This window comes from Apteryx mantelli, chromosome 12, assembly GCF_036417845.1.
Source record: "Apteryx mantelli isolate bAptMan1 chromosome 12, bAptMan1.hap1, whole genome shotgun sequence".
In the NCBI taxonomy this organism is placed as follows: domain Eukaryota; kingdom Metazoa; phylum Chordata; class Aves; order Apterygiformes; family Apterygidae; genus Apteryx; species Apteryx mantelli.
In genome coordinates, this window is record NC_089989.1 from 24,728,622 (window position 1) to 24,872,800 (window position 144,179).

Consider the following 144,179-nt stretch of genomic DNA (forward strand, 5'->3'; position numbering starts at 1 on the left):
TGCAGTTACCAAGAAGAACATTTGTTTAGGTCCAACAATGATTTTGCTATCTCACCATGTATATGATTAGGAATTACTAGCCTAATTTCTTGTTTCATTATGGATGACAAAACATTAATAGGTTTTTTAATATGTACTGGAAGTTAAATATTCATTATTTCTTATGGCTTCAATGTCAGTAAGCTTTTAATATGCTATAATTCAAAAAGTCTTCTCCATGCTCTCTATTTGTTCCATTTTAATTTACAAGTACAAATGTCATATGAGCGTCACTTCTGGTCCATTTAATTCCTGAACAGATCTCGGCTGTTCTACGTGCCACCCTGTAGCCTTTTGGCTCGATCCTCATGTGCAGCAAGAGCATTGTCTGACCTCTGGGATACACTTGCTTAGGACTAAAGCTGGACCAATCCTCAAGAACTTCTGCTCAGGGTATTTCAAGTGGTTTATCCAGTGTATTATATAGAAGAGGGGTAGTGTCAGCCGGGGGAAGGCAGTCGTGTGATAGAGGAGATAGAAGCGTTGGACTCTAAGTGCGCGCATGGTCTATCTGCCAGAGGTGTGTCAGAGGTGCTCCTTGGCGTTATGATGACAGGGGAGATGAATGGGGAGCGTCACGGTCATCGTACAACGATGACAGCTGAGGTGCGAGGGCCCAGCAGGCCCACGCTGCGGATCGAAGGCCGTTAGATGCTGCCGTGAGCTGATCTGTCTGCCCCAAGGGATGCGCAGCCTGACTGTGAGGCCACAGGTGCATGCAATGAGAGTAAAGCAGTTTAGATAGGAAGGAAGAGGATAGAAAAGGAGTGATCCAAGTCAAACAGTATTATTTGAACAAGAGCACTGTGTACTCTGTCCTCTCTTGCTTTCCTTGTTTCTTTAATACTTCCTCTCTGAGGACGCAGTGGCTTCCTCTGAAGAAGGTATTGCTTCTTTGCATGAACCACCTATGTCTTTGATAGTATGATGTAGGAAAGACTTCCAGTCTTAGATAAATTAGGGTATTTTTCCCTGTGTTCACTTTGCAATTTCTTTCTTTAAGCTGCTTGTGTCCTCTCTTTCACCTTTCGATGTTCACAGCTCTTTTTGTGTGTGTGTGTGTGTGTGTGTGTGTGTGTGGATGATTATTGCATTCCTTCATCCTGCAAAGCCAGCTTTTGTGGAAGTTTCCATCCTACATTCTCGCCTTCAGATCTGATTTTGTTTTAATATGATGTGTTCGTACCTGTTTCTAAGTGAGTGTGCAGAAAATATTGACAGCCCATTGTACTTGCACAGAAAGTATTTTACATAAAAAGTATATTTGAATGCTATTTGAATGCATTTTTGTGTCATGTTTCCACAAAATAGGAGCAGAATCCACAAACACGCATATGAAGTTTTCATTTTAGCCTTACTGAGAACGCAGTCATAACAAGCCCGGCTAATTCAGACTAAAATACCGTGTTCATTAGTTTTGTAAGTCCTTGCATGTCCCTACAGATATGATTTTATTTCTGCTGTTGCAGATAAGCGGCAATGTGAAAATCTATATAGAAAACAAAATGTTTCTTAAGATGGGTAAAAGATATAAAAGTTGATGGGTGTTTTTCTTATCAATAACAAATAATTATCAAAAGCTAAAATGTGATTGAAAAGTGGGCCTGTAGTTCAAGCTTCTTGTTGTACAAGTTACATCCTGTGGATTTGGGGACTGAATTTTCAGCTGCTAGAACATAAAGGCACCTTTATTGTCCTCCTAAAACTAAAACTACCAGTGAGAGCTTGGTGCACGTTCTGCACATGGGTCCTGGTCTTCACCTGGCACCAGCATAGTCCCAGACGCTGAGCGAGCAGGCCACTGCCCCACCATTCCTATCCTCAACACCCCGCCGTTCCTCATTGCTCTTTTCGGTCCATCTCCTTTGCATCACTACGTGCAGTGACCAGAAGATTCTGGTAAAATGACCATTTCATTTTAATAATCTAAATGCAGTCTGTTGCACTGAAGCTATAATGACATAAATATTATGATACTGTTCTTTTATGCTATACTGTATCTAGGTGTATTTAAGTGTTAAGATCCTCATGTCCAGGTTAAAGAGAATTCTCTATATAGATATATGATCTCCCCTGAAAGAAACTGCACATTTTGCTTTCTGTATGATTAAATATTTTGCCACCAAAAAATCAAACTAACTGTTATGATAGATTTGCAACATAGCAGACACTTAACTGGTGAGATGATTGCTTTTCTCTGAGGGCCTGGATTTTGTCTCTGTACAGCAGTATACTGAGTAGTAAAATTACGTTGTCACTATTGATATATCCTTAGAATGAAAGATATTTTCTTTTCATAAAAATAGACTTCTGCAGAAGTCTGCATTTCTGATACAGACAAGACAGAAATGTTAATTTCTCACTACTAGATGAGAAATGTGTTTACTGCCATGAGCAGGGCCATTGATGATAGCAGCTTGGTAGGAAGAAACTGGAATAGCAGTAGTCCAAGACAGAAGCTCCAGCACTTGATGAAAAAATAATACAATCAATTAATAGATAATCACGTATTAATAATTTAAGTGGACTTGGGGATGAATGTTTAATATTTAAACATTATTCTCATATATTAAAATTAATCACAGTATTACCTTTCTATCTGGAGGCATACTAGTGATAAATTTGAGTCTACCTCCAAATTTCATGGATTTCTGTAGCTCACTTCAACATCAGCTTGAGTTTTTTGAGTCGAAAGATATGGAAAATATTCCCTGTGTGGCATCTAAATTCTTAAGATCATTTGGGGAAAAGAACCTCAATATCAGCAATGAAGTATATTCAAAAGGAATGGATTATTTTTTTGAGAATTGAAAGCAGTGGGTGTTGCTTTGCTTTGGGAACCCCTACCTGGCTGCTTGTGCTGCTGCCCGTGACAACCTAGCAGAGCATCGCGGCACTGCTAATCCCGGCAGATGATATCGGGGTCCCTGGCCAGCGTCGGAGCCAGCTCTGCCAGTGCAATTTCCAGTGCCTCTAATGCAGTTCTGATCTCTGGCACTGGCTGGGGGATTTTTGCAGCTGATATGCTGTTTGTGTCAGAGCTGCCCAGACTGGTCATGACGGTTGAAGTCTTAAATGAAGTAAAGATAAGTCTACGTGATGGTGCTTCTTCATGTGTGTGAACTGAATGCTTTCAGGAGAGGAGGACCCCTGTTTAATGTATAAGGTGATGTGTCTTGATTATTCCAGCATTATTTCTCTAATGTTTCTTTGATGCACCTCCATCTTTGAACATTTTTTCATGGAATATTTCAGTCCTATAAATTGTATCAACTAACGTTGCAAAAAGCTGGAAGAATACGATTTTTAATGAATTTTATTCCTAAATCTTGAGTATGGTAATAGGATGTTTGAATTCCTTAATTATATTGTTTGTTAAGGATGATATCTGCTATGATACAGAAGGAGATCCACTCATTTGGTCTTCCTTGATCTTTTCTGTTCCAGTCCCCTGCCCTTTTCATATCATAGCTACAGCTGCAGTTTTTTGGTGGTTTTTTTTTTCCAGGTACAAGTGAATCATCCCAAATTATCTGTGGCATTAAAAGTCATAAGGGCTATTATCAGTTTGAGATGGCATGAGTGGGAGGCTGGGAAATTTCAGGAAAGAGCTAATGTAAAGATACTGCTAAGCTGTGCATATTTCTTTGGAAAAATATACATAGGTGTCAAGTGAATGGCGGTATTGTGTTTGAACCTGTGCTGTTTTCCGTTTACGTGTTAGCTGTTTTACTGCCCGTCAGCTCTTACCTAGCCTTAAACCTGCTCTGTGTTCGCATCTACAAAAAGCGACTTTAGAGGAAGGTAGGGCAGTGACCATTTGTATCTTCTTGAGCAGTCCTCGTTCGGTTAACCGAAGTGGACTGCTGCCCACATAGAAAACACCCCTGAAGTAACCCTGGGTTGGCCGAATGCAGTAATGTATGAACATCTTTGGTGGATTTTGTAGGTGCTAAGTCACCAAAGGAAGCAGGGCTCAAACTACCCAAAATAATCTCAGATTAATGAGTAAATGAGAAGGAAGCATCTTCATCCTGTAGTCTGAGCTCTTACACTTGCTCTAATTTTACAGGTAACTTTAACCTCGTAGATTTGTAGCAATTAATATATTTCTGTTTTGAAAACATGGCAGTCTCCAAGTCTTTAGAAAGACTTCTGTCTGTTGTCCTCTAGTTCTCCTTTCCCACAGAGCCGTTCAGCTCTGCATTTTACCTGCAACATTTTAGATTACAATAGTTAGTCTTTTATTCAGTGATTTCTGAAAACAGAAGGGATAAAAATTTGGACTCATGAGAAGATCCAGAGGCTCTCATATTTTTTTCTCATGTTCAAATTTTATTGCTTCCTGGCAACAGATTTTTCAGGTTTTATATCCTCTGTTTTCACTGTAGTTTGCTCCTGTAATTGGTATGTTGCTTGCTACAGCTCACTTCACAGTTGTATGGTGTTTGCAAAACACACCATTTCCTCTAATGCTCTGACATCTAAAGCTCTCTCATCTGGAGTTGAGGTGTGAATCATTTCCAGGCAGGACACAGGGAAACTGAGGAAGGGAGGAATGGACTGAAGTTTCTCGGTGAGATCATGCTCGCGTGCGCTCTCTCTTTATCTCTTTCTCTCTCTCTCTCTCTCTTTTTATTTTTTTAATTTTAATAAAGATCCTTGTTCAGTGTTAGAAGAAAGTTATTTTTGCAGGGGGTGGGAGGAGGGAACCCTATACATAATAGATTGCTTTAAAATGGAGAAATGAAACAACTTAGAATGAGAAAGCCTACTTACAGTATGTGGGTGCAGTGATGCATTAGTTGAAGTGACTATCATTCAAGCTGATTTATTCTAAAATTGCGGCACTTGTACATACATAAACATAAGACAAAGATAAGTGATGTTTCATATCTTTAGTTTGTAATGGGCTTACATGCTAGAAATATTAGTAGAATAGTATAGAATAAGGTATCAAGATTTGGATATATGAAGAATTAGGTTTAAATAGTAATTAGATTAATATACTCTTTTAATTCTGGTATCATTAACTTAATCTTCTGCATTAGATTTTGAGGCATCTTAAAACAAGGAAGCCATTCTCGTAGAAGATCATGTTGAGATAATAATTAAAGCACGAGACAGATTTATCAAAGTCAACATTACAAAAAGGAGAGAAGCAAAGAACGTTTCCTTTGAGGTCGACATTCTTATCGCTCCTGCTTTTAAGACACTTGGATGGAGAGCAGTTTCAAGGCCCTAAAGGCTGTTTTTGTGCATGCTGCAAAATTTAAATGCAAAAGTCTTTTTATCATCGGAATTTTGAAAAGGAGTCAGTGAGATTTGTATTCTGGTGCTCACTAGATCGAGCTGAGAGACACAGAGGGGGCTACAATTAGCCAGTGGCACTAGCAGAACATAGATGGATGGAAAAAAACACTTTAGTGTTTTTCGATCTTCAGAGCTCTCTATTACATACAGAGGGTTTCTGTATTTCAAATCAATACGGAATTACTGTGAAGAATGTTCCCTGTTCGTTTGTGTGTATGTCTTTCTCTTTTTTTTTTTTAAATAGGTTGTGATTTTCACTGAAAAGCATCTGATTCTTTCCAGATTTACCAAAATCACTGATGTCCCACGGATCTGTTTAGATAAGATGGGACCAGTGAAATATTACCTCATCAGGGTAAAGTAGTTTAAAGTGTCTGTGTTTGTGCTGCAGCGGGCATTGCTAATCACATAAAGAACTAGAAGATATAAGAAGACAAACTCGGACAAATTGGAAACTCAGAAGCCCTTGCCTGCACGTTACATTTGTAGAAGATCTTTGGAAAAGGATGCTGAAAGAAAAGGTGCTTTTTCTGTGGGAGCAGTGTCCTGATTTGAGCATGCTACGGCTTGTGAATCGAGAGGTGCCTGTGAGAGCTCTTTGAGCTTTCATATATTGACTTTTATTGTTTTAGGTGTTGTCGTCTTACCTTAGAAAAGTTGCTTATTACAAAAGAGTGGAGACTAGGCAGTAATGCACAAAAGTGCTCTTGCCTTGCAACTTTTCACAGCTGAAATCAGATCCTTATAGTGATCACAAGTGAAAACGGAGGAGCTCATTGCAACCTGTCTCAGTCTCTTCTTCACATTCATGCCTGCGTACCTACGTGTGCACATTGGGCACGGTTGGAGAACCCTAGTAGCTTGCAGATATGCTAGCACATATATAGAATGACTTCATGTATTATGCCTACCTAAAATTTTAGTACTCTAACAAGCTGTGTATTTGCACACAAAAATAGACGTGCTGTCTCAGCTTCCTATTTACCTAATAGGGGAAACGGCACTTATCTCTCTCTTTTGGGCTTGCTTTTGAAGACAATTACATGAGAGGTGTTCAGAGGTTTGGAAATGAGGAATGTGGCCAGGTAGAGAATGCATGTGAATTTCTGGAGTAAATGCTTTATCAAGTTGCTTCTAATTAGGGGCTTATGTTCTTAATTTTCTTCCCTGAAAACTGCTTTTAATTTTGTTTTTAGGGGGCAATAGGGAAGTAAAGGTAGGCATTTCATAGAGGATAAATTGCATAATGACACAGGTTGACATTCACACAGGGTAACTCAGAGATGGGAAGAAGACAGCTTGCCAGGTTTAATAAATGCTTTAATAAGTAGATCTGCTTCTGCATGGAGAGCGTACACAAACCAAAAAAAAAATATATATATATATATATATATATACACACACACACACACACACTGTGGGATTTTCAAATTATCCCTAGAGATTGGGTACACAGATTGCTTATAATATTAAGGTGAACAGAGTATCCAAATCCCTTGAAATAGTGGCATCCATCATGCCAAATGCCTAGAGGACTTGGTATCCTGGAGAGAATTGTTCAGGGTGTGCTTCTGTTCCTACTGAAGCAGACACAGAGCAGCTCTGGGGCTTCATGACAGCGATTTTAGGCTCTTGAGTCCTTTTTGCATAAACTGTGCTGAATAAAGGCCTTAAAAGTGAGAGCTAAAGATGAATTAAGGAATGTTTCCTGCACTCTGCAGAAGAAAAAGCTGTATTAATGAAATGGATTCAGCACATTATGGACATAGGTTTATTCTAGAAGTCACCTTAGATGTTCAATCTGTGTATTCTATTATACTTCATCTGTCAAAAGCCATTCTGTCTGCTGGGCATCAGTGTCCTTCCTGGTCATATTTATGTTATATATCATATTTGTATTATCACCAATATAATATGAAACAATGGGGGAGGTAGGTACACACTGTTTCTCACAGATCATTCTTTCCTTTGAGGTAAAAATTCATTTTATGTTTTACTCTTTCATTTTCTTTTTTTCAAGAACAGGTTCCTATTTGTTTTCTTTTTTTTTTCCTTGTTGTTGCTGTAATGGGCTGTTCTACAGCTATCAGAAGTCTTGACTTGATGAGGCTGCTATGAAGCATTTAAAGGTTTAAATTATAAGCTCAGAGTGGAGAAATCAGTGATGCATGATTAGTTGAAAGTTTTGAATATGGTAGTCATAGTTTTCATATTCATTTACAGGAATGCTTCATGTCAACTGTAATATGACTTAATACATATTAATGGACTCTTTTAAAATACAGGTTGTTTATACACCTTTTGGCAGATGTCTGTGGTATTGGAGTCTGCACAGACTACTGAAATTTTCTCTGAAGATAAATTTGTCATTTACTAAAATAAAACCACACATGAGTGATAAGGTCAGATTCTGTTGTGAGGTGCAGTTCCAGTGCATCGCTCCTGTAACCAAAAGCATTAGAATCAGGATCAAATTTGCCAGCAAAAAAAAAAAAAAAAACAAAAAAACCCAAACCCCTCTGTCAGAAAGGTCCTCTCTGTTGTTACAGCTTGTCCACATCCCAGGCTGTGTCTTCATCTTGGTCTGGTCTTTTCTGAGGTCAGCTGGTGTAAAGCCAAGCCTGCGGCGTGGTTCACGCCAGAGTTTGTTGCGAGAGGGTGACGCACCTCTAACAGAGCCTCAGGCTCCCAGATTTGGGCAGTTCCTGCTGCCCTGCTTGGCCACGTATGGGGCAGCCAGTGGTCTGTGTTAGTATTTCTGTTAAATATGAGTGGGGTTGGTCTTTGAGCATTGTATCTTTTTTTGTGCTGTTCAGAAAATGGAGTTAACTGGTGATTAATCTGTGAGTTCTTTAAGTGCGTTACACTTTTCATGTACTGGTTTGACAAACGATATAGGTTTTGTAGGAAATGGCTTTAGCAAACACTAAAGGGCAGTCACCTCTGAGCTCAAATGCAGCAGCTGCTTTTGCAGTTTATTGCAGTGCTCAAATACCTAATCAAAGAGATTGTAATCAGTTTGACTGGTGACCTTGGCATCAGTAATATAGTCCTTAAAGTGATATTAAAAAAATCTGCATTTTCTTTATTTGAAATCTTTGGAACCATTCTAGTCCCTTAAGTTTTCAGCAATTTAGGCAGTAGCTGCTGGATTACGCTTTGTCAAAAAGATTGTCAGGGCGCGTAACGAGCTTTGTGCCAGACCGATCGCGTTAGTAACGTACGGCTCAGGAAGAGCCCTCCTCCCGCGGCTGGCCGTGTAGTTCTCGGCATGAAAGCCGCATCTCCCTGCTTAGCTTATAAATGTAACCTCCAAACGTTTCGAGTCACCCATTTTGAATTAGGGCTTATAACCACCGTTGTATTGAGCTAGTCCCTTTAAACAACTGCTTTGTAGTGAAGAAAAAAGGGAAGTGATTTCTAGTGCAGATCACAAGATATGAGAAAACTGCCTCTTTTTACTAATTGTGTTTGCTTTTAAGCAGAAACTCATTTTCTCACATGAAGAAGCTCTGAAGTTGGAACTCTGCAAACTGCCCAGTTTAAGAGAAAGTGCCAGAAAATTACTCTTTAATTCTTTGAAAAGAAACATTAAGGGACAACATGATAACCAAAATGGGTGCACAATAACTGCTTGACAGGTCTGGACCATGCACTGACCCGTAATGTCGTTATTGCTGTAGTTAGAACTGGATTCTTTCCTGGGGATGTAGCAATTGCAGATCGAGTGACACAAAATTTACTGAGTTACTCGTTAATTCTGTGATGTTATGAAATCTCATGGGCCTGTGATTACAAACGTTTACTTGACTTCACCGCATAGCTTGGCGTTATACTGCGTAGAGGTTTGTACCTCATGAAATTGGGGCCTAGCTATAAAATGCGACTATCAAGCAGCAAGATAGTAGCGTTAAAGAAGTATGGCTGAGACCAGTGGGATTCTGAAAACGTCTTCGAAGGCTCCGAGTTGCAAACGTTCGTGCTCGCTCCTGCCGACTGTACACTGTGCAACGGCTGTTGTTTCCCCGCCCGTGGTTTGCTTTCCCTCGCAACACGGCCGCGCTGCACGCAGTGCGTCACCGGTCCGAACAGCGTCCTCCCCGCGAGGACGGGGGTGCCGCGGGCAGGGCAGCAGGGAGGCAGCCTGACTGGCAGCTGTCCTAAGCCTTTTTGCTGTTCGGGATTAGTAAAACATTTACTGGGAAACCTGTTCGCATGGATAGCATGCAGGCTGGCAGCCGTACATCACGCTGTGAGGTGTGCTTCCCCGCGCAGCCTGCTTTGCGTTGGAGCCTGTTCTGCACCGCCCTTCCTAGGAGAGAGCTAGTGCAGCAGGGCTGAGAAACCATCAGCTACCCCGTGTGCCCGGCTGGGTGCTTGCTGAAGTTCTGGGTTGTCCCTTTGGAGACGGAGAAGCCTTGCTGGAGAAAACAACCAGCTCCTGGCCCGGTTCGTCCTGGCCTGGGCTTGACGGGAGCCGCCCCCAAGCGGATCCTGCAGCCGGTGAGAACCGCTCCCAAACGCTTGGGATGCCCAAACTTGCCCCGGATTAGGGAGGCTTAAAGCCTTTGTTGAAAACACTGATTTTCCTGCGTGTGTCACGGCTGCGAAAGCATACCTGTCATACCTGACAGATTCACGTGAGCCTGCTTTAACCATTAGACAAGCTGAGAATGAAAACAAGTTTTATTCTAATAAAGAAAAATGTTGCAAAATTGGAAACACTGTTACAAATAAAAGCCAGATAGAATAAGGAAACAGAAAATTACAGTTTACCTGGGACTGGTTTGCTGCTGCCTAAGATATTTTCTAGGACATTAACTCTGAATGAGGCAGCTCATCTGGGTTTATTCCAGTGCTTCCAACTTGATGGTGCGCAGATTTTGGCAGAGGCAGTTAGAGGTGGGAATCTATTCATAGATTTCTGTCTCTTTATTTTTTTTTATTTTCTGAGTACTGTTGAACATAAAAGACATTTCATAATAGCTCTCAAGCCCTCCCTGATTTCTTTACTGATTTAGAGGACCTGTTTGTGTTGCCACTTTGCATTTATTTCCTTGGCATCTGGGAGACTGCTAATGGGATACTCTTAGGTTTATTTGAGATACTCTTAGGTTTATTTGAGATTGAATGTGTTTGAGGAAAATAGAGGGATTTTGGATTCTACCCTGTCCTAGTCCTCTCAGGAAGCACAGTGAATTACAACTATATGGTAACACTTTATAAACCATATAAGTCATATTAATAAATGAAACGAGGTTTTTTTAGAGCTGGATAACTGAGGGTGACTTTACCTCAAAGGATACAGCCTGGGGTAGGTTAGAGAAAGTCAGAGCTGCATCCTCTTGTGCAAGCGTACTGTTGTGATTGAATAAGTTTGTATAATGCCGTCTTTCCCAATGTTTCCCATTCTCTCTCTTTCTCTCTCTGTGTAAGTGCATTATTTATATATTTCATTTGCTTGCTCTACTAGTCTTTTTGAAATAAATTCCCACCATCTCTTTCAACTTGGAGCGTTGCAATAGGCTCGAATGCCTCCGCGGGATGGCGAGCTCACGTGCAGCGCTCTGCCTCGGTGCGCTGCCTTCCCCTCCGCTGCCGGAGGACGGCGGCAGCCAGGGTGGGATCTGCAATGCTCTGCTCAGCGCTTTGAGACCTTCATTTCTTTCCGAGTGACATTGTTTCAGCCCTCACCATTTCCACCCAAGCTCCTGCCCAGTCTGTCTGTATGAAGCAGTGATCCTAAACTCATCCTCGTTTCTTGCCATTTCGACAATGTCAGCCCTCTCCTAGGATCCGCTGGTTTTTGTCCCTCCACCTCTATTGGCAGCTGCTTTGAAACCCATGTTAGCCATAGCTTTCTTCTTGCTTTCCGATCTCATTCCCTCATATGCCTGCTCTTGCTGCCTCTTTTCCCTGGCCCCTTTCTCTCTCCCTGACCTTGCACAGGCGGAGCCCCGGGTCGGTGTGTGCAGCTCCCAGTGCTCCCCGGCTCCGCTCCTTCCCTCCTACTCTCTCATTTCTGCGGGAAGCGGCACCGTGAGTGTCTGTGCTGGCTGTTGAAACAAACATCTGAGATCAAAAAGCGTGTTTTCTTTCTTTTCTTTCTTTTTTTCTCTCTGCTTCTTTTACCTCCACTCTCAAACTGGGTCTAATGGATAGTTTTTTTCCGTAGTAACTTGGCTGTGCTGTTTCTAGCAGGTAAAACAGTTGAGAGCCTCCGAGTTGAGAGTTAGACCATGTGAGTCAAGCCAGGCATCTGCTGCATGACGCATCCATAGGACGCAAGCCTTTCCCAGGGTAAATCAAGCCGTTACAGGTATTTGGTCAGCCCCGTTTCTTGAACGCTCTTGCCCTGGGCTACCTGCTGTGAGCAGCGGAGTGAACGCCCTGCTAGCGTACGCGGCCGAGTAGCGGTGGCGCACAGCTGACCCTGGCTGCGTTAGCCTGGCAGTGCCGAGAAGCACGTGGAGCCTCACAGAGGCTTTTCTGTACCCAGGAAACTGCTCTGCTGGCTAAGAAGAAATAGCAAAGTTGGTCAGTTCTAAGAACAGGTTGGACAGAACCTGCTTGAAATCCGTATTTCTCAAGACTTCGTCTGCTCTTGTTCGTTCATGTTGTGATATTCATCTCCGTTTCCATCCTGTATGCAAAGCTGGTTAGTCTCTGTTGTGACTTAACATTATTTCCCTGGTCTACTTTATATTTTCAATTTTTGGAGAGAGAGAGAAGAGGAGGAAAAAACCCACGTTTTACTTTGTGAAGTGCTCTGTCAATTTACAATGCCCTAAAAGAAATATGCAGTAGTTATTACTAAAGTCTAATTATTTAAATGACATCATTTAATAATGATTATTATATCCCAGCAAGTTTTTTTTCTTTTCCTTATTTTTCACAGATCTCTTTGATAGCAAATAACACAGTGTGTATCGTTATTAATTTTTGTGGAGACATTGCATCATTTTGGAGGCCTGGAATGCAAGAGGCTGTTAAGGCAAAAACAGAGAGTGCTTAACAGACCTATTATCTTTACAAGAACAAATTTTGTCCACAAGGATAGTAGAAAAGGAGAGAAAACTCGCACAGCAGCAAATATTTAATTAAAAGAGCTGCTAGTTGTGGCAGCAGCTGCTTAAACACAGATCTGTCCTTTAAATAACTTCAGCTATATAAAAGGAGAAAAAGGGGAGTGGAGGGAAAAGCTCAAAGGCCATGTGCTGTAATTGCAAAAAGGGTTTTCGTTTTTACACTGCAATGTCTTTAGCAGCTATTAGCTCCTTCTTGGCCTGCTTGGTACACCAGAGTCCTCTGGGGGTTTTATGCTGCTGCCAAAAAGGAGAGACGAGAGTGTATCAAGAAAGCCAATACGTCATCTGCCAGCTCCTACTGCCCTTGGTTTAGATGTACCAGGTCTAATGATGAAGGTTCCCATTGGCCTTTATGCAAAATAAAGTAAAACAGAATTTGATAGAGGCATGATTTGTTCCTTTCCAGTATTCATTGACTGAATTGTAGGCAAATCCTCCTCCCCAGTGCAAAAACTCTGCTCGGGGCCTAGAGCCACTTTGGCTCCTTGTCCTCATGACAAGGACCTGTCCCCACTGTGGGCAGTTTTCTTCATTTAATACCGGTTGTGTCTCTGCTTTTCTTGACTTGATGCACTGTGACATGGGCCTCTGAAGGAACCGTTTAACATGCTGTGTTATTTATAATAATATATTGACATTTCTAAGGTGATATCTAAGAGCATCCCTCAGGTTGGACCTAAGTGTGCCAAACGCAGTTCTGCTATATAATAAATGATCTTGTTTGCCCCAAAGCGATGAACCTAATGGACACACCTGTTGGGCTGGACAAGCGAGAAGAGTCCGGGGTGTAGGTGCATTTGTGTGTGTTGGGGAAAGCTGTTTGAAGTAGATGTGAAGCCATCCAGCTTAGCATTTCCTAGGGTCTAGGGACCTTTGTAGGCTTAGAGCTTAGCTACAGGGAAGCATGAAAAAGCAGAAATTAAGTCAGAGATATTTGAGAGTAAAATGTACGAAAGGTCTTGTGCAGTTCTTGTCCTTTTTTTAATAACAGTGACTCCTCTCTGTGGTTTTCTTAGCCATTTGCTGGTTAGTGTTTCTAAGATGCACAATCAGAGAAGTGAGTTGTGGGTAAGGATCAGAGGGCGATCGGGTGGAAGTCTCTCTCTGTGATGCAATACAAATCAGATTAAAAACAATATGACCAATAGGATTTATGATTTCTCCAATTTTAAAGACAGATAAATGTAGAACAGCATGCTTGAAGCTATAAAAGTCCTGTATAAAGTGAATAATACAGTTTTCATGTCTGTGATATTTAGAGAGCTTTTTCCCAATGTTCATGTAATTAATCAGTAGGATATGTCTGAAGACGAGCTGGCAAGCAAAAGTCGCATTTGCTCTAAAGAATGCCATGTTATGGGCAGTTCTGTTTGTTTGATATTTAACCTTACCAGTCGTCTCATAGATCTTTTTGCAATTTTAACAGATTTTAATAATTCAAGCAGAATTTTCCGTTCCTGATGTCTGTTTGTTGATGTACTTCTAATTTAATTTAATTTAATTTCTAGCAAAATAGTTCAGTTGTTTCCAAAAACACGATATGGGGAAAATATGGTGTGTGCATTCGGCATTTGTAGAGCTATCTCACAGGGAAACGATAGCAACTCCATGTTTTGGAACAAGGACTTGACATTTGGCAGTGTAGTTAACAGATGCATGTGTTTCGCTGTTCCCATGGAAAGCAAACCACCAAAAGCGAAGAGAAAGGAAAAGTAATGGAGAATTAATAGCTTTAAAGCATATTTGAAGGTTTTATTTTCACTGAGCATGCTTCAGCTGAGGCAGTAGTGGTTGAGCAAACTTGCTTTCCGTTCCATAACTGCTACGGGCAGGGATGGGGAGCGGGAGACTGCTGAATCTGCCGTGAGAGTGCTGTGTAATTTGGATAGTGATGCACAGTCCAGGCACCCCAGCACACTGGCTTTACCGTGCGCGTGGAGAAAGATGCGCAGTGCATGCACGGTAAGTCCAGTGCTTCCCAGAAGCATCACATTCATTCTGCGTATGCTGTGGAACGATCTGTCGAGGCACTGGATGCAGCCAGGAATTCCAAATATTGGGCAAATACCCAGGCTCTGTCCTTCTGGCCAGGCAAAATGTTGAGGTGGAACAAGAGACGGAGTCGCGGGAAGGTTGGGGTTGGACCTTCCTGGTGCATATGCCTCTGCAATCTGGATGGCGTCTCCACAAGTAAAAGGTGTTGCAAGGAGGGAGGAATGAATTGCTCACTGTTTTAGCTGAGGGAAGGGCAAGGAGTGTTGGGCTTAAATAAAGGGAGATTTAAATTAAGCAGCTGAAAGCTGCTTTGTAATGTTAAGGAAGGTGGAGTGCTGCAATAGCATGCTTAGAAAAGTGGAATCTCCTTCAGGAGGAGTTTCAAGAGCAGTTTAGACAAACTTTTGTCCAGAATTGAGCGAGAGCTTCACAGACATGCGCTTGGTTGGCTCAACCTCCAGGTTGTTCCTAAACTGTTCTCTCCGTGGTCTTGGGAGCTACTTCGCTACACACCCACCATCCGGCTGAGGGAATAGACTGGAAGTTTTGCCCGGTTTCCTTCAATGCTCTTCTCTACAGGTACTTGTTAGTAAATAGATGTATTTCCAGGCTTCTAGACGGTCCGAATAGTGCGTGCACTGCGCGTTTTCTTCCTCCTTATTCTCTGCTCAGGCACCTATTTGGAGCCAAATTGTATCCCTAAGGATCAGCAGTGCCTTAACATATAGTGTGTGTATGTGATGTATCTCCAGTGAAATATTTTATGGGTGATCACCTGGAAATAGTGCAGGTTTTTTCCATCTTTCCAGTAGCGAAAGGGATGATGAAAATGGATCCAGTGCTGAGAGAAGCAGAATTACAAAGTCTTTTTCCTTTCTCTCAGAGCTGCTGTAGATATGCTCAATATATTGTCAGCTAACTGTCTTCAGTTTAATTGACTGCTGTTTTGAATCAGTGCTCTGAAAAAAGGCATTAACGCAGCGAAACAACAGCAGCAGCTGAAAAGTCATTTGCATCCAGAATGCTGTAAATGGTGGTTTTCTCTTACAGTGGTAAAACTATGTGAACAAACCCAGAAAAAAGCTCTCCAAGTCACTAATGCGCATGCTCAGAAATATTTTTCACCTTATCAACAGCTCAGTTCCCCCAAAAGCTTTGATACAAAACATTTCCATTAACAGGAGCTATTGAAACAAAATGATGACCAGATTCTTTGTAATATTGTGCTACTTAATAGAATGTCTCAGACACTTCCATTAAGAGATTATGAACACTTCCCTCCTCTAAGATGTTAGCTGAAAAGTTATTCCATCAGTTTCTCATATGCCTCCGCTGGAATCATAATGGCTCCTAAAGAATATAAATGAAATAGGAGCGTCTCACATATGAAGGCTGGGTTTGTGTGTGCATGTTTTTCTTTAGGCTTATCATTCGTTTTTTAGCTGTAAAGTTGTTTGTGGAAAAAGGAAATGAATGTAGACTCCAGCATCTAAGTCAAACACAAAGAAAGGAGAAAATGCAGAGCTAGGATGAATAATCCATCAGACCTCCTAATGCATAAAGTGGGCCAAATCCTGCATTTATTACTCTAAGTAGATTTCTTTGGTACTTCTTGTGTCTTGGTAGATTGCAAATCCCATGGCAAAAGTGGGCGATCCTCCTGTATAAAGGAACCAAGACACCAAACTGAGGTTTGACACGCTGCTTTGAGAAGAGGGTCTCCTTGTTCTGGCGAAGGTCCTAGCATTAGCCTAAGTGAGAAGCACATAAGGGTTTTAGGGTTTGTCTCACTGTGACGCGGTTGGTGTTTAACTTGTATCCTTAAATGTTTTCACACATTTTCCATGGTTAAATCATTATATTTCACTTGATTATTATTATTTTTTTTAATAATCCCTTATATCTGTGGTAACGTGAAAAATGTTGGAAGCGTAGTGGACTTGATTTATCAGGAAATGCAGGTGTTCTGAGACGCTCCGTGAAGCTCATCTCTTTTATTACACGCAAGGAGGAAGAATCAGAGAAAGGCAGAAAGTCCGTGAGGTTGGTTGTGATGAAACTTGCCGTTGCCGCGGGTCAGCGACTGCAACTTAAATCAGAAACACCCAGTGTCCCAGGGACTTCCACTCTCTTGTAGCACTGTTGTGCCGGGATACAAGAATGACGTCAGTATGAAAAGGAGATTCGCTTCAACTTTGGTGTGAAGTTTTGCTTTGCTTTAAGACTTCCTGTACAAAACCTGCCGGAAGGTTGCTGTCAGGGTGCTGGGAAGAGGCCGGCACCGCTCGTGAAGCGGGGAGGGAGAGGGGGGCTCCGGCCGCGCGCCCTGATGGCACCCGTCAGGCAGCGGGTGCGGGGTTAGGACGTTCCCTATTTGACAGTGTTCACCAGTGCTGTACGCTGCGGGTGAGCTTTCCTTTCCGGGATGCATCAGAAACAATTGATGCCTAATGGATCAAGTGGGAATAATAGCTGTTTTCTGGTGTTTATAGGGGCAATTCATTTGCAGTTAACTACCTTTTCTCCGTTTTCTCGGTGTCATCATGCTACTAACACAGGGACCTCTCAAGTAAACACGACCCATGCTGTGAAAATCACTGCACTAAATGGAAACCTCATTGCTCTGCAGTGGCTTCTGCCGTCGTCAAGCGATTCCCCGGCACTGGAATTGCCCCCACACCGAGAGGAGCCGCGCTCTTAAATGGAACGCGTCTGGTGCTTTGGGTTGCTGCAGGTTTGTCCCCCTCCTTGACCACCTGATGAAGTGCAGCCTTTCTCCCGTGACAGCCTCCCGGAGCCGATGCCCGCGTGCCCGGGAGGGCGATTTGCCGGTTTAGCAGCGCTTTCCGTGTGGGCTGGGGCCACGAGGGGCCCCGGGCGGCAGCATCACCGCCACGGCAGGGCTCAGCCAAGCACGGGACCACGGCGGCCAAATCCAGCTCTGGCCCGAGCTGGGCTTCCAGAGAGGCTTTCCAGGGAAAAAAGCGGCAGGATTTCCCCTCGGAGGTGTTGCTTTGCTCTAATGCGCGCGTTTGCTGCTCTCCGCGTGGGACAGCTTGGGGTTTTACTACTGTTTTGTGCTTCGAAACACAGGGCAGTAGTGCACAGAAGAGAGAAGTGCCTGTGCCCCAAATTCATTTTCAAGTCGAGAGAATTTGCATTGCTGCCGTTTGGGGAAGCGATCATTAGTAGTCTCATCTGAAAACAAACACGACCTGCCTTTATTTTCCTTGCGTGCGTCTGACACGCCGTCATTTCCAGTCGCTCAGCCTGGCTGCTGCTGTACTTCGTTTTATGCTTCATGCTTGACCTGTGAGCTGAAGTGCTAATCACTGGTCAAAATTTCAATTAATATAAAAAAATACTTTCAGCCAGTAATGTTTTAAGCTCATTTAGGAGATGTAGTTTGTCAAGTTAAAAAAATAAATAAATAAAGGCAAAAGCCTCAAGCAATAGCTTAATTTCTACACAACCGATGTGTTTTCAGATATATCCATAAAGCTCAGGTCTGTGCTGTTTTGTTACCAACAGGGAGGTTATTGTCCCTGTGTATTTGTAGGTTTGTGAAAAAGCCATTTTCACGAGAGTCCTCTTTTACAGTGCTATCTGCTTGTGGTGGCATAATTTCTGTGATTCGTTTGCTAATGAAAAATAAATGTTTGGCTATACCTTTAAGAAAATGTGATACAGCAAATACACATGGGGAAATTAGACTACTGCTGTATCTGTAAATGTGTATGTATATATTTACACAAGCAATTTATGCTGCAGGATGTGGTATGTACAGCTAAATCACACTGTGATTTATATCCAGATTTTTCCCCTGAAAGAGAGATTGCTGCCACAGTATGGCAGGAAGAAGTTTGATTTAAAGGTATGGACTGGTTCCCACACGAGGGAAGACTAAGTCTGCATCTGCAGACCTGAACTCCTCTGGTCCAGGGAACTGGGCTGGTGGTAGAGGCTCATGCTGTGCAGGTTTAAAACAAACCTTTTTGAGGGACTCATCATCTCAGGTGATGGAGACCAAAGTATGTATCAATTAAAAAAAAAAAAAGTTACTTAAATTTATGGAAGATAGGCCCATTAATAACTGTTATGGACAAAAGTTTAGATGCAACATCTGTCTCAGAAAGTCCCTAAGCAGCTGTTTGAGGTGGGGAGGGTAGAAAAGCAGGAGAAGGATCGTTCTGTGCTCGCCCTGCGTTTTGCACTGCGCCCGCGCGATTGCCTGCTGCCCGCGTCGGCCAGGCGGGCTGAGCTGCTGCAACGCTCGCGTGACCTGCTCTGGTGTTTGTGGTGAAGCACCAGTGTTCTGCTTAAAGCACTATAGAGACTTGTAATTATTCACGTATCTGAAAACATAACTGTAGAATTTGGCTGCAGATTGTTATACATTTATATGGTCTTCATAATTGGAATAACACTTATGCCAGTTTACTTCAGTAAGGGCTGTGTCCGCACTGTTGTAGCTAAAGCTTAATGATATATTCATAGTAAAGATTGTATTGTTTACAGTTAATGTTTATTTCCTTGGGTATGAAAAAGCTAAACCAGGTAGTGATTTCCGCATGTTTGTTATTTGTTTGAAAGGAATAGATTATTGTTCATAGTGTTAAATGAGTATGTTTTAATGATTGGATTTTTTTGAATATTGCAAGTACTGCTTAGAGGGCTGTTTTGTGCTTTACAGCTAAGCTTTTCTGATAGGGGTTGGCAAATCAGCAGTGTTTCTGATCCATGTGTTCATGGGTGCTATTTTTTGAGTAGATTTCCATTATGAATATCAACAGTTGCAAATGTGAACAGTAGATGTGTAATTTGTATTAAGTTGGTTGCTTTATCCAATGTTCCAGCTCTTAAGCTTGCTCACACATATTTTCGCAGAAAGCAAATACAAAAGTTGGGACTTCTATTTAAGTGTTTGACTTAAAGTTTACAGATGATCCTCTGCAGGGTTAAGTCAAGTCCAGTCAACAATAGATGGGTCGAGCAGATAGACAAAATGGGTACTGACAGATTATTTATTAAGTTTAAATATCATGTGTTGCCAGGGCCGTTGCTCAGTACCACGCTGTTTTTAAAAACCAAACTCTTACTGTCTCAGAAGGAGCTAAACTTGGAGCATGTTGGAAGGCGTAAGGAAATGAAGAGGGGGGAAAAAAGTCTGCAGATAACCTAGGTTGTGTGAAGGGTATTGGTGAAACTACCATAGGGAGTCCCATTTTATCAGGAAAACGACAATCCCCAGTGCTTTCCCACCAAGTACCTCTAGCCGCGGGAAAGGAGGCTCTGCACTGTCAGACATCCATAGGCTGCTACCCACAAGGAGATCGTTTGTGCTGGTTAGAAGCCACTTTTCTTTAGCTTTCAATCGCCGTGTGGGTAAAAGGCATGTAGGGCTGTAAGAAATATGGTCCTCGTATTGTATGATTTAGTAGTACAGCGCTTCAGCTACTAGGCATACAAAACGAATTAAATCAAATCTGTCGTGTGCTATGCCATTATACAAGCAGAATGATGACCAGGAGAAAATATTAACCATTTCTAGCTAGCTTTTAATCAGTTTGAGAGCATAGTTTGCAATGCACTGAGACTTCAGCAGGATTGGATTTTAGGATTTTGTTGGATGAAGAGATTAAAATACACAGCGACGTGACACCAACCTGCCTAAACATGGTCTACAATTAAAATGCATTTTCATTTTCCTTTCAGCAACATGAGACGTGTTGGAGCTTGAAAAGTTTCAGGTGTACTGTGCTGGGTGCTGGTTCTCCTCAGGTGAGGTGTGAAGTAAATAACCAGCCGACAGAGTGTCTGAAGGACACTGGCTTTGCCAAACTAACTATTTATGAATGCTGGACTGACTTTTAATCTTGATTTTAGTCCACTGATAACTTAGAAAAGAGCTGGGAGTGTTTGCACAAACGGATAGCTCCCGCTGGACGCGTTCTCCCATGGTTCTCCCATGAATGTCCAAGGGGTGGACATTCAGGTGCAATACCCTTTTCAGCTTCCACTGGACTCAACATAAATGACATAAACTGACTTTCCACATGATCACCACAAACCCTCAAGCTGAGACATTGGTCGCAGCTGGGCGATAGCAGGTGCCGGTCTTGGGGACAGACTCTGGCCGTCGCCATTCTTCTCTGCCCCCCTGGTGAGCTCATGTCTGATGGAGGGCGCCCTGCCCGGCCCATGTCTGACTTTTCTTCTTCAGTGGTTGAAACCAGGCCCTGATAAGTTGGGCTCCCAAATCCCTACTTGTTCCTTAGAACCTTGTCCAAGGGAAAATAATTGTATTACTTACCCTGGTTATCACATCAAATGTTTTGCTGCTGTGTGTGCTCTATAGTAAAACATTTCACAGCCTTACCTATCTCTTTATTCTTTATATTCATTCAGTTAATTTTTTAGAATTTTTTGTGTCCAAGAGATTTAAAGACTGCTAGATTACAAAATTGGGAAGGCGTAATACTTGGAATGAAATCATATTTGGAATGCAGAGATTTTGTAAAATAACGTTCAAGAGTGGTTTGTGTAACTGTGCTGAAAACTTTACCTTATATGTGCTGTCCAATGATATTTTTAAGGTCTTTGGCAAAATAAGTCATACACAGATTCTTCTCATTAAACCTCCCAAGAGTGAAGTTGTATTTAAAATATAATCTTCATATTTATATGCTACATTCTAGTAGCTGCTTTGGAAGTACTTCACCATGGAAGGAAGAACATCTTTCTGATTATAGATGATTATTTTAATCACCTCCAGCATTTCATCATGGACTGCTTTTCTGGGAAATAGCAATATCCAAAAATAGGCAATTGGGATAGAGTCAAATGAAGGTTATCTTTTCCCTGGTACTGACACTGGAATGTCAGAAAGCTTTTAGAGGAAAAAGCTGTATATGCCATTGACATCTGGAGTAAAATGATGAGTCCTTATGACTATTCCTTCTTGTCTTTTCCAAACATAGGAATGACTGTGCATGTGCATTTTGAGGGGGGGGGAATATAGCTGCATAAATACTGTAGTTGTAGCATTAGATTTAAGACTTCACTAGCATAAATATCAATCTTTCTTAGCTAATTAGTGAAGTAGGGAGATGTTCCTACTCCTGGCATGGAAAAGCGCAGAGCTAATTACCATAGCACGCGCTCCGGGACTCTGTCGAAGGTCCCGGAAGACTGACGCCTCCGTTATGGAAGGTGCGGTGGGACGTTCATCCCACGTGGCGTGTTGAACACGTTGCCTTGCCTCACATGTTTTATTTTTTGTTACTTTGCTGGAAGGGTCTGCAGCAGAGGGGAGAAGCGGGCCTGAGGGCTGTTTGCAGGGGAGATTCGCTTTCTGCGTGCTGGTCACTGTCGTTATATCTGTCGTCTCTGCGTGTCCCCCTCAGCCGGGGCATCAGCTATAAGCAGCAAGCCTGAAAACAGGGAAGACAAAGCTTGCCTGTTGCCCTCAGCTCCCTGGAGGTGTTCAAACCCCAAACCTGGTCCAACGTGATCCTTGTTCAAATCCTGCCCTCTCCAGGTTTCACACCGCTGGCCTCCCCTGGAGGCCCTGGCCGTGCCGTGGCTCTGGGAGACTTGCCTGCTCCCGTCAGAGCCCCGCGCAGGCGTGAGCCGCTCTCCAGCTGCGGAGTCACGGCTCTCCTCCGGCTGCGGACCCTGCCGGCGACGGAGGCGGCCGCGGTCTGAGAGTAACCGGTGTTTTTTAATGCGCAGCACAGGTCAGTTAGGCAGCAGATCAAATGTCAGTGCAAAGTTCAGGGAGGCAAAGGAGATTGCCGTATGTTGATGGATGGTGGGGGGCGGAGGGTCGCCTTAATAAAACGAGTATTGGCTGCCGCGGGGAGCGGAGCAGCGGGGTTGGCGCTGGGGGAGCAGGGGGCAGGCGGGGAGGGGGGTTGGAAGCTTGTGTTTGCGGGGATGGGGAATAGAGAGGGATCGTTTAAGATCCTACCAGGCATAATTCAAACGTTGTGTCCACCAGGGCTGTTGGCCGGCAGGTGGGATTTGAGCGGTGCTTTGGATGACGGAGGGTGGTATATCCACAGTGACGGGGGTCACGAAGAAAATCCGAAGACGGAGAAGGTGACTGTGTGTGTAAATACGCTCGTTAGTTTTGGACCGCTAGTGCTCACTAAGCTGAATGGCAGCAGCGCTAACCAGAACATAGGCAGGAGCGCTGTGAGCTTTCCGGCGCAGCTCTGTCAGCCATAGGTGAAATCCAGCCATGGTCCCTGGGGAGCGGGGATTGCTAGTGTTCTGGGCTGGGGGGAATTTTCGACTGAGCCTGGGACTTTTTTTTCTTCTGTAATTGTGTCTAAGAAAGAGTGAGAGTACTTAATTAAACTCCTGTGCTATACAGTCACTTACCTTGCAACATACAGTATAATTAAATAACCAAATTTTCATTTCTCGTACCAGGAAGCATTTTTCTTTCCAGAGTTTTGTTCTGTTATTCCGTAACTAGGGCCAGCCCAAAGGCTGTAATTTCTAATTACTACTGGATTTTATTTAACAATCTTGTAATATATATGTCACTGATAAATTAAATCTGAATCTAGCTAATGAAAAAGTCAACTCTGAACTTTACCAGTCCTAAGCTCTGGCAATCCAGTACCTTCGTTAATATTTGTGCTGTGGAGAACTTAGGGGCTGAACCTTGTATATTTTAAGAGGAAACCAAAGAGCTGAGATGGATGCCGTATTTCATAGTACAATATAATTTCTCTTGGAAGTGGTAGACCAGTAATCTGGGATTTGGGGCTGTCATCCTGCTACTATTTATGAGCAATTTTAATGTAGTGATTACATGTAGTGAAAATTGCTCTCCGGGTTTGTAAGGTAAATGGAAATTTAACAGTTTTTCTCCTGTTTTGTTGTCCAGTATTTCTATTACATGCTTCTGGAAGCAGCAGTATACAACAGAAGAATCTGGAAATGCTTTACTTCATAATAATACCAATATTTTGAAAGATTTGCTCACTGTAAGTAAAAGGCAGCTCATTAAACAAACAAATGAGCTGTCCTTAGAGCAATCAGTATTTACTATTAACTGAACAGCACAGTAAATAATGAATTGAAGGTAAGGAACTACAGATAAGTATTTGCAGTGAATTCAAATTACCTGACTTAAGCCTGAGGCTGAGAAAAGGGAACATAAAGATAGAAATGGGGGGAGAAGGAAGAGAAGGGGAAGGGACGGGCTCGTAAACGTAACCTGCATTCTCCCATTCGTGTTTGCTCGTCGTGCAGGAGGAACGTTTTGTTCCATAAGCTCCTGCCGCCGCCAGGCCGGCGAGGCTGCCGCGGCCCCGTGGCGAGGGCGAGGGCCAGCGCGGGGAGCGGAGCTCGGGTTTCCGCCGAGGTCAAGACTTTGCAAGTTGTGGCCTGGCGCATGCTAGACCTCAGGAGAGCGTTGCGCTTTGGCACTAGCGTGACCGAAACCTGCCCACAGCTGCCAAGTTCTTGTGCGGCTACGTCATGTATTTTTCCAAATTATTTAAGCAGTTAAATTGTCCTTTTACTAGAAACTGGCAAGCAGTGAGAAATTCTGTTTTGGAATTAAATCGTCGTGAGAGAGAGACATTGTGCAGCCCGAAGTTCGGGTACGCGGCTGCGGTTCAAGGCGGGAGGGACGGGGGTGCCTGGGGGATGCCTGGCGCTGCTAATTTAGGAAGGGGCTCGGGGTTGTTTGGGTGCTTGGGCTGAGAGGGGAGGCTGCTGATTCGAGCCCCCCCCGCCGGGGTGCCACGCTGACCCTGGCCCCTGCCGGCCCCTTCCACCACCCGGCACGCGCGGGGCCGGGCGCGCGGATGCGAACGGAGAGGCGTAGTGCCGAGAGCGCTGCTGCGCCCGCGAGGTGGAGGCCCTTCGACCACCATAGTGCCATAGAAATCCCAGTCAGCACCGCTGAAATCGTGTCTCCGTTGCTCCGTTAGCGGTCATAAATGTAGCGTGCAAACAGGAAGCTTATCTCGCTGGATAGTTGTCACTGCATAAATACCGCCACAAAGACGCTGTTGCTTCAGTTGCTCCACGCTGGGGTTGCACCTCCTGAAAACTGCCACGCAAGGAGCGACGGAGAGGTTAAGTGCAGCAGCAGCAAGACTTTGAATTTGCCTTTGGAAGTATCCGATAGCTGTGTGGAAGTACAGCATCGTCAGTCCCGAAGTGCTCACCATTCCCTGCGCTGGTGCTGGAGAGCCCCGCATTAGTATTCAACACAGGGAAAAGGCGCGAGAGAGCTAGACGGGCCAACTAATTACAGCGGTCTGCAGAGACGAGCCATGTCGTACCACATGATAAAGGATATCCTTTATCCAGTACGCTCCTTTTTTCCCTTCTGCCACTTTATTTAAAAAAAAAAAAAAAAGTATGAGCCAGTTAGTGGGTTTCATTAAGGAATCAACCTCTTTTATTATTTTTCTTGAATTTAATCTGAAACTGTATCAGGTTTTGTAACATTCACATTAAGAGAAACTTCCTTTCCCTGCCTGCTCCTCAGCCTGCAGCCCTAGTGATCTACCCACCTTGTGTAATGTTAGCTCCCATTTCTCTGGTTAGCATCCGGAGGTGAACTGCTCTGGGTCCCCAGGGCACTGTAAGCAGATGGGGGGAGAAGAAGCCTTTGCTACCATTAATGTGCCATCTGCAAGCAGCAACACTGGTCAGATTTTTATGAGCCTAAATTGCAATTGTGGTTTGCTTTCAGAGCATCTGTTTTATCATAAATGGCACAGATAGGTCTGGAACTTGTTTTCTGCAGGTACGAGGTAAAGGGGATTAGGAGAACCCAACGCTGCGTTCACAAAAGGTGTGCGCCCATCAGGTGCCTGCTGCCGGGGGGTAACCGCGCGGCTGCCGAGCCTGTGCGTACGCTGTAAGCGCTGAGACAGTGAGGAATTAACGGTTTTATTGAACCGAGTTTTGGAAAGGTTTATTACTCACAAGTTAGAGCTAGGAGAAATCAAACAGTCAAAATACCTACTGCCTGCAGAGCAGAAGTTATTAATGTTGCTGAATACCGCCTCGTTTGTACCCAGTCGTAGCCCGGGTGTCTGCGAGCGAGCCGGTGGTGCCCGGCCCTCCCTGCACCCTGGCCGGCTCGCGGCACCGGCTTCCCTGGGCCACGTAAGCGGATTAGGCAGCGTCTTCCATCAAAGAACGCTCAGTGCCTAAGAGACTTACAAGACATCTGGTTTTTAGCCTCATTTCTAAATAAATGAGGCTTATGTGATTATACTGTCTGCCTATTGTCCCCTCGTTGGCCAGTTTCAATCTTGACCCAGGGATTTTGGTCTCAGAGATGTTAACTTCCAGTAAATTTTCATGAACTGGTGACCAAGTACACAAAAGATATCCTATTAAGGCCTTCAGGAGAAAGGGCCGCAGCACAAACTGCTCCTCATCTCAGAGAAATAACACAGCAACAGGGAACGCGATGAATAAAAGGGAAATCTCTGCCTAGAACTTGCGCTTTGCTGAGGTCCAGCAAATCCAACTGTCAGGAGCAAAACCCTCCCAGACCTGGCTGTGCCGGTTGCATTGCTCACAGCATAAGCTGTTTCTGCATCCAGCTCCAACTAGCCGTGCTTAGCGAGGAGGCGCGTTTCCCAGCGGGTTTCCCAGCGCGCTGCCGGGGGCCGGCGAGGCTTTGAGGCAGAACTGCCCCTCCTGCCTGCCCCCAGCACACCAACTGCGCTCGCTTATCCAGGGACTGGTTTTCTGAGCTGTGGATCAACCAAGTGGTACATGCAAAGATACAAGGTCTGGCCAGGCTTAGCCTGGAAATGTGTCACCAGGTTCATGTAGCTCTGCCTTTGGACTTGGTGACTTGAATCAGAGCTAGCTGGAGGACACGTGTCCTCTGGCACCCGCGTGGAGCGTGCACCCCACGGCTCATCTGCTGCTGAGCAGGAGACCTGCCCAGGGACTTTGGACATACTTAGCCTGAAATACGTGGCAACTAACTGCTGTTATTTCCACTGCTGGTGATGTTGGGTCCTTACCTGCAACATAAGTAACCCTGTCTTGAAAATTGCTCTTGCAAAATAATCTTGACAACTAAATTCTACTGAGATTACTGTCCTATAAACAGTAAGCGTTAGTAGATACGCAGGTACAAAATGTATCTTATGCTAGTTAATATGTCAGTGAGATGCTGCAAGTGATGATGAGCACTGAAATCCTCTGTATGCCCCCATTTGTAGAATTCTCTCCTTTACTCCTCCGTGAGCTGCAGTTAAATGCTTATTAGAGCTGAATTTTTTCTCCTTTTGGCAGACTGCTGACATTTTTGCCTTGTAATGGAGAACCTAAGGATGTATAATGGGTTGTGTAAAACCTACAGTAGTTCTGGGATTACAGAAGAAAAGCAAAGGTTTCATGTTCTTGTCCTTATTAATGAACTCAATTGGACTAAATGTCCTTTTTTAAACAGAAATGAAAGATAAAAGACATATGAGATTTATGAATAGGGTCATTAGTGTACCAAATTTCTCTCATTAGATCTGTTACATCGCTTTTCAACTTGCACAGCTCTCATTAGGAAAATTTATGAACTGGAATGATTACAAATATACCATATTTTGAGCCATCCCCGCTTCTCAGTGCGAAGCAAAAAGTAATTATACTTCTGTGGTATAACTGATTTGTACTTTGTGCATATGTGTGCATGTATTTCTTTTGTTGTTACAAATTTAATATAGGACTTCCAAAAGCCAGGGGGTGGGGGGAGAGAAGAGGAAATTGTACCACTTAGTGCAATTCACAATTTAGCTGCAAATCCTGAGGTATGGCTTTTATTTAGTAACCTTACTAGGGCCAAGCTAATAATGCACACTAACATGACTGTGTCTTCTCCTTACTAGACTTGCAAGTTCACATCCTTGCGTCTGATTTGAACTGACGGTGAGAGGAAGCATACGGTATCATTCATTCTGTTTGGACTCCTTGTTTGCAGAAGAGTGATGGAGATGCTATTAAGCACAAAAAGGATCACCATATGCCTGTTTTTCTTTGTATTGAATCTGGCAGCAGCTATTGAAATACCATTATCAGGTAGGTTGTAGCTATTTACTGAACAATTTGCTGTTGTGTTTTTTTTTTTTTTAAACCTTTCCCTGAAGAAGAAAATATTAAATCCTAGTTTCAGTTGTTCCAGTTTGAATTTAATTCTGCCAGAACATGGCCTTTGGGAAATTCGGATGTGATAAAAATATAAGTTACTTTATTTGGACCTGTTTAAATGCAGCAGTAGACTTGTCTAATAGCATATATCTGATGTTTGAGATCCAACATGTTGCTTAGCTCAGAGGGTTCAGTTTTGTCCTTCACATAAATATCTCTTTTTGTCTTTGAATCTCCCTGAAGCTTGTTTGATGTATGTACACCCTTACTTGTCTTGCAGCCTGCTGTTTCAGTTTGAGAAAGGAGCAGGTGTATGTCTCAGGGAGTACATTAGTCCCCAGAGAAGTATTTCCTATGACTTGCATACTGCCCTGGGGAGCATCTACTTTATCCACTTTTGGCTATGATGCATTCAAACTGCCTGTTTTACATGGTTGGTGTGTCTTCAGTACATGTGTAAATTGTGGGATGAGCCTCCTACGGGACAATGCAATGAAAGTCAGTGGACCCCATTGCCTGGAATACAGCCCACACCTCCCAAGCCTTGCATTTTTCACACATAAATAGACCAGGAGGATTACAGACCAGAGTTTGCTTTCGGGGGAAAAACAAACAAACAAACAAAAACCACTCAACAATATAGTTTTTTGAATGAATTATGCAGGTAAAATAACTAGGAAAGAAGAAATCTAGATTCTTTGCAGGCGTTTGGGTGCTGTAGCCCCAAGCCGTGGTGGTCCTGTATGGAGGCCATTTCTAATCAGAGTAGGTCAGTGGCCAGTTTCAGAGCATCGTGTGGCTCTTGTCACGACCAGTTAGAGCTCTGGTGTCTGTCAGGCTTCCTGGCTGCAAAGGAGAAGTGCGCCAGGTAGGTTTATAGCATATTCTTCTAAGCTGTCCAAATCTGTTTGCCAGCATTTGGAGGTAGAAGTTCTTTGGAAGCAAGTACTGCAGTAGCTTCTTATGCTTAAACAGAGTAAAAGTGGATCTGTGACCGTGACGTGCAGGACAAACTGGGCAGACACTGTTTTTAAGCACCTACTCAGGGGAACCATCTGGCCCTTAATATGCTTTAATGAAGCATTTTATATTTTAATAAAAAGGAATTATGTGTGCTCAGTGAAGCTGGTGGGCTTGGAAGTGTTTAACAGAGGTACAAGGGATTTGAGACTGTATGGTATGGTGCGATACCACGTTTTGCTCGAGCTTTGAGCTTCCTGGACTTAAGAGAAAGCAAAGAGCATGTTAATTTTCTTCCTTGCTGTTTATAACAATGCAATGATCCTATTATCTATCCCCAGCCGCACCGCAGGGGGCATTCCCTATTGTGCCTCTCTATTACACGGACTTTCTCAACACTTTAATTCCCTTGGAAAGAAAGTTAGTGAAACATCATTGCATAACTGTATGACTGGTACCGTTTTTTTCTCATGCTGTACCCTGGAGCATGTATTGAGTCATCTATGTAATCCATGGATTTACTGGTAATTTTATCCAGTATGGAAACAGCAGTTTGCTACTTGGGGCGGGGGTGTGCTTGGGAATGTGTGCGTCTGTGTATTAAAAAGCCACTTGTTACTAACTTCACCACTGACTAATTCCAGCAGTCCATGCAAACATGAGGCAGGCCAGGCTGCTGACAAGCAGTGTTCGTGCCTGTGTTGGTTGATTTTGGTGGGATATTTTTGTGCGGAGCCCTACCTCATCATTTCTGGCTGCAATAAAAAGTTTACGTCATATTAAAGCCCCAGTTGAGTTGCTACGTTTATAAACAAATACACGGTATGTTCCAGGAACTGCGTCGTCAGGTGTGTAGCTGTTCACTGAAATCCACTTTTCCGTATACTTAAATCATCTGAAGATGTAAGAGATTCCCCCTGCTTGTCTTATTTGTAGTGAGGATAAAAGTGGTTATCTAGTTGCCTGACTAAAAGGTTAAAACAAATACAGTATGGCAGTTGTCAGATTCCAGACCTGTTTTGTAGTTGAAACGCAGACTCCCATCTGTAGGGGTCTGTAGATGACTGTGGTGTCTTCTGAGGCTCTGTCAGCTGGGGAGAAGGATGAGAGAGGCAGCAGGAACAGCAATTTTGGGGCAACCTATAAGATGCCTCCTGCGGTCATGCCGCAGGAACACGCTACGGCGTCTTCCCGGGGCAGCCGCGCGGAGCAGACCGGGTCTGAGGTGGCCCCGCTCCAGGCCGCTCTGCCTGCCGGGAGCAGGGATCCAGGTCTGCGCTCCAGGCCAAGCGCCTCATCCGTCCGCGCTGGTCGCAGGCAGAAGCTTAGCTGTGGGCAGGGGCTGAGCTCAGGAGCGAACACCAGTGTGTGATGCTGTAGCGTGGGGCCAAACGCTCCTCCGACCTGGACGGAGTGGCTGTAGGTGGGAGTGTGCTGGTTAGGTGAGGCTTGGTGAGCGGTTGATCAAGTTCAGGTCTCCTGCGGGTTAAAATAATCTGGGCTAGCACCTAGCAGATGAAAAGCGTGTTGAGCAGCAGAGTTTGTTGTGGTTCAGGGTATCTGCAGGCCATCTCGTCAGCTGCTGAGTGGACGAGGCCCAAGTGCCTTAACTGTGGGTCGGATCAAGCCTAGGGTGAGCAGCCGTGAAAGGGAGGACGAGGAGGTGGGCAACCGTGACTGCGTCCTGCCGAGGCATTTCCTCCCTCAGCTGAAGTGGTGCAGACCGGGCTGTCAAGCCTTGCTTTTGGTGCTCAGGCAATGATGGTGTTCAATCTAGAGAGCAGAGAGTGTTGTCAATGCCACAAAGATAATGATGATCATCCCTTTTTTTTTCTTTTCTTTCTTTTTCTTTTTTTAAGGCAAGTCTCTGTTTGCAGGAGTAAAACAATCCTGACCTTGTCCCTTCTGAAGAAGGACCCCGAGCCAGGCACCGTTTTGTTTGAATAGCGTGTTAATCCTGTCTCCTCTTTCTGTTCAGTTGCACAGCTTCCAACGATCACGGAGCAATCGAACGCTCAGATCGCCTACCCTTTCGACGAGGACTTCACAATTAAATGTGAAGCTAAAGGAAATCCGCAGCCCATGTGAGTACTGCTTTCACCCGGAGAAGCAAGTAGAAACTGAGTTTGCTTTTAGCCTTTGCTGAACATTATCTTTCTTTGAGGAGGAAAGGAATAGCTGATGTACAGTAACCTGCTCAAAATCTTAAGGCTAGGTTAAGCTTTGTGTTTCCAGTTAGGCCATTCAGCTTTTGTTGTTTGATCTTTACCTCACTCCGTAAATAGATATCAACATGCCTTTTTCGTGTTGGGAGATGTTTCATTTCTTTAGTATGTGCTGAGTTCACCCAGTGATTTACATGAGTGTGTCTAGGCCATGCTGCAAAAGATATGAGGTGTGTAATGATAATCAAAGAGTCCCAGCTGTTGTTCTGCCTTTTTCCACAGCAACCCTAAAAATACCAAACACATTAAACCTGGTATTCAGAGATCACATTTGCATTTTATCAGCTACCTTGTCTATACCTAACATCATCATGGCAGTGGTGGTGTTACAAATGTAAACAAAAGCAGTTATTCAAATAAATATAAGGAGTTCCAAAGATAAGCATAATGTATTTTAGACCAGTATAAAAGGGAAAAAGATTTTTAATGAAAATGTGATTAACAAAATGTTACAATAGAAGGTCTCCCTATGACTTCTGTGACTGTGGTATTGTATGGGCTAAATTAGTAGCTAGTTTGCATGTCATTTTTGCTGTTTAAAACTTCCCTTCTTTTTTCTCTGCAACACAAGTTAAACTTGCTTTAAAATGCAAATGTTATTTCAATATCAAGATGATTTGACCATTTTTAAGTTGGCTCTGAATGGAGATCTGTAGTATGTTAACAGATTTGCTTTGTTTCACTGTTTGTCAAAGGATAAATGAGCAGTTTTCCAGCATATTTAAATGTATGAATAGAGCTAGTTAGGCAGTAGAACTTTTTCTGCCAAGAGCTTTAATTTTAATCCCAGGTGAAAAGTGAATGAAGTAAAATGAAACATTTAAAAAAAAAAAAGAAAGAAAACGCAGAATAACTTTATCTGTTGTTATCAGAATGCTTTGTTTCCATGTTGAAAATTAAAGACTGAAATATCAATTAGAGTGCATAATACAAGTTTAACCCCCCCCCCCACACACACACATAATGTTACTATTTCATCAGAATAAAACTAAAGGCAAAGCTAAATATTAGCCTTGCCTGTACTGTGAAATATGTGGGTCTTTCTGTGCTGTGCGCTTGCCTCCGTGCTCCATGTCCGGGCGAGGCAGAGGCACAGCTCTTCCCTCCTGCGTTCCTCACCATGCCACAGCAAGGCAGTTTTACCAGTACTGGTGAAGTGTTTGTTGACATCAATCTATGCTCTTAAAAAAGTATTGGTATATATTCCACTTAAATGCATGTTATTTTCAACTGTCTCTAATTTTGAATCATTTTAGTCCAATTTCAAGTCATCTGAGATTTTCACATAGGTAAATGCCAATACTTAGACATATGTCAAATCACACCCCGGCAGCATCAAAACTGCAAGACCAGGAGAAACTCGGTAGGGTCAGCTCAGTTTCTGCTGGGTTCAGCTCTGGTATTTCCCATAGTTAGTGAAAATAGTTCCTATCCATCCCTGCCAGGCAGAAGTGCCAGGCACTATCCGATGCACATGGCTTTGTCTCAAACCTGTCGATTCTTTCTTTCACTGTGTGGCTCTTGCTTTCGGACAGATGGCATCTTTCATTTGTTGTCCTTGCCTTAAGCTTTGTATTCTTGTTTCATGTCACAATCAGTTAGCCAAAGGTAAGGATGCAGGAGGAGAGACGTGCCCAATAGCTAGCCCGGGCTGTGGTAATGCATTGTTCATTTTACCAGCCAACTCTGGCCTTGTAACCAGTTTTGCCTTTTGCTTTAATACTGGACCCATATTTACCCCTGTCTTCATATGCACTGTATTCTGTGAGCTGTCCTTTGTAATCATTGTATTATTTTTCAGTTTCAACTGGACTAAGGATGGAAAACCGTTCGATTTATTGTCTGACCCTAGGATACTTACATTTAACAATTCTGGAACATTTGTGATCCAAAACCATGGAATCATCACTAATTTCCAAGGGAAATACCGTTGCTATGCATCCAACGCTCTGGGAACTGCCATGTCAGAAGAAATTGAACTTATTGTTCCAAGTAAGGGCTTTTTATTTGTTTTTGTTTTGTTTTCTTTTTAAGGTGGAAAACTGTGTCTCCTCAAATTAAGTGGGAGAGGACTAGTTGCTAACGTGGTATATAGCAAAATGTGTGTTGTTTGATATTCAGTGAGTATTGGAAGGAAAAATTTTAAGGGCTCCCTGGAATGATTTGGTTTCCATTTTCAAAATGGTATATGTTTTTCCTTAGTGTCCTCCATGTTTGTGTGAGCATCTCTAGAGAAATACTCGGAAGTTTTAAATTCAATACTCTTCATTTTATTAGCTTTTCAGAGAGAGAGGGTTTGAGAAAATTATTTTAGGGATAACTCTGCCATTCTTCTGATTTGCTTTAGTGGGATTTTGCAGTACAAGCATTCTGAGGTTTTAATGCTGTATTGCCACAGCTGTCCAACCCTGTCATGAACAACAGCGTAGTAAAGCATCCTCACCTTGATGTAATACCCTGACTGGATGAATTTTCCTGGATTTTAGTGGCTGCAGAATTGCGAGGGGCTCACCCCGTAAAACTATCATCTGGGAATTCAGATATAATTGGCAGTTCAGCTGCTTCTAAATTAATCTGCCAAGTAATACAAGGCTTGCTGTCTCCCTCCCAGCCTCTCTAAGGGCATCCCTAGACCACTGTGGTGGGGAGGACCAGACTTTGCTAGCTGCAGGGCGGCAGCGTGGCCGTAGCCTGGCCGCGCGGCTTTCTCGCCCGGAGTTGATGCAGCAGTCTCAAGCTATTTCCACAAAATTACTAGTTCCTATTTTTGAGGAGGAAAATCTTTGGGTTTTCTAGCAGTGATACTGATGCTCCCTACCTGCTTTAATTAATACAAAAGCAACTGGGTAAATTATGCATATATTTTCCCAGCTATATTAATTTTGAAAACATTTATTGTTTTCTTCTGCTTGCTGAAAATCTTCTACCATGCGTTGCCTCTAGAGGGTAGGCCAGTGGGTAAATTGGTGTAAACTTTTTAATAGCCATCTCAGGAGAACTGAATGTTCAATGACAGTGAAAATTACTTGCTTTGACTTGACTATTTAAATGCCTTTCTAAAGCACATGCTTTGCCTGTTTCATAAAACCCATAAGAATTGTTTTTTGATTTGCATTTGCTTAAAGCCTCTCTTTGCTTTCTTGATGCTACTACTTCTAATACTTGTCTCATTCTGTAAAGAAGAAAGCATAAATATTGATGAGAGTTGCAGTCACATAAGTTCTGTACCTAACCTAGCCAGGGAAAATTTGTTTGTGAGCTGGTGCCAATACACCAGCAAGATCAATTGCACTATTTGGAGAGGTGAAACAAATATTTCAGGGATAACAGGAAAAAATGGCTGAGTAGCCATCCTAACTGCAGTACAGTTACTGCTTTCAATATTAACTGTTCGAGAAAGATAGAAATAATGGCATAGATCATGAAATAGTGTTGCACATTAAAAATGCAGCAGGCAATAAAGAGTAAGAAATAATTGTCAGAAAAAAGAAAAATTGGTTTGAGTCAAATCACTTTGGGGAATTATTGTAAAAGGCATTTTGGGTAGACTCAAATTAAATTTGAAGTGCTCTCTAATACTACAGAAATTTGTTTGGAAAAGAATTAGGGATCATGTGATACTGCAACTTTCTATATGTTGGCTGGAAAACAAATGCTGCTAAGAGTTGTAAGACTGTAGTATTTCAGCTTGGCAACTGGGAACGAGTGTCCAGGTACTGGGAGGCCACTGTGGTCTGCATGTCAGAGCGAGGAAAGCCCTGCAACGTGAAATGTGCAGCTGGGGGAGGGAAGGGAGAAGCAGCAGCCTGTTGCTGCAAAACAGCAAACGATGCAGATGCCTGAAAGGCCGAGGGGAAGTGATCCGATCAACTGTAGTGTTCGTTAGTCTGGTGTCAGTAGCATTCAGCCTTTGGCATAAGAGGGGAGAACGTTAAAAACATGGAAACGAATGGTGAATGAGCTCAAAAATGTGGTAAGGAAGGTTTCTGATCACGTGAGTGTGGCCTTCCATTGTTAGCGCAGAGGAAAGTAGAGGGAGAATTGGGTGATTTTGAGGACCAGGGTTGCAGAAGCGGGATGAAATTTGCTGATACAAAGCTCAAGGTCGTGTAGTTGGGCATCGGTTAGAGCGATGTTGCTAGAACCAGCTTTGTACCAATAAACGTAAGCACTTGTGGTCTGGATGTAACAGGAAGGTAAGGCAAGATCGTATAGCGATCAGTGGATGCATGGGTGGCCTGAAATATGAGCTGGAGGAACTTCACCTGGAGCGCTGGTTACCATGTCAGAAAAATGACTTCAAACTGGGACATGGGCAGACAACTAGTCTGATCTGATCATGGGAATGGATTGTATATAAAGAAGAAACAAAGAGAATTTAAAAAACTAAACTTCACCAGCTATGGAAAGCTACTTTTAGCAGCTTCCTTTAAGATGAGACTTAACTGCAGTTTTTTGGTTTTTTTTTAACCAATGGAATTTAGGAAGGTAGTTTTTCATTTCTCCATTGATTAATTTCAAATACCAGTGAACCCATATGTTGAAAGGTGAATGAAAAATAAAATAAATTTCTGTTGTTCCTTTTTGGCTATCATTTGAAACTTTTCCGGTCTGAATTCGTTGCACCCATCCTTACCTTTGTTTCTTAGTCTGAGGTTAGCCAAAGACAGTACCTGACCTGACTAGGTTAATTAAATGGTACTGGGGGTAGTGCACAACAAATTAATTGGGAGGTCAGAAAGAAGGTGGCTGTAGAATGTGAGAGGAATTTCAGTACTAATAAATGTAAAATCCTAAATCGAGAAAATAAATAAATGGGACATATAGTTTATGAGAGAGATTTATCCAACTCCCACTGTTTTTAAGGCACATTTATTCATACTCTTCTACTACTTTATTTAACTGTGCACTGTATATGCTGCAAATTAAATCAGGATTCAGAGAGTAACAAAAGGACACCTTTGATATTCTGAAGTGCTGGATACTCTGCAACTCTCCTCAAGTGAAAGAGAGCTTCTGGTGCACAGAACCTCTGTAAATTAAGCAATCACTGACATAGAAGAGCTTGGGATAAATTAACTCTATTCACCAGTAAGTACTGAAGCAGAGACTGGTACATGTGAGATCACTACATGCATTCATGATAATGATGCAGAGGTTGCAGAGCTTTGCCAGCGGCATTCAAGTAAAATGTAAGCTACTTGGCAAGTCACTATGCCAATGAAGTAAAACAAACAAAAAAAGAAAATCAAGTCAGACCATCAGACTAGGTTAGTTTTTTTCATAAATTACATTTACACTGCAGAAGTAGAATACAGGGTTTGTAAGGAAAGTAAGGTTGCTGCTGACAAGCAGAACAAAAGATTGTTTACGCTCAGTAGACAGTCCAGGAAGGCAATAGAAATGTCAGCAGAAATGATCATTAAATGTCACCTACATAATGAAAGTACCACACCTCCCCCATATATGATGACTTTAAGGAGAATGGGGAATGATGGGTTCTCGGGATCTGTGTACGTTTTGTATCATTGACAAAGTTCCGATTGTTACAAGATGGGCACAGAATGAAAAGGAATTGCAATGGGGAGAACACAGACACCAGCTACCCTCCTCCTGCATTTGGGGGAATCTATTACTTGAATTACTGAGTAGCCCCAATGCCACAAGAAGGAGAAAAAGTACAGTTTAAACATCATTAATTAACTTAATGTGAAAGACCCTTCACAACAGATGGCATTAAAGTTTATGCTGCGTATTTCTAAATCTTTGCTCTAAGAGGTTGAAGACCTGAGGTGTGAAACATAGCCTAAACACAAAATTATCCACTGGCAACCAGTGCTATGTCAATAATGTCAGTTCTACACTGCTCAAAGAAAGCAAAACCTGTATTTAATATTCAAAAACATTGGTGAATATTGTGAAGTAACTGAAAGATATTGAATAGCTATTAAAATAGGAGATCTCAGTAACACACTTCGTGAAGGCTCACTCGTTTTATAGAAGAGAAAACAGAAGAGGGTAATGTGCTGAGAATTTGCACACTGTGGGAATAAAACTTAAACCTCCTGCCTCCTAAACCAGCATCCTGTACTTTTGACAACTTTCCCGGCCAGCTAAATCATTGAGATTGTTCTGACAGTTGCCAGTGCCCATAATTCTAGAAAGGGCGATAAAGGGAGATTTACACCCAATGAGCGACCATCACTGGTTCCCTCATAAAAGCTTCTTTGAAAGCAAGTGGACTGACTGCTGTGGTCTTGTTAACAGCCAGGCTTTCCTGGCTTTTTTAGTTGAACACAGCAATTAAAAAAATCCATTAGTAAGCAGAATCATATCTCATAAACAGTTCAAAGGCTGCAATGAAAATCACAGGTTTAACTACTGCATATGCTACATGGACCCGAATAGAAATGGATGCACTGAGATGAGTATTGGGAACTGCCCAAGCTGTATTCAGTGCAACTCGTGCTCGGTGACTGTAAGTCACTTCTGTGATTCTTTGATGTGTTGGGCTGCTCACTGGACAAGTTATAGATTGACCTGGGGGCTAGTTTGTGGAACAGATGGGTCAGGTACTAATGAGAGTGTCTGAGGAGCTGGGAGTTCCCAGGATATAGAAATTTCCTGACTGTGTCCACTTTTCCCTCATCCTTATATCCTTTAAGGATTTCTCTACATGGAAGAAACTTAAGACTGTCCATTACAGGTTAGACTAAATATCCATTTTGCCCAGATTTAACAGAGTCCAAAAGCACAGGGAAGGTTATAAAAAACAGATCTAGTGTGTAGTGATATTTCCATGCAGTAGTTTCCCAAAATATTTTTTTAATTGCTGATTTATTGTAATGAGCTCACTCTCAATTTACACCAGATTCTGGTAGAAACCAGACACAGTGGTCCCAAGAATTTATACGGTTTCCTGGAAAAATCCTTTTCCTTCTCTACTTCAACTTTTAACACTTTACATGTAAAATACCAAATCCAATGCACTTCCTGCTCATGAAAACTGGTATAAATTCACATCGTCAGGGCAGTTATAGCTGTGTAAAATCACTGTAATTGTTAGCAGTAGGACAAAAACTAAGCAGTGGGACAAAGCGTGCTGATCATTACCTGAGTAAATCTAAAGTAATTCTGTTGAGGACCAAAGTATCATGACTCAGGTTGATACATTGCAGAATTTATACTGCTAAACTCAAATTTGGATTTTATTTTGCACTATATTGGTTTCCCTCCTGTTTGTTTTTCATTGAGAAATGACATTTTCTGAACGGGTAAAAAGTAGGAGGGAGGGAGCCAGCCTCCTTTCTGAAATTTCTCTCAGCCAACTTAATTTCTCAGCGGTATTTCAGCCTAATCTCAAGCACAGTTTGGTCATTAAACTTTGAGTCACACAAGGGATTAAACGGAGCCTGGTTCATTATACAAATGACTGGACACTGCTAATCTTTCATTTTCTTGGTTTGCCCGCTGTCAAAGCAATGTGGCTCTGTTCTTTGAGTGCTGAACAGTCTTCAAGACCCAGCTTTGACAGGAAGTAATACTTGGGCAGGGAAGCCTTTCCCAAGACGATTTGGAGAGCTTTCTGTGCCACAGCGAGCACTTAGAAGATGCTTTTGCACACCAGAAGTCAGATGTGCAGTTTTTCATCTTCCCAAAGTCTGTTCTATACGTCACTTGATTGCTTGCGTGGCGAGAGCATCCTCCTGCTGGCATTGCAGCCAGCCTTTCGCAGAACCGTTAAATAATGTTGTTCTCCCCTGTGTCGTGGGTATGTGAGATGCAGCGCTTGGAGCTCTGCACGATTCTCTGGCCCCTCTCATTATAGCTGTGTGTGCGGGGAATTGCATGAAAGATTGACACGACAGTTTTAATGATATCACTGCGGAGAGATCAATTGGTTGTAAATTTTATAGTGTCCATGTGCTGCATTGATAACTCCATACAGTACTAAACACTTTCATCATAAATTAATCTTGCATAATACTTTCTAGCTTAATTCAGTTGCGATTGTTTCTGTGATCAGTCACAAATCAGTAGTGAGTGATTCTGACAGATCCACTAATTACAACAGAGGAGTACTGCAAAAAAAAGTGTTGCCTACATACATGTACTAAAGGCAAACGTGCAAGAGCCAAAGTCTGATATGATATTTGCTTCTGAGTCTCAATAAATCTCCTCTTGCAGAATTCAGAAGCAGTTGTCTTTCTAGTCGTTGAGACAGATTGGGTCTCAGCAAGTAAATCAGTGGGACATTGGCCTAAATTTCAACTTAATATAATTGTCAGAAGAATTTGGCTCAGGAAATTATCACAAAAGCTGAATTTTCCTCTCTTGCAAAACTTCAAGGGTTCAAAACACTCCAAGTTCTGCCCTGAGGGAAAATCAAGATTTTTCAATGGTTTTCACAAAGAATGAAGCAAAACAAAACAGCATAGCAGAACCCAGAAGACCTGACCACCTTGTGGTTCAAATATCTGTTGGAGATGTTAGATGGTCAGATTCAAGTTCCTGCTTCCCCTCTTTGGGACCAGAGGTGGAAGTCTGGACCATGTACTTTAAATGAACACCGTACTGTATTGTCTCTGAGACCATAATTTTTCACTCTTGTGTTGGGAATTAGTATCTTTTTGCATAATTCTGTAATTATTGACTAAAGAAATTGACTGAAGAGACCAGTGCTTATGGTAACCAGGAAGGATCTTGGAGACCCAGATTTAGTCTTTGTGCCATATCTGGCAGAAAAGGGGTTTGAACAAGAGTTCCCAGTGTCATAGGTGAGTGATTTGAGTGTTAGTCTATTTGCTGATCTCCTTGTTTGTTGTCTCTAGTCAGAAATCCCCTACCCTTCACCTGATCCTGCTTTCTTAAAGTTTCGTTGAAAGCAATGCGTTGTTGGGAACAGTGAGCAAGTTTTAGATCAACAAATCTGCTTTTTTTTCTAGAAAACGTTTCAGCTCTCTAGCAGTTAGCAGATGCACTTTCCAGAGCTTGAAGAGCACCGGTTATTGAAGGCATTGGATTTGATTGTGTTGTTCCCCCTATTATCTGAAATTTCACCTCTAGAGTAGGTGATGTTCATTAGCCTGTCCAAAGAATCCATAATGTATTAATAATCTAATTTCTTTCTTGAGATTAAATCTATGCACAATCAGCATCCAGGCAATCAACGTTATTGTGATTGCTTGTTATTATTGTATTATTTACTAATATCCAGGAAAGCATAACGATGTATGAAGCCTCCTTGGAGCCGTGGTGCTGCGTTCGTGCCCCTCCGCGCTGTTCTGATGTGTGCCGGTGGAAGGGCCACTTGGCGTCGGCCCCGTCCTCCACCCAGGCCCTGGCGCTGGTCGGCGCGGCGTCAGGCTGGGGAGGAAGGCAAATCGCAGACTCTCTCCTAACTCAGTGAGTTAGGGCCAATAACGTTAATATTTAGGGGACAGACAGGGAGATGCTAAATAGCTAGGCCTTCAAAACAATATAGCCCTTACCATCTACTGCTTCAGTTTTTTATTTATAGATGAGCAACCTTACCGAAAGTAGTTTACCACTGTTCAGATGCATTCCTGTAAGACAGGATGCTGTAGCTATCCTGTAGGGCTGCTGTCCCACTAATATTTTACATTTTTTATTCTCTATCAGATTTCCTTTTCACGTCTTGAATGCCAAGATGGCAATTTTTGCCATGCCGGTTTGGTTCAGCACAGCCCGGATACTTTCATTCTTGTGCTGTTTAATTGCTGTTGATTTTGCTGTTTAGTGCAGTTGCCTGAACTGAAACTTTCACTAGTTTGAACTTGCCTGGGATGAAAGCAAAGATAGCGTCCGCCCTGAAACTGTCTCAGCTAAATTTGTTTAAGGAGTGGTTGCATTTTGCAGGTTGATTTGTCCGCAGTAATCTCTGAAGGGCAGCTTTCCGGCGCGGAGCTTGGTGTGGGCTCGAGGTGAGCTCTGCTTCCTTTCGGCGCAGCCTGGGCCTGCGGAGGTTGGCTGGGTCGCCCCGGTTTGGCCAGCTCGACTCAAGCTTTGGCTGACGCCTCAGCCTAAGTGGAAGATGGTTGCTTCTTCTTAAACGCAGCCTGCTGACATCAGCGTTGACTCTCTTGGCTCTAAGTGTTTAATCAAGTCCTTGATCCATTAATTACTTTAATCTATATTTAAGCCTGAATAATGCAGCCTTGTGCACCCATGGGTATTCTTTTGTGTAAAGCTGGTCTCTGCGTCTTGCGGGACAAGCTTGCTAAGGAAGCCTGCAGGTGTGCACAGCAACGGTATTACACTTGAGGGGATGAAGAGGCAGTATTGCCTTTTTTTATCATACTTTATCAGTTCTGGCAAGAGATTAGAGTAGGGGCAACTCCAGGCACCAGCCGGAATAGTTGCCTGATGATTGTCCTCACTTGTGTTGACTTGCAATGGCGCCTTGGGAACCACCTTTTAGTCAAGATTTTGCAGAACATACTGTACTGGCAGCCTGTTTTCTGCTCTCCAGCGAGCAGCGGGGATCCAGCAGTATGCCCTCGTCTGTGCCCCTCTTAGGCTCAGGCTTGGATTCTGTAAGGCCTTGAGCTTTCCCTTCCAAACAGTACAGGTAGATGGACTAGAGAAAACATTTGAAAATAAATACTTTAAAATGAGGTCCAGCCAAAGCTCATGCATGTTACAGACAAAGGTTAAACACCACCGTTCAACTGCCAGGCTTTCGATACTACAACCTTTGCATTTGAGGAATGCCAGCAGGGATTTCTTACTGTTAATAAGCTGCACTGTTACTCTAGGTCGTTAGATAAATAATTGCAGCAACTAAAGGCAGAGAATGCAAATGTAAGGTAAATATTTTATTAAGATGTATATTAAGGGGGGTGCAAAAGGCAAAATTTTAAAGGATAACAAGAAAAGAGGAACTTTTTTTTTCTTCTGTATAGGTGTGCCAAAATTCCCAAAAGAAAAAATTGAGCCCCTTGATGTGGAGCATGGTGATTCTGTGATTTTGCATTGTAACCCCCCAAAAGGCATCCCACCATTGCATATCTATTGGATGAATATTGGTAAGTAATCAATTTGCACACAACTCACATGCAGAGAGTCAAAACATTTGTCTTCTGGAGCAGTTTCATTCAATATGCATAAGTGATGGGAATAATAATTGTGCAAGTGCTTAGGAAAAAGATCTGGAAATTGAAAAACTAAATTTAAAAATGATGGATGGAGATATATTTTTACATAAAACACAGTTAAATTTTAGAATACATTTACACAACATGTTATTAAATTTATGAGTTCAGGTGGATTAAAAATCAGTTGAAGAATCTACCAGTAATGAGGACCACTACATTTCCAGTAGAGATGGCTAAATATATCCAAGTACATTTTTCTATCATTATTATTTTCCTCTTTGCATAATGGTTAATTTATGACATGAAGAAAAAAAATCTGTCAGGTATGCATAATTAGTTCTTTGAGGATTTCTCTTGCGTTCTTCTTTAGCATTTGTATTCTGTGAGAAATTCTTGCTTGTGAGAAGCAGAAGTAACTCAGATTGCTTTCACGACACTTGGGGTTTGTTTCTAATGCTGACGAAGTAATTTCAGAGACAGGATGCCAGATTAAACCTCTGATCTTATAAGGCAGTCTCTCTACTCCTGACATACATCTTTCGCACAGACCTGCATTTGACTGGATCACCAACGAGACAATACAATAACCTTAGCGTATGCTTCCTTGCTGTAATCTGTAATACAGGTTATCTATAATACAGAATCTATAATGCAGAAGAACAAGTGCTTGGGAGACTAGCTATAGGAGAAATCTGTAATCGCGACCTCCATAGCATCATTACAGCCCTTTGAATCATCGAAAGGTGCTGGAATTTTCTTTGATCTGACCAGGAACTTGGTACTCAGTATTTTATGTTGAATATGGGTAAATAACTCATTGGTTATGCTGAACCTTCTGCCTCTCTTGCTTCAATGTTGTATTCTCTATCTGGAAGCAAACATATGACAGGAAAGTGTTAGTAGTCGTATTGGTGAAACAGCTCGGTATCGTTACCATGTCATAATTATTTTTTCTTGCTAGATTTGCAGCACATTCCACAAGATGAAAGGGTCTCCATGAGCCTTAAGGGAGATCTCTACTTTGCAAATGTGGAAGAAAACGACAGTCGAAGTGATTATTGTTGCTTTGCAGCATTTCCAAGACTGAGGACGATTGTGCAGAAAATGCCAATGACACTGAAGGTTTCCCGTTGTAAGTCTGTAGATGAGTTGTTTCTTGCTTTCTGTTGTTTTTCTTTTTTAACTCCCCAGGCGCCAGCAAAGGCAAATGTGTGCCATGGGTCTCTGATATGATTCTCTCTGAAGATAATACATGTTACTATGCTTATTCATGCATTATTAACCCTACTCTAAGGGCTAAGTCCAACTGATAAAAGCTTTTTGCAGCTGTTGGGCCCCAAAATGCCCCTGTCTTCCTCCTGTTCTCCCGTCAGAGAGTAATGATGACTAATCTGGAAAATCCGTGTCCAGTGTAGTCCAGCTGGTCACAGCTGGACTTCACGGGATCTTGAAGCATCTTATGTGGCCTCCTTCTCCCTGAGCTTTAGTCTGTGCTTAGCGATGAGGCTGGGAAGTGTGACGTTAGGGACCAGCTCAAGTGTCCCATCAGGGGGAGTTGGTCACTCGCTGACGTGATGTTAGAGGGCTTGAAAGGACTTTGCCCGCACCTGAGGCTCCCTGGGAGTGTTGTGGGCTCTGCCTGTGCGTGCGCCTTGCGCGTGTGCGTATGGGTCTGCTGCTGTAGCAAGCTGCTCGTTCCAGCTGTGCAAGGAGCAATCCAGCTGAATGCATGGGGTGTGCAGGAACGGTTTTAGAAATTACAGACAGGAATACAAATATTCAGAAGGATCAAAGTGTTTTAGGCCACATTCTCAGCTGTATTAAATCAGCAAAACCTACGGAAGCCAGTGGATCTAAAGCAGCTTATACTGGCTGGAGATCCATCCCTTTTTGCTTGAATTTCTTTCAGTTGTAATAGTTTCTAGTATTGCTTTTAACACTAGTTTAGGCTTCCTGTGCCCTTAATATCAACCTTCTGTTTCTCTAATACTTCTGACCTTTTGGGCTTATGTAGCCCAGAAAGCCAAGGATATTTTTCTTCCCAAATGAAAGCCTTAATATTTAATATATGATTTTGAGAGTATTCTTGTTGGGATAAAAAGATAAAGAATTAATACTGGGTTTGTAAATCTTAATACTTGCTTAAATCGTATCTTAGGATAATAATTGTGAGAAAAATATCAAAATGAAATACTGTTCTCCGTAGCTTTTATAATGTGTCCAGTTCCCACACACATGGGCACACAGATTAGAGAAAAATGAGACAGGGTTTGATTCTGGGGCCTCCGATAACCCTGGCTCTAGTCCAGAAAAACACTTAAGTGCAAGCATCTTGCCATTGAAGCAGTGAGACTAGGTGCAGGTTTAAAAGTGAGGTGTATTCTTAGAGGGTTTTGTAAACTCAGCATGAAACTGCCTGTTCCTCTCTGTGCCAAGTCACTGTTAAAGGGACTATATTAAAAAATATATATACATGGAGGAAAGGTAAACAATAAGAGAAAAGAGACTGGGCAGATTTTATACAATTTCTTTTTAGTGGGTGCTCAGAGCTTGTTGATCTTGTATGATACCAGGTAGCTTGGATGAAATGATGATTAAATCACCCATGAAGTATATTTCGGAATATTGCATATCATTAGCATATTTCTTTATATTTTCAGAAATTCATTGTTCATCCACTGATTTATATTAAATTCTTTCTGTTTATTTCTTTTATGGCAGAAATTTTTGGGGAGCGCATTGCTTGTTTTGTTTTGGTTGATTTATTGTTTCTTTTGATCCTATATCAACTATGCATGTTTGTATTTGGTTGTCACTTTTATTTATTTCAGTTAAACATGCTAATGACTCAGGCTCACCTAATGCTGCGGTTACTAAGGGTGAGTTAAATGCATCTGTTATTTAGCCTTTAAATTGGGAATCTACCAGCGGAGATGAAATATGAGCTGCTGCTCAGGGGAAAAAAAAAATCGCAAAAGCCTTTTTATTATGGTAGGCTGGATTTAAGTGGCCCATGGAGTGCAATTTGCTCATCTTTTACTTTTTGACAGAAATCAGAAGGGTTTTAACAAGGAGGTAGTTTTCTTACTTATGAAAAGACATTCACATTTCCTAATGTAATGTTAAGTTAGGAGGCTGATGCCCTTGGTTTCTTGCATTACAAATGGAGGGGCCATTCAGAGCAGGAGCCAAAGCTGGATGCTCTGCATCTTCCTCTGGTGGTTAGGAAGACACTGGCTCTAGGTACCCGCAGATGAACTCACGTCTGAAGGGTCACAAAGAAGATACTCTGCATGGCTGCGTTACGCCAGGGTAAGCTTAAGGTGTGGATTTACAGAGCTTCAGTTGCTCTGTAGAAACCGTTCACATCTCTAGCTATCCCTCATTGTAAATGTGGGATAGTTCCCTCTGGCTGTAGATTACGCTGCTTGATATTCACCGCAGGTAAGCGCCACAACGGAGCGGTTCTCCTCCTGTAGATTAACATCTTCCCTTACTTTGTGCAGCAATATCCTGAAAATGTGCTACTGACCTTTATGCAGACAACACAGATAGGTCAATTACAGCTAGCAGCATTCCTGTAATTCTCCACCCAGTTAATTTTGTTTTAAATATTTAAAAATGAGGATCATGGTTTTCAAATGTAGCTCTCGATTCTGATATATTTGGCTAAATTGGTTCAGAGAACGTCTGTTTTTGACATGCCAAATTTGAAATGCCTGAAAGACCTTGTTTTGCTGATCAGGCTCACAAGTTTTTGGAAAGTGGGTTCTCTCAGAGTGTTTCAGGATGGATAACTCAAAGCACTGGTCAGTCCTCAAAGACTTGGCCCGTGGAGGCAACCCGTTGGGCACAGAACAAGCAGAGCTTGTGCAGAGCGACAGACATTCAGTAAACGATTTACCCTTGGAGAAATGTCTGGACTTTGTTGTCGCAGCTTGGGAAGGCGATTGCCTGCCTTTGGCAACGGGAGGTGGAGGGCAGATGGAAAACGGGCAAGGAGGGGAAGCGTGTCCAGGGCCCGGGAGGAGAATACCTTGGGCACCGCGTGTCCTGCTGCAGCTCTCAACGCTTGTGACACACACGTTTGGGGAGATACAAAGCAAGGGGAGGCGGGGGAAGAAAAAAATGGTTCAGGAAAAGCAGTTTAGAAGAATACATAGTCTTTTAACAAATCATCTGTAAATGACTATTTTGAAGAACTAGTATCATTTGGGGACTTATTCATTACTGTGCTAATTGTTATTATAGTGATAACTGAATAGCCATTTAACTCTAGGCATATTTCATCATGAAACCATTGTTTGGCAGGCTAGAATAAATGGTCCGTTGAAATGAAGTGCGGGTCAGTCTTGTTTTATTGTTTACCCAGTCTTCCTTACAATTTGCATCTCTATTAACTGTAGATTTAATAACTGCAGCAAGAAGGGCAATTTGATGGGGTATTCACGACAGAAAAGATGGGTTTTCATCTGAGATTTAAAAGATGATGCAGAGGAAAGGTATTAAGAAAGATGGTGCAGGTAGGAAGAGCAGTAATTGAAAAGGCTAGTGGGCCAAAATTGCCTATGGTGTATGATAGAAATGGGCCGGTACTTGGAAAGTAGGACATGAGGCCATAGAAAACCAGTTTTCACAAGTACTGCTACCTGTTTGTATTACTGTAGCCATCTTCTCCCTGTAAGTAGGAGAGCAAGAGTCTTGGGTTGGACTTAAACAATATAAATCTAACCAAAAATTTATAAATCAATGCCTCAAATCTTCTGACAGGTGTAGTGTTTGTGGTATTATTGAAGCAAAGGCTCCAAGATTTCCTGTGTAAGTTCTTTTCCTGTTCTTTATGTGCCTTTTTTTTTTTTTTTTTAAAGCAAATTTTATCAAGGAGAGAAAACCCAAACTGCTGATCCCCCCTGAATCTTCTGGCAGTAGTTCATCAGTCACCGTCATCAAGGGAGGTGTCCTACTACTTGAATGTATTGCTGAAGGGCTGTGAGTAATGCACACGCTTTATCACCTTTTGAAATAGAATTGATTGAAGAAGAAGCAATATTAAAAGTTATCTAACTATATATGTATATACATATATTCATATACAATTTTAAACTGAATCTGTATGCAGAGTTTCTCTGAAGTACGTATACTTCTTGTAAAGCAGCACAGAACTAGCATGCAACCTTCTCATGTTTGTTATTGGTGTAGTTTTCAAGTAATTGAAATCATACCATGGTAAGTATTGATTTTTTTTTCTCTTATACTTGAACAACTACTATGGTAAACTCTCTGAGTGATATTACTTCTGAGATGTTGAGAAATTGATTAACATCAAAATTTAGCTTCTATCATTTGGCTCAACTCAATGTTTCTCATTTGACCAATTCAGTTTTGTTTCAATACGCAGAAATTATTGAGCACTTTTCCTACGATCTCAGGTTTTCAAAAGGAAAGTTCTTGGGTGACCTGATACAAGAAATCCATTAAGAACATCAGAAATGCCCTGCTGAGTGAGACCACTGGTCCCTCTAGCCCAATCTTCTCCTCCGATAGCTGCAGGGGGAGATGCTATTTAGGGAGTGCATGCGATCCTGGGCACTTTCTGTGGTTTATTCCCCAGCACTCAGAATTTTTGTGTGAAGGATGTCTCTTCCGAGGTGTTCTCACAGAATACAGCATGTCAGCGAACAAAGTCCACAACTGTGTAAGAATATAGGGAACTGGAATCAGGCCTGTTGGTTTGACCCTGTTAAAACCAACAGTAATGGGATCTCTGCAAATTTAGTTCCAGTTCCACATTTTCTGTTTGGGCCCCATTCCTACACATGCCTCTGGGGAAAATTGGTCCTTTGCTTTGCATGGGCATCTCAAGCTTGTTATTGCTAGTAGCATTTATATTACAGCACTGCTCAAAGGCTCTAGTCATGGATCTGACTGTACTAAGCATGGTGGAGTATCACAGGGAGAAGACGGTCACTATAATAATATAGGAAAGGGTTAAATGAGATGATATGTGATGAGAAATGAACAGATAAACCAGGACAATTTTGTTCTTTATTATAAATAACACAAGACAGAATAAGGTAAGTAAGGAAAGGGAATGGCTAAATAAATGTTGATTTAAGTGCAGTCCTCATGATGAAGCTGTGAATACTTCTCTCAGACCTTGTTTTTGCTGGAGTGACTCAGACATAAGCTGCACTATGCCCTCAGTCCAGTTTTCTGTTTTTACTGTGCACTTGTAGATGCAATAGTCTGCCCTAGAAGAATTGCCATCGGAGAAGTAGGTAAAGTAAAAATCTCTGCAAGCACTAAATGCACAATGAAAGCACAGTTGCTTCTGGTTTATTTGTGATAGAGCTTTTTTGAAAGGAGACTTAAATCATCATGTTCTCGTCCTGCATTGTTGGCCTGTGGGTCTGTGAATGCACACTGTGCTTAGCAGATAGATAATTCATACTAAAGGCTGGGCAGTTATCCCCTCTATAAAATTCTAAAATCAGGATATTTATCTGCCTGAACAAACATGTCTAGGCATCTTGTTTCTCCATGGGGACTTTAAAGGGCATCACTCACTCTTGGAACTGGCGAGACTATGCCTCTGTGGTTGGTTGCCACTTTGTGAGAGAAGGCGAATGACTTGTCTCTACTGGATTCACTCCAAGCATCTGCAGTGGGTAATAGTTGCCTTTGCATGCTCGCTTGTGTCGCTCACTGCCCCACGGGCCCCTGAACCTCCCCCTATCCATGGACATGCGTATATAACTTTGTCAAGGTACTTAAAACACAAATCATCTTGGAGATGCAGAGATATGAATTTTCATGTAGCACTGATATCATGTGTTATAAGTAGAGAAAGCCAAAAAAATGATGCTCTTTATTTGGAAAAAAGTCAGAAGAAAGGAAACACTTTTGTTACATTCAAAATTTTCCAGGAAATTTTGGGTTTTATTGGGAAAAAAATTTTTTTTCTTCTTAAGTAGTCACCTTTGGAAGAAAACAAAGTACTTTCTGTTTTTATTTCTCTCCTATCAGGAAGAGCTTTAGAGGGAGGAGAGATTATGAGATTATAGTATTTCTCACATCACCAAACAAATATTTTTCACAGAAACCCTTCAGAAATGCAACATTTAGACCCCCCAAAAGATATTTTTATTTGTTAAAATTCTCACTTTCAGCAGAAAAATGATCAGTTTTACCTATATCTCTGCCAATCCACTCCAATGAAAGTCCACAAACCACAGAAGCGGATAGACTGAGCCAAATTGCAAGTAACTAAGATCAGGGACAGCCAACTGCAAAATATGGAAATAAGTACATTTCCAATTTGTCATTTCTGCATAATGACAGATTGGGGAGGGCATTGCCTGACTACAACACCAGGGCAACACACTGCCTTACTTTGGTACAGTATCAAGAAAAGAACTCTTGCAGGAAATACGACATTTGTCCTGTTATGCTTACTGCTCATGGAAAACCATAATTTCTTGGTACCTGGGGCTTTTGAGTAGCTTGTGCCCGGGCATTTTGCCACAGTACCAGATGGACACAAGAGTAAGCAGATACGACACTGTGTATGTGCATCGTGCATGGTGGCAGGGTCAGGGAGCCCAGCTGGGAATGTTCAGACAGCAGCCTGTCCCGAATTTCTGTGTCGCTGCCATTAGCTTTCTAAAAATGTAGCATTTTCAGCCATCTCCACTGGTTGGAAACCTTTCCAGGCAGGGTACTGGGTGAAGTCACTCTAATGAAGTCTTTACCTCCTTGTCTGTCCTCAAGTGCCCTTTTGTAGTAGGACAAAGTGAGCTCCGTTTCCTCTGATACAGCTCACGCCAATATGTTTACAAGGAAAACCTTGTGTCATGGCCTGTTGTTGGCTGTGAAGTACTTATTCATAGAGGTCCTTCAAATCAAGGAACAGTATAGCCTATGAATAGTCTACAGTATAGCCTATAGCGTAGCCACAGTATAGCCTCCGTGTTTTAAAAAGGGAGGTCGCTCAAAAGAATCTGGAAGTTTCACTTTGCAAACCATCCGCATGAACTCTAGAAGCTCTGCTAACACAAAGCATTACAGCATCACAATATTTAACTCAAAAGCTGCTTCTTTTTTTTTCTTTTTTCTTTTTTTCCTTTGCTACTAGCCCAACTCCTCATCTAAACTGGGTCAAGGTTACTGGAAGTTTGCCCAAGGACAGACCAGTAACAGAAAATTACGGGAAGATACTGAAGATAGAACAAGTGTCTGCAGCCGATGAAGGAACCTACCAGTGCACAGCAAGCAATTCTGTGGGCAGAGTGAAACACGAGTTCCACGTTCATGTGGAAGGTGCTGAGTATATTTTACTAAGCTTTTGATTCTGAGCAAAGAGAGTTGCTCAGTGAGAAGTGAATAAGAACTTATGCTATTATCGGTTAATATAATGCATAAGCCAAACTATATCAATTTATGCTAGCTGTAGACCTTCCTTACAGTTTTGGGAAGCTTGCAGAAAGGCACATTAATATTTTTAAGAGAAGTAATGCATTTTTTTCCTGAACCATGGGGACTTTACAAAGTGGTGTGCAAAAGTACAAATATGTGAGTAGATCATAGATGCAGCCCATTAAGATGTGAGTTAGTGAAACAGAAATATTGATGTTTTGTGTTAATCTGAAAGTCAGACCAGAATATCTAATTCTTTTGTTTGCTTTTAAAGAATGTGAAAGTGGCTGTTCTGGGTGAGATCAGAGGTGCATTTAGCTCAGTTTCTAATCATACTTGCCATCAATACAAACATGTCAGTCATTCCTTAGCTGTTTATATTGAATTCTCCTTCTCCCTGGCTTTTGATTCTTGCCTCGCTCCTCCCAGGCTATTCAAAATCTTCATTTCTCTCCACTGTGATTTTCTAGCCATTATTTTGGATCTTTCTACATCACGTTTATCCCCTGGATCCAGGGGCTGTGGCTCTTCCCTGTACTGCATTCGTCCTTCACGCTGCCCGTTCTGCCTGTGAGACCCTTCTGGCCATCGCAGAGGACCCAGGGCCCGTTCTCACCCTCGCGCGCCTGCCTGAAGGGTGACTAACCCTAAATTAGCGGCATTCAGAAACGGGCCCAGGGCAGCACTGATGCGTATCACGCATTTGTGCACGGGGTGCTGTGTATCTATATGCGACTGTACATGCAGCTCTGGTAGTTGAACACCTTGCGTGCCGGTGCTTGTGCTGGTCTAACAAAAGGGAGACTCTGCTGTTTGGGCATCCATCTGGTCAGCCTTTATTTATGTTGCTATTAGAAGAAGGGAGCCAGCCAGGCTGGCCGCTCTCCCTGCTTTCGCCCGCCTCCGTTCCCTCGTCGCCCTGCTCGCCCAGAAGACGTGAGCACTTCATGCGAGGCTGGGGCGGCTGCTTCCTCTCTTGTTTCCTTTTGCAGAAGCAAAGTAGGGCTCAAATGAGACTTAACAGAGACAAGTGAACCCCGAGGAGGTGTCGCTGCCACTGCAGCTCCCTCAGCAATGTCACCCATAATAGCTACAAAATGAGAATCCTGAAGCAAAGCTGAAAAGCTTGCTGAAAATATTTTCCATTTACTGATGAAAAATGCTCCAGCCTCTGCTCTGCAGAGGGGAAAAAAAAAAAATACACACGCAGTATTAAACTGTCGGTGTCTGACAACTGCTTCATTTTATTCTGTGCTTTTTCTCACCCCTTGGCCACAAGGAATCCTGATAGGAAGAAACCCACTTTCGGTTACCTGCTCTGAATTTGCTCGGTAACTGGGGAAGAACCTGTTCTCCCATTATGTGATGAATCATCCCCTTTCACTTGAAACAACCTTGTGCCTTATAAAATTCTTTCTTTCCCTTCCTGGTAGTAAGGAAGAGGGGGATACCAGAGCATGGCAAGTTTTCAGCTGCTACGGAGGGGAAGTGCTGACTCCTCGAAATCACTCCAGATGGTTTGGAACATCTCTGCTGTTGCTGAATATTTTAACAATCTGGCCATGATTTTCTCGGCTGTAAAAACTGAATCCTTCAAAGGAATTGCAGGAGCTGCAAAAAGTAAAATACCAGGGAAATAACATTAATTAAGGAGTTCGGAATATTGACCCCCTCCTCCCTCCCAGTCTCTAGAGGGACGAAAGCTTTTTGGCAAATTGTTATTCCTGCTCATTAGCAAACAAGTGTTTAAAAAAGGGGGGGGGAGGGGAAGGAAACCCACTATAGCTCTTGCAATGTAAAGAATGCTGTTCCAATAGCTATTAAATCCATTTCCCATGTGTATAACTAATGCTGGCTGCTGTCACTAACGGGAACTCTTCCTATTAGGAGTCACCTCACATGCAGCCTATTGAGGTAAAATTGAGCCCACATGCCATCTTTTTCTAGAATTTCGACCCAGGAAATGTCACTAGCATTAATCAGAGATGGGCATGTTCATCATTCTTACAGCGACTCTTGTGTGCACACTCAAGGGCAGATCTTGGGTTGGTGGACGTGAGCATTAATTTCAGTTGGTTTCAGGGAGGTTGTGCTGATGTAGAGCATCCAAGTGTCTGACAGGCTCTTCTCAAAGAATGCATATGGGACGAGAAAATTAAACACAGAAGAAAAATTATCTCAGTTATTAACTGCCGATCATTCTTGTTCTCATGCTAGTGCATAAATCAGAACCTTGCTATCGTTTCTACACTGTCATGCTTGCTGTTCTTCTTTCTGATATCTGAGCATCTCAAACCAAAACCCCAGCCTTCTTTATAGCGTTCTTAAAGGATGATATTTGCATGCAGTCCACTTACTAATCCTAGAGTACTTTGAGGGCAAAGATTCAGGCAATCATTACCAAGCATATGAAAATGTTCAGCCAGCAAATTGCTTTAACATTTTAATCTCTCTCTGCAAGAAGGGATGTAGCCTGGAACATAGGAATAGGCACAGAAAAGCCCATTGTTGTTAGAGCAGAGAGAAAATTATATATATATAAAAAAAAAAAGCTCACAAATTGTCTTGACTTCAAATGTATAAAATGCATATATAATCTCAAAGTCTTGCTGCTGTCACAGTGCCTGATCTAATGGTACCTTGATCTTGACTGAGGCTGCCTAGGTAGTGTTTAATATAAATAATTATTACAATATAATGATTAATTATAGTACTTCTATAATCGCTAAGGGCCTTTGCTGCTCTGTCTTGTAATATTTTCATTACTAAGCTAGATAAAAACAAAATAGCTGAAACTAATGTGAGGTAGGTATATGTCTGGTTGTTTTTATCAGGCTAAAACGGTAGTTCCCAGCATTTTACTGGAAGGCTGTTTGAAGTGGGATGTAGACCCAAAGGTGATAACTGCATCTGAAGCTGCAGCTGATAGCCCCAAAGTGGGATGGATTGCCAGCCCTTGGGAGGATGCAAGGAGAATTTGAAATGAACTTGACCAATTGGGAAAACGGTCTGGAATAAAAAGGATGGGCTTCAGTAAGCACAAGTGCAAAGTAATTCTCATCAGGCAGGACTAATTGATTTCCTAAGCGCAGGATGGAAAATGTCTGGTCAGACTGATCTGGAGGATATACTGGATCCCAAGTGGAGCATGACTCAGAAATGTCATACATACAAAAAAAGCAAAAATCATCCTGGAAGGGATAAAGAAAGTGTCACATGTAAGAGAGACTCTACTGAGAACTGAATAAGGCCTCACATAGCATAATGTATCTAGTTTAACATACTGCATTTCAGCAAGATTTGGGTTAACTCAGGAGAGTTCAGAAGAAAGTTGCAAGAGCAGTCACAGATCTCAAAAACATGGCTTTTAAGAAAAAAATGATAGATTAATTTAGGGAAGAAAGAATCTGAGGGACCCAGAACAGTTTTCAAATGCACCAAAATGTCTTCACAGTAGATGGTAACAAACTTCCTCTTTGTTTACTGGGAATAAGGCAAGATACAGTAGATTCAAACTGCAGCAAGGCAGAAGTTGGTTAGATGTTAGAAATTTGTTATAGTTGTGCAGAAAAGCGTAGTACTGCAGTAAAAAGCATGGGAGGCTGCGGAATCTGCGTAGATGTTTGGATCCATCAGAAATGCCTTAGATATTGATGGTCCTGTTTTGTCCCAGAGGAATAGACTAGATGACCATTTTAGATCCCTTCTATTTTTGGCCCTGTCATTATATTCCCATAAAGACATAAGTCTCTGCACTGAATATATTTGCCTTACCATTTTGCTCATGCAGATGAACTGTTTGACTGTCCAAGCACTGGTATTTCCAGTTGCAAAAATGTATGTATATATTTTGTTATTCTTATACTTGATATACTAATAAGTAGTATAGCATATCTGCTACACAGAAAAGAGGTCTCAAGTACAGTCTTTGTGGCAGACATAATGGAATAAATTTCCTCAGGACTGTCACAGACCTTTTCACTTCCATGCCTTTGACCTGTCGTTGCTGATGAAAGCATAACATATATGAGAAGAGAAAGAAAAAACCTGCAAAACCAAAACATTGTACTGCATGCACTTTTTTTTTTTTTTTTTTTTTTTTTTTTTTTTTTTTTTGGTGCCAAATACAAGGAGGCAAAACACACATGATCTCATCAGCGCACTCCTGGAAGGCAATTTTGCACTGCAGTGAGGAAGGCAGTATAAAAAATCTGTACAGTGTGAATGAAATATTTCAATGTTCACAAACAGTGAATGTTGTGTAAAAGCTCTTGTATATCACATATCCACATCAGGGGTATTTTTTAATATATCTGTGTGAATATGAGCCGTGACTCTTTGTTTTAGCATATCACACTGATAACATCTGGAGACGTATTACCAGGCAACAGCTCTGTTAATCTTCAAAGCGTTTTATGAGCATTAACTAATGAATCCTCATGTTTCCCATACATTACCTCATCTTTTTCAAATAGGGAAAGGGGGGTGGAGAGATCAAGTGACCTGCCCAGGGCTGGAAGAAGAGGTAGTGTCAGATCTGGAATTAAAATTTGAAAGTTCTTTGCTTCTCAGGGAAAGGTAGTGACAAATTTGAGGCTGTGTTTCAGACGGAGGTTGCACGCTAGAGCAGCAGTCTCAGGGACCTGCATTCGGTCCGTAGAGACCAGAAGGCTTTCATCAGATCAATGTATTTTTTTTCCCCTTGGTTCCCTTTCCTTTCTTTTGGGTACGTTTTTCCAAGGAGGTTTTGGTGCCTAAGGCACAGGGGGGCTCTTCAAAAGGCAGAGTTTCCCCCGAGCTACCCTGCCAGTTTAACCTGGCAGTTCTGGTGGAAGAGCAGGGAGAAGGCAAATGCGGTAACCCAGTGCTGCACCTCTACCACCACCCTGTGGGCAGTGATTAGTGACTGCTCCTTAGGATGCTGCTGCTTCTATCCCCAGTGGTCAGACAATGTCTCGTCACACCTAAACTTGTTACAGACCAGCAGACTACGCAATGGAAAACCAGGATATCGAAAAGCGCAATGCATTTTCCCAGCACGTATAGATAAGCAAATGGAGGTGCTGCATCCTCTCGCTTCCTGAGCTGCTGCATCGCTCCCGTGTCTTTGCGGTCTGCCCCGGTAGCCGTGTTTGCAGCTCCTGCTGAAGGCAGTGGAAGCCGCTTACTTGTATCTAGTGAGGAGGGATTGAGCTGAATGGATATTTGCATTTTGCCTGACTTGCTGAAATAGTCACACTTCGTTTCTGAGATAACAATCTTATGTTTGAGGGTCGTTGTGAAAATACCAGCCTGTTCAGGTTTACCTTCTTCCCCAGCCTCTGATCTCCAATCAGCCAGCTTTGCATTTGTTTTCCGAGTGGGTAAACACTATCCATTTGCTACATGCTCTCCCTGACACTTAAATTTCACAAAGTCTGAAGGATAGAAATTGGTGTGTGCTAATGCTAATTTTACCTTTTGATAAAACTGGTTCACAGTAAATGTAATATAGCCAAACAATAGCCTCATAGAAGAACCGGCTGTGCAATTGTTAGCAGCGTTTGCCACCTCCTGGAAGATGTTAGCAATAGCAGCGTTAGAGTTGTCTAGTTGTGACATCTGCTCTCTGCAATGTCCTCTCTTTACAGAGCCTCCACAGTGGATAAAGGAGCCGGAAGGTGGTGTTTACAGCGTAGGAACAAATCTTGTGTTGTTGTGTGAAGCTTTTGGCAATCCAGAGCCAACTATAGAGTGGAAGCTTAATGGGATGCCAATTGATAGTAAGTATAACTTCTAATTTAGGCAGTGGCTGGGCGGGATGAGCCTGTTTTGCCCCCAGTGAGAGGGAACACATGTATCTCAATGCATTGGGTGATGTCTGGTTTGACATCTATTTAGACATAGTCATATTTATTTACTAAATAAAGCTAGTATTTAAATGTGTTCTTGAAGAGAGCAAGAATGAAAGTGGCACTAGTGTGGAATGGCCGTACCCACCGGTTACTGCCCGTAGCTCGTCCAGTGTTACTCTCATCCATTGAGGATATGGGTTAACCTTGGTGATAACACTCATGCTCCTTGAGGACTCCTGGCCATGCTCTGTGATAAGCAGAGATGGCAGTGAGACTGAGGAGCGAAGGCCCTGCTCCCTAGTACAGCCTCACTACTACTGCCATTTTGAAATGTTTGTGCAGAGATTTTAACTGGAAACATGCTCCAAAGCACAGTCTTTGGCCAGGTGACTGCTGGGGAACGCAGTGCTTTGCAACGTGCTCTCCAGGTGGTGAGCAAGTTCCTGGTCTGATGCTGAGGATGTGCTTTGCTCTTGACATTAACACAATACAGAGAGACTGTGAGCTCCTAGCAGTGTTGGGTCTTTCCGCATCTCCTGATGTGGTCTGCTTCTTTTCAGGTAGGACCTTCAGAGGGAGAATCTCTGCCAGAGAGATCAGCCTTACCAACCTGCAACTTCAGGACAGTGCTGTGTACCAGTGTGAGGCTAGCAACAAGCACGGCACCATCCTGGCTAGTGCTAATGTGAATGTTTTAAGTGAGTAACCTCCCTGCATTTCGTGATTTATTCATGCTCTATTTTGCTAACTCTTAAGTCTTCAGAATAGCTTTGGATTGTAACCATGTCACTGTTCTTTTGCATTGGCCCCATGTTTTGAGAAATATGTTGTCCAAACTAAGGCAGCGAGTCTTATTATGGGCAACTTTATATGCTTAGCACAAGTGCTCGTGAGCTTTTATACCGTCTTTATTTTAACAATACGGGCTCAAAAGCTTTTTACTTCAAATGTAGTAGAACCACAGGGGGCTGGATTGTGACCACAACTGTGTTTTTGAATTACTAAATACATTATTAATCTTTATTTTCAGTTGTGGCACTCACCTTTTCTTTGAAGAAAGAGAGCGAGGGGAATTTGCTTAATAGAAGGGTCTCTAGAGGTAGCAGAATGGGGGCTGTTTTCTCTTCTAGAGCTTGTTGTGGTTTCATGGTCTGACATACCTGGCAACCAACCACTGTTACCTTTGTCAGTGAGGCTTATGAGAGCTCAGTTTCTTGGTGCAGGAGCACTTTCCAAAAGCCAGTGAAAGTCTGATTAAGTGGCCAGGCCTTTGACCTCTCTATGCTGACAAAAGGGGATGATGCAGCCTGAAACCTGGAGCTACACAGCTGTATAACCTGTTCTTGTGTCTGTAGACAGCAGCCAACCACTGTGACATTAAGCTGTGTACCAGCCTGAATGCAAATGGAAAGAGTTTCAGAGAGGTTTTCTATTCCTAGTTCTGAACTACAGTACAGCTCATTTTGCATTCTTTTTTGCAGACATTGCTCCCTTAATACTAACCTCAGATGGTGAAAACTATGCCACCGTTGTCGGTTACAGTGCTTTCTTGCACTGTGAAATTTTTGCTTCGCCTGTAGCAGATATTAGATGGTAAGCCTCTGAGACCCTTTTTTATGGGAAGCAAGTTCATCTGGGCTCCCCTAACATTGTAATATATGCTAGTTATTATGTCCATGCAGTTGAATTTAGCAATTTGTGAGGAAACCATATACCATATAAGCATCCTGTGTTTCAGTACATCTTCATTCAAGGACCCTGAAGTATTCGTTTATAAAAAAAGCTTAATGAAAGTCCTCAGAACCTGCTTGAGATGGGTGCTGGGGTATTCATTAAACCAAGACATACTGTACATAACAGCCAAATCTTGCAGCAGCTTCATCAGACTTAACGTTAGCAACTTTTAAAGTTTGAACATTTTCCTGAGGTGGAAGCCCAATGACATACAGAGCACATGGTTCCATACGGTTAGAAATCACAGGATTGCCAAATCACTTGACAGGTGCAATAAAATTGCCAATGACAGCTATAGATTAGGGATTCAGCCAGACTCATTTAAAGACCTTGCTAGAGACTGTCAGCATGTTTTCAGTTTGCTAGAAGCTTATGTCCCTTGATAGTTTGCTTGCATGTGCATAAAGTGACTTGCTAATATCGACTCAGTCGCTCAGTGGCAGAGCTGAGACCAGATCCCCAAATTCCAGTGTCCTATGCAGTAACTGCTAACCATGAGATAACAGTTCCTACAACCCTAAAAATAACCCATAACCGTTATCATCCTCTTAGGACTAAGGATGATAGCATAGAGCCGCTCTCAGCGTTACGCTATGAATTAAACAAAAATGGAACCCTGGAGATCAAAGACACAAGGAAAGAAGACGCGGGATCATATGCTTGCTGGGCCGCAAACTCTGTTGGAAAAAGAGCAATCACTGCTAATCTGGATATAAGAGGTAATGTCTCATTTATGAATGGAAAGACCTTTGATGTATGTTAAGGTTTTATAGTTACACATTTTTAATTAAAAAAATAGTAAATAGTCCAAGGTTCTAGTATATTCTGTGAGGCTCTAAACTCTCTGGAAGCTGAGACCCGTCGTTGCCACAGGCCTCGTGTATATGTAGCAGTTACTCAAGTTGTCTCAAGTTTTTCTTCTTGTTCATATGTGACATTTACTGTATTCTTGATACTTCCAGAAGCTGCATAAGCCCCCACAAACTTGCAGCTTACTTCCCAGATCTGTTAACTTTATCTTGAAAGGATTTTCCTTCCTCCTTGTTGTCAGCCTTGCTACTGGCCAGAGCAGGCTCTTGGGTGGGTCGTGGGGACCTCCTGCCCTCCCCTCGTTTGTGGGCTCGGCGTTCAGGGTTCGATCCTCGCTGAACCATGCAGGATCCCCAGTTCCATGTCCCACAGCTGTGGACTTCCTTATTCCCTAACTCTAATTCCAGTTTACTGATCAGAAAATATATAATAAATAATAATAAACGTGTGCAGGGAACACCAAGCAAATACGAGTTGGGGGACACTGCTAATTCGAGGACCTTGCTGGGGGCCTCTGACTGATTATCAGCTTGACAGCAGGAAGGAATTAATCTCAGCTTGCAAAATAATTCTGGGCAGTCTAGGTTTTTTGTGCCATTTTGAGGTGTTGGAGGACTCTGTTGCCATCCTCTTCGTAGCCTGGAGTAGGTTAGAGCTCTAATACTTGGGACAGGGATAGCAAAAAACTTAGCAAAATGGTTTTACTTTCAAATTTCAAATACGTATCTTGTGCTCTAATTCTGTTTTAAGTGATTTATTTGATTAGTTGGGCAGGCAGGTTTTTTTCCTGGAGGGGTGATGGCAGTGGACCATTTCTATTGAGAACTTAGGTTAAAGTTAGTGAGTGGTACACAAAGTTATTTAGGAACTAGGGCTGGCCAACAGTAAAACTTTATTACTCAGTTAGGACAGACCTCAAAAAGATTATCAGATGCAGGTTTGTCATGACAAACTCAAAAAACCCCTCTTTTTTGTGTTTTTATTCTTTCGGTACTTTTGCTTTGGAAATTATACCATGATAATAAGCATGAAAATGTACAATGAAATTCTCACTGAGCAACATTTCACTGCAAAAATAAATGTAGCCAAGTGCTTTCTTCTTGCTTATTCACCTGTTTTTATATTCACATTGAATCAGTTAAAAGTACAAACTTGATTGCAGTAATTTTTTCTCACTTGACTTCTATAAGCTTGTAATTTTTCTTGGATTATTGCCAAAGTCTATTTCAAATGGCATTTGAGTATAAAGTTCGTATTCAAGCTCTTCTATCATCCATTTCATAACAGTCTCCTAACTAGGATTTTCACCTGTGATTTTTTTTTTTCATAAAGTCCTGCTGTATTGTTCTGGAGCTCCTTGCTTTGATTTTTGAGATAGAAGATTAAATCCTGGCAAATTTCCATTTCCAAAACATCTCTCCTTCACTTGAAATATTTGTGGGGGAAAAAAAAGATGACATCATTGCTCCTAAGGCTGATTTTTATATATGAAGTGCTTGGTGCAAATTTGATGTAATAGTCTCTCTTGATAATCAGAGTGTTTTTGTGTGATCAACCAGATGCTACAAAACTTGTTGTTACTCCGAAGAACCCCCGAGTGTTAAAATCACATTCAGTTTTATTGAAATGTCAATCTGAATATGATTCACACTTGAAACACAGTTTTAAATTATCTTGGAGAAAAGATGGAGGTGAGCTGCCAGTCAACAGCACGGAATATGGCAGGTAAGCAGGAAAGAAACAAGAGTTTTCTTGATCTCAACTGAAATAACGTATAGTACTGGAACAGGAGTTTCATTAAACATGAAACTTAATAGCTTGAAATGCAAATTTATGCCTGAAAAAGTTCTTCATGCAATATGTGAATAGATCTGCATTTTACATACATATATATGCATCTGTAAGACTTTTGAGCTATGACTGTCAAGTGGGTTTATTTTTATTTATTGTGTCTCTCTCAGCATCATTGTGGAATATTGTATAAATACTGGTATAACAAAAATACAACGCTAGCCCCAGTGTAGCCTTACAGAGGTTTTGTTTCTTACTTCAACGAAACTAGAGTTTTCCTGTGTTTTACACCTGTTTGGCAAAAGCATGTCCTGGTAATGTTAAAATGAATGGAATTCAGGTTTCTGAGGTTTTACCTAAAACTGTGCATGTTGAAAGCAATGAGTTTTTCCTATATATGAATTTAGGAACATGCAAGCTCAAGCTGAAGTTTACTCTACTCTTGTTTTCCCCTTGACTCTAACGGGACTGAGCTGGGCCTTTATTCCGTACAAAGGGCTCCGGAGGGACAGTGTGGGACATCCAGATGTCTTTATTAGTTCGTCACAGTAGAGGTACGGCTTCCTGATATTGCAGTGCTAGCGAGGTGGGCCCATCCTGCCGAGACCGCTCCGGCAGGGAGCTGGCTCTGGGGAACGCCTCGCCGATGTTCACCGCAACAGGTCCCGTGGGAATGCCAGCGAGAGGACTAATTAATGCCGACTTCCCCGGTGCATTGCTTATTACACAAGTGGGTTGGGAATGTTCAGTTTTACTCAAACCCTCTTAAAAATTTGGATGTAAAGCCTCTGTATTTGCCTCATTAACAGTGTGCCAAAATACTATGTTCCAAACACTCAGCTGATGCATATCAATGTAGTTCCTTTCAAACTGACAGAGACATGCCAACTTCCAGCCATGGTGTCTAAATTGCTATGAAATACAAATAATAGCCTACAGCACAATGTATAATATAACTACAATTACGTTTTAAAATAATAGGCCTAACATACAATTATGTTATTCAAAATGTTCTATTATCAAGTTTGGTTTTTTTTTATGAACAGGATTTCGGTAAAAAACAGTGTCTGTCTGTCATATACTTATCTTCCATTTTTTTCTCATCCTTATTTGTATGTAACATTTCTTTTTTTCCTGTAGGATAATTGTGGACATGGATACATTGTTCATATCAAGTGTGACATTGGAGGATCAGGGTGTTTACACGTGTGCGGCGAGTACTTCTCTAGACAGTGTCACGGCTGAATCACGATTAATTGTTCTTGGTAAGAGGGCTTTTTCCTGCTCTGCGAAGAGCTCGGTGCAATCTGGAATGCAGTTGCAGCGCCTTTGTTCGTGTACTGTTCAGCTATTACCTCGATAACCCAGTTTCCCAGAGATGCAGCGTGCCTTTCACTCTCATTAACCTCAGTTACGGTTTTGCTATCTTTTTATCCCCTTGAATGGGGATGCTAAAGCAAACATTTGATTTATATTTAATCGTATCTTTGTTGTATCTAAGATTAGGCAGCCATTTTTCTCAGTTCAGGAGCCAGCCCCAGTAGCCGTAGGAGCCTCTCCAGGCTGGAAGGTTTAATACCACTTCCACTCTGAAGTCCTTGGCCAGTTTCTCACCCCACTTAGACAGCTTGTCATTTGGGCTGTGTTTTGAAGAAGAAAGACTTAAGGCCAATATTTAGATGTCTTACTCCCATTAAGAACAGTGAAAATGAGGCATCTAAAAGAATTAATTATCTCCGTGAGTCTGAGCATAAAATCTTGCCCAGCGTCACATACGAAGTTCACAGTGGAGAAGGCGCCTGACCCCTGGAGTGGGCAGCCTGACCCTCCGCGCGTAACGTTATGACCTCCCTTCTCTCCCGGAGCACTGCTTGAAAATAAGGGGAGGAACTGGTGTAGTGAGGTGCCGTCCCTTGCAAAATCAGCCTCTAACACTTACCTGAAAGCATCAACCAATTGCTGAAATGCTATTTTGCACATCGTTTTTCAGCGTTTTAATTTCATTTAATTTTACGTTCTTATTTATTTCTGGCAGTGATTGCAACAGGAGCTAATACAATCTGACCTTCAAGATAGTTTCACACTTTAAATAAATGCTGTTTTTCAGTAAACAGTAAATTAAGAAGATGCTATGCACATTATTTACAGTGCTGTATTCTTTAGTGCTGTATAATTCAAAATGTTTGTAGACTTTTCGTTACATTACTTATGAAAATTTCATGAAGCACTTTATTCCCATTTAAAAGGTGATTTGCAGGAAAGGAGAAATAGTCTTGTGCTCCTTTTTCCTTGTTTATGGTATATAAGTGTTCTGGTGGATTGACAATATCTGCTATTTTCCAAATGAAAAATTCAGGCTTCTTTTGCAATGAAAGACTTGTTAGATTGGCTAAAGAGCTAAGTATCATACAGATGGAGACATCAAAATACGAGCAATTGAGAGCAAAAGAAATATATAGTTAGAATACTTCTAAGAATTTTTTTGCCATTTATGATTAATAAACAGACTGAAGATGGACATCTTTGTTTAAGATACACTGTTACTGTCTTTAAAATAAATATATGAGATATTAACAGCGTATATGCTCCAAGAATAGAACAGCAAAATACCTGGAAGTTAAACTGTATTTTCCTGATTTTTCCCAAATACAATAGAAGCAGGGGGAAGAAATGCAAAGAAAACTTAAAAAAAAAAAAAAAAAAAAACCCCAAACTCTTAAAAACGTTGATGTACAAGAAGGCTCACATTTGTTATTTAAAAAATCCTGTGCAGCCCCTACTGATTTCTTTCACAATGACAGAGATAGTCTTGTGGGTTGAGAAAGCTGGTTTTCCTATAGGAAATGCCACTGTCAGCCAAGAATGACATTGGGGCAGGAAGAGGTCAGAGACCTACCAAAAGTTGTGCAGCCTCATTCCTTGGTCTGTGCATTATTTAGTCTTTGAAAAAAAAACTCCCCCCGTGCCAGGAAGCATTTCCCGCATTACTTGGGCAGAATATTTTCCTGGTGAATGCAGGTTTGTTTTCAGTGCTATATGTTTAAGGAAGAGGAGTGTGGGGGTGACTTCCGAAACATTGAGGGGGTTACCACCAGACCCCTGCACTGAGAAATTATTCTTTTACACCAGGCCCTATACGTTTCAGTTACCAACCAAATCCAATATAATCAGATTGCAAATTGTCATAGCAAGCCACAAGGCAGATAAACATCTGTCAGTCTGAATCCACTGAAATTAAAAGCATTCATTCAAATACAGGCATTTTGGCAAATACACACTGACCCCAGTCACAGATTGTCCCTTCTGGCACCTAGATTGGGGAGAAACAAGGTCACGTTGCAGCAGCGCGTGCCCTGCTGTGCCGTCTTCCCGGTGCTGGGCGGTGGGACAGCCGGCGCCTGGGGGGGGATGCGCAGCTCCCTGAGGCCCCCTCGACGCGCTGCTTTTGGGCTGGCGCCCCTGAAACGCGAACTGCCACGCGCACGGAGCCGCGGCAGGGCAGTGCTGCGCTTAGGGCTCGGGCAGGGCTACGCTTGGTCGCAGGAGGTGCGGTGCGGTTATGTCAGCCCCATGTATACACGGACTTTGATGTGTTCTCTGGACAGCGTTAGTTGAGCTGGCAGGTAGTGAATTTTCTTGTCTCCTTTTTCTATAGCTGGCCATTGCTGGGGCAGTGAATGTTGTCCTTCCACTCATACTCCAAAAGGGTCGGTTCAGGAACTGTAAGAGTTGTGTCACCTTCTGCCACTATGATTTGCACTAGAGTAAACCCAAGTGGTGCAAATACAAATTTCTGCTAAGAGCTGTGTCAGTATTTATTAATGATTAAATAGATCTTACTTTGATTTGAAAAGAGAGATGGGTTGTTCCAAGCATTGTAATGAGAGTAGATGGAAAGGTACTCAAGGAGGGATATTGTATTTATAAGAGAGAAAGCAGGACCAGAAGATTCAGCTTGTATTTCTATATTAAAGTAGGATTTTTTAAAGCAATTCCTGTTTTTTTAATTTTTTCCACTTTGAAATCAAAAGATGTTTTACCACTGTTTTTGCTGGAGCTTGCTATTCCATTGCTAATCTTTTGGAAAATGCCAAGATAAATAGAAATAACTTGCCATGCTCCTGACAGTTCTTCATTATTTCTCAGATGTCCCTGATCCACCAGAAGATCTTCAACTCTCAGAAAATCAAAACCGAAGCGTTCGACTATCCTGGAAAGCTGGGGCCAGTCATAACAGTCCTGTTAATGGTATGAAGGATTTTGGTGGCATCATTTTGTGTTGTTTAACATTATGTTATGTCATGGCTATTAGCATAAACACAGTGTTCATAGCCATGCTTAATTGGTTTTACTATGTCGGTTAATTTTTTGTAAGTTCATTTCCACCCTTGCTATTTATATGAGGCTTATATCGGCTCTGCCTTTTTCCTTTTGTTTTGTTTTTTTCCTCACCAGAGTCGATTATAGAATTTGAAGAGAGCCGATGGGAGCCGGGGAAGTGGCAGGAGCTAACCAGAACCGCGGGGAATGAAACCACAGCCATTTTGTCACTCGCCCCATATATGAATTACCAGTTTCGCGTCATATCTGTGAATGCTGTCGGAAGAAGCCGGGCTAGTAAACCATCACTGCGCTATGCAACACCTCCGGCTGGTAAATACTGCCATCTAGTTTTCTGAATATTAATTTTTTTTGTTTGCTTAAAATAACATTGCCTTACTCTGCTCCTGAGGAGTTTAAATAAGTCAGGGTTGCTTGTGCTGCTTTTTCTGCTCAGTTTATGTGGTGAGCGACTAGATTGTTACTGCTCTAGAGACGCTAAACTACGCTGGGCTCCACAGATGTTTTCCAGCCGAGTCCGAGCATGCTGCATGCAGAGGCAGCTTCAGGCAGTTGTTTCCGCAAAGAGAAGATTCACACCTGTAGCCTTCTGCGTCCGCCTCTGGCCGCTCCCAAGTGAGCAGTGCATGTTGCCTTGGTCAGCAGTATGTTTCCTAGAAGGGTACCTGTAGCATGAAGCTTTCCAAAACTCTGCTGATTTTGCACCTTTGAGGCCCGCTGCAGCCACTTATGGACAAGCAATTGCTGGAGAGGATCTTCAGGATTTATGGGGAGCCTTTCAGCAGCACTGAGCTTGTCAAAAATCTCCATTCACAATGCATTTCTCATCGTAACATAAAATGTTTTGTCCCTGAAAGTCATTTTAGAGGCCAACTGTTCAGGACTGCATTTGCATTCCCCAGCATTTTTCTTTCTTTTTTTTTTTGTTTGTTTCAATTTCAGGGCCTTCTTCAGCTTTTCAGCTGTATGCATCCCACTAATGATACACCTTCTGTTTACTATCCCCAAAGGGAGAAACATTTCATCATAATAATCCCCTTACATCTGGTCCTTTGAAATCCGAAAGTCACAGTGTCATGTTAGCTGGTGACTCCAACCAACAAGGGCGCTTAGGAATCAAAACTGCATAAACAATGTGTTTTGTTCACAACAGCTTTGTTGATCCAAGTAATTAATCTCATAATTAATCTCATGAACACTTTTTGTTTAGGTGTCTTTCAGTAATGCCAAAATAAGAAAAGCTTTTGCGTTTAAATAATACATGCAATTAAAAGCAGGGTACATAAACTAACTTTGTTGCCTGTATGGTTCCAGCTCCAGACAAGAACCCAGAAAACATCCGGATTGAAGCTTCTGAACCAAACGAAATGGTGATGAAATGGGAGGTAATTCAAAAGTTTCTGTCAATGATACAATATGGAAAATAGGGTCTGTCTTCAAACAGCAGTTCCTAAAGCAGCATAGAATTTATCAAGATGTCGTTTTAAGATAATTAATTATTAAAGAAATAATGGGTACCTTGACTTTATTTCTTCCCCACCCTGGTTTTTAGGAAACATTAGCAAATTCACAGAGTCCTTGATTCCGTTGAAGTCAAAGGTGAAGTTGTTACTGACTTCTGTATTTCCTCCCCTAGTTTCATTTTTATTTCAAAAATCAATTTTTTATACCTAATCTTTGCAGGTTATAAAGAAATATGAAAGGCCCATAAAGAACAATGAGAATTCTCTTTTGCTGTGCAACTTGTATGTAAGAAAGGGCTTAAAATAATTGCGGTCTCACCTTGCTCTGCAGGAGGAGAAGTCAGGCACAGGGAGAGACTAGTTTATCTGTAGATTCTACCCTTCAAGATTGTAGGTTTAAAAATGACTCAGATTACTTGGCCAAGTGAACTTGAGCTTGAATTTTAACACCATTAACTAAAGGAGTTTAGATATAGCACCTAAGCATGGGTGTTAAAGGAGTTGTGTAAAAGTGTTGAGGATGGTTTCCAACCTTCAAATTCCTGGCTTTTAAATGTACAGCTTACGTGCCAACGCTTTAGAGAGATGCATATTCCTTCATTCAACACAAGTTTCAGCAACTGTGGAAGGAAACATATTTTTTGTGTCTGGAATTAAACAGAATTTACTTCAGATTTACTTCTCAATCTGGTGCTACCAGGAAAAGACAACAAACATTTCCACAATGTGAATTCACATTTTAGACTACAGTTATACCAAAAGGAGATGGACCTCTAGATCTGTTGACGTGGAGTTTAATGTGAAATTTTGTTGTACAGCATAGCTCAGGGCCAGGGAAAACAATTCTGCATCTACAAGGAAATGCAGAGTGGTAGTGACCAACCTGGGTGGGAAACGTTGCTACAGCCAGCAGCGGGCTGCATGCCTCACCAAACGGAGAACGAGCAGTCGTCTCTGCCGGGAAGCTCGTCAGCTACAGCGCAGGCACAGCAGAAGTAAAGTGAAGACTGAGACTAAAGAGAAAGTTTGGGATGGACAGGCTTTGTGAAGTCTTGGTGAAACTTTTAAATGTTGTCATAAACAGGATATTCATTTATTTATGTTGATCCTGGTATGCTTTACAGAAGAAATGCTAGGCCCTGAATGTACTAAAAAAACCATTTCTGGCAGACAAAGGCTGCAAAATGACATTAATTTGCCTACTTTGGATTAAGAGACCAGATGAGCATTAGCGACTAGCTTTTCAGCCAAGGATTTGCAGCATTAAGGGAGATCAAAATAAGAGTCAAGCAGTGCTGAAATTTAACTCTAAACAGGAAGTTATTTTCCAGTTGGAAATTTTATTTTCTTCTTTGACTTGTCTTGAAAATCCTGTTTATTGGGATCTTTGCCGTACAAGTGGTTCTCCTAGCAGTGCCCGTTAGAAAGCTGCCTGGGCTCCCAGCTCCTGCCCGCAGTCTTCCCTAAGGTCCTCAACAGGAGGGTAGGGAAGAGGCCCCGAACACCATGTGCTGCCCTTGTTCCTCATTGCCTCACCGCAGAGGGACAGGAATTTTTGCAGCCCCCCTTGCTGAGTACTGTCATGTCAAAGCTGAACATAATGAAATGGTTTTTGGTTAGTCCAGTCACAGGGTAAATTAGCATCCCAGAAACGTACTCAGTTTTTGGCCTGCCTTGCTGAGCGCTGTTCTTTTTTCTTGATGCTCTTTCTGCATCACCGTTGGTGGCTCAGCACACAAGGAGCAGGCAGGAGCAGGACACCATGTTTTGTGCTTGCACAGCCAGTGCTGTTCCTCAAGCAAGTCATGTTGATCTGCACTCTGTATGGGGCTTGGGGACATATCAAGTATTATGTATTTGATATGTATAATATATCATTTAAATGTTACTGAAAGTAGAATATGGGGCTTGAAAAATCCACAGCTGTTTCAGGCAACTGAAAAAAATCCATCATTTTTGGTAGTGCAGGTGACCAGTTAACAATATTAAAGAAGTACATTTTCAGAAAAACAGACTCAACTGGAGCATGTCTCATGACAAGCCATTGCTATATGGCTTCTAATATTTTATAAATTAATGTTAATTAGACAGCAACCATGCTGTGATGAATTTTTCAGCTGATCAGTAAAAAACAATAGCGCAGCAGTTGCACATTAAATGTCCAGGCCTAGTTTCAAGCATTTGGTGCATATTTAGAACACTACAGGGTAATGTGAATTTTAATGACCCAACTTGCTGTGCTACATAAAATTCTAATATGCATTTTAGTTGTACTAAAAGCCATGCAGCCTTATGTCACAATAAAACAAAGGAAGCTTGTGGCAAAACAAAGATCAATGTTTCTAATATGTAGAAATAGGTGTGTTAGTAGTTAACTTGTTTTTAGTCCAACTGTTGCTCTGTCTTCCACCTACCTTTTTCTTTTATGTGATGGCATATTTTTTCCAACAGTCTTAAAGTTAACATTGCACTGAAAAGTTAATGCTCTCTTTTTTCCCCATTTCTCTCCGAATGTTATAACACAGTCTCCAAAATTATTCACCCCCTAAGCTGCTGTTTCATGATTACTGCAGCCAAGGCAGCTCAGGGTCTCTTTTAACTTCTCCCGTAGCCGTTGAAACCTGCGGAGCGGAACGGGCCAGGGCTGGAGTACAAAGTCAGCTGGCGGCAGCAGGGAGTCGAGGCTGACTGGAACGAGGAAATGGTGAAGAAGCATTCCCTGACCCTGCGAAACACTCCCACCTTCGTGCCCTACGAGATCAAAGTCCAAGCAGTGAATAATTTAGGATCTGGTCCTGAACCAAATGTTACCACCGGCTATTCAGGAGAGGACAGTAAGTAATGGAAACCTTCATGTAAAAATACACTGTGTAAGTGATTCCTGCAATGCAAAATAATCAGGTACCAAGTGATTGATTCGACAGCCCGCAGCTAAGGCTGCTGAAATGTCACTGTTCAGCATGTCAGAATCTGAAGAGAAGCAGAAGCTTCTGATACTGGGTGCTACGAATTTCACGTAGCTGGAGTTTGATTTTTTGGAAAGGCCACAGTGCATAAAAAATCTGTGTTTACTGTGAAGTATAGTAATAGTTGTGTTAACTCAGTGGAACAAAGTATTTCGCCTGTCTGGAACCTAATTCAACGTTTTAACATTGTAGGAATTTAAATACGCTGGGAATTAAATACAAACACTCAAATGCTGGTCTTCATAAGTGAAACCTGAATTTATAGATGATGCAGCATTCACGTGTATGTTGGGTCCAAAGCCAGCTAGAGTCTCGCTGGGGCCATGCTCCTTGTTCTCCTTACCTTGAGCACGCTAGAGGTTACCCAACGACACCCAGACCTCCCTCCAGACCTTTGCACTGAGTCCTAATAAAACTGTAACTAGTAAATCTTGAGCTAGAGTAAACTTGAATTTCCTGGCCGAGACAGATAATAATGAGGGTTTGAAAATAATGCCCCCGCTTTGCTCATGGTGTCCTTGAAGGACAGATTTTCTTTCCAGCCTTGGTTTCTCTCCAGTCGCTGTCAGCGGCTTCGTGAGTGGCACAGCCTCCGCTCAGAGCTCTCGGTGTCCCTGGAAGAGTCCTCCTCTTCCGGAAGACTTTGCGTTGGGTCTGCGCCCTGCTCCGAGCACCCCGCTGCTGCTGCCAGGGTGCCCTTGGGGGTGCTGCCGGGGTCCTGCTCGTCGGCTCGCCTTGCTCTGCCGGCCCCCTTCTGCAGCCCCCCGTCCTGCCAGGTGCTCGCAGGCGGCGGGGTCCCTTCCCCGCTCGGAGGGCTCTGCCTGACCGCGGCACGTGGCCGGGCGAGCCAAGCGGAGAGGCTTTCTCCATTTCCTCTCCGTTTTAACAAAACGGGTAGGTTCACCCGGCTTCAGGTACTCCAACTGAAGGAATAAAGCCTGTTATCTTCTGTCCCAGCATGCCAGAAGCATAACAGCCTGCATCTCCTTCAGTTTTCCGTGGGGGGCAGAGCTTTCCCACGAGGAAGGAGCAGGCGGTATTTGTACCCAGTGACCAGGCACCCGACTGCCGCCGCCAGGCCCAGCCCTGCGGATCCCACGCCGGCACCAGATCTGCGGCGCGCTCCCTGTTCGCTGTTGCGAAGACGTTTTTCTCCGCGAGGCAGACGAATGCTTTCCACGTTGTGCAGTTCTTTTTTTGTGCCATCAGCTTGCCAATCGTGCCTGTCAAGCTGGCTCTACTTGTAATCTCTACAGCTGCTCCTGAAAAACGCAGTGTGCAGCAATAACAATTTTCCACAATTAATACTATTGCTTTATAGTTACTCTTACAGTTACCAAACACTCCCATCTCTCTCTTTTATAGAAAAAAAACCCAACAAAATAACAAAAAACAGTGTTCAGAGTCAGGCTTCTGGTTTTGCACGTGTAACTTTGAATGTGCAATTACCTGAGGATGCAGTTTTGTTCCTACCTTAGCAGGAGGCCACCTCTGAAAAATGAGGTTGTCCACTGGTTCTTGCTAAATGAGCGTCTCTGTTCCTGCCCGAAGCACGAGTAGCACGGTGCCCTCGTCAGGGAACGGCGGATCTGATGACCAGGCCAGAGCAACCTGCTTGTATTCGTTTGCCCGAGGCTGCTCCAAAATCACGGCAACTGTTTGTGATACCTGCCCTTTGCATGTGTCTCTGGCATCACAGCGTGCTTTAATGATCATGGCCCTTTAGGAGAGGTTAACGTGCAAAGGGCAAGACGTTTTCCTTGCTAGTGGAGTTAATACTGGCGTCACGGGGGATGCGACAGCCCCGCTATGCTCCGTGCAATAGCGGATAATGGCACTGCTGAGTCGATCCCAACACATCTGAAAAGCTTCTCGTCCCCTTTGGTGTTTACTGCATGAATATAGAGGGTCTTTGGAGGATTAGAAATGTATCCAGCTGCAGTAATGAAATGCCAAGCCTCACTTTAGCAAGCAACTCAGTTAAGCAATAACACCACCAAAAAGAACCTTTTTTTTTTTTTTTTTTTTAAGAATTTAAGGATTTAAATCAGTGAGGGAGTAAACAGCATGGTGGCCAGCTAGTGTGGGGTGCCAGGTTTCCATGATCTGAAATCCAAATGCTTGCTGCATTTGAAAATGCTTAGCAGCAGGGGATGGGGACTGCTGGCAAGGAAGGGTCAGAAGTGTCAGCAAATGGTCTGTGTTTCAGATCTGCAGTTTAATCTTATTATTTAAAGTCAAATGGTTTTCATCCCTTGCAGAATCTGAAATCTTCAAGTTATTTTCCTAAGAACAAAATAAAATGACAGCTCAAATGGCCTTTGAAAAGTCTACAGTAGATTAGGCAGCTAGGACAAGGATGTGTTTTCCTACTTATTAAAATGAACCGACAGCCATGACCTTTATTTAACCTACCGTGTCTCCTGCAGTAGGCATTTGTGAGCAGTGTTATTAGACGTGCTGCAGCCCCCCCGCCTGCTGCAGCTTCTCGCAATAGGCATTATGAAGGGTCGGAAGCCACGGTAGGTGATAGCAAACAGTCATTAAAGTTATTACGATAACCGCAAAAGTCAAAGATCTTACTGCCTTTACGGAAGGAAGCAAATCCCGAGAAAGGCTCTCTTGAGCGCTGCTACCGTGAACGAGCTCGTGGTGGTCCGAGGTTGCGACCTCCGAAATGCGCAGTGCTCCGGGTGCAGCATGCCGAGAGGCTGCGGGGCTCCGGCTAGCGGGGCGGCTGCGTCTGTAGGCGGGTGCTCGGGGAGGCTTCTTGGTGCCGCCGCGGCCAGGGCAATACCCGCGCACCCGGAGCCGCGGCTTCCTTCGCCTGCGTGCGTATCGCGGAGGCGGTGGTGCACGCTGCGAGCACGGAGAGCGGGGAACCTCCCATGCTGCTCTTCATTGCGTCTCTCTGATGGACCTAATCTTGCACCTGCCTCCCTCAGCGGGAAATTTCCCTTAGATTTCACTCATCTGTGGATCGAGGCCTCTTTTTTTCAGGCACAATAATAGCTCTCTGTGTTGTGTAGAGATTAAAATCCCACTGTTTAATGAGTTTAGTTGTAAAAGGAAATTGATTATAAAAAACCTTTATTTTATTGCCTTCTTGAATGGTGTGTTAATCATTTTTTTTATTCTTCTCGCTGCTGTAAGCATTGCTTGAAACAGGAAATCATAAATACTGGGGTTGAAATTCGTATGTCCCAGTGCACCTGTATTCCAGCCCTCACCAGAACGTACTGATGTGGCAAACTAATGTTTATTGGCCCATTTCAGCCAGGTGTAATTGCTTTTAGCTTGGCTGCCGCAAGACTGCCTGAATTGCCACAGCTTGAGCAAGAAAGCCAAGCCCCATAGCATGTTGGAAGTGTGAAATTGAGCTCTTTTAAGTATCTTTAATATGCAGCACTTATATTTTTACAGTTCCAGATGCTGCTCCTTCCAGTGTGTCGGTGGATACTGTGAATAGCACGCTGGTTAAAGTGTTCTGGTTTGGAATTCCAAGGGACAGAGTTCGCGGACACTTAAGAGGCTATAAGGTTATGAATTTCTCTTTAAATATTTGTATACACTTTTACAAAGTATTAAATGAGTGCTATCTGAATGATAGATCACAATCTCTCATTTCTGGGAAGATGAGGGAAATCGATATTGTGTTCATCCCCGCAAAACATAACTTGTTATAGAAATACCAATCTCAATACAGGTCAGTTGGTGGAAAACAAAAAGTATGCTGGATGGAAAAAGACATCACCCAGAGAAACACTTCCTAACCTTCGTTGGAGACAGAAACTACGGAATGATTCCTGGTCTAGAGCCCTTTAGTGAATTCCGCTTAACCGTTTTGGCTTACAATGCAAAAGGAGATGGACCAGAGAGCTCTCCAGTTGTGTTTGAAACTCCAGAAGGAGGTAAGAAAAAATGGAAATATGGGATGGAGGGGTTTAAATAGAAATCTTCCATGTAACTAGGCAAGTTAATTTTGTAAAGTTAAAGTGATTGTAAAATCTTCTATGTTCATAAAACTATTCACTGGAAAGGACCCCAAAACTATGATGTGCTGAAGAACTCTGTGTTGCTTGCAGAAGGCATAGGAGTAATTAGGTTGCATCTTTTCGGGAAGTGTTCGGCATCGTGCTGAACTGGAACACACACAGCTGGTAGCGTGGTAATAAAAATGGAGACCGCTAGGTACTGAGCTAACCTCTATCCTAGCTGAACAATTATGTGTAGAGATAGACCTCTGCAATACTCTTTTCTCTAAGTTACTCCCTGTATTTTCCAGTCCCTGAGCAACCACGTTTTCTAAGGATATTAAACTTCGATAAGGACTCTGTTACTCTGTCGTGGGGACTTCCTAAGAAGGCAAATGGCCACCTTACTGGCTACGTTTTGCAATACCAGATAAGTATGTTCCTCTTTTACTTTGACTTTAGAATTCAAACAATTAGATCTTTATTAGTTAAAACTTAGTTTAGTTTATATTTGAACAGTTATTTACAACAGATGCTAGTGAGAAAGGCTGTGTTTCAGAGATTCCTGTAATAACCGGAGCATGAGAACGTGTCTCAGACCTGTGATGTTAGCACAGCCTGCTAGGGGGCAGGCCAAATGCATTTTCCAGAGCAAAGACGTTTTCGGTGTACTTTTCCAGTCTAGGCAAACTCACAATGCTGCCATGCTCTATTCCACATTTTATAGACTAATTAAATTACTTCAAATTTGCAAATGATGCCTAATGTAGTAGTTAAGACACATAAACTGTAGGAGATTTTTACTGAAGTGAAACTCATTCAACACAGAATGATTTGTAATGAGAATATTTTTGCCACATTTATTCAGATTTTCACATTATTTCATGACAGTAAGCACCTCCTTCCTGTAAAATTCCTCAGTAGAAATGAAGAACTATCACCGAGTCATGTTATTCAGTAATCACATTGAGAAACAACTCAGCTGCAGGTACAGAGGTGTTTCTTTCATGCCAATGGAGAACCGAGGAGCTAGAATAAAGATTTTGAGCAGATAAATTCAGGCAGAATGCAGTATTGATTCTAGGTTACCACGACAGCAAATGTGAAGTTTGATGGCAATTCAGGATATTTTATATGTTCTCGGAGGATGGAAGTGGCATACAGCGTGTGCTATTTACAGCAAGAAATCACCTCTGGTGTTAGCAGAAGAGCCGCATACCTCTGCAGTCAGGGACTAGAGCCTGGACTAGAGGCCTTTAGTCTGTTTTAGATGATTATGTGCAGAGAGTGGATCCATCTATTGGGCAGTTTGGGAATGGCAACACCTCCTTCGGCAGCCAGCTGCACCAGAGCAGAGCAGAGCAGAATGGCCTGCCATCAGCTTGCTTGTGAAAGTTTGCAGATGTTTGGAAGCAAAGCAGAAATCACTTCATATATATTTAATATTCTAAGAGACCATAATTTTTACCTCCCCCTCAGTATATACATATCTCGAATTGGAGAGCTTTTTAAGTACAGTAATAGCTCAGCAAGTATTGGGTGGTTGATGTAGACAAGACAAATCCCATCTAAGTACTCCACAAGCTAGTAAGATATGTTTATTCAGACTTGCATCCTTCCTACCTACTGCAAAACGCCTCCCTTGTGCGAGCACTCCTGACGCTTTTTATGTCGGTAGCATTCAGCTGCTGGATGTGACTCGACTCTCTTCTGTCTTCCAGTAAACGAAACGCATGAGATCGGCCCTCTGAATGACGTCAGCATAACAAACCATTCCACGCTCAGCTGGCGGCTTTCCAATCTCAGCTCCAGCACCAAGTACAAGTTCTACGTCAGGGCTTGTACAGTGAAAGGCTGTGGAAAGCCAGTCACAGAAGAAGGACTAACGATGGCTCAAGGGAGTAAGTTAATAGGCAATATGTTTTTATGTGGAGAAGCTTTAACAATAATGGAAAAATCTATTGAGAATATTCCAGGGTTGACATTTCCTCTGTAATTAGATGAAATAAATTTGTTTTTCTTTGCATGAGAACAATCAATGAACTTTTAATGTAGCCGTGCAGCACTTCAGAGAAGAAGAGCTTATCTGACTGTTTCATTCTGCTGTACAGTGCTATGTTTCTATTCCCACTGATCAACTCTTTAAGCTGTACTAGGATCAGCGATTTGCGTTTAGTCGTGAGCAGAAAATTGAAGATCTAAATAATGGGTCTTCAGTGATATTATAAAACTAATTTCTGCCCTTGCATGATCATGGGGGACTCGCAACAACATTATTGTTGCAGTTATTTGACATGAAAAATCCATATTAACATAAAGTTGACTATAACACATTTGATCCATTATTTTATTATTATTTTATCGAAGACCGGAAGAGATCATTTGCAGACCACTTATACCTTCTCCAAAAACACTGATATTCAGTGACTTAAAGGAAAAGTACAAGCAAAATACTATTGCTCTTCTTTCTCATTCAGCTGAAATGAAATAAAATGTACTGTGCTCAGCAAGTCTGGAAATTTGACAATACAAAGAACAAGTCCTTAGCTATTAATCAGGAACCATTGCTATGGACTTACCACAGGGAAGGAGAAAAGAATGTGATAAGCAAAAGAGTCCTGGCTTCATCATTTTTAGCAATGATAACAGTCTGTAACAATGTTGATATAAAATAGAAAAATGGTCCTTGTTGCATAATATCCTGTCAGACTTGCAAACTGCAGAATCTCTTCAGTTACTGAACCTATAGGAAAGAAACGAGTAAAAAAAATTTTTTTAATTCATCACATCCCAGTTCAAGATCCAGTCATTTGTTTTCTCAACTAGTGAAACAAAACCTGTTCTAGGTTTTTAGGGTTTGGGGTTTTTCCCGTCACTTTTTTGGCAAAATTTTGGGCTATCCTAAGTGTTCCTCTGATCCATATCTGGTTATAAAATGTAGCATCTTTCAGCATCTTTCTAAATGCATGCACAGCCTGAAAGAGGGATTTCCCGGCTGGCGTCCATCTGTCCGACGTGGCAATGCCGCAGAAGGGGGGTCACCAGCTTATCCCCCGTCCCTCCCCGCTGCACCCTGCCTGCCTGTCTGTCTCACAAGCGCAGACTCATCTCCTCCTCAGTCCGCAGTAATCCTCCGCTTCCGTTTGCAGCCTGACAGCCATTATTTCCAGGAAATTACCCTGCCCAGGCTGCGGCATAGTCTGCAAATCTGGGTCTGGGTTTCCATCCGTGTTCCTACCCTAGTTGTGCAGCAAACGATTCCAGCGAAGCTCACGAGCTTCCAAGGCCCAAATCACGTTGTTACCTTTTCTTCATAGTTCTTAGGGGCTCTCACCTTCCAGACTGCTGTTTTGGCCAGCCCTCCCCCTTGCCCTTGTTGTTTGCTAGCAAGATTTGTGATTAGTCCCCTTTTTCTCAAACCGACTCTGCTTAGGCGTCTTGGTTTGGCCACGTCATTCCCCTTAGGTGACACGTTGCATCATTAGACTATTTGGGCCTCTTTGCTGAAGTAAGTCAGCCGCTTCCCGAGTGTCCCATAGGCCGCAGACTCGCTGTAATGTGCAGGATCTCATGTTGCAGTAATCTATTAGCGAGAATCAAAATGTAATCTTCAGTAAGAAAGCCAAAGATGCTTTCTGCAGTCTAAAAATAAGCAATGTCATTGTATTAGTTACCTTTTTGGTCCTCGTTGGGCAGCCAGAATAATGTATTTTGGCCACTTGAAAGTCTTTAGCATAGCTGAATAACCTTATCAGGTTTTAAGGTGCTCATCCCTGCATTATATACTTAAAAGGATGATAATGTTGATATTCATTTTGCCCTTGTTGCCTTCTTTTCTGTCATAAGACTTTGTTTCAAAAATGGCAACAAGTGAAGTAAGCATTGCAGAATGCATGTCGACTGGAGTAGTACAGTTGTTTAAAAACTGCAGGGGTGCTATTCTGTGACCACTGCGTACTCCTTACGCGGATCTCCTGGTTCTCAGGCCACCCTAAGTTAGGACACTGCATCTGCCCCTGAGATGCCTTTGGAGTTTTGTGCCGTTATTTGTTGGCTAAATTGTTCAGGCAGTTTTCAACTACATGTGATAGGCAGAAAAAATCACGCTTTTCAGTGACCGTTGGGGGTTTTAAGCTGTGGCATGGGAGGCAGGGCAATCACTCAAAATTAAAACAATTTCTTTCCTTGAAAAAATGGAGTGATTTCAAAAGTCCAGGTTTGTCATTTAAAATGACTCACGTAAATGACAGATCTAAAATGTGGTGCCCTCTGAAATGAAACTCCATAATAGAGCACTCCAGGTTTCTTTGGGTTTTGATTCAGTGATTCTATATCCAGTATATTCCATTTTTAGTAATAAAAACATAAAGCTCTCTTTGTTCCATTTAGGACTTGAATAGCTTCCATTGCTGTAATGTGGCTTTTGTGGACTGTGCTGTGGGTGTTTCAGAATTTCAAAATACGTTCCCCAGAAAAGTGGAGATGTCTAGGGAGAAGCTATAGATTCATTCACATTTCATCACTGATATGTTTGAACTGAATCACTCATTACTTTCATTTGTTTGCAATTATCCCTGTTGGCATAGTCTGGATTGGAGAGTGAAGTCAAATCTTTCTTTTATACGTGATGTATGTATCACCACAAAAAAAAAAAAGTCTGAGAAGGAAAAATTATTGTGCCCTAAGTGATAATTTTACAAGCCTGTAATTTCTGTGCAACCTATTTGCTCGCAGTGAGTTTGCAGGGGTATGACTGGCCAAGTTTAGGACGCAAAGTTTCTCCCAATAAACACATAAATGGGCAAATCCAACTCATTCTCCCCTTTCTCTACAACTGCAGCATCTTCCTCAGTGAACAAACCATTCGGGTTCACTTTTTTGTGGGGAGTAACACATCCGTTTGGTTTACCGACGCTTTCCCAAAAGGCCAATGAGCGGATAACGATGCTCTCCTCTCCGTCTCTTCGCTCGCCGGCGGGTCCGAGCCGCGGTGTGCCGGCAGGACGCGGGCTGCCGTGGCGGGGCAGGCGCTCCACGCCTGAGACTGCCTCCGGCGCCTGGCGCTTCTCTGCCTGTTCCCTTCGCAGAGCAAAACCGCGCTTCAGTATTTGTCCCTAGGATTAAATCCACACCAAGTGGAATTAATGAGAAATAGAAGCGGGCCATACAGGCATAAAAGCTTTCATTTACAGCGTCCTTGTTGTACGAGCTAAAGCCCCTAGCACTGCTAACTAATACAAGGAGGAATAAAAGACCTGTTTTCCATGAATCATCTTAAATGTAATTGTAATAACTCAGATATGAAATACTGACGTATAACCCGAGATCTTCCTCTGCTGTTGATAAAATACTGTGGACAATCACTAAGAAGCTCTGCCCGCTGAGCTATATTATTTGTGGAAAAAAGCATATGAGTTTTTTGCACAAAAGCTCAGAATAAGGCCCCTCGTGACTGAAACGGCGGCTCGGGGTCCCGTGTAAAATGAATCCTTTTGCTTGTGATGTGTTACCGTGGCCCTTCTGCAGTCACCACAGCAAGTTACTGTTTCGTTATTTACCAGAGCATCTGAGTTAATTCTTTGGCTTTTTACCTGGGCCATTATTTGCTTAGTGATATTGAATTAATGATATGAAGGGAAATTGCTTAGTACTGCAAAATAAAGTATTTTTAAAATTTTGAATATAAAGAAAATCCCTTACATTCTGAATTACAATATGAATGACTGAATCAAGGTTTTAAGCCCAGCATTTTTTTTATCTACAGTGAAATGTTGCATATGAACCCTGCTGAAGAATTTATGAATTTGGTAATATTTGAATTTAACCATTTATTGTTGTTATTATTAGATCTTGATAAGTAAATGTTGTGAATTTATCTTGATTTCATTCCACGGAAGTAGGTATACTGTCTTTAGACAATGAGCCTTGTCTCTAACTTTTAATTTTCAGGCAGTATTTCTTAAGTGACCTACAAACTAATTAATTTTCCCTTTGAAAATCTCTATTTCCCAACGATCGTTAGCCCTCAGAAGTATAACACAAAATAATGTTCTTACATCAGTGAAGAAAATCATTTAATGGAAGAGTTCTTTTTAACTCAAAACTTGTTTTCATCCAGAGCTGCCAGTGTATTTAGAGGATTACTAAATGCGTATTACGTCTTGGGAAAGATTGCTCTGTGTCCAGACATTCAGGCCTTAATGAAAAACTCATCCGGAGGAAGCCGTACGACTGCAGCTTTCCTTTCCAGAGGAGCCAAAGAAAAGAAGTTCACCAGTTCTGTTACGTTTCAGTGGCAATTGGCACCTAACCCCCCACCCCCCCAGGCCCTTTGAAAACCGTAGCTTGAGTGAGATTTTTGTAGGACGAGGAAAGGAACTATTTCGAACACAACATACCATTTTAGTTCTCTTTTGCCACAAGCACAGCGAAAGAGGAAAAGCACAGCGCGCTCAGCCGTACATAACTGCCCGCGGGGTGAGCAGCAGCCCCCCGGGTCCTAGGAGGGAGCAGAGCTTCTCTGGCCCTGGTAGAGGGAACCTGATGAGATCTCGGAGACAAATTCCTTTTTCCATCACTGCTGGCGCTCCGCCTTGCTGCCTCGGCTTCCGCAGGGGAGCCGCGGACCGGCCGCCGGAGCAGGGGAACAAGCCCCGGACCCGGGGTCGTACCAGCTGCACCAGGGACGGCGACTACATGCTGCAGCATTGCTCCCAAACTCAGTCTTTCTGAGCCATGGAAATAGGCCTGTTAATTATGGCATGTTAAATGTAGCCGTCTTGGAGTGTTTTAAGCAAAGTTGCCGTTAACTGTATGTCTTTGCTATTTTTTGTCAAGACCTATGCCTTTTCGTGTTCCACCAGCCCGGCCCACAGAGAGCTACTGAGAGACAACACAAGTGAGCTGAAACAAGCTCCGAGGTCCTTTTCTGAGCTCAGCTTTCTCCTGCCAAGGACAATCAGTAGAAATAGTTGACTGCTAACTCAGTAGCCTCACCTATAAATTCTTCTCAAAAGATTTTTACACACAACAGGCTTAATAATCTCCATGGCTTAAAATCTTCGCAATTTAGCATGAATTACCTCCTGCACTATAAAAGCCCAGAAGATGAAGAATAGTTATGATGCATATTTATACACTTTTAATAGCCAGTCAGTAGAGGAAAACTAATGAAAGTTCAGCTTTCCATTTATTGCAAGCAGATGTATTTAGACAGGCATGGTTATAAATTAAGATATTGCCCACAATTAGTATTTAGTTGTTAGACTGCCGGCTTTTTTATATAAGTGTGTTTCCTAACAGATGTGCTAACTTTTGGAAAACTAGCACTCTTGCAAGTCTTTGGGGGCAGATTATATGTTTTTTCCCTTTATACCATAAGCTTCTATAAAAAATGTGTGTTCTGTTGTTCTCATAAATCTTGAAGCCCAGCAGGAATATTGTAAAATTGCAGTTCAGTGTTTAATGTTCATGCTAGTCCCATGATATGGCTGATAAATAGTGGGGGAAGATGAGAAGTGCTGGTGATATGCCTTTATTACTAATGCTTCTTCTCCCCTATTGTAGATTAAAAACCTAACCCAACTGCTTTCAATTTTCTGAAGCTAATTTCTGCAGCTCACTGACCTTTCAGTATATTGAGCTTTTCCTTATCTGTATATCTTTGCTTTTATTTTTCAGGATTCTGCACTGCTTTTTCTATTCCAGCCACCAAACTTTCCCCCAGTTAGCAATGCTTTTTCTTCTGTAGGTACTGTACTTGATTGCCTAACACAGACCAGAAAGAAATCGCGTGGAAGGAAAGCTTCTAATCGCTCGTCACTGGACACACGTACTGAGTTTTAAAGTCACAGAAAAAAAATCTGTTTAGTGTTTTGCAATAGCAAATGTTTAACATCCCAGAGAGCTGCTGGTAAATCACGGGTCCCAGGCAGATCAGGTTAGGCTGTTGAGGCAAAACTCCCGTGGTAGTTTATCCCTGATCCAGCCAGGCCCTTAAGCGTGTGCTCAGCAGCGTGGAGGGATCACCTGGCAGGAAAGGGGTTATTTTCCAGCTGTACCAGTTCCCTGTTTCTGTTTATGCAAGTAGCTGAGCGTTCAAAAACAAGTGGCTGGCACAAGCTGGAAATAAATAGGTGAGACGTACGGACTGGTTAGTTGGTTTAACCAAATGCACAACGAACAGCAGCTGTGGACCTACCGTTGAGCTCAGGGTTAAGCATTTTGCTTATGAAGAATTCAGTGAACCTTTGTTGTGTGCAAATTGGAATATATGATTATCAGGTCTGCTTGGCATGCATAAGTGTTGTATGGTATTTAATGCATAATGAGACTGAAGTTCACATTAAGTCTTGTTACTTTATGGATAGTGTTTCAATTAAATGCATTTTTCTGATGTCTTGATTTTAGAAAATGTAATTAAAATATACCTGTGGTATCCTGTTGCTTAATTTGAGGTTTGATTAAAAATTATAGCTCAGTTTCACATACTTCATTTAGCAAAACCTACCAATAGATGGATTAATTTATGCTAATACACTGTGCTTCAGTATCAGCAGTATTTCAGCTGTACGTGTTCTTTTTGGTTCCCAGTGGTCTACTAATTTAAATGCTTATTGTAATATATGTAGAGTTGCCTTGGAAAACTTATCATATACTGCTTCTTTGATTGTGCCTGCATTGGTCTTAATCTTTTTTTTTTTTTTCCTTCAGCTGTCAACTAAGCCTTAATCTCTCAAAGCTTCTCGCTTTGCTTGTTTACTAGTTTAGGTATTAATGAGCATTGTTTTGCTGGCAGTGCTAGTTGGTCGAGCAGTTTTCAAATTATATTCTGTGCTCAATGCTTTAGTTTAGGAGACTTCAGAAAGACGGCCAGATAAATCAAGCAAATTAGGCAACTGAACGCAATTAAAGAGTCATATTTATTAATGCTATCTTCCACAATTTGTTTCCTAACATGGAGGGTAAGCGCACTCTTGTGCTGGACCCATTGGTTAACCAAAGAAATCCCTCATATGAACAAGCGGTTCTGAATTTGGTTGTATGCACAGACTTTACACATCGTTCTTGGAGTGAGTGCTAGCGTATATAGATGTCCTTTTACTGCTATCCACAAATGCTATTTTTAAAAAACGTATTTAATACCCTACAATGTTAATGCAGACAGAAATTACAGTAGGAGTGCAAGTAAAAAGATTCTAAAATTAGACCTACTGGAATTTCCCTTCTACCTCCTAATCAAATATTAAACTCATCAAGAATATTTAAATACCTAAATATCCATTTAAAAGAAAACTGCAGCTGTATCTAATACAGTGTTTTGCATGGGCATTGTGGAATTTAAAAGGACATGGAACATCACTGTCAGGAGAGAAATGGGTATAAATCCCAATGCTAATTTTTTCCGTGAGACATACAAGAATCCATTTCTAGATAACAAGCTGGCTGTTCTCCCCTGCTGAGTTCAGTTCAATGGGAGAAGCATCAAACCCCAGATTATCTATACAAAGCAAGCCCATTTTCAAGTTGCAATTTTTTTAAGCACACATTAGTTAAGGCAGATCCATAATCCCCCATCATTGTTAACTTCCATCCTGGGAAAAGTACAACAGCCTTCATAAACATCAGGATTATTTCAGTCTGCTGTTTATTTTATCTGATAGAATATTAAAAATCAAACAGAGGGAATGTTTTTGATTTTACTGTCTGCTTTTAAAAATCAGATTATCTGATGACAAATGTTAAACATATCCTTGTGTGTCGTATTTGTGTGTTATTTAGATTATTTGTAACTGTGCATGTCACAGGCCTTTGTTCAATGAATAAAATTAATCAATATGACTTGAATATGTACATTTCATAGGTAAAGGGATCGGCAAGATTTCAGAAGCAGTAAATCCCACCCAAAAGTTTCACCCCATTGAGGCACTTGAGCCTGGAACTGAATATACAGTTCGTCTAGTGACTAAGAATTGGGTTGATAACAATAGCATTTTTGAAGATGTAATTGAGACAAGGGGGAGAGGTGAGAAATGAAACCCTTCAAGGTGATAAAGATTTATTTTGAATGTAAATAAATGTTGAGGTTATATATTTTGATGTGCACTGGAAGTGTAAACTTAAATATCAAAATCATAAAATATGAATTTGCTCTGTGATTTTTAAGTTGACTCTTGCAGTTGAATGCCATCGGAGCATAAATGCATCCATGGTTCTCAGTTAGATATTACACTTTACTTGATACACAGTAACCTGAAACAATTATAGACCTTTACAAAACATAGTTTTACCTCCTATGCAATTTTGAAAGGGTAGTTTTGTGATATAATTTGTGTTATATGTGCTAGTCGAGTGGTTTGCATGCATCAGGTGCACTTTTAACTTTATTTCTTTCGCGAAACTGCTTTTGCATGAGAAGCTTAACAATTCTCCGTTCAGCTTTCCTAGTTGGCATTAATCCTTTGAGTCAAATACTCTTTCAGAATTTCTTTTCCAAAACATCTGTATTGTGCCTTGTAGACAGTGCATTCACCTTAGGTCTAAAAATGTCACACTTGGACATATTTCTGTCTTGTATTTCTTCAAATTGAGCACAATAAGTAGTGACAGTCTGATTCAATTAAAATTCAGTGAAGAAAATGTTAAGTACTCATTTTATGGAAAGGTGATGCCATTTTCGTCTGGCTAATTTTCTTTTTACTTCTCACCTTTTTTTGCAAAGCTTATGCTGGCATTTATGACGGAATTTCCACCCAAGGGTGGTTTATTGGACTGATGTGCGCCATCGCTTTGCTCACCTTGCTGCTGCTAACCGTTTGCTTTGTCAGAAGAAATAAAGGAGGAAAATATTCAGGTAAACGAATTTATTGTCATTTTGCTATGTTCACAAGTTAATAACAAGCATTCTTCAGACTTTTATCTCTGGAGGCTGCAAAGCCACAGGCGGAAACACCCAATTAGGATCTGTAGCTTTTGATAAATATCCACAGAGTGGTTTCTAATGAACACAGGCATAACTGTGCTCTCTTGGTGAGAGAGTGCTGTGGGCTGGTAAGAGATCAAGCCCAGGTCTTCGATACTGCTTGCTCAATATTTCGGTATTTAATCCACCATAGAGTCGAGGTCCTGAACAGATGCACCTCTGAGCCTCCTGTGAAGGGCCACTTGCATGCTCCCCTTCCACCTAGTAACTGCTACTTGAAGTGATAACTGACATACGCTTCCAACCATAGCCAAATTGCAGAACAATAAAATATTTTGCTAAATGTATTTCTGTAATTTTCAAAGCAATGAGTAAGGATTTAAGTGTAAAACACTTGCTGGGTCTCTTAGAAATTAGGTATTGACAATTCAATGAAAACAGGCTCCTTGAGTGCAGTAAAACATTTGGTGAAAGCTGTTGTCTTCCAGGGCAAGCTGTAGGTAATGAGAGGCAGTTTTCCCATTGCACCTGCAAAAAGAAGAGTCCATGATGGAACATGGCATACAGATCTGTGCTTTATTTTATTTGTACAGTGAAAGAAAAAGAAGATTTGCATCCAGATCCTGAAGCTCAATCAATAAAAGATGAAATCTTTGGGGAATATAGGTAAATAGGACTTGCTTTAACAAGCGTTTTTGTTTGTTGGGTTTTTTTTTTCATTTCTAGATGTCATCACCGGTTTTTATTTAGGACATTTTACAGCATGCAAGTAACGCTATTTTTTCATTTTCAAAGCAAACCTCACAGGAGTGGATGATAGTAGGAATATACAGGTATATCCAGTATACTTAAATCCACCCAAGTTGGGATATAAGTAAATGTTGATGTATTAGTGGTTATTTTTCACATGCTTTTTATTTAACATTGTATGAATAATGTAAATATATTTGATAATTTGGGGTCCTGTTCTAATGTCCACTGAAGCCAATAGAAAGATTTGTATGCCTTCAGTGGGCTTCTCAAACCTGGTCAGACCCTCATCTTGTAACGTGGGGATTGTTCATTCTGGGGGAGAAAACAAGAAAAAGTTTAAAAAACAGACATGGCAAAAAAAATCTCACTACAGAAGTTTCTGTGTGAGAACCGAAATAATCACTTTGGCTGCTTTAAAATAAACAAAGTTTACAGTATTGTGTAACTGTGGTATGAAGAAAAATGCATCATTATACAAGCTGTACTGGAAAACTGGTGTAGCTGGCCTTAAAGGCATAAAGTTTCTGGAGAAATCCCACTTATATACTACATTATTTGTACTGGAATAGGGTTTTTTTCTGCATAATTTCATCTTTATTTAATTTTTAATGCTTTCTAATGGGACAAATATTTAGAAAGGTAAGAAAGTCCTGAGGTTAACTTTCACCCCACCCCCCCTAAATCCAAACTTGTCTTTTTTATGAATAGAAATGCCATGTGCAGTAAAGTAGCAAGTACTCTTAATGCATTGATTACATGTTATTGATTAGATATTGAAGAAATAAACTTCAGGCATGTTTCTCTCTTTTTCCTCAGATAACATTGCCAAAGCTTTGGTGCAGGATTGGTATAAACAAGGACTGTAGTCAAATAATTACGTACCTAGTCCAGAGGCCTAATTTGGGGGTTATTTAAAGATTTTTAGTCGACTTTCCTGCTTCCTTTTGTGTGTGATTTTTTCCCCCCCCTTGAGAGTTGGAAACATGTTTAAAAACCACGGATGCATCCTGATGCTTTTTCTTACCTTCAACCCCTTAAAGCCACAGAGAGGCTTTAAGTAATAGTTTCGTACGAGCAGGCTACAGAGCAGTATGTGATGCTGTGGCAATATGATCGGCTGTGAGCTACTGACCACGGGCAACTCTCATCTTGCTCGAAACGGTGAAACGTCAGAGCACTAGTCTAAGAGAGACTCATGACCGTACCTAATAGATGTCCCTGAAGTAGTCTAAAACGTCTGTGTGTAGCTCAGAGAGGCTTCACAGACATTTTTGTCTGGTGGAATTTCCTGAGTTTACTTCATTTTGGTTGCTGGTTTGTCCATTTCCTTTAAATTGCCGTTGAACACGTACTGCGTATTAGCAGATACGGATACTCTGAAGTTTTACGATGCAAATTCTGCTTTCACTCCTCCCTTTTCCTCCCCTTTATCAGAGAGAAACTCCATTAGTTACAGTAAGATAAGACACCAGGAGAACAGGTGAAAAAAGGGAAAAAAACCCACTTTGTTATTTCCCTAAAACCAAATAAATGCTCGCAAAGCAGTGAGATATAACCTACAGCTTATGCCTCATCCTGCAACTGTACTTCAGTTCACCCGCCCGCTTCAAAAGGAAAATGCAACAAATGGGCCCTGAAAATTGCCCACTGCCTTGTGAAATGAAAATGCCTCTTTCTGTGAGGTACAAAAGACTTGACATAGGCTCCGCTCACTGGAAGGGATCCCTAAAGTCCTTTCTAGCATTTACACCTTGCTTTTCTACCCCCTTCACTTTCTGTCCCTTCTCCTTCACTCCATCTTTGCAAAGGCAAAAAGAGCAAAGGGACCAAACCAAAACACAGGAGCGGTTTTCAGTAGGGTTTCCCTTTTTAACCAGTTTTGTTAAGCACAGACTGATGTACGTGGAGAATTCAGGGAGCACGGAGGTCAGCGTAGCTGAGCTGCGCGAGCTGCCCTGGACCGAGCAGGAAGCAAACGGTCAGGCTGTTCTGAGTGTCCAACCCGTGTAGAAAATGTCGCATTCGCTCTTCCCTGATCCCGGGTTCTCTCATTTTAAAAGAGCCGTTTCGTGCTTGCAATAAAAAGCTGGATTTTTGGAAAGACGTTTCTTTGTTTTGTAGTGACAGCGATGAAAAGCCGCTGAAAGGCAGCCTCCAGTCAATAAACGGGGACATTAAAGCCACCGAAAGTGCTGATAGTCTGGTAGATTATGGAGAAGGGGAACACGGGATGTTCAATGAAGATGGTTCATTTATTGGAGCTTATTCTGGATCTAAGGAAAAAGGATCAGTTGAAAGCACTGGGAGTTCTACAGCAACTTTTCCTCTCCATGCATAAAATATTAGCAAGAATGATTCATTTTTAATTGTGATATTTATCCTGACTAGTACTCCACGGTTACCATGTGTGATTGGAAATAGGTTGCCAATTGAGTCAGCCAGGAACCCGACATCCAGGTAATACAAAATTAAGTCACTGCCACTGAAAGATGATTTTTAGACTTTTCCATCCTAATTGTTTACATGTTTTCTTCTAATGAAAACCAATCGAATCATTCCTTATTATACAAAATATGTCACTCAGTCTTACCAAAACACAGTTTCTCAGTGTTAAATATATATAGTTACTTGCTACTCTGTGTTTCTTAGTTTTGGAATACGTTTCTCTGTAAAATATTTCTTTTCTTGCGTGGCTGTTGTCACTTTGTACATACTTTTATACCCAGTATTCCCTCACATACCATGACCTCAGCCTTGGAGAGGTCAGAACACAGTAAGAAAAACAAAGAAAAACACAGATTACAAAGTGACACAATGAATCCTACTGAGGAAAACCATAATTTTAAATGCTGGAGAAATATATTCTATGTATTATTTAATTTTTCATAAAGAAAAAAAACTCCTTTGCTTAAGATAACTCTGAAATTATTTTAGTGGTTACAGCTGACTGCAATTACCGTTACTTAGAGATGCAACTTTATGCATGGAAAATTTGCTCTCAAAAGATAAAGTTCAGATCGTGTGTATGAATCTTCTGTCCAGTAGCTGGCACTATTTCCTTAAATAAAGTAAGCTGCAGTAACTTTCCTGTGGCAAGGCAAAACAGGGTTCCCATCAGATCATCATTAAAAAGAATTTTAATTTGATTTCCCAAATCTCTGCAAGCTGCATTTCTAAGCAAAAGGCTTTTTGCCTGTCTCATATCTGTATATTTGTGTGCTAGCATACATTTCATGGAGACATTGTACATATGCTATTAATATTGACACAATTTAAAATCAGCCTTGTTTTATTTTGAAATGAGACATGATGCTAGCATGAGTCTGTGTAGCTGTGTAGTAATAGAATTGCTTCTCAATATGAGCCTGAACCAGCGAAACTAGTTTTCAGAAGGAGGAGTTGTGTGTAAGCCAGTCATATGAATCGTATTTCTTTCTAATATCACATAAAATAGATCTACCTGACTATCAAGAGATCATTTATTTTCAAGCTATTCATTGTTAAATAAACAAAAGCGAAAGCAAAGAGGAAATATTACGGTATAGTTTCTTTTATATTTTGTTTACTGAATGCTGGTTTAAAGCCTCTCTGTTGCAGTTCTTTTCTTTGCCAGTCGTTTCCACTACGGACTCAGCAAAGCTGAGCGCTCTTACCAGCACATTTTTTTGGTCTTTTAATATTTGGATCTCCCGATTATCTGTAAAATCACTTGTATTTTGATATATGCTTGTTTGATTAGAGTATTAATACTGCTTCATTTCTTCCACTTCAGTTATAATTTTTTTAAACATCGTTGTGAGAAAACTAGTTACTGTAGGAGGAATAGGTCCTAAAAGCCATTTACATCCTGGTAGTAATTAGGCAAATGTCCCTCATGGTCTCCGTTAGTTCAGTGGAAGAAAGAGTGGAAGTAACAATTACTCACATGATTAAGAGTTTACAGATAACACCTAGAATTAAAAGTCTATTAGTTGCACATATAAATGCACTTTGTTACAAATAGAAAGGCCGTGATTTATAAGTAGCTAACCTTAAGTTTGTGCCCCTCACTAGAGTGGCTGAATTCTCAAAAGTGCTCCGTGATTTCTGAAAATAATAAGTCTTTGGTGCTGGATGCTTCTGAATAGCTGTTCCTCTTTTATATTTTTACTCGCAATGACCTTTTCTGTAGCCTCTATTTGGAAAAAGCAAATCCCCAACAAGCAAACCCCCAAACCCCAGTGATGCTGTGTGGATGAGCATAAATCAGTCAAAAATAGTCCCACTCCATGTCAGTGATCGCTGTGATGTGAAGGATTTGACAGTCGTTCATTCCTTAAAGTTTTATTTTCTGCATTTCACTTAAGCTGAATGCTGAAAAAGTCCAAAGTCATCTTCATTTAAAAAGGAAACCAGGGAGTAAATTGGAGGGATGTGAAAATTGGCATCTTGTCAACAAAGAGAGATTTTCCACCAGGATCGTTATCTGCTGACTCTTGCCTGCCGTAACCCAAAAGAGATAAAGACTAAGAACTGATTAGACTTGTGACAACCTTTGCTGCAAGCTTCAGCCTGTTTTTAATGTATTTCCTTTAGGAATCATCTGCCCTAGCGCATGCTACTGCAGTGTTGATTACAGGCGAGTTTTGCTTTGTCTTCTCAGTCATTTTCATTGAAATATTTTGTATTTTAAATGGAGATATTTCTGCTGTCTGACACTTCTTAAATATGAAAGCTAATCCCTTAGTCTTACATCTCCACCACACTGAGGATCACTAATGATGCAAGGAGGGCCGCTTTGGCTTCCTCAGGTAGCTGGAGAAATAAATCCCGAAACACCCGTTTTCCCGTACCAAAGTCACAGCCCTCTCCTGCTTTTCGAGGGGTGATGGATTTCAGGCTGCTTTTCTCCTTTCTTAGCGTGGTCCCAACCCCTGCAAATTCGCAGACCCCCCCAAAGTTGCCCCCGCGGGGCAGCGAGAGGCGAGGAACAGAATTAGGGCAGGTTCCCCCAAAGCGGCAGCAGCTGCCCTGAGCGAAGAGCCCGGGCAGGGCCGTGTCGGTCTCCGACGCGGGACCCGGCCGCGGCTCCTCCGCAGGGCCGGCGGCGCTCGGGCGTCTGCTGCTGCTTCGGGGTGCTGCAGATCCCCAAAAACACCTTCGTTAAACAGGCGCAAATTCCAGATCGTATTAGTGAGTGTCAGGTTATCGAATAAGGAATAAATCCCCTGCGCTATCACTTGCTCTGTTGCTGCTAAGAGATGTTTACGACATTCCTGCGATGTGCTACTCATCTGTGCCGGTATGAGTGCTTTTTCTATTAAAATTTTAATTCAGACCCTTAAATCTTAATGTTAGTGTTTCATTATGCCTCAGGGCCTAAAAATCATGCAGTGACAAAAAGATGTGCAATGGAATTTTTACAGTGTGCACTGACTTTTGAGGAATATGCCCAATGAATATTAAACTAATGGCTAAAACTCCTCGGGAATCTAACTCACAGGAGCTTTCTTCTCTTTCTCACTCATTTCTTTTCCTTTTTTTTTTCTCCGTTGGGGTTGTATTTTATTTTTTAAGGGTACCACTCATACAGTGTATCTTGGAAAGTGCAGGCCACTAATGCTTTTTAAGAGATTTGCTTTCAAAAGTAAACTAACACTGTAAGCTTATAGTTTCCGAAGCAGTTCGTTGTCATTGCCAGTAAACGGTCTGCATTTTCTTTCTAGGGCAGTGTGTTGCAGATGAGAGGCAGTATGGACGTGTAGATTGAATTAGAAGTATCAATAGTAACTGTACCGCAACTTTGAAATAGTCCCTTAATCAAATAACTTTTTTATGCTGTCTGGGAGCATTTATTAAATTTAGTTGATGGAAATCTGTAGTGATTTCATTAATTTGTACCTACCCTGGAATTTAAAATTGCATGACTGGAGGAGGAAGGGCCCTGTGTCAATAAGCACCAGCAGTGTGAGCACCCAAACTACGTCGTATAGGAAATTCTAATGAATCAGTCCTGGTGTCTTCTGCTGCCAATGTGCTAGTGCCAAGGGCGAGACAATTGGAGAAATGATTCAAGTTGGTTGTTTGGGGGGTCACTTTTGGGTACAACACGTTGCTACGTTTTGCTGCCAGTACGAGTGTGAGAGGGGAAATGACGTTTCTGGAGTTGGCGTCTCCGTGGACCCGGGCGGCGCTTGGCCCGGCGGTGGGAGCAGCTCCCTGGCGCCGGACAGTCCCTGCCTGGGAGCTCAGGCGGCCTCTTTCCGGACAGGAGAGGTGCAAATGTGGCTCATACAGACGGCTGTGAGGTTTTCACTGTGCGTAACATTATTCAAATAAAATCATCTCTTCTTTATTATAGGAAAAAATACAAAGCTGTATGCTAGCTGCCCTCATAGCCCATTTGCTTTCACAGAGCAGCACATCGTTGATTGATTCAGGTACGGATTGCAACCTCAGACCTAAGCGTATGGTTTCTATGTTTATTTAAAAAAAAAAAGTAATTGCACAATAGAGAATTTGTAGGAATGGCCTCAGCTTCATTTTCTGGTAAAATTTGTGAACCCAGGCTTCAGAAATCTGCATTTTGGGGCCGCCGACACTTGACTGGGCTCTCCGGGAGCGGGCTGCCCCGGGCAGGGCTGTGTCATTGCGACGGGCACAGTGAGAAGCCAAATCAGAAAATGATTTTCCCCTCTGGACAAAAATGTGCGTGTGTGTGTGTGTACACATATGTGTGTGTATGTATAATAAACAACTTCTCTGTAACTCTATTTTAAATGTATCTAATTAGTGTATCATTTAATGATTCATGACACTTGTTTTGTTGTGGTCTTACTACACAAATTTTAATGAGTAGCTCTTTTTCTGATAACTGCTTCCTTTGACTGAATGGGTCAGATCCAATGTGTGAGAGGTTTTAATAGAAATATTCAGGCCAATGTTCTTTTTGAGAGGAAAACAAATACTAGCACAATCTTTCTGTACAAGAAGTTTTTTTACAGTAATTCCTCATGTAGTTTTGTAAACTAATGTTAGGATGACATTCACTAATCCTCGTGCGCTTCTGAAAGGAAATCTCATCGTAATCTGTTTTATAGTCATTATCTTGCAGATGAGTGGTTAGTCTAGATTATTTTAAATACCTGTAAGAATGGATGTACAAAAAAGGAAATTGTTCTTCTTGACAAGAAAATTTCGATTCGTATGACAAAGCATCAAGCCCTCAGCTGCATCTCTTAAAACGTTTAGTGTTTCAAAAAAAAGCACATGAACCATGTTGGAGCATCAGCACGTGTTTACATTTCAGCTCTGTATCTTTCATGTAGAAGTTTCGATTATGCTATCAAACGAGTGAGTTTTGTAATCTGCAGTAGCTTGTTCCGTTTTCATGCAGGAAACAATATGTGGGTTTGAGCCAAAGCATACTGTCTGTTTCGTTTATTACTATTGTTACTTTAAACAAGATACTTTGTAATTTCATGAGAAAAGATCAAAGCAAATGTGTCACCGTTACATTGTCACTTTTTTGAGCTGAATGTTAGTGTGCATTTATTAAAGTTTAGAGAAATGTGTTTGTATTGTAGTTGCTGTTTGTATCATGCATATGTGCCCGTATGGTTTTAAAAGATATTTTCATTTTACATGAAATTCAACTTTGCTAATAAAAGTTTGACTTGATGTAATCTTCAAAAGCCTTAGGTGTAATCAGCAAGTTTGTTTTTTTCTGATGCCGTGTGTTTGTTGGGAGCCCGTTTTACTTTTCGTGCACAGACCTCTCTAGCTTGCGTTAGGTGGCGAGTTTCCCGGCCGCCCAGGCGTTTTGCCCAGCTCAGAGGCTGCAACCAGATGGCTTATTTATTTCATAATATGGTCATTACCTGGATCAAACTCTTGTCATATATGTTAGCATATATAAACACTACCTTAGTTTATTACTCTTGACTATATGGGTTAACATCGCATGAGCTCTCAGGCATGCTGGACTTTAACCTCAGTGGCATGTGAAACACCCAGCAAAATGAAGTTACCCGGTATTAAAATACACTTAGCCGTGAGGTGGAGCCCAGCAGTAGGACGTGCCAGGCCTGAACAAAGATGAAAACCTGATCCAGTTATAAGTGCTAGAATACAGCTCTAAAGGTTACCAGGACTGATTTCTACCTGTCTTCATTAAGGATCACCAGACTAATGGTAATGCTAATTTTTATATTAATATTAATAATTTTATAAATACGCAGGCACCTAGAAACCCAGTAATACTTGCTCTTTTCTTCCTCTCCCTTAGGCAGGGAAAACCCTATTCATCCTAACTGGCTGGAATCTAAATGTATAGATTCATTATATAGAAATCTAAGGAATGTTCTTTGTTTGCCAAGAAAAATAGTAAAAGACCAAAAATATCTCTGCATTTCTCTTGTTACTGTGGCTTTTTTTTTTTTTTTGTCCTAATGTTCAGTGTTGCCTGATTTCTTCAACTATTCTCTGCCTGCCTATGGAGAAAGGTTAACCAGTCAAGCAAGCAGGAATTGCACAATGCAGATAGTTAAGCCAGTCCAACACCTTAAACAGCAAAACTGCTGCTACCGAGGACTCATTAAAAGTCAGCAGACAAATTCATGCCAGCTGATACTGCTGCAAAATCCATTTTTCAAAAAATGATACTTAACAGAAATTTAAAAGATTTGTGCAGTACTAAAGTGTAAGAAATAAATTGCTCACACAGAAAATAATCCCCGGCTTCCAACCCGGATATTTGCTGTGTTGTTGTTAGAGCATTTCTCCCAGCAGGAGAGATTGTGATTTTTTTCCTCCTGTTTTTAGCTATTTCATTTCAGCAGGGAGGTTTCAGGACTTTTCTAATGCATTCTTCACCTGCGTAAACCCTGAATGCATTCAGCGTAAATGCAGAAACAGCTAGGAAGGCAATAACTAGCGTTCACCTTTCCGGAAGGCATCAAGGGCATTCCAAGCTTTTTTTATTATTATTCGTATACTGGCATAATGAGATTTACACTTTTCTCAATAACACAATGGAGAGAAAAAGTCCGACAATCATGTGCTTCGCTGGAGTGAGGATAAAGACGCGGCGGGCGCCGTCAGACGCACGGGCTGCCCCGTCCGCTTCGCTGCTCGTCCCCGCGCCAGAAATCCCCTAGCAAAAGTTCGAGAAGAAAGTACAGGACCAACATATCTTTATTTGATATTTTGCTTTTAATGCAAAGTTGGCTTTTTTGGCACTGTGTTTAGGGTAGGGCAAGAGCTGCATTTTTTTTTTTCTTTAGCTGCATGTTAAAGGACCCCTCAGGGCATTTAGTGTTCGCATCTTCTGTTCTTCCGTATTACGTGAAAATGTCGATACTTCTGGAGTTTTACCATCTGTTAGTAAGCTTGAAACGCAGATTCGGAAGTCAGTTATCCAGGGGGAAGCGCGCGCTGGAGCCGGCCTCGTCGGCGCCGCAGGCCGGTGCCTCCCGGAGCAGGGGGATGCGGCGAGCTGCTCCGCGCTGCCGTGGCCTGGCGCCGGGGGCGTTTTGGTAGCGCCTTGCAACAGTCCCCAAAATAGCTGTGAAATTACCTCGCGTGCTCTCGTGTAATGTGTGATTAATAGAGACGGTATCTTTGCTTCAGCTGTCAGAAGACTTGAGGGAGTTGAGCTGCCGAATTAATGCCAGTAGCCGATGGTCCCACGGAAACACCCAACTTGTGATTTTTTTTTTTTTTAGTGTTTTATTGTGACCATTTCCTTTGTGGTTTAAAGACAAGAAAGTGGCTGGGAAAGTGGCTGGGAAATGCCTGTAAACAGCCGGATTTAGTTAGAAGAGCCGCTGGCTCGTCTTCAGCTGCTGCTCCTGGAGGGAACGATGGGCAGGTTGTGCTTATTTACTAATTATGCCGGTAACGAGTTAGCGACCTCTCCTCAGCCCTGCCTGCGGGCACTTTGGTGGCGGTGGGGTGCTTCCACCCCGCTTTGTGGAGGAGAAACGTGAGCAAAACGGTTGTGGTTCCTCACCTCGGAGAGGAGCGAGGCGACGTCCCGGCGCAGGCCGGAGCCGCGGGAGCCTCCGCCACGGGAGCTGGTACCTGCTGCGGTTTTCACGCGCGTCTCCGAGGCTGGAGGTCGAGCCGTGGGGGCTCCCGGGTGGCCGCCTGCCCTGGAGATGCTGCCCAAGGGGCCGGGACCAGGACTGAGGCCGTCTTCCCCCTTCCCTAAAACAAACCGGCGTCTCCTCGGAGAGGGGGAACGGCTTGGCCGGGACGCGCGTGGCTGGAGCCGCCGCGGGCCTTCGGCTCGAGACGCGACAGCCCCGGGCGCCTCCGCCGGTGAGGAAAAGAAGATCTCTGCGGGCGGTTGGACATGTGGTAACTAAGGTATTACTTATATCTTTAAATGAGTTGTTTTTATGAGTATTTGTTTAATAATCAAAAACACAAATGCGGTTTCTAATTTAAAAAAAACTATCGTGTAAGGGGGATGTTATCCTCTATGACTGCGTGTAGTTGTCATCCTGTGTATTTATTTTCCTCTAAGTAGCAATTCATACAAAACATATGTATAAAAAAATTACTGGGCTATTTCAACTAACAGTGTAGTAGCAACTTCCGATAAAGCATGACTTCTGGTTAATTATTTATAATAAAAAAACCCACTACATTTATCCAAAATCAGTGTGGAACGGAGAGGCCATTAAGTAAATAAATTAACGTGAAGTGCAGTGGAATCAGATCGTTTGACACGCTAATTCACGTGATGTGTAAAACTAAGGGGGGGGGGGGAAACTCCTGAGGAAAAATCTTTGTTGCAAAGAGCAGCGTCAGCGAGGTGATCCGGAAGGGGCGGCCGCAAGCGGAGGCCGAGTAACGCTGTTCTGCTGGTCTCGAGGTGTACCGCAAAATAGAGGCGGGGGGAAACACCATAGCAGCTGTTAAAGCTGCTTGTTTTCATTGTTTTTCCATCAGAAGCAATCTAAGTGACTTTTATCTCAAGTTCTGAGGAAAAAAAAATTTTTTTTTTTTTTTTTGATGAAAGGCAGGAAATATCTCCTTTCGTTTTCTATAACCCTCATTTTTTGAGGATCTTCATTTTTCTCAAACACTTTTCTTGGAAGACTTTCTTTAAACATCTTTTTGCGTGTGTGTGGTTTGCATTTTTGACCAACTCTGAGGGTGCCGATTAGGTGGTTCTTACTGATGTCATGGTTGATGTCACAGCACCTCTTAACTGCTGTGTTTTATGTGGTTTTCAGGCCTTTTCTGCCCGTAGTCAGTGCTGCTCTCGGCTAGGCTGGTTTCCCCTGCGGATATTCCCTCGGGGATCCTCGCAGCGGATGGGTGCGGGTGCATCAGTAACCGGCTGAGGAGTTCTTGCCTGTTTTGCTTTCAAATTGTTTCGATAGTTCAAATTAAAGTAGCCCCCAAAGAATTTCTTAAAGGTTTCCGTGGAACAAAATAAATGTCCAGTTCAATCTGTGATTTACTGAGAATTTTGGGTTTCAAAACCAAAACCCACAAAAAATCCCCTAATCCCCAAGCTTGTGGGGCTGGCGGAGCCCTGAAAGCATGAATCCTAAAGCTTCAGAAAGCAGAGGGAAATGAAAGAACAGCAAACTAATTCTGTAGAAATGCTGGGTTTTGATGCTATGGCTGATTCTGGCTTTCAAAACTGAGAGCTTAAATGTCCAAATGAGAAGCCCATGTTCTGACTAATTTTGTCAAACCTCATGAAAAATGTGCGTTTCTTGGTCCTGTTATTTACAAGTTTAAATTTGTCTTCATCTGTCCTTGCGGAATGTTCTAAACGTTAAATTTTCTCACATCTGTTTTCTGTAACAGGAAAGTTAAATTAGAAACTTTAAACTCGGTTGCTTCGTTTCCTCAGCCTGTTAGCAGCTCCTGTTGCATTTCCAAGTTTCTGACAGTTTGACAACATGTATCTGAATCCGTTTCTTCTTATAATTAAGATAATAACTACTAAAAATTGATAATTTTGCTGCAGTTGAAATTACAGATTAATTCTTGCCATAATTATCAAGTCTTTGAATGGTAATTGTGTGCTGTTATCGTCTATCTGCTGTCAAATTTCAGTAATTGACCTCCTAGTCCAGAAATTAGAGACAGCCTTTGGTTATTGGTTCAATTAGTCTTAAAGCATTATGTCTTTTTTTTTTCTTTTTTTCTTTGAGGTATTTTAGTTATCCAGGCAGTCAAAGATGATGATAAATGTCACTAAATAAGTTATCTTCATCACTTTCTAATAATGTACTTGCTGAGTGTCATTTTAACCGGTGTATATAGATATATTTACATTGATGAGGTTTTTGATGGGCAGGTGCTGACCGGCTTTGTGCTTTTGCTTAGCTTCAACCCATCTCCTTTCCTTTCGTGCCGCTTCTCTTGGGCGAGGGAAGACGAAACAGGACTCACCGGTTGCTTTTCAGCCACGTAACTGCTTAAGAAAATGTGTTTGTCTCCAAGTATACATATTTTTAGTGATGTTTGGTTTCCTTCCAGCAAAAAATATGAGTCAGGTTTAGGTCCCATATATTCCTCCGTACCCAGGCTTTCTAATGTGAGGAATGTATGTTTTCCAGGAACATGATTATAAGAGAGCAGCTTTGCATGGAAAACGGCCAGGGCGCGGTTTGGGGCGGTGGAAGGAAGGAAATCCTGCGTCGCCGAACCCCGCGGCTGCGCGGAGACGTGGGCAGCCCTGTTCGCCCCTCGCTTTGGGTGCAGCGAGAACAGGGCCAGGGGTTTAAGCAATGGTTACTTCTCTGATTTTTCTCGTGTAAATAAAAGAAAACGCATGTCAGCAAGGCCCCAAATAGGTGCATTTTTCTCCCTTAGAGTTTATTAACCTTTTAGGTACCGTTTCCTTGTTAAAAAGGAAATAGTCCTTTTTTGACTCCCTCACCAGGGACCGTGCTGTTTTCTGCAGCAATACTGTTTTTGTAGCTGGGTGAGGAGGGAGAAGAAAACGGACTTCAAAATTCACATCCCGGTGACAAGTGTATGCAAGCGTGACAGAAGTCCAGCTTATGACTTTTCAGAAGAATTAATCTCTGGGTGTGCTTTAAACCGTCTATGTAAAGGTGGATTTTGGGCACAGCAATGCCTGATAAGCAGCTGAAAGAAAAAGAGGGTCTTATGGTGGAGTTAAATCAGTATCGGACCCAATTTTGTCATGGAGAGAAAAGACTCGAGTGGTCTTAAATATCCCCTGCCTTCCCTTGCCCAAACACCTCTTATGTACATGTTTTTCACAGGAAATTCAGTGTCTTCCATCAGCTTGTGTGGGAATATGTTTTTCTGCTTCTCTTGCATCTCTGTTGCATGTGCACAAAGAAATGTTCATGCAATAAAGGGAGAAAAAGAATGAAATAACAGACCCGGTTTCAGCTTTCTACCCTAAAATGAATTCTGCACAGTAAAACAAAATCCTTCCCTGTGTATAACAGATACCCAATATATTCTTATTATTTCTTTGCAACTGTATTTTATCCAGCTCTACCTTAATTTTAATCGCTGTCGTGAAGCGTCTTTAAGTTGCGTTTTGCCACCTGCACCTTTTAGGGTCGCAGTGAGAACGGCGCAGCCTCAATTTCCTTCTGCCAGCCAAAGCACCTGCCTGTGACGCGGCTGACAGCGACTCTTAGCTTCATAATTCAGAGGATCATAATTTGATAACTTTTTTTTTCATAATGGTAAATGATTGCTAAATATAAACAAACGTAGTTTAAAACGTCATATTCTGTAATACTCACGTCTCCCGTTACGCCGCCCCCGTCGTGCTCGGCGCAGCGAGGGCAGCGTGGCGGCGGGGCTGGGCGGGTGCTGCCGCGGCTCCTCCAGGAAATGCTTCCCGATAATTACAGGCAGCGACTGTGCCAGGGATATTGCTTGTTCCTGCGCCTCTTCAGCTAATAACTTTTACAACCTCCTGGGCTGTGTTCCCTGGAAGGATTTAAGGACACAGTGATTGCAAGAAATCACCTGAGATGATTATTTCCCTGCGTCTTCTCCCTCCTGCACTGACTGAGAGTCTTTCCTGCACCTCCCTAATGTGCTTTCTAACTCTTACATCCAGTTCCTGAGCTTTTAACTATGTTTCAGCATATATATATATATATATATATATATAATTTATTCTTGAAACTTTTGCTGCAGGGGGATTTAAGACTAGACCTTGCAAAGGGCAAAAGCCCCTGAGTCCCATTCTCCAACCCTGGCTTAGTGATGGCCTAACCTGAGGGTGCTTGACACCAGTTGCTGTACAGATAGACGTATTTTAATAATTAACTTTACTGTCTTGCTATCCTTGTCTTCCTGGGCGTGCACATCCCAGAGCTCCTGTGGCGGCTGCTGGAGGGTTTCGGGGCTGAGGCTGCCGGTCTCTGCGCAGTGCAGACCCAGCAGCATCCTGGGGAGGATGGAGTACACCATATATGTATATGTGTGTGTGTATATGTGTGTGTATATATAAAATATATATACATACATAATATGTGTGTATGTATATTTTGTATATATATACGTATCACGTAAGCTTGAGAAAGGCGTCTTGGAGACCTGGCCTTCAGTCGATTCATTTATTATATTGTTAAAGAGGGTTGGAGAATTCTCCAACCGGAGAATTCGGAATTTCCCCTCCTGGTAACGTAGCCGCTGGATCAGGGTTGCCAAATAAGACTTTTTTTTTTTCCCCCCTCCCCCTCCATACACAAAACAACAAGCTTAGCTGCTTCTCTGAGATTATTCATTTTCACCACATCAGGAACTTATTAATTCTTGATGAGAATTCAAGCATTAATCAATCCTTGGCTGAATTCTCCCCAGAGGGAAAGAGGAGAAACTGGGCCAGGTCTGCCTCCCGGCTGCCGCGGATCTGCTCTCCCGACCGAACGCGCCGCAGCGGTGCCGCAATCGCTCCGCGTGGCTCCAGACCCAACTCGCCTCCGCGGCCGACCCGGCGCTGGGGGCGCCTGGGGCCGGGAGCAGCAGCCGGAGCCCCCGCGGCACTTGCGCTCCTGGGACCCCCAGGCCGGGGGACGCAGGGGTAACAAGAGTGGCCTGGGGGCTGCTCTCATGGAGGGTGGGCAAGGCCGAGGCCGTGAAAGGAGATTTTTACGCCACTCATATATACATATATTTAGCTCCCTTCACGCTGGTTTTGTGCCCGACAGCTGGGCTGCGAGGTCCGGCCGGTGCAGACGGGCCGAGCCCGCGGCCCTGAGCCATGTCTGGAGGGCGCCGACGATCCTCCGCCTCTTGCTAGTCTAAAGTCGGGGTGATTTAGATGCCGGGATTTCTGGCATCAGAAATCAGCTGCCAAATCACTTGCTGTTGCAAGATTTTTACACTGAAACTCGTTTGCTCCCAAAGCATTGGTGCCCTTCTTGCACGCGTGCTGTATGCATGAGAGACGAGCCAAGCCCAGTGCTGAAACTGCGACTTCTTTGTGGTTTGATTAAATCCTGGAATACAGGCGAATTTACATTTAGACTTGCACAGCTGACCCACTTCCCGGTAACTGTATTTTGCAGAAAAAGGAAGCTTTCCCCCTGAGATTTTAGAGCTGTTATGATGAATTTTACTTGACAGGTCCATGTTATTTATTTTATGACTCTGTTGCAATGAATTAGAAATAATTTACTATTGTGCTAAAGGTTTGCCCTATTTTCATAGGGAGCCAAACTTCCTTAACTTTCATTTATTTTTTTATATATGTCTCATGAAAAGTAAAATGCGATGACTTCAATTTCAAGGTGAGTTAGATGTGACACAAAATCTAAAGGGATGCATATGATATACTTGATTCAAACTGCCCTTTCATTGTCAGCTTGTATATCTCAATTCACGAGAGTGCTTTTTTTTTGCTTTTGTTTTCCACTCCAGGAAGCTTACTATTGTTTCTTCTTCAGAAAAGCTTTTCTCTCTTTCATGGAAGGGTCCAGTCAAACTGCATGCATAGTGGATACACTTCCAAATTGTAGTGTTTACACTTCATTTTTGCAAGTTTTACACTCGAAGTTTTGCACGATGCATCAGGCCGCAGTTTGCACGGGCGATGTCGCGTGTGTTTCTCCGACAACGCGACCGTTGCAGTACGAGCTCTTGCAGGAGTAGAGGGGGGGGAGGCAGGGGAGCGTGCCGCCGGCGCGTTTCCCCTTCCCATTTCCCTGCTACATGGCTTCTCGTCCCCGGCACGCTGTCCGGGACACCAGCTCCATCTCCCTCGCCTCCACCTCTCTCCTGCACTCAGCTCCGTGCCTCTTTTTTTCCTGCTGCTTCCCTGAACTGGAATATCCCTTCTGAGCCAGTCTGTAAAACCATCACCTCTTATTCAAATTGCTATGAAAAATCACCTTCCTTGTGGGCCCTTTCTGGAGCACGTCACCGGTTCACGGCCCTCTTTGGACCGGTCTCCCGGAGCTCGTCCTTCGCTGCGGTGCGCGATGGGCTCCGGCTAAAGACTAAAGCCAGATTTTGGTGCCTGGAGAGTGAGGGTGAAATCGGTGAACGGGGACGAGGGCTCTGGAGGCCGGGAGAGACGGCGGTCGAGGCAGCTGCCCGTCCGCGCAGGCGGGCACGAGCTCTATTTCAAATCATCTTATCCAGGACAGCGCGAGCAGCTGAGCGGGGAGGGTATAAAACAGCTTACACAGAAAAAGGGTCAGTAGGGGACTGAGGGAGCACTTAAAATGAAGATGTCAGCAATGAAATGAATATATATCAATTCTAGTGGCCTATATAAACAGACAAGAGGAATTGTAGCCAGCGACTTATGACCATGTAAATTTAATTAAACTGATATTGCTTTCAGGAAATACAGAGGATTCAATATAACAATTAGGGGATCTTTCTGCTCTTTTGGAAGAACCGAGCAGGTGGAAGGCACGGGGAAATGGCGCTCGGACAAAAGCGCGTTGCCCTTGTTGGTCCCAGGCAATTAATACAAATGAGCCATCAGCATTCGTGTGCAATTTCCTAATAGACAGACCACGAGACGGGATACTTGGTCACGTCCGCGAGGAAAGCAAATCACACAGGGTCTTTTTAACCTCCTATTTATAACACATGTTTGTAGGGCGAAAGGGGGGGAGGTTTATAGGGAAGGACTGCCGAATCGCGGGTCCCTCGGTCTGCGTGGCGGCTGCGGCGGTCTCACGTGGCTGGGGCTGGGACCCCCTTGGTGCTTCTCAGAAGTCTCTGTAATTTATTTGCTCTTCTCCGAAAGATCCAATTATACAAAAATGTAACCAAATAAAACTCCCCTAATTCCCCCCATCCCCAGCAAAATAACCTCTAACAAGTGGTGAGTGGGGTGGTTCGGAGCCCATAGTGGAGAACATAAACAAGGGGAGTCAGTACGATGGACAAGCAAAAGAGCAGAAGGAAATGTATGGCCACAAGCTCAGACCTACACAACCTGCACCGCAGCAGGGATTAAGAGGCCCTTCAACAGCAGCCACTAAAGTTGGGCTCTGTTAAATCAGCGAGTCTGGGTAACTGGCACCTAAAATTTTTAAGAGCTGGCTAAGCTAGTCTTTGGATCGTTAATGTTTATTTTTAATGAGTCTGGGATCGCTGAGGAAGTTTCAGTAGGCTGAAAGAAAGCTCGTGTTCTGCCATTATTTAGAGAAGACTAAACGGGATGACCGGAGTAACTACAGGCCTGTCAGACGAGCACTCAATCAATATGCATTTCATACTGCCAAACGTAAGGTCATATATCTAAGAATAACGAGGGTAGCTTGCTGCTGGGAGGGCAGGCGATGTTATCCTGAGCAGCGGGATACAACGGAGAACACGAGCCGGGTCAGGGAGGAAACTCCCTCCTGCTGCCCGTCCCCGGGAGGCCACGGCTGCAGCTCCTGTCCCGCGTCCCCAGTTCCTGCAGCTGGCTGGAAACGCAGGGGGAGCTCGGGGAAAACTCGCCAGGATGGTCAAAGGTTTTGCAGTCCCACTGTATAAAAAGCTACTCTGTTTAAGCCACAGAGGAAGGACGAAGGACCTACTTGATCGGTCTCTAACGATCCCTTTGGGATAATAACGGCAGAAGAGGTCGTGGCTGGAAGTCAACCTGGAAAACTCAGGCTAGAGACGATGCGGACAGGGATAATTCATTACTGAAACGAGGATGGTGGTAAGCTTCCACCGCTGGCTTTCTGGGCAATGATCTGGGTCGCTTTATGAAGACGCGGACGCTGGTCCCGCCATAGCAGGTGGCCTTTGGATGGGGAATGAGCCGGGGCCACGCGACCGGCGTTGCCCGAGGGCAGGTGACCGCGGCGGCTTTGCGTGGTCCCGCTGCGAGGCCGGTTTTTGCCGACGTCTGGGCTTCCAGGCGGTGACCGCTGCAGGTCGGAGGAGCTCTGCTGCTGCCCGCAGAGCTCGCGGCGCTTCGGCGTCGCGGGGGGCCCTTCCCGCCAAAGAATTGCGAGAATGAAATGTAAAATTGCTAATCCGCCTCGCAGGCTGCGAAAACGCTGTTGGTGTTCGACCACTTGCTCAGGGGCGATTCCTACACTGGCCAGTCTGTTATTTATGACTGTCTGAGCAGCCATCCGTGCCGCAAGGCTGTTTTTTGAAGGCACAGTGTGAATCTAACTATTTTTAGCACCTCTCCTGGAGGTCAGAAATGCTCCGGTGTCCACAGACTTCGCAAAGCCTAAAAATATGACTTACAGAAACGTTCCACATTTTCCAGATGTGGTGTTTTTAAATTATCTTCAGAAATGAATCATCGCCCTGCTTTTAAAGCAACCTCTAGAAGCCTGTGCTGTCCGGAGTCTTGTTATAATATTGTGTTTATCCCATGAGTTTCTGACAGACACGAAATAAAGGTAGCAGCCATAAATACCAGAGCCAGCTGGAAGCCTGGAACAGAAAGCTCTTAGCCCTATTTTAAGCATCATGTCTACGCTCGTTGCTTATATTTTCTGTGAGTTGCTTATGGTGATAAAGTATGAACAAAAGAGAGGTTTTAATAAGCCTCTCCGGACAGTTTAGACTCATCACATTACTCTTATTTTCTTCCAGGAAGGTGTAAATCTTCTTGTGTGTTTGTGTGTGGGTGTGCATGTGAAGAAAGCTGGACAAAATTGGTATTTCAAATTGCAAAACTAAATAAGACCCATTCGAGAAAATTTCTTCCCGAGGGAGCATAAACACCACAGCTGAAACCCGTGCGCAGTAAAGGCCACCGAGAGAGGCCGCTTCCCGCCATGGGCTTCCCAGCGGGATAAGGTAGAGCTAACCAAAAAAAGAAAGGTTAGGAAAGCGTCGGGAAGAGGCGCCGCTGAGCCCAGCGGCAGCGCCGACTGCGATTGCCTTCGCTCGCCTACGGGACCTCGCGCTCACACACGCGCCGGGGCACCGACGTCGCCCGCTGGTGGGGAGCTGGGTGCTTGCTCCTTTCCCGCATCCGCTGCCGGAAAAGCCACCGGCGGGGCGACGCGTACGCTGCGTTTGCAGCCGCCCTCAGCGTTTCCCGACGGTGTCCGGCCCGGGCGGCGAGGCGACGGGTGTCTCCCCCTTGGCACGCTCGTCCTTGCCCCCTTCCAAGGACGGGCAGGCGGGGTGACCCCAAACCTCCGCGCTTGCTGCCCGCCTTTACTTCTCTCCTGACGTGACCCTAGCGATTTTTGGTGGCTTTGTACTTTTAATCTCTCCGTTTCGTTCTTTCCTGGCTACGGGCCTGCTTTTATCCTGCTAAAAAGTACCTGTTGCTAAAGACGGTACCGCACTACCTTGTAACATCTGCTTTTAGATAACATCTACTACGCGAGAAAATAGCATCAGTCTGAAGCAAATAGACAAACAACTCCTGTTTTTCCAGCCTTTGTTTTCTTTTCTGTATTCTTTCATCTCTAAATTAGCTGATTAAATTAGCAACTGTTTCTTTGCTGTTTTCCCCCTGTAGTTACTTGCCAGATCCTCTTCTGTATGAAAATACTATTGTGGTTCTGGAAACAATGTGGATTATGCATTACCAGGACTATTTGTGCATTTAGGTTGTTTTCCTAAATTACATATGTTAAAAAAACAAAGCCACAATACTTTTAGAAAAAAATGACAGAAATCATCCTAGAGGAACTTAGTTTGGAAGGGCTTCTGGAGGTCTCGGAGCAGTTATTCACTCTGTATATCCCGATACACACTACTATCCTGATTTCCCACTAGGAAATAAGGAGACGTGGAAATAAAGTTGTATTGTGGGAATAACGATGCTTTTGACAATTTTTCCTGTTAAAAAAAAAATATATTTTTCTTTCCTTTTAAAGTGAAAAGTTTCATGTGGAGGGTTTAAATGACCCTTTGGTTTGGAATTTATATCAATATCCTGTATTTTTGAAAGATTAAAACTGAATGAAATCTTTCAAGCCTTTTACTAGGGAAAACTTACAGGTCTTAATTTTTGCAGTAACTTCCCCCGCTCCTGTTTACTGCTCCTCCCAGGTTAAATTTTCTACCTTTCATTTACTTTCTGGGCAGGTAAAACTTAATATTGATATTTCTCACAAAACGGGCAAATATTTGTCTCCGAGGCGAAGCTGCTAGTCGCAAGCCCTCGCGCGGGCTGAGGCGCCTCCGCGCGGCAGCCGGTGCTGCTGGTGCCCAGGTCTCCTGCGGGCAGGAGCCTCCGAGGGTCTGGCCCGTCCTGCTCCCCGCCGCTGCGCTGCAGCCGCCAAAATAGATCTGCTTCCAGAAATTCTCTTTCGTAGACTTTCCTTTGACTATCGCTTTTCCTTTCGTCAAAACTCCAGTGTTTTCCCCGCTTTGGTTGGGGCACTAAAGCCTTTGAACCGTGGTCTGTGGAGCCACGATGTTTGTACGATTACTGCGGTGTTTACTGGATACCTTCATGCACGATGTCTATGAGGAGGGCTACTAAAAGTAGCATGTACTTTTTTTTTATGGGTGCCTCTTTACTTTTACCGCTAAAGAAAATATCAACAAAATGTAGGGTCTTTGCAAATGCAGTGTTGTTTAATGACATCAGCAAAGTTCAGATTATTTTCATTGATAGAATTTTGTCAAATTGTAGTTCAATTTGAGTTATTTTGGACAAGAATTTATTATCTGGTCAGCTGACATTTTTGTTGTCCTCTGTCTTCAAGTCCTAAAAAAGGATAAAATATGCTGTTTGAGTATTTCAGTGTTTACAAATGTGCTGTCCATAATTGAGCAAAACCAGAATCAATGAGCAGCTACCACACAATTTTTGTGAAACATATGGAAGACACTTTTTATAGGGTTTCTAATGAGGTCTTCATTATCGTAATATGGTTTTTTGAGTGTTGTCAGGCTGTCTTTCATTGGTGTTAGTGCTAATATACATTAATTGGCAGATGACTATGAATTACATGGAGATGCAATTTCATTTAGGAGTTCTGTTTCCTACATGAATCACTTGGGAGCAAATTATTGGAAGCTTAATATGAAATTTTAATCACATAACCTGATTTGATCCTTTTTTTTACCATCATGCATACATATATGAGGAACTGTAGCCGAGGGAAACGGGGGATTTTCTAGCAGAGTATATTGGCTCCCAGTTTCCAAGGAAGGGCCAGCTGCGCCAGAGGCGTCTGCAGCGTCTCTGCCGCGCGCTGGGGCCGCGGTGCTTGGAGCTGCACGTCCGCGGTGGGAGCGACGAGGGTTGGGGAGGGCGCGAGCAGGCGGCCCCGCGCCCCGGCACCGCGTTGCTTCGGGCCTCGAGCTGGTGGTCAAAGCGCGCGCAGCGGCAGCCCTGCTCCGCTCGAAGGGTCTGCCCTCGCCTCTTTTTTATATGATGGTTTAGTCCTTACGTTTTATTCTCTATTAGTTATTGTTTTTTTTATCATTCCTATTTTTCCCTCGAAGGCGGTTAGTTATTCTGTACTCGCGCTTCAGTCAGCGTCAGCTGCAGTGATGCTCTCTCACTTCCAAAGCTGCAGAAAATTCCCAGTCTGGGCACCTCCGTCATGCAATGCCTGTTTGTGATGAGCGGTATCATGTGTGGACGCGTGTTAGTTTATGGGCAGGTCATTTTCAGAATAATAACTGTTTCCTTCCCTCCTTTCCCTTCCAATACGAAGGTGCTTTTACAAGGCTCAGCAGTAATCTCAATATGGGTTCAGTCCCCGCAAGCTTGGTACAAGGAAAGAAAGTACCAGGCCCTTGTTTCCAGTCTCGTTTCCGATCCTTAACCTGAAGTATGCTACTAGAAATATTATTGATTAGCTTTCAATGTAAAATATTAGGTATATTTGCACAGATATGTCCAGCATCATTGTATATTGACTAAATGTATTAAAGATAGATAAGATACAAGTGTGATAGGCATATCTCCTTGTCTGAAGCGATGGCCTTCGTTAACTTTACTATTAAATTGAGCATATTAACATTCAGGTCCTAGAGCCCTTCTGCATTCTTGGGTGATTAGGATTTGAGTCTTATATTTTACTGATACCTCATGCAAGTTTTCTGACAATCCCGTCCTCAATGCGGCACCTTTCGTGCTGGTCTGAGAGGCAGCTGGTTCAGGGAAACCCAGAGCAGAGCGAGAGGTGAAACTACCTGCTGGAGCAATTTTGTCTTACCACAAGGGGAACATGTTTCTTTTGCATTAATAACCTATTATTAAGTTTATTTTCACCATGGGCTTAAAAGTGTGAAAATCACTTCATTTCCCAGATAACCAGACTCATCTGCCATTTGCAGATCCACTAGATGCTGCTTGAAATCCAGATCAGCCCCGAGGGGTCTCGGGGAGGGACGGTGAGGTTCAGCAGCCCAGCACGGACATCGCAAGACTGGTCCTTAAAACGGATTTAGGCACCTCTTGCGTTTGAGTCCTGTATCCAAGTCTTGAAATTAGAGGTCTTTGTTGAAACAGGATTCTGGCTAGAGGGTTTGGGGTTGTTTCTTTAAGGTTACTGCTCGCTTCAACTCTTTACACTTTAAAAATGCGTATTTAACCATAGGCAAAGTAGTCACTGGCAGAAAATGAAGATGTGCTCACCCTATGTCTGCATCTGCCGCGCTGAACCGAGGCTCCACAATTCCAGAATTCGTGCGCAGTGAAATTTGGCTAGTTATCGTGATGAATTAACGAGCCAAAAAGATAAAGTGCTTTTATCATAATTGCACATTCATGAACCAAATTTCAAGGCAAGGATTTAATATCTTTATGTGCAAATGATGATAATAATGGCAAAAGTTATATTGCAAAGAGTAATTTCAGTTTCTAAAATCATTCCAGAAAGGCAACCCCACTCAACCAAGTAATTTGTGTAGCTACATAAATATTCCCTGTGTTCCTTAAAGCATTTCTCTTTCTCCTGAAGTCTGCAAATTACACTTTTACGAGATGCTGTACAAACTAACTACTATATCTGTTCAGAGTATGATAATATCTCCTTGCCTTTGAATGAAATATTTGGCCCTTGAGAATCTGGCAGGATCTTTCCTCATAAAATACCTGAAAATTGAATAAGATCTTAAGCTTTATTATGTACATATAATACTGGTGCATGTGGGATTAAACATGCAGAAACCTTATTTACATAACCTTCAGATGTGTTTGCAGAATATATTTTAGGCTAGGACATCTCTTCTTCTTATGCGGCATGATCTCCAAAAAAATCCCAGAGGTCTTATCTCAGATGAAGCATACAGGTCTCCAGGACAAGCTGAGTATAATTTTAAATTCCAGCATTTCAGATCGGCAGACGTAAAAAATGTATCTGATGCAATATAATAGTCTCTTGGGCTATATGGTTTCTAAATCTTTTTTGCTGAAAACACAAGGAAATTGTAAGGAAATTGTAAGGAAATATAACTTAAGAGAAAATATGCATCATTGATGCTGCAACCGCAGAGATTCTTCTTCTGAAACGGGACCAGGAGCGTGCTCATTAACCCACTTGGGGTTAATCAGGACGACCCTCTGGTTAAAGAAGGCTTGCTCAGCAGAAATGCCACATATTTCATCTCTCAAGACTTTCCCCTAGGCATGCCGTCAGTGGCATGTGGTATATGGGCAGTAGTGAAATCTCAGGGTTTTTTGCAAAACATGCATTTTTCATATTCCGTATCCGAGTATAAAATTTAGTCCCACGGATCCTCTGGCAGGTGAACGAGTGTTGGTGGCTGAACGCATCTTCTCAGGATGCAGCGCAGGTATTTATGATCAAACAGGCAGCGACGAAGATTTGTCGCTGTCGTATCACGCTGACTAGTTTTGGAGGATCATGAATTTGCAGGGATCGGAGGACTGCATCGGAGACCTGATACTGACGAAAAGTGTTCACGCTCTTCCAAAAATTCATTCCCCCCGCTCTGAAAAGAGGAGTTTCTCGGCGGCCCTCGGGGCGAGCTGCGGCCCTGCGAGCCCGGTGGCCCCGAGGAGACGCGCGAGGCGCCCGCAGTCGCCTCGGAGCCCGATTCAGAAGCGCTTCATAAAAACTTCTGAGAAGTCAAAATACAGGACAAAGCGGCTCTTTATCATAGCTGAGGAGAGACAGAGGTTTCCAAACATTTTATTTTTTTCCTCGATCCTTGTAGCAGTTCCTTTCAGAGATAAAGAATTCTATTATGTTTCAGTTTGAAATGCACAAAGATGAACACTTTGGTGATTTTTAGCTATTCTACTTTTTTCTGTTAAGCTGTTCTTTACAGGCTTTTTAAGGAGCTGGAACTGAATCCATGTCCAATCAAACTGATCAGCATTTTTGGGCATGACTTTTCAATCGCAGCATGATGTACAGTGATTTAATATAACTTTATACAACAGAGCTGTTTTGATTATTCTCTAAAGATTATCTGCAGGATCTTAAAGAGCCCTTTGGATAGCTCAGAAATCTCAGCACTATATATATTTTTCATTACATTCCTGCTGCTTTTGTAATGTTTCCAAAGTATTCGTGTTGGGCACAGTAACAAAAGAGGGCTTGCAATTTACTTCACTGAGATAGCAATGCTGTCTAAGGTAAAATTAAAATGGGCTTCACTTATTTGTGGAATTAATTCTTCAAATGTGTTCAACAATCACTCGTGTTAATCCTCTGTGTTTACAGGCTCCTTTTCCTCATGCAAATGCCACCAAAACAATTTTCAGTGGTACCAAACAGCTTTGCATTACTGATAGCGGTCCCTTGTTGTGTCTTATTTAAAATCTTGCTTTTGTTAGTTTTTCAGCACAGAATATTTGTGGGAGACAAGACAGGAGGGCTAGGGGAGAAGGGGGCGGTACATTAACTGCTGAGGCAGTTAATAGCTATCCTTCACGTTGTTTGTATTTATGACTATATATTCTATATCGTGCCCCTTTGCACCTCTCCTTTAGGCTTAGCATTCCCACTCAGGAGCTATCAGCGACACAAGCCTTACCCATTTTCAGAGCCAAAGCTTTGTATCAATATCAGATCCTGCAAATGTGGGTAAAACTCAAAGACTTCAATTTCTGAACTGTCAATTTTCATTTTGTTGTTGCCAGATGCCAGCAGCGGCTTAGACTCAACACACACCTTGTGCACGCGTTGTTCTCGGACCGGGTGTTTTTCCATGGTCTGCTTCTACGTGCATGAGACAGCTCTTGGTTTCCCCTGTGCAGAGGAAATCGGGAGCAGCTCCATGGTGCCGGAGGCCAGCACCTTCATGCAAATAGCAAGAAAAACCTTCCTGGAGTTTCAGGAGAGGAAGTCTCATTTAAGGATCATTGAAATGAATGAATGCCCCAATGATCCTTGGAAATTGCATTTGCATCGCTCAGTAGCCTCATTTAAAAGTGTATATTTGCTTGTGAGCACGTATTTTAAAACTGAAGAATTTGGGAGTGGAAGGGAAGCAGGACATTTAGAAGGCTCTCTGCTGTGCAGAAACAAGTTTAAAGGTCTGAAGATTTTTGGTTTTGTTTTTTAACAGAGATGATCTTTGAAGTCTTTTCCATCAGTTCTCTCCACATTCCAATTTCAGTTTTATAACACCCCTCACTGTGCAGGTCTTGGCAGGAAACTTGCCCATCTTGCAGAGCCTTGCATGAATAATTCATTTAAATGTCACACTGATTCTCAAAAGGTTGGAATATTTCTTTGGAGGAAGTGTTTAATAAGATTCCTCCAAACAACACAAAATATAGCTTTGTGTGAATTTTATGGGGTAGGTTTTGCACGATCAAGGAGTTAATGAACTGAAAACCAAAACATATGGTAGTCCCTTCTACCTATTTCTTTCCCAGGTTGAAGTATGGAGATGAAACTGCTTAACTGGGGTCAGCAACTCGAATCTGTCAGACTTGAAAGTGTAGGAAGAAGTTCAGGAAATTGGATCCAATTCCTGTTTGGCTCCTTCTATTCATATCTTCATTTGGGTGATACTATACGACAAAGAGGGAGAGAGAATGAAGCAGCACTTCCACCTGCTTCCCAACCAACAGAAAATATCAGGTGGTTTCTGCAAAATACTGTTGCTTTCAGCCTCCCCGCTGTTTGGCGTCCCAGATGTTTTGTTCAACAAGGCGTTCGTAAGCCCATCAGAGAGGTGCAGATGGGTGTTTGCATCCCTCTGAAGGGAGAGCGAGCTCCAGGACAGACTATGGATACGTAGAAGCTGATGAAGGATATTAGGACGGAGGGTATTTTTTCAAAGACGTATTTTAAAGTGACTTTGGGGATCATTGGGATCTTGATTCCCCCTTTCTCTCAAAGGGAAATTCATCTAAGAGGGCGGCTTGCAATGAGAAGTCTTTTGGAATCTTTTAAAGGATCTATTTAATTTTTTTTTCTTTTTGCTTTTCCCATGTTATTTTAGCGTTATTACAATTCTTAATGAATAGCATTTTTCCGGGGAAAAAAAACAAAAGCCAAGTCTAGAACCAGACTACAGCATCACATCAATCTTGTTGGTGTTTGTGGGAGCACATTTCAGTGTGTATTTGACAGCTATGTAATTGGAATAAAATATCTTGTGTTGCTCTGAGGAAGGGAGACTACCATGTTTTCAACAGGACTGTTTGTTGGGAGGAAAAATAACCCACAAGGGAAGCGTTCCTTGGTATATACTTGGTTCTCATTATTAAATGAATTGGCTAGACAGTCATTCTATCGTCATTTCAAGTTATTTTGTTGGAAGAATTAGGCCAGAAGGCTCTCATTGGTGTTAAAGTGATCATACCTAGACTAGACCTGAGCGCGTAGGTTACAGCCTTGCCTTGCCCATCGCGAATAAAGGCAAGGAGCCAGCCAGAGCACTTTGAAGTGTGTTGACTTTCATGCTGCGATTTTGCCCTGTGAGCATGTCCTGTTCAAAGCTAGAACGACTTACAACATTTCTTTCAGCTCTCTGGTTTGACAAGGAGTGGCAAATCCTTTCTCCCAGATTTTCCCCTGGCAGCGCTGGTGCAGGCTGCCCAGGGAGCTGCAGAGTCCCCATCCTTGGAGACTTTCAGGACTTGGCTAGAAAAGGTCACAGCTGACTTGACCCAGCATGAATAGCTCCCCTTTTAGTGGGAAAATGATGATAACTTAAGGTCTTTTCCAACCAAGATTTCTATGAATCTAGGAAATCTTCAAGGTGAGAGCTATACACTTAGGACTTCAGTGATGTGTTGAACAACACCTAGTTGCGTGAGCCAGATCATGGTCCACAGTGTGAGGACGTAAAGTACAGCCCCTCGAATTGCAGTGCAAAGAAGTCACTAAAGCTAACCGAATAACCAAATAAGTGGGCTGCCTATGTGAATACGTGTACCTGCTTCCCCCTTCTCAGGGGTCCAGCCTATTTTATGGCCGAACTTGCGGCTTGACAGACTTGAAGACCTGCAGGTTCATTACTGCTGAAATGTCTTCCCACATGGATATTGCTCTTCCTAGTGCCTTCCAGGGAGCTCATTTAAAGATTATATGGGTGACTGGTGGTTTTCTGTTTGTGAAGTAGTTTTCATAATCAGAATCTGAGAGAACTGAACTCCTTAAACTAGCTGATGCTTTTTTTTTTCCTAGTCGTCATTTAGCTGAAATTAATATTGTAATTGCTTTCTCTAGAGATGGTGTAACTTCATGCACGCTCATTTATGGAGAGAAATATGGATGATGGGTGACTAATGCTGCTTAGTTAGGCATTTTTTAAAAATAAATACAGTATCTGTCAATCCGCTCTCTGTCAGACAGAGAAGCAGATCCCGTTTTCACACCATCTCTTCCTTCAGGGGATGCTCTCTTGGGAAGCGCTATAATAGGGATAAGTATGGGTTTTGACTTCTTTGGCAGCTTTCACCCTTTCCTTTGCAAATAGCCTTCAAGTTTTCTGATACCATTTATAGGGGCTGAGAAGTGCATTGCCTGCCTAGGAAAAAATCAGAACAAACTTCTTGGAATTATATTGACCACAATATATCAAGTACATATACTCTTATTTTATAACGAAGGATAAAAAAAACTTGAACAAACAGTATCTTCAGTCTGAGCAACTCATCTTAGAAGCATTATAATCAATACAGCTATGTGGATTTAAATTAGCTAAGAGTTTGTCCTTAATTGTTTGGTGAAATTAGACTGATATGTCTATGTCTTATCTACATCCTTTGAAAGTTGCTGGCCTACAAGTCATTTCTTTCCCTACCTGTAGTTTGGTGATTGATTCAATTCAATTTGCAATTCAGATTGCAAGGTTTCAATAGGACAGACTATCATTTTACTTTACAGAAAGAAGAAAATCTTGTATATTTCTGATTAGCTTGTCACTGGTCAAACATTTCTTTCCTACATTTTCTCCTTGTGTGAACTGTCTTCTTTCCTGCTTTTTAAAAGGAAAAAGAAATAGTCTGCTTTCCAAGTCTTTTTAAGGGTCAAACTCCTCTGTTCAAAAAATTAGTTATGGGCTAGAAGGTGAAGTGGAACAGAGGGTGCAGTGTGGCAGCACAAGCAATCAGCCTGGCTCCCAGCAGAAAAATTCATGACCTAAATGAAGTATCTCCCTCCAGATGTCAGCACACTGAATAAATGTTTCATAAACCTTGGTTTCCAGGTCAGTTCAGAACTGTGATTTTCATTTTTATGGTTAACCCTTGTTGTTTATCAAAAGCAGCATGATTAGATTGGGCAGTGAGCAGGGACATGTTCCTGGAGTCCTTCCTCTTAGGGCTCTTCACATCACTAATGTCTTAACTCAGGAAGAAAATGTGCAAGACTGATACCCCAGCCTTGAGGATGAGCAATAATATCTCATGAGTTTCCCTTGTAGAAAAATCTGGAAAAACAATCAAGAAATCATCTCCAAACCCAGCAGAAATACGCCCCAACACATTCAGCATGAGGTCGCCGCGTGGTGGAAGCCGGCAGTGAAGCTGTTGGCCTGGAGCTGCTGATTTTCGTGGAACCCAAGTAAAACCTCCCACGAGGCTCAGCCCACCTCTCTCAACACACAAAGCTCACATTTTTATAGTTCGAGAGAGGAAAACGGATGGTGGGTGGCTGTGTTGACGAAGCGAGGGCACAATGCCAAGATTATGTTCCCAGGGTGAAATATTTTTCAGCAACTTGACCCTCGCAGCTTGCTTTAAGCACTGGGTGCCTTATCTACGGGTGAAGGGAAAAGCCTGTTACGACTGCTGCACCCTCGAAACCGAGGCAGCTTGGGTGATACGTGCTAACCCTCGCTGCTGAGCTAAGGCGTCTGGCACCAAGGCTCGCTGTGTGCAGGATTCGTCCTCGCACACCAGGTTGGTCCCTGCCGTTTTCGTGGCGCGGGGAGCCGTATTGTGGCAGCCTGGGTCTGAGAGGCCAGTCTTCGCTCTGGGGGTCTGTTATTAGGAAACGAGAGGGCTGCACACCATGCATTTTTAAGTGGAGCGTGGAGATTGTCAGCAAATTCTGTTAACAAGTGGCAGAATTTATGTGCTCGTGGCCTAGTCCCCGCGTTGGAGATTTATGCTGTTCTCCCTTCACGCTGTGCTGTTGCTGCTGCTTTACAATTAGAGAGAAGCTGGTGTTAGAAACATCTGCTGCCCGCGTCGGCCCGGAGTTGCCAAACTTTGCTGTCTCTTTCTGCCAAGCAGTACCTTGCCAGCAGCACCGTTGCGCTTAAATGTTAGCTCCCGCCAGCAAGGCTCGCAGACATCGGTGCCGCTGAACCAGCACTAATGCCGACGTTTCACTCCGGGAAGGAGCAGGCTCCGTGGGGAAGCGGCACCTCCAGGAGGCGGAAATGTTATCCGGAAGGTGCTGCCCGGCGCGTGCTGCCGCGCTGACCCACTGGCAAAGGGCGTTTTGGGGAGCCAGCGTGATTTTGCTGAGGTTGTGGCGAGATGCCCCAGGTGGGCCGGGACTCTGCTAAGAGGTATATGATCATGCGTGGAGAAGACGTCCTCTTCTTGGCATCCTTTCCACAGGTTTTCACTCAAAGGGTTGCCAATAGATAATGAAGTTGTCAGCTATCCGCTCCCACTCCTCGGTGTAACCGTTGGTGATGCTTTTCTGATTGCTTCCCGAGCAACAGCAGCGCTCTGTTGTAATCGGTAGTAAGCACGGAAAGAGCAGCGGCGGCAAGCTGCCAAAGTCCTGTGCATGGGTGGTGAGCTGGAGAGCGGCAGGACTCGGCACTAACGTGAACACTGACCCTCTCTCTGTCTTCTAGGTAAATCTGGGGCTTAAGTACCTCTGGGGATAGCCAGGGTTACTCACCCACCAGTATGTAAAGGACTTTGAACATTGTAATATGTTACTCGTATCAGGGAAAAATGTATTATGTAGCTTCATGCTACGGGGCTTTGTGACACTCTAAAGTGAAATGATGTATCATAGGGAAAGAAATGCCAGGCTGAGGCATACAAGCAGCATCCAAATTTACCAGCTGTTGGAGAAGAAGAAAATCTCTCTCACACACATGCGCTCCTGCACGGGATGTGTCATTGCACAACCTGTAGGAAAATATTTTTCTGTGATAATTTCTATAGAACATATGGATAGCAATCACTAGACCTGGGTTTATATCCCACAAGAGGTGGGAATTAAATATAAATAGTATTAATGGACACCAAGAAGTCTTTTAAAAAATTGCTACATATATATATTTTTTTTCATGGGACAAGCTCTTCTTTCTTACAGGCAATATTTAAACACAGGCTGTTGTCAGGTTTCCCAGCTCACTATGATATTTTTCTGTTTTTGTAGCTGTCAGTTTTCTTGCGTCTACCTTTCACATTTTTAAGCTAATAGAGTCTTCATACCTATGTGAGGCTGTATGCGTTTGCAGCATTTGCTCCGGTGCAGAATAAGACCCTAACTACGCAGGCATCATCAAGCATGACACCATTTCTAGCTGAGACCAAATTTCCTTTCCACTTGTATGGGCTGGATGCAACGACAGCTGGCAAATAGCTCTGTCTCTGTCCCATGTTAGCACTTCACTTATTAGCTAAGCAAGGATATCAAGCTGATAATATGTGTGTAACAAGTTACAGGCGTAAAAGACGAAGCTCTGCATTTTGCATCTCTTTTATACTTTGCGTCATGCAGTACGAGAAGAGCTGCAAGCCCCTGGTCTGCCTCCTCACCTTGAGGGTTTCCTTGCTCTCTGAGGAGCCAGACGTCCTTCCTCGGACTGTTTGCAAAGGGGGATACTTCTCTTAATGACCTTAGGCTGCAGTGTGACACTCTTGATCACTTTTTTCCTAATACATTAAAAATGCATCTTTTACCTTTGTGCGATAAGAAGACAAAGACTAGCAGTGAGACAGCAAGCAGAGGCGTTATTGTTTCTGACTAGGCTGAGCCACAGAATTTATGATATATAGAGATGCTTTTATTTTTAGGTAATTGTGCCATTACAGGTCGTTGTTGCTAAATTTCCCTGTTGTCTGTAGCTCCACTTAGAAAGATAGTGTTTAGGGTTAAATACATATAAGGTTTCTTCCCATAAATGAAAAGCTGCGTATTTTGACTGCGTTTGGGCTCGGTTGTGAGCTACCCGGTGCAGGCAGGGAGTAGGAAGAGCATCTGGTTTCATCTGAGCAGTGATCAGTAGAGGGCACTGATCTAACAGCAGTCGGAATCAGCTCAATTGTCATTTTACTTCAGTGCAATCTAAAAGGACCCAAGATTAATCTGTTAATATCCTCTCATTCTTTTTCCCTCCTATATCAATGTTAATTGCCAAACAAGTGACAACTTTTTCCAGTATATTATACTGGTACATTATACACTACTGCTGTAGATACGGTTATTTGCAAATTCGCTATAGACTACTCTACAAAGTCAAGAGGTTTTTATGTTGCTTCTGAATATATGTATGAATGCAAATAAATAGAGGCTGCTACTTAAGCTATATCAAATTTAATCTACATGCTATTTAAAGCAATCTAAATATTAAAAACAAATTTATTGGAATATTCCACAAGAGTCATTTTATTCATTGTAGTTTACTTTCAAGTAAACTTGTCTACTTCCTTTGGTTTTATTTTCCTCCAAAAGCTGTGGTGTTCTCAGGATTACTGTGTGTTTTTTTTTTAACTATGCGTTCACAACCATATTTAAGAAACGTCTTAGGCACATTGTCAGCTAGACTGATAAATGAAATTATGATCGAGTCTTGGCAGAAATAGCAATCATAAGCCTGGCTGCATAAAGCACCAGTGCGAGCTGAGTGAAATGGGAAGTAAATGGCCAGCACGATGGGGTCGGGGTGAAGGAGGAGGCACTTGCGGGGCACGTGCTACCCCTGGTGTTTCACCGGCTCCAAGGGTGGCACCAACCTCTTGAACTGTGGCCAGGGATAACCGCAGCTGCAGAGAGAGTTGCCGGCAATCTGGTGTCAGGAAAAGTGATGGAGGCTGGCATGTCTGGAAATTGCCTTGACAGCCAGGGCCCTATAAAATTTTAATTTGAGAAATGAACCTGCTCTAAACTTTGAGAGTCAAGCCCTGCAGGTTTTACTTGGGCAAGATTTTTGCTAAGATAAATGAAAATAGACTTAAGGACTCTGACAACAGCCACTGGGCAAGCCCCTGTCGTGGGGCTGGAAAATAACCCTTTGTATCCCTGACCCGTGTCACAAGATTGGGGTCAGCAAATAAATATCAGTTTTGTGATAGCGTGTCTGAATGTCGCACCTTGATTAAAAGCCCTTCAGGTTGAGCAAAGGATGGTTTTGTAGAGTTAGTTCTGAAAGTGTTGGCTCTTACAAATGATATTTCTATTGCTTTTTAGATGCTCGTGTTACTAAGAGCATTATGGCAAACATAACGATATCCTGGAGCATTTCCTGAGATCTGGCTAGTTCATTGTTTTTGGAAGAGTTTTGCATGACAGAAACCCATTGCTAAGGGAGGGATCCAAGTGTTTGCTGAACACCACAGCCCAAAACAGACCAGGAATCTCAGCCTCAGTTCTTTGGGATTGCCGACCCAAACGAAAACACTTCATGGGTCTGCTGAAGACAGGCCTTCTTTCTGTTTCCTAATCCCAGCAATATAACAATTAAAATGGGCAAATCCCTTGAATGACTGGCATGGGTTTATCCCCCAACATATGCTGTAAGCAGCATGTTTAGTGTTTGCTTTGAGTAATTCCTCTCTTAATACAGTTAATACTGTTAGCAGTCAGCAAATAATTGTTAATTAAGCACTTATCTCTCTAACTTAATAGTAAGCTTCAACAGAACAATTCCAAATTAATACCATCTCACCTGAAAACAGATACCCACTTAATATCTTGAAATCCATCAGTCTAGCAGATGTGCTTTTCAAATATGGATATAGTTATTTTCCCCACTGATGGGTAATGCATCTCTGTTTAGGCAGCCCACTTCTTAAAGTACAGTATTCATGTTGCATAGTCACTCTTCCAATAATCTGTTTAATATAAACAGGATTAAACTTGGTTTTGGGCCCAGTTCTGCTGGCCTTTTCCCACTGAGTGGTGCTTTATCCTATGAATATGAAGCAGTCTGGGTTTTGTACTTAGATTTTGTATGTGGCATAGCAATGCCCACCTGACAGAGAAAGCTTACTTATAAATATGAATGCTAAACATAATCTGGCCTGAATTCAAACTGGGATGCAACAGGTCAGACTTAATCTGTGGGTGCTTTCTGTTTGTTTGATTTAGTCTTATTTAGCAAATACCTAAAGAATTTCACAAACTGAATTAAGTCATCTCTTGTGAGATCAAAGTGGGCTGCCCAGATGAATTCTTGGTTTCAAACTGTGTTTATTCACGGCAAAGGGAATACAGGCCAAGTTTTCTGCTATGTATAATTTATATGAGGCACTGGTTCTAAATCCATGCATCTCTGCCCAGTTTAGGTCCTATTGCAGGTCCCAACGTGCGCTAAGTTTGGCAAAAGTGTATGCAAGTCATCTCCTAACTTATATTTTAGTATTATATTAATGTGAAAGAAGCAATAAGTCTACCTTTTTAATGCTTGAGCAGAAAAAACAAACATGGACATAGTTTCAAGCACATATAACCCTGCAGAAAAGGGATGTTGTGCATGTTTAGCAGATATACCAAGTTTTGTGGAAAACTTCAGTAGAAGAAACAGTTCTGGGTGTCTGAGTCCAGTAGCTGCAGCAGCTGGGACATGTAACTGTAACTACAACCTATACTGCAAGGAGAAGAGAAAAGCTAGGTATTTCAGGTATGAGAGACCTTGAAAGGTTCAGATGAGAGAGAGAGAGTGAGCGAGCAAGTCCAAGCGAGCACTGCTTCCATATGGTCTTAATATCTGAAAAGAAATCTTCTTTAACAAACAAACAAAAAAGTTGGCTATCACACCATTGCAATATCTTGTTTCTATAGAGACCCTATCTACAGATATTTTGCTGATGGCATAAAGTTAGGAAATCAAGGGGCAATTCTTCAGTGAACAGGTCTTTGTGCTGGGGAGCGAGGCCAGATCTTCTGTGCAAAGCATGGTGGTGGTGTGGTTGAAAGGATGTGCGGGAACCATCCGTGACATCTGGAAATACCCCGGATGGGTGAGGCCGGCTGTGTATCCCAGCACGGACGAGAGGGGTCTGAACAGGGCTGGAGGTACGGGATCCTGCCAGGGCTCAGGGGAGGTTCAGACACTTGTCCTCACCTGGGTGACTAGCAGCATGGCATAGACACGCGCTCAGCAGTAGAGCCATCGCCCAGTGCCCATGGGCAGGAAAGGACACTCACGCGCACCAAGATTTTTAGGACCTTATGTGTGGACATCTGTTAGACTTAAGCACACAGTGAGCTCAAGGGCAGGAGTATGGGATGAATCATTCCCAGTGACAGATGCAGAAAATCTACCAGTCTTCAAGTTGGGTCAGAAAATCTTGATGTTAGTCTCATTCTTACTACGCTTGGTTTCTTTAGAAAATAAGTCAGCTTTCCTCACTAGCCCTACTTCCATGCAGCAGAAACCAAAGATGTGCTTGGAATAATCGCTTTAGCCTTTAGTTTGGAATAGAGTTTTTTTCTTTTCCTCTGCCAAGCAAATAGAAAAAGTGCTTGCACTAGTTTTACATATGCTACTATCTGAGAAGAAGAAAAATTCAATAGAGATAAGGATAACTATTTCTGTCACCAAAGAAAAATATATATTTGATCCAATCTATGTTAAACTTCTCTTTGCAGTTCTTGAGAAATACAAAAAAAATCTATATATCACACTCAGCCAGTAGTTGATGATATTAGCCTTCAGATTTTTCCTCCTCTGTTGTCTTGCTAGCAACAACAAAAAAGGTACAGGCTGTAAGCTTAGGTATCAGTAAAGGTAGAGTAACAGAGTTCCCATGCACCTCATTTTACAGTTTGCTTTGACATGAAGTGGGAAATAACTGAGCACAACCTTTACTACAATAATTGGATTTTTGCCATCAGGTAAAGCTTGTTACAATTGTGTCCTCTGAGAAATAATACACTTTTTAGGTTTAGTTTTATAGAAACCATTCTCGGTAACCTTAGAGGGCTTAAATTCCATTGAGAGACATGTGATATACACAGGCTAGATCCTTCTCAATGTAAGTCAATAGTCTGTCATTGCTCTGTCAATAGCATCGGTTGGTTTACCCCACCACAGCCTAAAAATCATTTTGTGAGCTAATTTTAGAGTAGTCTCCTTTGCCTTCCTCTTTTTATTTTATTTTTTTTATTGCTTCAACTCATATTGAATTGCTAGCGATTTTGCTCCCTGTGTGTAACTTCCTTGAAAGTTCACTTATTAATAAGATATGCATGGATACACGTGCACCTGAAAACACATCAGTTAGCTTATAAGGGCCAGAGTCTAAGGACGACTAGGCATCGTGAGCTGCAGATAGGAAACCCCTTTCGTTTTGGGAACTCGGGCTCTCTGAAATCACCTGTAGTGCCTATCTTCCTCATCCCTGGGTGCCCTCCATCCAGGGAGACGTAATCATATGCATCGCTTTAAACATGTGACTAATTCCATGGATTTCACTAGTACTACCCAATACAACTTTACCATAAATATTGACTATTGTCTACAGGTCTTTCAAGGACTGTTTTTGCCATTTTCCCACCTACAGCTGAAGTTGAAAGGAAACAAATATAAGAAGCTAATGTACACTTTTTTTGCTTCAGATTTTTTTATTCTATAAAGCTATACTCATACTAACATTCCTGATATATTCTTGGGAACTCTGAATACAAAAGCTGTTAAAAAGTATTCTGTTAAAGATTTTGTTATGATTTAAAGTATTCTTTTTGACTTGAAAGATAGTTTTTTAAAAAAAAAAACAACATGCGGGAGGCCATTACGGTAAAGTTTGTTTTTTCTGTTTTCAAATACAAGTAGTAAACTGTTTCACTTAGAAATAAGACTGCAGTGTGTAAGGAGTTAAGAGTTACGCATTGTATGTGAACTGAGGGATTAAAATCCAACTGCAAGGTACCTGTTAGGAGAGTGGACCATAAGAGCTTATGGAAGTATGAAATATCTGTGGGAATGGAAGAGCTTCATTCTCGGCCATTACGATCACAGTATCTTGGAGGTGCTGCTCGGTCAGTGAAGCAATGGTAGGGAACCTGCAGAGACGAACTCCGTAACAGCCAGGCGCAAGAAAACTGAGTCCAGTAAAACCCTGCTAAAGGGGTAAAAGACCAGAATGACTGCAACGCCTGTACCACGCATACATCTGGGGACGTAGCAACTGTGCTAAGAAATCAATCAAGCAGTGCACTTAACCCCTAAGGAAACAATACGTTCAAGACTGTTAGTAGAGCACTAGAAGAAAAAGACCTGAGAGGGGTCTCCAAGAAAGTTCAAGAGAAGAAGCATTGCACGTTGAGCACCACCACTGACGAACTCAGTGAGACCGCTGACTAGTCATACCCGGAGTTTCTCAAATGCATATAAAAGATTGCCTCTTTAGTGTGACCAGGACTAAATACTGTTTGGGGAATAATTCTATTTAAGAAAACTATACCCACAAAACTGTTATTATAAAGATTTAGTCTCAGGGTTTTCCCAAATGTAAGATCTCTGCAAACTACCACCTCTGTTGAAGGGCCTTTGGATTTTTAGAAACATACAGCCCACTAATAGAGCGGATTTGATATACTTACCGCATTCACACCTGTTCCCTTTGAAGTCAATAGCAACTAGCTCCTGTTAGCATTAATGGGAACAGGATTGGTCCTTGAATTATTAACCACTCAGGTTAATAGGAACCTGTTTTATTTAAATACAACCCATGTGAAATTGGAAATGTGAGGTGGTAGTAACAAGCCATTTTGAGTAGAGGGAGATGCATATTAAGTCAAAATGCGTTGTACTCAAAATCAATTTGAATTCATTTCAGACTTTGCATAACCTTCTCTTCAGTGCTATACAAATGTCTTGATAGACTCATTAAAATCTGGAAAATGGGAGAGGAAAATCATAAGATTAGAGATTCGTGAAAGACCTGACATAAAAATCTGTAATTGAAGTGCGAAGTTACAGAGCAGATCAGTAAGAGCTTAAAGTTTCAATTTCTTTCATTTTATCAGTTTAACACATACTGTTACTTTACCATTTTTATGTAGTGAAACGCACACATTACAATCCATTTTTTCAGTTTTCTGTTTGCAAGGTCTTCACTTTCTTGCATTCTACTTGTGTGGCACACAGCAAAGACACCTCTAATGTCTTTAATAGAAGAGAAGACCCAACATCAGTAAATCTATGAGAAATAATGATTCTCCCATTCTCCTTTAGATATTGTAGCTTTAAAGGCCAAGAGAGTAGACTGTTCTGATTTGGAAGAATCCTTTACGAGGTAAATGTCCATCTTCCCCCCCTGTTTAATTTCATTTCTATAAACAGATTGCAAATGTAATTTACCTCATCAAGGGATGTGCATTAATTTTTTAGAATGGTCCTTTGACTTGCGACTAAGCACAACATCTCATGAATGGGTATTTTACTACCTGTTCTTGTTTGTCTCCAAACGGTCGGTACAACTGGTAATATTTTATTTATCTTTACAAAATAAAGCCCAAATTTTGTTCTCATATCTGCTGTACCAATGATGTTAAAACTGGGTTGTTATCATTAAGGATCCCTTGAAATGTGACTATTATTCTGATGACAGAAGGATCTTTGGCTGAAACTCCTATTTACACCTCAATTTGATAGAGAAAAATTGAGATTTTCCTTATCATGATTGTACAGTATGAAACAAATTGCTTCAGATTATGATTCCCTCCACTTTAAATTGTTCCATTGTTTAGCCTCGAGTTGGCTGACGGTCTCTTCATTCATCTTTCCTAGGCTAACACTGCAGTGGACACGTTCGAGGCATTAGCCTGGTGCTGATTCGTCAACCTTGACCTTCTGCCACATTAGCTCATTGCAGACCTGACACTCTTCATTTCTCAGCCCTGGATTTTTTCAGAGCTTTCTGAGCCAAGATTAGCTACCATCATTTATATGAAAGATATATGGATAAGTATCAAAAGCTGACATACAGTGTTTTCTTTTTCACACTGGATCCCTTATTCAGTAACTTGTATTCTACATCAGAAACATATCTCATCATTCACAGATCTCAACAAACTTTAATTGCTATACATTTAAATTCTGTTTTATTTTATAGATCTTGTCTTACTTAATAATAGGTCTTACGAAACAGACCAGCCTATGCTTGAAACGTATGCCACTAAAATTAACAGTGGCCTCATGCTCCTTAGTGATCAGAACTGGTCTGTTTTGGATATACTGGTGGTTTCCTTTAAAAATTGGTTTTGTTCAGCTTTATATTTAAACTCCTTTTTAGGAAAGGATTGCAGTTGTTGGGGCTGAAGTCACAGAAACTATTCTTGCAAGTTTGCAGCTAATTACTACTTCCATGAGTGCTGCAATGAAGGAAACCTACACCTGGATTCATCTCAGCTGTAAAAGGCAATGATACAGAGAGCAACCTCTGAACTCACCACTGAAATTCTCTTTTTGGTTAGAGGGAAGAAATGGGCGCATTTACAGCACAGTTCTTCCAATGTATTTTAGACATCAGCAATAGGAGGCAATGAATCTGATTACTGAAGTACTACTGTTTCTCTTTTGAATAAGAACAGGGACCTGATAATTAGTGAAGACAGAGGATCTGCATTGCCTGAAGTTATGACAGGCAAATTGTGTTCCCTGTTTTCTTGAAACTCAAAGCCAGAATCATTGCTCTTTGAGAAGGCATGAACTCTGAATTAAACTTTTCTTGTGGCTGAGCGGTTTATAAGAGCTCTCCCCCATGGAGTTTCTCTGGTGTCTGTTAAGTGGGTTCACCCCCCCCCTTTCCTCAGAGGCGGATATCTATACTAAGAATATCTTTCTTCTTCTAGCCATCCAGCCAATTTCTCTGCAAGCTAATTTGTTTGAGAACTTGATCTCATGTTAAATTTAAATTGGCTAAAACTAAGCACTGTTTCCTACCTACTTGAAAAGACAGACAGACTACATGGTCTCATTGGCTGCATTTCATCAGCACGCTGGCCTAACTTCTTCACGGTCATTTCTTGCAAAATTTGGAAGCTCAGATGCTGGACCTCATCTTTTGGTGCTAACCAGAATTGAGACCACCAGGAAACTTTCTCAGGAAGCACATTCCCCCTTGAAAAGGAACAAGGTTCAATTCACACTGTAAGTCGTAGTGCCTCCCCATTTTTTTTTTTTTCAGGTGGAAAACCTCCGTGAAAACAGTACTACTGCAGAAACTAACAAAAAAACGCACAATGACATTAAGGACGTTAGTCACTGTTGGGGACAGTATGGCAGACACAGTGGTCTAGTAGACCAACAGCCTGATTAAACCATTTGCAAATGTAACCCACAAACCTTTTGAAGTGCTCCTGCTTGAAAAAAAATGGTCTCCAAAGCATTTGGGAAACCAAAGCACTTGGGACTCGGCTGCAGAGGGAACATTAAAACGAAGGAGCTGATTATAAGGGGTGGGAGAAGCCCGGCTAACCTCATCACACCAGTGAGATCATTTAGGGGCGGTGGCTCAGCTACGGGAAGAAGCAGAGCTCTTAGAGAAGGGGACATCTGTGGCCACCTTCCCCTTGTTACTCAACCCACACACAGTTACGTGGCTGCTCTGTTTTTAACAGGCAATTCACAGTTACATCCCTGAAAATGCAGTATGTAGGACTCAAATCTATACTGTTAAATCATGATGTCTTGTTTTCAGTTTACAGATATTTTTCCATTCAGTTCTTTTGAAGTTTTTAGTTATTTGGGTTTTTTTTTTTTTGGTGTTTCTTTATTTGTACGCATCTTTGTGGGCTTATAGATGTATGCAAGGCTATTCATTTAGCCCACAATAAAGTATTTGAAGAAATGCTGTCCCTAACTGAATAAAGCTCCCATTGAAGTCAATAGGAATTTAATCTATTTAAATACCACAGAATGTAGCCCTAAATTTAATTAAGTTGTATACTTAAAAAAGCCTTAAATCAGCCCCATAGGAGGATTTTTCTTTTCTTTTCTTTTTTTTTTTTTGCCTAAGATCAGCACTGTGTTTGATATAGCGAAGAACATCCAAAATGAAAACAAAGATCATTGTCTTTATCTTGAACTACTGTTTTCTAGGTTATTTTCCTTATGGTATTTCATCTCTTAGTGTATGCTTATTTGACAAAAAGTAACAAGACATAATGATAACTTATCTTTACTGACTAAAACTTATAAAGTTAAACAATCTGCCTTTGATGAAACACTTATAAATTCTTTTAACAAATCTCTTAACCAGCACAATCTTGCAAATTCTTAGATTTCTGCAAGCAAATTTCATGAAAGGGGCTGTAACTTTTCCCTAAGCGTGGAATATGTTGGTAGCATTACACAATTGCTAATTTTGCTTTTCTCGAGGTGCAATGATTGTTATTTGTTTCCTAGTCTGTGAGAAAAAGTGAAGTGACGAGATCATAAAATTTTGATAGAATTAGTGTGAATAAGTGTGAAGCCAGGAATAACTCTCGAAAGGGAGCCAGAACCTTGTGCTTGGCAGCTGCGTTGCACTATGAGCTGTATCTATGAGTTACCGGTTGCTACTTTTAGGGTTGTCTTTTATAATTGAAGTTCCTCTTCACAAACAAAGAGTTAACACATTTTTGTCTGCTTGTGTTATTGCTATTCTTAGGGCTTGCCAGATGCTTTGTATATTAAAAAAAAAAAAAAAAGCCGACACCTTCACCTTTAGATAACGAAAAAAGAACATCTGTCCCAGGAAAACAGCGAATGCTAAGGGAAGGTTAGTGAGATAATCAGGAAAGATTTGCGTGAGAATCAGGAAACAACTGGCAGTTTAAGCAAACCTAAAATCAGACTGACCTTCAGGTGGCACAGAGCCTGTGCGCACCCGAAAGATGAGTTTCTCATGTCTCTGCACTTACTGTGATGCTGAGTGTCGATCCTTATCAAGTCTGAGCTGTCTACACCATCTCCTTCCCTGACTGCTAAGCTCTCTGAGCAAATCCTGCAGCTATGGGGACGCAGAAGGAACATTTTCAAACTTGGTTTGAAGAGCAACTTTTTTGACAGCTACCACAGGCTGTGGAGGAGGCCGGATTCAGGGGAGCCCGGACGTCACCCTGCTGCGGGAGCAGTCTGCAGCACTGGAAAGCTGTGATTTTCTGACAGCCATTTGTTTACATGTAGTGGGAGGTGAGAGTGATAATTTTACTCCAGAGCCTTTCAGATCTCTTTTTCTAACTAAGTGCAAACTACATAACATATTCATCTTTATTGCCATTTTGTTCCATGTAAGACAAATATGAGGTCATGCAACATTTTACTCATCTCTTGTACTACAGTAACTGTAATTTACATCAAGAGTTGTAAATTGTCAGACAATTAGAAGTGGCACGGAGTCAAATGCTTCCTAAAATGCTTTAATATGAGTGCTAATAGCTATAATGTATGTTTCTTGTAACTCGGTTCACTCCAAACTGATAGTTAATTGGATTGTCATACTTAGATGGGTAAGTACTCAAACATGTCTGAACTTCATAAAACCTACTGCACAGAGTGAAAGACAGTAGTAGTACAAAATCAAAAACAAACTTTTAAGTATGTTTGCACAGCAAGCTCAATAACCAATTTTGCTGATTTGCATAAAACCTGTACAATTGAAATGCCATTATTCTTTCTGCCGATGTGCAGGCAAATTCTAGTACTAGTGGAAAACTTAAAAATATTAAGTTTACTTAATAAAAACCTATTAAAATGGGTGGCATGAAACTGAATTATTTCAGCTGGAATATATACACTGGGGAAAAGCAAGATCTTGAATATTCACATTACAGCTCATTGAAAAGGCAATGGGCTATGCAACAAGATTGACAACAAAGGGAAAAATGATGAGGAAAATTGCCTTACTTATCTGCTAGAGTGCTCTTGACTGCCAACTGTAATTTTATGGTTCATTATATAAAAAAATACCATTAATGTTAGTACTTGTGTATCATAATCATACAAAGAAGGGAAAAAGTTCATTGAAATGTGCTCCATTTTTAATCAAGACACTATAATTGTGTGTTTTTCAGGCATCATCAATTTCCATCAATTTTACTGCTGCAAAAATAATGTGCCGCTATAGTTTTCTAAAGGTCAATTTCTGCATGAGGTACATTGACTGCAGGGATGTAAACTGTAAATAAACAGGGCCATAATTTGCCTTCCCTGATATTGCTTGATTCATCATGAGCTTTAAGTTGATAAGTGAAGAAAATGGAATCGCTGTTTTTAAATTTCTTGGTGCATCAGATAACTTCAAAATTACAGGAACTTTGTTTATATAAATGTTGTTATATAAAATGTCATGCGACAGCCAATACTAGCATTGCAGAGCCAATACTACGTGGCAAATGTGTCTGTTGATCAGCTGTATACTTTCGCCAGTTTTAAAAATTGCAGAGAGGATAAAATTGTCTGAAACAATGGAAAGGCTCTGCATTGCAACGGCCTTACGGATTAACCATCTGGTTTTGTCTCAAAGCAGCTTTGACCATCAAAGACTTTAGGTTTGTAGCCCCTAAGGGAGAACAGTGTTGTTATTATCTCACACACTCTGCCTCTTTTTTAAGAAGGGGGAATATATGATACAGAGAAATTCAGTGACATGTTGAAGGGTGCAGAAAGCTTTGTGCAGAACAAGTTCTCTGAATTATTATTTGTCTTATTCAAGTACAAGGTTATGGACTAAGCTTATAGTGGGTTCTCAGCCCCAGTGCGACCCCAGCATGGAAGAAGGTCCCTGTGTCAAGGTATTTCTTCTCCAGGAAAAAAAGAGAGGCAATTCCCATATGACATTTTCCCACCCAGAGGATCTTCAGACTGTCTTTATTTCATGGCTGTGTGATTGAGACTGACCTTGAGAAATAGCTGCTCTTTTCTCCTGGGAATCTGCTCCGAGTTTTCAAGCCTCTGAATGTTAAGCTTTGTTTAGAAGTTACAACCAGCCAGTCGGGCACAAAGAGGCTGTGGTAGATTTGCTACTGAAGGTTTGTAAGGGCTGTCCCTCATCTATGGTTGCAGAATACCAAAATGTCACTGATAGGCTTTATGGGCAAACTCTGCTGTAGCTGATCCCTTATCTTGTTGAACACGTTTCCTTCTTGCAGAATTGCCATTAGTATTAGTATCACGCTCAGCTTTGTAATCTTAATCTAAATTTTTTGTGGAGCAATCTAAGTACAGATGTCTGAGACTGAGGGTGTCCGTCCTCACAGCTTACGTTCAGACCTTCCACCCTCGCACAGACAATCCCAAGCGTACCAAATCCCTGTGCTCTGTGGCAAGCTCCACCGGGCCCCTTGAGAGATGACTAAAGCAATGTATTTCCTTGATCAAAGCAAGGGAGGGAGTCATTATTTTTATTAGCTTCATAATGCTTTCCCTCGAACTGCTTTTTTCACACCTTTTGCTGCGTCGCCTGAAAGCATGTAGCAGCACGCTGCAGCCAGGAGGGAACATGCTTGCTCTTCTCTCCAGCTTTAAACAGATTTGTAGACTCTCGCTTTCTCTTTAGTTCCTTAAATAAAGCAAGAAAAGCCCAGTGCACTTGCAAGGGCTTCTGCCAGGTAGCTTATATTAGGGCAAACACATCATAAAAACAGCATTACTTGGATGATATATTTGTGTAATATTTCATCTCTACTAGTGTAATACACTATCGGACTTGTGTTGCTTTGATGATATATTACTTGATAAAATAAGGTCAGCTGTCAAAAACCCATTCCAGTGTCTGAGGCACTCAAACTTTTGTTGGGGAAAAGAAAAAGAAAAGTTCATTTTGTTTCTAAAGAGCACATTCTTCAATATGGTGAAGTGAAGGATGATAAGACTGAAGCTGAAAGCCTTGCTGAGCCTGACATGTCCCCTAGAAATGCCATTATTTAACGAAGGCAGTGGGGCCCCGGGTGCTCGGAACAGAGTCCAGCAGTTGCTGCCGGCTGAAATCTCTCCTGCAGCTGAGCAGTAGGCCTGGAATAGCCCAAATACCTGCATTTATGCCTGCTTTCAGCTGAATGTCGCTGGGCTCCCAACCGCCACAAAGTGGGCCCATCCGGCCGTGGCGGTCGAGTGCTGGATAGGGAAGTTGTTCAGGAGACTGTCCCATTGCCTTCCCCCAGTATAAGTGAACGTCTGGAATAATGCTTCGAAAATCTTACTGTAAATCACGTCATTATTCACAGTGTATGATTAGTCTTTCCTGCTTTCCTTGATATAAATATGTAACACATGCTACAGTGCACGATGTGATAATATATTCTAACGTGATCTTTAATGCTGATATTTAAAAATCTGTTGCTAAATACACACCATTTAAATTTCACATGAATGTAAATCTACCATTTTTTCCTGTTTTAAAGCACAAAGTCTTTTAGGCAAAAAGTAGGTATTATGTCTACCCATTTTACCATTTTCTTCCTATTGGCTATCTAGAGTTAAATATTTTCTTCCTCTTTCAGAGGAAAAATGAATTATTCTAAACCAATGTGTGCTACAGTGTGTATGAATATGTGTGTGTGTGTGTTTGTGGCTAAGACAAAATACAAACAGTGAGGGAAGATATTCTCATTTGTTTTCCATTCCAGTTCTTAAATGATATTTTAGGAAGCAATCATAATAAAGAGGAGCTGAAGGAGCTGAAGAAATTATTTCTCAGTTAGACGGCAGCCTGCTGTTATCTCTAATCTAAGAGGCACTGCATAGAGGTCATCTTTTGATCAATGAGATGAATTTCATTTTATGATGCTGAAAACAGAGAGAATGGCACAATCAAGTGCTTTCAAAGAGAAGACAGAAGCAGTCAGAAAGTGATGGAAGGACCATAGCAAAAATAAACAGATTTATTGATATACATAGCCTGTTTTACAAGAACTCTGTAGCACAGAAATAGGATGTTACCCTGCTATAACCCCCCCCCCCCCCCCGGATATACAGAATATTGCCAAGATTTATAATCCCTTTACCTGCACAGGACAGTCTTCAGGACAAACGGGGTTAACATGGTGCACTGTCACAAACAAGGATTATCTCTCACAAAGGATAAGCAGTTTAGTTTCCAAGCTGAACACCTAAGCATGTAATGAAATGCGACTTTCCGGAATCCCCATGCACAAAGAGTGCTGACAGCATTTTTATTTCACCGTCTTCAGAAATTCCAACAAAACTGTGTTTCTCCGATGCTGACTGGCTGAGAGGTGTTGTCTCACTGGGCGCTGGGATGTTTACTCTGCATTTTTTTGCTTTCCAAGGCAATCAGAGAGTGGAATTTGACTCGGTTAGGCTAGTTCACAGCACTAGCCAATATGCTCTTGGGTCATTAAATAACACGGATTGCAGAGCCTGGTCAAAATGCTTGCTGCTGAAGCTCTATAGGTGGTTTGGAATATTAAGCACAGACATATTTTCATGGTATCTGAGCAATTATGCGATGTATAAGGTAGCCCATGCCAAAGGATGAGTCCTACAACGGCATCTGCTGCGTGATCCAGCCAAAAGGAAGGGGAAGGGACAGAGCACTCTGGGCACTTGGGACAGTCAAATGATCGTGCAGCAAAAAGTTAAAAATACTTTCCCACAGCAATACTGAATTTCACAATAAGCACAGCTGACTAATTCTGTTTGAAATGATGCATCATGTAGCAGTTTAGATAATTTTCAGTGGAGGAAGTAAGGCAGCCAGTAATGATAAAAACAAGTGGATGAGCAAGAGCAAGGCTTGTTCAAACACAGAGAGGGATAAAGGGATTTGATAAATGCATGTACCAGGAATTGGGCAACCGTGTGTCTGTCACAGTGCATCGAGAAATCGTACGTTTCCAAGTGACTGACTTACTATTTAAGCCTGACCTATCAGCTGTGAAAGAAAGTCAGACTGGAAGCATCCTTTAGTTAAAGTTTTAAGAGCAACATCAAACCCATACTTGTATCCTGTGCAACTGTTGATGGAGAGGTGTTCTCTCAGCCAGTTATATACTCCTAAACCATGCATGCACAAATGCAGTAAAACTGCAAGAAGCGTGTCCTGAGCTGGCAGAGCAGCAGCGTGCAACGGGAGCAGACCTGTGCCTGACCTGTGGCAATGTCACCTGCTCGCGGGCGCACCAAGAGCAGGAGAAGGTGAGCTACTCCGCCGGTAATCAAATACAGAAACAACTCCCTGCATTTTGAATGCTCCATCCTGAAGTGCCTGATATTCTGTTAATTCTCTATAGCCAGGTTTAAGGTACATCATACTACCTGCTGACCATTAAGTGCTGAAGAATGTGGCCATATGTAGGGAGCGTTTTCTTCCTAGCAGGGGTTTCGCACGTCAGTAGTTTTAGTACAACTTGTTTCTTAGTAACAAGGAAGTCACTGCAAAAAACTATTGCATAGGACCTCCGGAGTATGTTTTCTAGAACAAATGAGCAATTATAAATTTTAATAATCAACTGTTATAGCTGAGTAGGAGTTAAAATGATGTCAAAAGTTGCATGCTAAACTGAACAGCAGCATATGCCATTTCTGGAGCTTAGGCAGGAACCCTAGAAAGGAGGGCAGGTATTTGCGACAGGACTCAGCTGCAACACTGTGAATTTATGCCTGACCTCTACGAAGGGAGCTTAGAGCTGTAAATTGGTATCAGCGTCGTCTTTCGTGCAGCAGGAGTGAAAAGGAAAAATGTAAAGTAGTGCATTTATGTGACTTGTAAAATATTCATTTATGTGCTGCGTTTGAGGAGAATCGATCTCTAGAGAGCGTGAGGTTTCTCCATTTCAGTCAAATTAGATTAGACGTAAGAGTTGACTGGGATAAAATGTCAGCGGGGTAACACTGGGGTAAAATGGCATAGGCGTGTGGGTCTCAGCTCAGATTCCCTCAAAACAGGAGGACTTTGTACTAACATTTTTTAGGAAAGGATGAAACTACAACAGGACTGGGGCACGCGCTTGCAGCCTGAGCAAGTGACTCAGGGTTTTGACCCCACTAGGCAGCAAATTGTTTAAATCTCTTTGTAGATTTGACCTTATTTGGTCAGCACTGGGAGAGGCAATGCTTCTTCCTTTTATTTACGGTATTATTTTCAGTGTATGTGAAAGGAGAAGGCAGGTAGGAAGTTGTTGAATGCCAGTCTCTTATTAAGATAGTCTTTAGGCTTTAGTCAGCAGTAATATTCAACAGCGCATCCTCTATTTTGGGTACCTCCTGTTCCAGCACGTAACAGTGCCAGTTTATACGGAATTAGCTTTCCCCGAGTCTGTAAGACCCCTTACTAGGTTTGCGCACAGGGCGTGGGAAGCAGGGTGGGCAGTCGTAGACATCCTGGCCCATGACTGTAGGGACAAGTCATGCGGACCCAATGGTCTTTTCCAGTTCTTTGCTCTTAAATAAAATTATCAAGAAAATACCATTGAGTCTTTGAAGACTTTACGTGACTTGCTACTGTGAAAGGGGTTCGTTCAGTCTTTTTTGCTTTTAAAGAATCTTGAATATAAAGAATTTTGAAGAGTTTCTAAAAATGAGCTTTTACAAAGTTAAATTGAGAAATAGATAACATTTTCAGCTACTTTCTAACAATAATGTTTTTAGAGAGCAAAGTATTCATGTTGATGTCAATAAACACAGCAGCTTTGACAGCAGTTTTCAGTATCAGCATAGATGCAGAGTGCTGAATAATACCTGTATTATCAATTTGCTAACACTTTTCATGAGAAAGATGCCCCTTTAGAAAGCTGTAGCTTTTATGAACATTTCATCAGCTTCAGTCAAACCTGACATGGTAGGGTATGAATGGGCCTGGGATTTTTGTTGCTGTTTAGATCTATGATAAAAGAAGTGAGCGTGGTTGTTGGAAAATGTGTTACTTGCAAATATAAAATGCTTCGTTCTACCATTTCTTCAGAAAGCTCTAAGATCTGTGGAGAAAAATACGTAAGTAATAGAGTGATCTGTAATGCCTTTGGTATTAAAACAGAGGAAGATGCAGTTTATGCACAGGTAGTGACTTCACGCAGCTCTCAGTACCCTCCCGTGGTGCTCAGTGGCTTTACCAGCTGCCGAAGTCTCCATCCACTTTCACATAACCACAGGACCCAGGGAGAAGAGGAAATGAGGGTAAGGAGTGCACGCCAGCAAGTGTGAGTAGATTGCATGTACAAGTGTGTACTATCACACTGATGAGAAATAATTTCTTGCTAAGTATGAGGAGTGTTTATTTTTCCACATTATGAGCAAGGGTTCCATATATTTTCGTCTAAGTGTAAATCAGTATAGATTCAAATTTTGTTATTTCAGATGCACAGTTTCTCAATGCATGCAAAAAAGAGGGCAGACTTACTAATTTACAGACAAATCTCTACCATTGCAAATTTATGAGTGTTTGCTGGCAAACAACAAACACAAAGAGCACAACCTAGGTGATATGCAATCAGCCAAATTCACCGCTGGCTTATGTCAGGAACTGATGGCTGAAGGCCACGGTCCTGAAGAGTAAAGAAGCTTCAGCAACATAAAATGGCTGCTATTTCTCTAATTAAATGTTAGCTGGAGCAAAGAGCTGACCCCGAGCTTTGGCTGGGTGTCAAAAGAGAAGTTTGGCCAGAATATTCAACAGGTCCTTTGAGACTTTGGTCTTTCTGAAGTTTTACCTGCAAAATGCCTGCCAATTCTGTCCTATCTCCTGGTCGAAACCAGAATTTCCTTGAGGGTTCAAGGACCTCCTATATCTCCGTGCCAGATATCGGGTATTTGGCACTGCCTCTTATTAATCATATTTCTGACAGGCTAGTGAGTTTCCAAAATGATTACAGCCCTGAGCATTAACTTTTCCTGTGCTGATATGGAATATTTATGCCAGTTGTGAACCCAGGATAATTAATAGAGGTATGTAGTGCTATTTTAGACTGCACTGTTTGAGCCATCTTCTTTTATGTCTATAAATCACCTGCTGCATCGAATATTCAGTAGTTATGTGACCCACTGGTGGTTCCTTTCTGTTGTATCAGCACTCTGAAGTCTAATGCAAATGGAGAACAGCTAGGAGTTGCTTTCATTATAGGAGGCTTATTTCTGAATATTTACATCTGAGATATAAATCATGCTCAACACATCATTCAGTGTAATAGGTTCCTGTAATTAAATGAGAGCTTTATTGAATAAATTATCACGGTAGTAATTATATGTGTAATACTACTGCTATATCTCTGGCAATTCCTTTGACTTTATTGCAGATAAAACAATGACCTTGTCTATTTTGATAATGCTTGATAATTTAAGAAGCCTGAAGAAATGGTAATTGTGAGTTGTCCAAGAAGTCTTTAAAAATGCTGCCATTAATAGTGTTAGCTCAGTATTGGCACAATATTATTCCTAATGCTTTCTGCACACTCCCAGTGCCAATGGCACTCTCTGCCACCTTTGGAAACACCAACTTTCCCCTATGAGCAATGGAGCTTTGTACATGCAAGAAATGCTGGAGCTGTAATGGGAAAATGTTGGTTTAGTCTATAATGTCTCCAAATTGATTTTTCTTGCAAGAGTGGAGAGCCAGAAATTATCTGCATCCAATCAGAAATGGCCTCTATGTAAATTATTGAGGAATTAGAATAGCTGAGTATAATTTGATTACATTGGCTTATTTTTTGTATATTAATCCATACTTTCTAAGTTTGCAATTTTCCCTTTCCTTTGGCTATGAGATTTATATATGCACACAAGTAGAAACTCCCCCACTGGATGCTTAAATTAAATTCCAGTGAGGCCTTAGTTTTACTTGCTGCTTTTTCCAATATATGCGTACATACATAGATGGGTTACATCGATTCCTGTAGTAGCATCTCCTAGTTTACTGAGTGCAAATGGTGACTGATTTTCCCTTGATATTCCAGAAAGACCTAAAAGATACAAGAATGTAGTTTTAAATAGACTACAACTTTATTAAGCTACCACATCTCAGAAATTATTTGAGATGGCGGTGAGTTTCTTGACAATTTTTTTCCCACCGGAAAAAATGCTGACTTGACAAAACAAAAACTGTTTACAAAGCAGAATTTGATTCAATATATCCAATTAAGAAGAAAAAAACAGTCAGTGCAATCGCATGTTGACACTGTTAACTGAAGATTGTGCTTTTTCTCATGATGGCAATTTTTCAAAATTGTAATGAACTTATACTAAAAAAAGTTGAAACCAATCAATTTGACTGACCTGACAAAAAAAGGCAGGGGGGAGGTATGAAAATGTGAGACTGTGGCTTTACACCCTGTCTTGAATGCAAGTTCTCATCAAACTATTGAAATCTTATGGGTCAAGGAAACAGCGTGTTTCTTCTATAATCTGTGCTCTGTAGGGAACCTCCTCACCGTGCTACAAGTCTTTGCAGCACTGCCGAGACCCTCCAGTCTCCGCTCATAAAGAAGTTGAGAGATTTGGAAAAAGAATCAGCATCTCAATGTACAAGTCACTAACAGTCTCACTTTTCTTCCTTCTTGGTGCCCTCAGTTGATACTTAGTTTAGTTCCCAGGGCATAAAACAAGCCCTCTCTCCTACTGCACGAGCAGCTCGACTTGGCGTTTGCCAGGAGAGGACAGCAGTGATTTGGCTCAGCCATCGTCTCTGTTTCTAGCTGGGTGCTCGGAGTATTACTCATTTGTTCTTTAGCACTGGCCAGAATCTTATTTGATTCCAGTCACAGATTTGTATGCTACCATCCCCACGTAACTTGGGAATTCAATTAAATATGCAATTTCATAATGAGCAAGTCTGCTCCATCCCGTTTAGTTATCACCTAATTTACGCATTTCCTGACCTACCGAGTTCTTTCGCAAAGGCCTCGGGGCTCTTCAGACCAGGATATTTAGTTTCTTCCTTACGGAAGCCTTGACAGCTCTGTCTTCCACACGGGCTGTCATTGCCCGCTTTCTTGAGAGCAATGGGGTTTTGATCACCCTGTGCCAGAGATTTAAGCTTGGGTCCTGCTTGTCATTTGGCTATTCATTAATGTATGTTAGCCATCCGTTATTCTGCTTAGCTTTGTTGGGCTCTTCTTAAGCATTTCCTCTTCACCTGGATCCTACTGAACCTCACATTTTCATGATAAACTGGTATTAATCCATTTCTAATAATGGCTATACTTGAGGTTTACACTACTGTAATATCCTGTCCTTGATCCTGTCAAGTTGATTTTAAAACACAGTCTAACTCAGAGAATTTATTTTAAGTAAAATCTGTAAATATCTTCAATTAATAACATAAAAAAATTGGGTTCACACTCAATAGGGTGCAGGAAGGATAGCTGAGTTTTTGATGATGCTTTGAAAAGTCACAGCAAATACCTTCTTCAGTAAAAGAAAAAACCTAATAGCAGCTTTTCTATGGAAATTCATAGTATTTCTCTGTTCAATGGTGCATGAAAATACATGTGCTTTGTATGGATATAGAAATGAAGAAATAATTTATCAAGCAAACATATAGGTAGTTCTTCAAGAATTTCTATGGCTTTGGAAACATTATTCTTTTTTTGACACAGCTTTACTGATCTGTTGTCTGAAGGATAGATCAAAGACTGGAGAGGAAATACTTTCCTTCTTTTTATGATAAAGAAAAGGGAAGAAAGAAAAACTAAGCATTAAGATGCCAACATGTGTTTTATCTGCTTCAGTTCTGCCTGAGAAAAATAGATTCAACAGAACAGTTTCACCTTCGCAAAAGTTATTGCCTTCCTTCTCCATCCCTTCTCACAAGTTTTCCTATTTTTTCCTTGGTTTCTCTGTGTTTTACCTTTCACAAGAGAGTAAAGCATCTGCTGACCATCAAAGATGACAATGTCTTATGCAGTAATCAATGTCATCAAGTACTGAAGAGCACTAAGTCTGCCACAGACTAAGGGGGAATAATTTTATTGGTGTTATTCTGTAATGCAATTAGATAATTATGTGCCTTTAAAACTGATACAGTGCCAAAGGCTACCTTAAGTATCTGAAGACCTTGTAAAAACCTGCAGATGGATGTTTATTGATAAACAACCTGTTTATCTGAAGATCATTCCTGGGAATAAAAGCGGCCACATCCGAGATGGCTGGCCGTGTTTTGGTCAGCAATTCCTTGCAGTGAGTTGAGGGGCTTCCCACCGAGGAACCACCACTCCTAGAGATGCCAGCATATTGTGCAAACACTTAAACCTTGGAAAATCAGGTCTTACTGGGAAATGTAGAAGAGACTGATAAACCCGATTGCCCCAGCAACTTTCTGTAACTTCCCCCCCTTCGGCAGGGACCCATCGGCACCGCCGCAGCCCGGTCACCTGCCCTGCACTGGGTCTCTGCCAGCGCTCACAGACACACCAGGATGGTGACCAGGTCCTGCCGAGCAGCAGGAGATGTTCCTCCAGCAGTTTTGACTCCCATGAAGGGGGAAAAGGTATAGTCTCAGTGGCATGTTCCTCCTGAGCCATTGCAAGAGATGTGAAATATTTCTGTTTTATATACATTGTATTTATAGTCTGCTAGAAAGATGCATCTGGTGAGAAGAAAAGTGGGTTAAAAGCATAAGCCATTTATCTAGCAGTAACTTACAGAGTTTGTCTTATACTGACAAACAGGGAAAGCTGTGATCCATAAACATGATGTTAATCAGCTACATTAAACAGTTGTGGTCTATATTACTGTGGAAAAACAACTTTTTTTCTCACTCTCTCCTGAGTTCCAGATGTGAGAAGGTCTATGATACCAACACAGTTTTACTGAAGCACTGAGTGAAATAAGCCCAGCTCAGTAAATCTCAATGTGACTGTCACATTCTGTGGCTACAATGTGACATTTTTGCTATGTAGCTCTAATATGGGTACATAAATGATAAAAGTTATTTCCTTTATCTTTGCCACTCTCTCAAGTATTTGAAGACTGTTATCCTGTCTCTGTTCAGTGTTTATGACAAATTATGTAAAAAAATTATTTCAAATATTCTTTTTAGGTGATGCTGATTGACCTCTGATTATTTTTGATTATTTTCACTGTTTTCCATTGTCCCTTTTGCTTTGGTCCAACTAAGATGCACACCAAAATTAGGCACATTCAAGCAAGCCAAGGCTGCTGCAGCAGGAGCGTCCTCACTTTGTGTAGCAGAGATTGCTCGGGCGTTCTCAGAAGTTACATTTGGTACGTGCACCTATTATGACTGTAGTATTATGACATATATGTCTGTATCTTATTGTGACAGCACCATAGAATTTCTCAGTAAAACCACAATATTAATAATAGAGAGTAATCCAAGCTATAGTTTTCCCTTATTGTTTTCCCTTGCTGCTATAGTCTACAGGAAAAATCATCTGAGACTTTTGTATCTGTAATTATTCTAAAGATTGTGTTTTAACACAGTGGTTACATTTTGTTAGACTGAGCAGCACACAGTATTTGTCAAAGGAAATAGATGGATGGATAGAAGGAGACTAAAAAATATATCCTTATGGTTCAGGGAAGAGATATAATTATTTATTTTTCTTTAGCAAAAACTGAAAATTAAGGGTGTGCTGAACTCTTAGTCATTCTTCAAAATATTGACTAGGAGCCAAAGACTAAGGCTGTGATCTAGATAAATAAAGTAAGCGCAGGGCCCATCAAGATTTATTTTAGTTTCAGCTCCATGGTCAGTCGATATCCTTGACACAATAGATGAAAAGGTCATATTTAAAATACAAGGTAGCTACTGTTTTAAACAACAAATATTAAAGGCATTTAGGTCAGCAAAATATTATTTCTAAGGCTTGTACATAGACAAGAAATCCAAGAGCTTCCTGTAACCTCTTTGCAGTTGATAACACAAACTTTTTTCTTCTGATGCAAACAATCAGACACATTTTTAGGGCTGATTATATGGCACAGTATTTCTGATACTTACTTATTTTTGGTAAATATGTTTTTTAAAAAAGAAAGGGGGTTATTTATGGCACTTCTGCTTCTGAAGCACCATCAATTGGTAAAATAAAAGGCAAACTTCCTTTCTGCTCAGGATGAGTTTTCACCTGATGTGCTTTGTGCTATATAGAAAGTAAAAAAAAAAGAAAAAAAGAAATGAGAGCTAGCAAACTAATGCATTTTAAACCAATGGGGTTTGAGGGCATTAGACACTTTGTAAATGCTTTGCAGAATGTTATTCTGCACAGGGACCGATTTTAAGGTTAAAAGAGGCTGTGGGGATCCTGCCTACCCTCTGGCAGCGTGAGCGCACTGAGCCCCATAGTGCATTCAGCGTCAGTCAAGCCCCAGACCTTTGCTGGATCTGGACCACCCCTTTCGGGAAGACGCTCACCTGGAAAATCCACTGCGGACACGGCACAACAGCCTGTTTTCCCATGGAATGGTTCAAAGCGTCCCTTCCAGGCCCAGACAAGTCGTTTCCCTGCGTGGCATGGGGCAGCGCGGGAGCAGAGCAGCTCCCCGCTCTGAGTCCTGCGCTGGGAAGGCTGCACTGGAAGCACAATTTTCTTTGTTTTCCGTATGTTCTTCACAGTTCTGGGGAAGCCCAGCAGTTATCAGATGTACACACTGGAAAAAAAAAATCCACCAAAAGTGAATGCCACAGGTGTAACACAGCATGCTGTGAAATACCGAGAGCAAACTAAGGGGAGATTTTGGTCCCATGCAGTTCCTCAGCCCTACGGTCGCTTACCCAGGTGGTAAGGGAAAATGATTTCTGTTTCTCTTCTTGTTTTTAATCAGGGACTCAACATAGCATCTAAGTGGAATTCTCCTGCTGTATATTAACACACCAAGACCGTACAAGAAATCTCAGTGAGTCTTTAGGTTTGTAAGAATTTCTCTCTGCTGTATTACGAAGGCCCTGTATCTGAATTACTCTGTATGTCAGTAAAAACACAAACCCATTTTCCATTTAAATATTTTAGTTAAGCAATTTGATAACACAGGCAACAAGGCCTGGTAAATCTCTCCTCCCAAGAATACAGTGGTGACAAATACTGGTAATACTTCAGCAGAAGGTCAGCGTTGCAGACAAATTACACCGGAGCCTTCAGCTGAGGCATTTGCTCTCCAAAGCATGAATATATGGGGGATACGAAATTTAAAGATATTAAGTTATTTAGCCTCAGAGTTTGACTTCATGATAGACAGTGGCACTGATTTCCACAGCCTGATTACATACCGTAAATAGTGTGTGTGCTGTATTGAATACTTGGCCTAATTTTGTTTATATTGATACATCTAGGAACAGGAAGGCAACTGATAATTTTTTTTTTTTAATGTACTAAAGCCTTTTTCTGAGCTTTGCAGGAAATTTCAAAGACCATCTCTTTCAGATCCACAATGTTTTCTGCTTAAAAGTATCATCCTTCGAACTAGATTATTTTTCTTAGATTTGGCATGAGTAATACATTTCCAAGTGCTTGCTCTGAATCAACAGAACTGTCCCTCCCGTACGCTGTCTGAGCGCTCTGTACTTGAACTTTGGTTCATCTGCAGTTCCCAGTTGTTCTCATCGTAGCTGTTGTGCTTTGTGTAACATCAGAAATCAAATCCCTGTAGAGAGAGTCCTTGTCTGCAGTTAGGGTCTCTGCTTGTCAGAAGTGCTACTTATATCTGGGCCTATAGATGTATTTAAGCACCCTAATAACTGGCCATGGGCAAATGCTCGTGAAGGAAGGGTGTCACCGAAATCGGCCTTTTGGTAACCAGGGGAGCTGACGACAAGTTCAGTTTGCTCACACGTACGAAGGACTTGTTTTTCCGAATTTTGAAGATCTGGGGGGAAACGGGACAACCTGTGTTGATGAATCTGATCAGAGTACTGTTCATTTGTTTCCTTTTTGCACTTTTGGGGTGAAATCTTGGCCCTGTGAGAGAGTGTGCCAAAATGCACATTGAATTTTTGATGGGCAAAATCTGAATTTGAAGTTCACAACCTCTGTGGCGATGCAAGCTATACTCTCGGTTGACAACATCATCAGGTTTGAAATGTTGCAATGATAAGGAAAGTCAGGTAACTTTTGGTTCTTTTTCTTAACTGTATTCAGTAGCTGAATCTGCAAACACACGGCGAATTTGTCGCATGATAAGGCTGCGTTAAGGTACGTGCAGCACTAGGTGCTCTGGCTGGCAGGCGTCAGAAGGCTGATGATTCCCAGCGCGCTCTCTAATAGAGGCTGACAGGCAACTTCAGCGTAAGCTCACTTTGTTCAAGAGCAGTAATACTGGGAGTTACATGAATAAAACCTGAACAGGGTCTTTTTCACTGAAAAGAGTCTCAGACACCTGTACTATAAATACTCAGTGGAAAAACATGCCATATGACATTGAGATTTATTTTCTATAGGACTGGGGGCTATATTTGGGCTTATACCATAAAAATAAACAATTTATGATGCTGTTAATGAATACATAATATTAGAAACAGTAGTAAAAGCCTGAGTTATAAATGTAGATGGGGAGTGTGTCCACATGCATTTGCTGGAACTATTTAAAGACCCTGGGAATTGATTGTGTGGGTTGCTGAGGCTCACTGAAGTTGTGAGGTTACAATGCACCGGTGCACTCTAAAAAGTTGGTCATGAGATGCTTTTATAGGGCTTCTGCTATATTTAAATGTTCGTTTTCCTTTGTAATATCCCAGCATATTATTTGGGATAAGAGAAGTATTTTGTCCTTTCTTACATTCTTCAGTGTAAGCAAATCTTCATTTTTCACTGAAAAAAGTTGTCTTCAAATTTTCCCTTTGCTCTGCTTTTCAGGTTTGTGCCATTGAATTAGTATCTCCGATCTGTTCAAAAGTCTTTTGCAATTCTCCACTTTTCATGGGGTGAAAGGTAGAAGGGAAGAGTGTTATTGTTTCCATTTTTTAGGTAATATTTCATTTGGTGCTCCAGGGCCCATCATGGCAATTAGACACTCAGCGAATGTGATTAGATATCTCTATTTTTTCCCCACAAAGCTTTGCTCTGTAATTTTGCATAGCAGCAGAACTAATGTCAGCACTGAGCCAGCAAGAAAAACAGCATTTGGGGATCACCTAATGGAGCATTGCATATTCTAGGCTATGTATTGTCCAGCAGTGAGAAGGTGAGAAGTACAGGAGTTATGAACATTAGGCAGTAACCGTGTGACCGGTCCCTCGGAGATCATTCAGCGTATTTTGTTAGGTAGTGTAGAAACAAGGGCCTGATTTGGCTCCGGCGCTCAGGAACGCCTCTGTGCTGGAAGACTGAGCAGCGCCCTCACGCTGTGGTTGACAGTCCAAATATATCACGGCAGTGAGATCATGCAAAAGTCTGTACTTCTTTATTTTCTCTGTTTGGAACACATAGATTATGACCAAAGGTTAATTAACTTTAGTTTCGGCTGCTTGATTGTGGCTTCAGGGACAGGAATACAAATGCTGATTGAAAGACAGTGGTTTTCTGTTATTCCTCCTCTCCTTGCCTCCGTGATGGAACCTCACGGCTCCGTTACGCTCCCGAGAACACCGGGGCACAGCGGATACTCCATCCCACAGTGGCCACTGCTTATTCTGGGAGAGTGGGAAACTGCAGTGGAGCAAAAATCAAATCTGAACCCAGTTCACTTTAGATGGCTTCCACTCTTCAAAAAGAAAAAGCCTTCAAAAATGGAAAAAATCTTCCTCAGTGTTCTCAAATGTATCCACCGAAGAAATTCGTTGCAAGGGAGGTGGAATTCATTTGGGGGCAGAACCCTCAAATGAAATCTGCTTTTTTCTTGGAGCATTTTGCACCAGGAAATCTGTTCTGATATCTGAGTGCAATTTGAATGAATCCATTTGCCAGCTCTATCCAGCTTCCCCTGGCTGCAGTCATAGCATAGTTCCTCCCCTTCAGTGAAGGATGAGTCTAGTGGAGGAATTTCCTATGGAGAAATATCCTCAGCTGCCCAGGTAAGATAGGTTTAAGATAGATCTCATTACAAAAGGCAGATGCAATGGGACCAAAAATCTAAATCCGAGCTCTTTGTGCAAGGAATAGCAAATGGTCTGCAGCTGTATAGGTAGAGTAGTGAATATTGCAGGGAAAATGAAAATCATTTCACCTTTTGTTTCTTTCCTTAACATTATTCCATGTGTATTGAAAACAGAATACAAGGTGCTGGGAAAAGGCTATAGGGGCCTTCTGAGTGTACAGATATTATACTTCTGCAGAAGTTTGACAATTCCCAATGCACTCTTTAATAAAACCTGGCATGTAACTGTAGAGTAATCTATCTGTCTTTGCTCAAGAGTAGTAATATTGTGGGTTGCATCAATAAGGTCTGAATCATTCTTGTCACTGCACAGATTGTCTTTCTGACACCTGTACGACTCCGAAGACTCATTGGAAATTCATATTGACCAGTATCAAGCTGTATTTCCT

The 144,179-nt window shown here is 42.0% G+C and overlaps 1 protein-coding gene across 1 annotated transcript; it reads left to right on the forward strand.

The window, feature by feature from the left end:
• The first annotated feature begins 27,421 nt into the window (after nt 1-27,421).
• Nucleotides 27,422-87,223, forward strand: CHL1 (cell adhesion molecule L1 like). The gene is made up of 26 exons (XM_067303641.1): nt 27,422-27,512; nt 30,520-30,625; nt 32,568-32,758; nt 41,692-41,814; nt 42,845-43,015; nt 44,715-44,762; nt 46,752-46,872; nt 50,018-50,202; nt 55,929-56,060; nt 56,693-56,830; nt 57,614-57,725; nt 58,419-58,585; nt 60,236-60,401; nt 61,608-61,732; nt 64,614-64,715; nt 64,923-65,120; nt 66,123-66,193; nt 68,883-69,105; nt 72,661-72,776; nt 72,944-73,148; nt 73,523-73,645; nt 74,933-75,112; nt 83,074-83,235; nt 83,932-84,063; nt 84,726-84,798; nt 87,007-87,223. Exons 1-26 carry the CDS (start codon nt 27,422-27,424, stop codon nt 87,221-87,223), a joined length of 3,678 nt encoding a protein of 1,225 aa, XP_067159742.1.
• The last annotated feature ends 56,956 nt before the right edge of the window (nt 87,224-144,179 follow it).

What these genes read in the sequence shown, in the direction of transcription:
- CHL1 (XM_067303641.1), top strand. Translation starts at nt 27,422, where the DNA reads ATGGAGATGCTATTAAGCACAAAAAGGATCACCATATGCCTGTTTTTC. An exon ending in TATTGAAATACCATTATCAG is followed by an intron (nt 27,513 to 30,519) that starts GTAGGTTGTAGC and finishes CTTTCTGTTCAG; the next exon opens with TTGCACAGCTTCCAACGATC. An exon ending in AAATGGTGATGAAATGGGAG is followed by an intron (nt 66,194 to 68,882) that starts GTAATTCAAAAG and finishes CTTCTCCCGTAG; the next exon opens with CCGTTGAAACCTGCGGAGCG.